The 118,322-nt window shown below is 45.2% G+C and overlaps 2 protein-coding genes across 6 annotated transcripts; one reads left to right on the plus strand and one right to left on the minus strand.

Annotated features, from left to right (window-relative positions):
- Nucleotides 1-792: 792 nt before the first annotated feature.
- On the plus strand, nucleotides 793-74,547 carry LOC131185339 (cytoplasmic phosphatidylinositol transfer protein 1-like). 5 transcript variants are annotated; one of them, XM_058157784.1, is made up of 10 exons: nucleotides 794-900; nucleotides 9,942-10,090; nucleotides 27,989-28,137; nucleotides 42,921-43,009; nucleotides 45,932-45,939; nucleotides 51,198-51,269; nucleotides 53,116-53,211; nucleotides 53,953-54,108; nucleotides 56,316-56,379; nucleotides 70,187-74,546. In XM_058157784.1, the coding sequence occupies exons 2-10, from the start codon at nucleotides 10,043-10,045 to the stop codon at nucleotides 70,450-70,452; spliced, it is 948 nt and encodes a 315-aa protein (XP_058013767.1). In that variant the 5' UTR covers nucleotides 794-900; nucleotides 9,942-10,042; the 3' UTR covers nucleotides 70,453-74,546. The 5 variants fall into 5 exon arrangements, with proteins under 5 accessions (XP_058013763.1, XP_058013767.1, XP_058013765.1 ...); XM_058157780.1 differs by lacking the exon at nucleotides 42,921-43,009 and having other exon boundaries at nucleotides 793-900; nucleotides 45,864-45,939; nucleotides 70,187-74,547; XM_058157782.1 differs by lacking the exon at nucleotides 42,921-43,009 and having other exon boundaries at nucleotides 857-953; nucleotides 45,864-45,939; nucleotides 70,187-74,547.
- Nucleotides 74,548-74,876: 329 nt separating this feature from the next.
- MSS51 (MSS51 mitochondrial translational activator) lies at nucleotides 74,877-100,065 on the minus strand. The gene is made up of 6 exons (XM_058157827.1): nucleotides 99,768-100,065; nucleotides 98,563-98,718; nucleotides 95,272-95,396; nucleotides 92,988-93,551; nucleotides 79,062-79,155; nucleotides 74,877-76,434 (listed from the first exon to the last, which is right to left on the minus strand). Exons 1-6 carry the CDS (start codon nucleotides 99,950-99,952, stop codon nucleotides 76,197-76,199), a joined length of 1,362 nt encoding a protein of 453 aa, XP_058013810.1. The 5' UTR covers nucleotides 99,953-100,065; the 3' UTR covers nucleotides 74,877-76,196.
- Nucleotides 100,066-118,322: the final 18,257 nt, after the last annotated feature.

Below are 118,322 nucleotides of genomic sequence, written 5' to 3' on the forward strand. Positions count from 1 at the left end.
GTCTAGGCAGGGCCCTCAGACAGAAGGGCCTGATCCTAGATGCATATTGGCTCTGATGGGCCTCCTATTTAGAGAATAGAATAGAATAGAATAGAATAGAATAGAATAGAATAGAATAGAATAGAATGGAATGGAATGGAATGGAATGGAATGGAATGAGTGGAGTGGAGTGGAGTGGAGTGGAGTGGAGTGGAATGAGTAGAGTAGAACAGAACAGAACAGATGGAGTGGAGTGGAGTGGAGTGAATAGAATAGAATAGAATAGAATAGAATAGAATAGAATAGAATAGAATAGAATAACAGAGTTGGAAGGGACCTTGGAGGTCTTCTAGTCCAACCCCCAGCTTAGCCAGAAAACCCTACACCACTTCAGACAAATAGTTATCCAATCTCTTCTTAAAAACTTCCAGTGTTGTAACATTCACAACTTCTGGAGGGAAATTGTTCTGCTGATTAATTTTTCTCACTGTCAGGAAATTTCTCCTTAGTTCTGAGTTGCTTCTCTCCTTGATGAGTTTCCATCCAATTGCTTCTTGTCCTGCCCTCAGGTGCTTTGGAGAATAGCTTGACTCCCTTTTCTTTGGGGCAGCCCCTGAGATACTGGATCACTGCTATCATGTCTCCCCTAGTTCTTCTTTTCATTTCTTTTTGGGAAGGGGCGCTCCATGCTTCCCGGGCACGGGGAGCCAGGAAAGGTGCCAGGCGGGAGAGCTGCGCCGGCGGAGTCTCTCCCCTAGGGGTCGCCGGCAATGCCAGCCTCTGACAGCGGGAGGGGGGAGAATCCCTCCCCCACCCCCGTTTCAGCCTCGCCCGGCAAAGCTTCGCCTTCGGTTTCGCGGCGGCGGCGGCGGGCCGAAGGTACCGGCCGCCGGAGAGGCTCTTAGAGAAGCCAATTGGCAGGTGAGGAGAGCCGGGAAGGAGGGCGTCGGCCGTGCCGAGGAAATCCAGGAGAGGTGAGGGGTGGGGGCTGGTAGAAGCGGTTTTCCAGCTGGTGCCCTCCTGGTGTGCTGGACTACATTGCCCATCATCTCGTGCAGGAAAGAGGGGACCGGTGGGGGGCATGCACCAAGGAAAAAGGGGCATCTCTTCCCTCTAAAAGGAAGGGGAAAAGATTTAGACGGGCAGGGGAGGGAAGGGAGAGAGGATCTACCGGGCAGTCGTGGGAAGAGAGAGGTGTTGCATTCCCACGACTCGCTTCTCTTGGGTTAACCGTGCTCTCCTCGGGTATCCTAGCTGGCGGAGTTTCAGCGCCTTATTAAACTCCCGAGTCCCAGGTTCTCCGGACTCGGGAAGCTCCGGCCACTGGGGCGCCTCGACCGCAGCTCTTAGCCCGTTGTCAGTCCGGTGTTTCGCGTGCGTCGTGAGAATCCATCCCATTTCTTGCAACAAGAGGCGGGGAAGGGGAATGGTGGGGGAGGGGGGGAAAGCGTGCAGTTGCTTCTTACCAGCTCAGGAAGGATCGACTATGTGAGAGGGGCCCCGGAGAGCGGAAAGGGGTCCGGTTCTTTGGGGAAACTTGGAGCGTTTTTCCCCCCCGGGGTGGCTCAGCCCGGAGAGCGCGCAACGCTTCTGCCAGGGCAGGAAGGGCTGGGAATCGGAGAGGAAGAAAAGCTACGAGGAAGAGGAGGAGGAGGAGGAGGAGGAGGAGGAAGAAGAGGAGGAAGAAGAAAAGGAGGAGGAGGAGGAGGAGGAAGAAGAAGAAGAGGCGGAAGAGGAGGAAGAAGAAGAGGAGGAGGAGGAAGAAGAAGAGGAGGAAGAAGAAGAAGAGGAGGAGGAGGAGGAAGAAGAAGAAGAAGAAGAGGAGGAGGAGGAAGAGGAGCATAAGCAGGAGGAGGAACTGCCCCAGGTCCCCTCCCTACCGGCTCCTCCTTTCAAGCGCCTCCCTGCCCGCGGTTCTCCGGCAGCGTCTCCCCACCTCCACGCCGGGCTCGGAGCTCGCGCGCCCAGGTTCTTCGCTCAGCCCCGCCGCGCTCCCTTCTCCCCATCACGGGCCGCCCCGAAGACTCTGCTGCTCGGCGGCGGGCTCACCTTTTGAGGCCACCTGGCGCCTTTGTTCGCTGCCAGGTAAGCACCGGACGGGGAGGCGAGAAACGACGAAGCAACAACCTGAGATCGCGGTCCACGCAGGTATAAGAGCCGAGGTCCCCGTTCCCACGTGAAAGGGAGCGAAGTGGGCAAAATTCCCTCCTCTTTGAGTTTTCCGGAGATTTGGAAGCTGCTTTGTCCTGCGTGGGCGAGGCAGCCAAGGGCTCCGTAGGTGGCCCAAGGTGCTCTTACTCCCTCACCTCTCCAAATTCTTTTCAAGTTTCCGGTCCTCGGTGTGCTATGGGGGGAAAATCCACTGAATACAGGTCTTCTCCCCTAAGCCAACTGTAACAGTAACAGAGTTGGAAGGGACCTTGGAGGTCATCTAGTCCAACCCCCCTGCTCATGCAGGAGACCTCTACTGGGGATTCGAACCGCTGAACTGCCGACCTGTCTGATCCGACAAGCTCAGCATCTTAGCCACTGAGCCACCTAGTCAGGATTGATGCCTTGAGGTGTTCCAGAAGTCTTGTGATCTGGGGAGGGGGGGGTCCTACGGTCCCCCATTCTGGGCCACAATGGCACAGTGGTTAGAGTGCAGCACTGCAGGCTACTTCTGCTGACTGCTGGCTGCCTGCAATTTGGCAGTTCAAATCTCACCAGGCTCAAGGTTGACTCAGCCTCCCATCCTTCCGAGGTGGGTAAAATGAGGACCCAGATTGTTGGGGGCAAGAGGCTGACTCAGTAAACTGCTTAGAGAGGGCTGTAAAAGCACTGTAAAGCGGTATGTAAGTCTAAGTGCAATTGCTAGGGATTTAGAGGGATTGCATTGAGACTCATTTTGACAGGTGTGCACCATAGGCTTTTGAATCAGCTGAGCCTGCTGGACTCAAATCTTCCTCTGCCTGCCTTTGTTGGAAGTCTTGTCGCTCCAGTAAAAGTTACTCTGCCTTGATGGTTGCACTTTGAGATTTTAGCCTGTGGGAATGAGACAGGAGTTTAGGGACAGGGAATTGGAGTTTAGAATAGAATAGAATAGAATAGAATAGAATAGAATAGAATAGAATAGAATAGAATAGAATAGAATAGAATAGAATTTTTATTGGCCAAGTGTGATTGACAAGGAATTTGTCTTAGTGCATATGCTCTCAGTGTACATAAAAGAAAAGATACGTTCATCAAGGTACAACATTTACAACACAATTGATGGTCAATATATCAATATAAATCATAAGGATTGCCAGCAACAAGTTATAGTCATACAGTCATAAGTGGAAAGAGATTGGTGATGGGAACTATGAAACGATTAATAGTAGTAGAGTTTTTTTTAAAGGAGCAGGCACCCATCTTTGCGGGATCGAAACTGATTTGGTTTGAAATGGGGCTGACCTTTGTGATTTGCTGAAGGGCTACGGTAGGATTTCCCCCTTTTGGGTTGTGGGAAGGAGTGGTGCCTCTGAGCATGTACCGAGTGCTTGTGCTTCTTTTTCACAATCGCCCAGTTTAGCCAGATTTTTCTGAACAAGCAATCGCACGAAATGCTTGGTGCTTACTACTTGGTGAAGGAAAACTTGAGTTGCATTGTTGGGGGGGATACGCTGGTTTGACTTTTCTGACCCCCCCTGTGGGCATCATCACCGCCAGGGGAATGGATCCGGCACAGAATAGAGGAACTGAACTGGTTCTTTGCAACCTTGAGATCACTATTTCCAGCACTTTAGACCAACCGTCTTTTTAAACCTTGCAAAGCACTGCAGCCAAGAAATTAAAAGATGCTTGCTCCTGGGGAGGAAAGCTATGGCAAATCTAGACAGCATACTAAAAAGCAGAGATATCACCCTGCCAACAAAAGTGCGTATAGTCAAGGCGATGGTTTTCCCAGTTGCAATGTATGGCTGTGAAAGTTGGACCATAAGGAAGGCTAAGTGTCAAAGAATTGAGGTCTCTCCCCCCCCCACCTCCTTCTCCTAGCAGATCTTGCTCTTTGAGACGTATCTGGCATTCTGCAAAGCCCCCCCACTCACACACACCCCTCCTGGGGTTCCTTTTGTCTCTGAGGGTTATGCTCACACATTGCACAAAGCTTTCCCCATGTTGTGTAAAGGGAGACAATGGAAACGATTGAGAAAACCCTGGCTCCTGTTAACTACAGGTCAGTGTTATGCAAATACAGCTGGTAATTCATAAGTTTAGCCTCCCGGGAGACATAAAAATGTCCTTCCTGTCATTCATCTAGAAAAGCAAGAGAGTTTTGCACATGACGAGTCTTGATTGGGCGAAAAGCCTGCTCTGGTTGTCTGTGGCTCTGATAGTTTGGTGTGATGCAGATTGATTGATTGATTGATTGATTGATTTATGATATGTATGTATGTATTTATTTATTTTGTCATTCAGGATAGGTAGAATATTTTTTGGTGTGTGTGTTTTATAGATAGATAGATAGATAGATAGATAGATAGATAGATAGATAGATAGATAGATAGATAGATAGATGGGGTGAAATCCAGCAGGTTCTGACAGGTTCTGGAGAACCAGTAGCGGAAATTTTGAGTAGTTTGGAGAACCTGCAAATGCCACCTCTGGCTGGCCCCAGAGTGGGCTGGGAATGGGGATTTTGCAGTATCCTTCCCCTGGAGTGAGGTGGGAATGGGGATTTTAAAGTATCCTTCCCCTGGAGTGAGGTGGGAATGGGGATTTTACAGTATCCTTCCCCTGGAGTGGGGAGGGAATGGAGATTTTACAGTATCCTTCCCCTGCCATGCCCACCAAGCCATGCCCACGGAACCAGTAGTAAAAATATTTGAAACCCACCACTGATTCAAAGGATGTTCATCCCAAATTGTATATTTATTATTTATTTATTTATTTATTAAATTTTTATACCGCCCTTCTCCCGAAGGACTCAGGGCGGTGTACAGCCAAAGATAAAAAGTTGATATACATACAATTTAAAACCAAGATTTAAAACTAAGCAAATTACAAAAGGCCAATATTAAAATTTAAAAATTTAAAAAACCCTAAGACAATAAAAACCCAATTTAAAATTAATAACACTATTATGCCAGTCCCGCTTGAATAAATAGATGTGTTTTCAGCTCACGGCGAAAAATATAGACTTTAGTATAGCTAAAAGTCTGTAGAGATTCTCAGTCCATGACCAAGACCTGGATGACTGAGAATCTCTACAGACTTCCATCACTGGAAATTTTAAGAGGGGATTGGACAGCCACTTGTCTGGACTAGATAGGATCTGCTGCCCTGGGGACTAGAATACTTCTAAGGTCCCTTTCAGGCCTATTATTATTATTATTATTATTATTATTATTATTATTATTATTATTATTATTATTATTATTATTATTATTATTATTATTATTATTATTATTATTATTATTATTATTATTATTATTCCATGTTCTCCATCTGGCCCTTTCCACATGCCATTTTTGCTCCATCTACTGGTAATCCTCAATTTACAGCCATTCGTTTCATGAATGTTACAGTGGCCCGGAAAAAAATGACTTGGAAAAAAATGACTTATGACCAATTTTCACACTCCTGACCTTTGCAGCATCCCTACGGTCACATGATCAACATTCAAGCGCTTGGCAACTGGCATGTACTTACGAAGGTTTCCATGTCCCGGGGTCAGGTGATCCCGTTTTGCGAACTTTCTTGACAAGCAAAGTCAACGGGGAAGCCGACTGTCCTACTAACTTAACTGCAGTGATGCACTTAATAACGGTGGCAAATGGTGGTCATCCAATGGGACAAAGCTCACTCGAACACTGCCTCGCTTAGCAACAGAAATTGTGGGCTCAGCTGTGGTCGTAAATCGAGGATGACCTGCACTGTGGCTTCAACACACACACACACCATCTCCCACCCCGCGTCAATTGCAAAGAATAATTTTCCAGCTTGTTGTCTTTCCCTACAAGCTCTGATCGACAATTTATTCGGTAAACATGGATACGTGATTACGTCACACTCCATGCTTAGGGGGGCAACCCAAACAAATTATATTCCATTTTAGTTGAGTTGATAAAACAGGTTGATAACTCTCACTCTCTCTCTCTTTTTCTTTTAAACAACCCAGCGAGTTCCTGCTGGGCTCTGCCTTTTGCTGGTGGCAACTCATCTGTTTCAGATCCCCGAAAGTTTTTCCAAAAACAGGATTTTCTTCCGTCTGTGATACTCTGCCAAATTCCTCTTGGCTGTAGTTTTAACTCAGGCAGCTAATTATTAAACATTAAGGATCCGCTTTCTTATCGCTGGAAGGCTATTGACTTGTGTGGCTTAGCAGCCTGTATTATAAAGAAATGGTTGGAGCGGATTTGCACGTGGCTTGCTAGCTGTCTGCGCGCTTGGAAAATGGAGCGGGTGGGGAAACTCCTATTTGGCCCAGGGTGAACTGGGCTGTGTTATTTACACACTACATAAGTAGTGTACACTGCAGTGGCTTTTCAGAGAAGTTACACTGCAGTGGAGATTGTAAAAAGCATGCAAGCTAATCCGGTCGGGGCGGATTTATTCCTGCAGAAAAGGAAGGAGGTCTCAAAGCAGAAGTTGGTGTTCCTTCTGAGGGGTGAGTTCTCCACGAAGCATTGCTCAATAAGAGTTTCTTTGCGTCGCGGTGTTTCTCAAACACTGGGTGACACTTTTAAGGGGGTGTGGATTTCAGTTCCCAGAATTCTGAGTTGGAGTCAACAAGTCTTAAAGTTGGCCAGGTTGAGGAACGCTGAAGTAGAGCACTTAGAATGGGTGTGTAAAATAAAACAGGGTAGATGTGCATGGAAAGAGATAAATTAATTGATTTGGAAGGAAGCAGGGAAAGAAAGAAAAAGAAAGAAAGAAAGAAAGAAAGAAAGAAAGAAAGAAAGAAAGAAAGAATCTTCCCTGATTCTTTCTTTCCTTCCCTTTCTTTCTTCTTTCTTTCTTTCCTTCATCTTTCTTCCTCCCTCCCTTCAGCTTCCTTCTTTCCTTCAGCTTCCTTCCTTTATTCCTTTATTCCTTCCTTCCTTTATTCATTTATTTTTTCTTTCCTTCATCTTCCTTCCTTCTTTCCTTCATCTTCCTTCCTTTATTCCTTCCTTCCTTCCTTCCTTTATTCATTCATTCTTTCTTTCCTTCATCTTCCTTCCTCCTTCCTTCCTTCCTTCCTTCCTCCTTCCTTCCTTCCTTTATTCATTCAGTCTTTTTTCCTTCCTTCCTTCCTTCCTTCCTTCCTTCCTTCCTTCCTTCCTTCCTTCCTCCCTCCCTCCCCCCCTCCCTCCCTTCCTTCCTTCCTTCCTTCCTTTCCTGCCTTTATTATGTTTATAAACCACTCAAGGCCCTTGGGTATTTCTCCAGGCCTTCCCAAACAATGTTCTGAGTTTCTACCACCTTCCTCCGTTTTTATAGCCTAGGATGAAAAATTAGGTGGAAGATGAATGTTGTGCTTTGTTCCCAGCCAGCTTCCCCTCCCCCCGCCACTCTCCCTTTTTCAAAAAAAAGAAAAGAATCTTGGAAATATAATTCCATTAAATGAATCATCACCCATGGAGGTGTCTTAATTTAGTCTGAGAACAGGCAACAGAATTCAAGCTTACCTGAAAGGTGGAATCCTCTGTTCCAGAAGATTCTCCATCTCATGTTGGTAGGGATGGTCTGTAATCCAGACCGAGACACAAAACTGAGATCTGCTTTCCTATGTTGAGAAAATAGTCAGAATCCTGGCCTTGGGAAGCGATTTGGGAACACCAGCTTCTCTCCTGCAGCTTTCCAGAGACCTAGTAAGTTTCAGCCTATAACATGGAATTTGTCACTAAGCCTGCAGTCTTAGCCTAGCAGACCTCCACAACATATCATTTCTGCTTTCCCCATTAACTCCCTCACACTTTTATGTTGAGCTCTGGAGGAACATGGTGTCGTGTCCCACTCCTCCGCTGACAGCCGGGTCAGGGAAATCCGAATCAGGCTTGCCTCTGCAGCTCTGCCCAAAGTCCTAGCAAAGTCCTCAGAGCAGGCAGGAGACCAGAAAGTGACTTCAGCAAGATAAGTTCGACTTTGCCTGACTCAGAGACTGCCAGAAAGCAGATCCTTTATATAGGCCATGGGGTGTGGCTCCATGACTCAGCACTCATTAAGGCCTGCCTCTCCCTTCCTTCTGTTGCCTCCGCCTATCCAATCTTCTGATGCGAGGGTCACTCCAATCAGCAGCTGTTGGAAATAAACCTTCCTCAGGCTCACATGCTGTGGAGGAGGGGGAGGGGTCTAGCTGCTCCGTTTGCCTGGGCATGGAGTCAGGGCTGGGGCCGGGAGATGCTCCCTCCTCTGCAGCCTGCTTGGGCATGGAGCCAGGGCTGGGACCGGGAGGTGCCCCCTCCTCTGCAGCTTGTCTGGGCATGGAGCCAGAACTGGGGCCGGGAGGCATACATTCCTCCGTGTTCGGGAGCAGATAAGCAGACCCCGGCTGCGGTGAGAGCGGACAAGACACAACACATGGGGACTGAGCAAAGGAAGAGAAGCAGCTTTAGAAAACGGTGCAAAAAAGAAATATGTCTGGCAGAGAATCCGCAAAAAAATCTGCAAAATCTGCAAAAAAAGAAAAAGAGCAACCAGGAGTGCTATTCAGCAGGTTCTGACAGGTTCTGGAGAACCGGTGGCAGAAATTTTGAGTAGTTCAGAGAACCAGCAAATACCACCTCTGGCTGGCCCCAGAGTGGGGTGGGAATGGAGATTTTGCAGTATCCATCCTCCAGGAGTGGGGAGGGAATGGGGATTTTGCAGTACCCTTCCCCCAGGAGTGGGGAGGGAATGGGGATTTTGCAGTACCCTTCCCCCAGGAGTGGGGAGGGAATGGGGATTTTGCAGTACCCTTCCCCCAGGAGTGGGAAGGGAATGGGGATTTTGCAATACCCTTCCCCCAGGAGTGGGGTGGGAATGGGGATTTTGCAGTACCCTTCACCAAGGAGTGTGGTGGAAATGGAGATCTTGCAATATCCTTCCCCTGCAATGCCCACCAAGCCACGCTCACAGAACCGATAGTAAAAAAATTTGAATTCCACCACTAAGAGCAACCGGGATGATGAGGGGACTGGAGGCTAAGACAGACGATGAATGGTTGCAGGAACTGGGCACGGCTAGTCTAGTGAAGAGAAGGACCAGGGGAGACAGGATAGCAGTCTTCCAATATTTGAGGGGCTGCCACAGAGAGGAGAGAGTCAAGCTATTCTCCAAAGCACCTGAAGGCCAGACAAGGATTAATGGATGGAAACTGACCAAGGAGAGATACAACCTGGAAATAAGGAGAAATTTTCTGACAGTGAGAACAGTCAACCAATGGAACAGAAGTTGTCTTCAGAAGTTGTGGGAGCTTCATCCCTGGAAGCTTTCAAGAGGAGACTGGACTGCCATCTGTCAGAAATGGTGTAGGGTCTCCTGCTTGGGTGGAGGGTTGGACTAGATGACCTATACAAGATCCATCCTTCCAACTCATCTCTTAATCCAGGGGTCTCCAACCTTGGCAACTTTAAGATTTATGGACTTAAAGCTGGCTGAGGAATTCTGGAAGTTGAAGTCTACAAGTCTTAAAGTTGCCAAGGTTGGAGACCCCTGTCTTAATCTGTTAAAACTGAGCCAGGGGAAAAGGTTGGGATGGTCTTCTCTATGCCTCTTTGGTCCAACCACTGCTCCCCCCCTTGACTTGAGAGGTGAGGAGGCTGGTGATGACCTCACGAGGGCTTCCCTGGCAACCCACCATGAAGTCGTGAGCCCAGCCATTGTTGGAGCAATAGGGAGAAGAAAGCTGCTTGGAGACTTGGCCAGTTACAGCTTTGAGCTTGCCAGATGTGCAGCAAAGTTTTGTCCTTGAGTTGGTCTAAAAGTCTTGTTCTCTGCCCCCCAACCTCTGGTGGGGGATTCCTCTTTCCTTACAGCATGATGCTTTCCTTGAGGAGCCTCGGGGGGCCGCTGCGTTGGTGACGAGTGCCCGTTTTCCATCCGAAGAAAAGAAGGCATCCCGAACCTACGAGCAGCAATGCTGGTGAAAGAATACCGGATTTGTATGCCTCTCACCACTGATGAGGTAAAGTTGAATTCCTGAAATTGTGGGGAAGGACAGAAAGGTTTTTTTTTTAATTATTATTATTTAGCCAAACTATCTTGGAGTCTTTACCCAACTGGGACCTTCCTTGCTAGCTTGTTGCAGGATACTTATGGGCTAGAGGAGTTCGGGGGGGGGTGTCAAAAGTTTGGAGCAGAGGTGGGTTCCACATATTTTTACCACTGGTTCACTGCACGCAGGCTGTGCCCAACCTCGAAAACGTGGCTAAATAGGACGGCATAGCGCTGGGGTGCTACCGGTTCATCCAAACCGGTCTGAACCATCTGAATACCACCACTGGTTTGGAGGTAGAGTACAAGTGTTTCTAGAGATTGGAGACTACAGAACAGTGTTGCTCAGTCTTGGAAAACTGGAAGATCTGTGGATTCCCATCTCCCAGAATTCCTCAGCCAGCAAGGAGAGAATTGCCTGCTGGAGAATTCTGGGAATTGGCATTCACGCATCTTCAGGTTTCCAAGATTGAGAAACATGGCTATAGAAGAAGGAAGGAAACTGACTGGAATGGGCAATCTCCCCAGTTTCTAAATTAGGGACCAAAACTTTCTGAGCTTCATGAGGCCACCTACTCGCATTCTTTGAGAGCCACGTTTCTCAACCTCAGCAACTTTAAAAGGGGTGGACTTCAGCTCCAGAATTTCCCAGTCAACGTGCTAGCTGAAGAATTCCGAGAGTTTGAAGCCCATGCCTCTTAAAGTTGCCTTGGGAATTTTGGGAGTTGGAAGTCCACACTTCTTAAAGTTGGTTGAATAACTCCAGGAGCCGGTCCAGATCTCTTGAAATTGGCTGGAGAATTTTCTGGGAGTTGAAATCTATCTCGGTTAAGGTTGTTGTGGTTGAAAAAACACAGTTTAGAGGAAGGAAGGCCGACAATGTAAATCCTAAACTAAGAGTATGCAGAAATATATTTAAGACAACAGAGGGAGTTATCATGGGTCTATGTGGTCGTTAGAAGTAGAAGAGGACTTGATGGCACATACTGTAGTCATCAGCAACCACCAGATCTCCAAGAATGGCCAGCAGCTTTTTCCCTTAGTTCACGTTCTCTTTTGTCATTGGTCAACTCATTTCCTACCTTCAAGGGAGCCCTTTTGCAAAAAGAAAAAAGGGGGGAAAAAGCCAGCCTTCCCAGGTGGCCATTTTGTGAAAGAGCCCACGGCATGTTCTCAAAACTCTCCTCGTGCCCAATCATCTTCCTCACCCCATTCCGAATGCCTTCCTCTGGATCAGGTGGAGCTAGGTTGGTTAAAAACTCTTGGCCTGATCTCTTACAAAATGTCAACGCAGGTCAGTAGGTGGGTGACTGGAAAGTCCATGCGTTTCCTCTTGGCCAGCAGGGGATGTCCTTGGAGACCGTCTCCACCCAACACTTGAAGGCATCTTCTGCCTCACTTTCTATAGCAGTGCAAAAAACGTGGATGGTGTGGAGATAATATTTTTTTTTCTCCTGCCTTCAGCAGGGGGTTGGACTGGAACAGGGCTCAGCAACCTTAAACACCCAAAGAGCCACAAAAGTCCAAACTGGAAGCTCCTCATTAAATTATGGAGCTGGCCAGAAGTCCGGTTCCCCCACCACAGAGTCTCCTCCTAGTGGAGCATCCTTTTTCCTCTTCCAGTCCTAACCGAAAGCCCTATCAATTGTGGAGCCGATGTCGTGTCCCACTCCTCCGCTGACGGCCGGGTCAGGGAAATCCGAATCAGGCGTGCCTCTGCAGCTCTGCCCAAAGTCCTAGCAAAGTCCTCAGGGCAGGCAGGAGACCAGAAAGTGACTTCAGCAAGATATGTTTAGACTTTGCCTGACTCAGAGAATGCCAGAAAGCAGATCCTTTATATAGGCCATGGGGTGTGGCTCCATGACTCAGCACTTATCCAGGCCTGCCCCTCCCTTCCTTCTGTTGCCTCCGCCTATCAAGTCTTCTGACGCGAGGGTCACTCCAGTCAGCAGCTGTTGGCAATTGATCTCCCTCAGGCTCACATGCTGTGGAGGAGGGGGAGGGGTCTAGTTGCTCCGTTTGCCTGGGCATGGAGCCAGAACTGGGGGCTGGAGGTATTTCCTCCTCTTCAGCCTGTCTGGGCATGGAGCCAGGGCTGGGGCCGGGAGGCATACTAGGACATTCCTCCGTGTTCGGAAGCAGATAAGAAGGCCCTGGCTGTGGTGAGATCGGACGAGACACAACAGCCAATTGGAGACAGGGAGCCCAAGCAGCGGGATGAAAGAGCCACATGCGGCTCCAGAGCCACAGGTTGCTGACCCCTGTTCTGTTGGAAGGACCTTGGGAGACAGGACGTTGCTCTGCTTCTGCAATCCAGGACAAATTCAGTCCTAGCTGTAGCGTTGGTTCATGGCAGTCTGCAAACTGGTCATTTGTACACCTACTTGACTGGAAACCCCTCCCCCATTGCCATAGACTCTCCTCTTGGCACGCCCTGCTCCGTCCCCAACCAGGAACTCCTCTCAAAATTGGGGTGCCGACCGGCGACAGGGAGCCACAGCAGAGGGATGAAAGACCCCTGGACTAAAAGACTTCTAAGGATCTTTGTAGCCCTACAATTTTATGTTCTCCAAATGTTAGTGAGCTGCGCAGCTGTTATTAGGAAACAAGCCTTAGTAACAGGCAAGCCCTCCGTTCCCGTGTGGCTCCCCAAAAGACGAATGTGTCGCAGAAGTGTTGGACAGCTTGTACCGAACAACGTGGAGTCTTTTGTGGAAAACAGTGGCCCCTGGGCACGTTGTGTTCTGATATAATTAGCAGCAGGTTCGTATGATTTGCATGTGCGTGACAGACTTTGGCGCTTGCCTGCCTAGACACCTGTGATCATTCAGGCCCCACAGAGCATTGGAAATATGTTTAACCTGATGATGTATTTAACAGGGCCTTTGGTGGCTCAGCAGATTAAGTCTGTCTGTTATTAACACAGCTGCTTGCAATTACTGCAAGTTCAAGTCCCACCAGGCCCAAGGTTGACTCAGCCTTCCATCCTTTATAAGGTAGGTAAAATGAGGACCCAGATTGTTGGGGGCAATAAAAGTTGACTTTGTATATAATATACAAATGGATGAAGACTATTGCTTAACACTGTGTAAGCCGCCCTGAGTCTTCGGAAAAGGGCGGGATATAAATGCAAATAAAAAACACCAGAGTTTTTCTCAAGCAGGAGATTGGATGCCATTCCTGACCAGTGGCTGTCCAGTCTCTTCTTGAAAACCTCCAATGATGGAGCACCCACAACTTCTGGTGGCAAGCCCTTCCACTGATGAATTGTTCTGGCTGCCAGGAAATTTCTCCTTAGTTCTAGGTTGCTTCTCTCCTTGTTTAATTTCCATCCATTGTTTCTTCCCTGGCCTTCTGATGCTTTGGAAAATAGTTCGAAAGCACGTGAAAAAATGCAAATAGAAAAATAGGGACCACCTTTGGTGAGAAGGCAATAGCGTTCTGCGCGCGCCTTTGGCATTGAGTCATGCCAGCCACATGACCACGGAGACGTCTTTGGACAGCGCTGGCTCTTCGGCTTTGAAACGGAGATGAGCACCGCCCCCTAGAGGCGGGAACGACTAGCACATATGTGTGAGGGGAATCGTTACCTTTACCGTACTCTTCTTTGTGGCAGCCTCTCAAATATTGGAACGCTGCTATCATGTCACCTCTAATCCTTCTTTTCACTGGACTAAACATACAGAGGAATTATTGAGTCTGTCATTTGCACCTCTATAACTGTCTGGTTCGGTTCTGCAACCCAACAAGACAGACACAGACTTCAGAGGATAATTAGAACTGCAGAAAAAATAATTGCTACCAACCTGCCTTCCATTGAGGACCTGTATACTGCACGAATCAAGAAGAGGGCCATGAAAATATTTACAGATCCCTCACATCCAGGACATAAACTGTTTCAACTCCTACCCTCAAAACGACGCTATAGAGCACTGCACACCAGAACAACAAGACACAAGAACAGTTTTTTCCTGAAGGCCATCACTCTGCTAAACAAATAATTCCATCAACACTGTCAAACTATTTACTGAATCTGCACTACTATTAATCCTCTCATAGTTCCCATCACCAAGCTCTTTCCACTTATGACTGTATGACTGTAACTTGTTGCTGGCAATCCTTATGATTTATATTGATATATTGACCATCAATTGTGTTGTAAATGTTGTACCTTCATGAATGTATCTTTTCTTTTATGTACACTGAGAGCATATGCACCAAGACAAATTCCTTGTGTGTCTAATCACACTTGGCCAATAAAATTCTATTCTATTCTATTCTATTCTATTCTATTCTATTCTATTCTATTCTATTCTATTCTATTCTATTCTAACCAAGTGGCTATCCAGTCTCTTCTTAAAAATCTCCATTGATGGAGCACCCACAACTTCTGGAGGCAAGTCGTTCCACTGATTAATTGATCTCACTGTCTGGAAATTTCTCCTTAGTTCTAAGGTTGCTTCTCTCCTTGGTTAATTTCCATCCATTGCTTCTTGTCCTGCCTTCAGGTGCTTTGGAGAATTAGACTATCGCCCTCTTCTTTGTGACAGCTCCTCAAATCTTGTCTCATACCCCTCCCCAGTTGTTCTTTTCCTTAAACTGAACATACCAAATTTCTGCAAACCATTCTTCATATTAATCTCTTAAGGAAGGGGCTTCTTAGCTCAGGAGCTAAGTCCCTGTTTTGTGCACTAACATGTCTTATCTTCTGCTTGGGATTCTCCTGGTAGAAAGCTAGTCCTCAGGGAGAAGAAACTGAGCTTCTGTGATTGCATGGCTCGGGAGGCAAAATACGGCAAATGTACAAAGCTCCAGAATTTTGTTCCACTTCTGCAGGTAGTCCTCAACTTACAACCAGAAGGGAGCCTTGGAATTTCAGTGATAAGTCATTGCAGCCATAAGTTGAGGTACCATGTGACCAGACATAATTTAAATTGTAAATAAAGATAAAGCTTCCCCTCGCACATATGTGCTAGTCGTTCCCAACTCTAGGGGGCGGTGCTCATCTCCCTTTCAAAGCCGAAGAAGAGCCAGTGCTGTCCGAAGATGTCTCCGTGGTCATGTGGCCGGCATGACTCAATGCCAAAGGTGCATGGAACGCTGTTACCTTCCCACCAAAGGTGGTCCCTATTTTTCTACTTGCATTTTATTTACATGCTTTCGAACTGCTAGGTTGGCAGAAGCTGGGACAAGTAACGGGAGCTCACCCCATTATGCAGCACCAGGGATTCGAACTGCTGAACTGCTGACCTTTTGATCCACAAGCTCAGCATCTTAGCCAAATTTTGATCAGGTGATTGAGAGGACGCTGCAATGCTAAGTTGCTTGTTCCAGTGCTTTTGTAACTTTGGTCACTAAAAAACGGTTGTAAGTCGAAGACTATCTATAATACAGTGCTGCTGCAGTCTTACGGTACCGGCTTAGACTCAACAGCAGTGTTGGCTGGTGCGGCTTCGTAAAACGTGACTCTTTGATTCCTGACACATTCTTCTTTTGTCTTCAGCTTCCTGACTCAACGTTTTAAGTTAAATTGTGCTGGGAGGGACTCTCCAGGAGTAGCAGCCCTGGTGTTACTAGCCGGGAGAAAAAAAGGAGATGGTGACACATTTGCACTTTAGAGAAAGACTGCGAATGTTTCAGTACAGAAGGCGAGAAGTTCAGTTTCCTTCATCAGCTCTTGCACGAAGGGATTGCTTTACATTATCTTTGGAAAGTTCTGAGGGATTTAAGGATAAAATCAAGGTCAGGTATATTATCTTCGGAAAGTTCTGAGGGATTTAAGGATAAAATCAAGATCAGTGGTAAAGTGTCATTACCACTTTATAATGCCTTGGTAAGATCAGACTTAGAATACCATTGAATCCAGTTTTTTGTTGCCATGATATACAAACGATGCTAAGAGCGCAGAGAAGAGCAACAAAGATGATTAGGGGACTAGAGCAGAGCTGGGTTTCAGCAGGTTCTGACCAGTTCTGGAGAACCGGTAGCGGAAATTTTGAGTAGTTCGGAGAACCGGTAGTAAAAATTCTGACTGGCCCCACCCCCATCTATTCTCTGCCTCCCGAGTCCCAGATGAAAGGCTACTTTTGCTAGAATTATTTGAAAAATGTGGTTTGTAGGCTGGGGTAAGCGGAGGAGGCAAAACAGAAATTGGACCATTGAACAGGGCAGGGTGTTGGCAGACGTCGAGGGTTCTCACTATAGGATGTCAGCATTCCAAGTAATGCACCCATAGAAAGCAGAACTCCTTGGCAGGCAAATTCCTCAAAGAAGAATTTATTGGATACATCATATTGGTACAACTGGTGAAAGCCAACTCTGAAAGTTCCCGCACCTTTCACCTAATTAAAAAAGCAAAAGTTTCCCCTTTCCACCAAGGTCACGCTGTCCAATCAAGGTGCTGGCTTGGTTGCTTGGTTACTTTGCTCCTCCATTAGCCAGCCACCTGTGAGAATGTCCTTGGTTCCCACAGGAACAGGATACGGTTTTGGCTACAAAACCCTGTCTAACTATTCCCCCCACCCTCACCCCTTCTTCTGCTTTGTGGCAACCCGCAAACCTCCAAGATGGCCTCAGCCAGGTTCACCTCAGGGTTGACACAGGCATCCAGACCAAGCATCCGGCGGTCAGAATGGCCAGAGCCGCATGTTGACGTCAACCCAACTGGCAGAACATGTCTGGACACCTGACAGAACTGCTGTCACTTGCTGTGGGGTATGCATGCAGGGGTGGGCTGCTGGGGGTTCACGGGAATTCAGGAGAACCTCTAGCTAAGATTCTGTGCAGTTCGGAGAACCCCCAATTCCCACTCCTGGCTGGCCCTCCCACCCCTCCCCTCCCAGGAGTCCCCACGCGGTGTGTTTTGGATGCAGGTAACTTCAGGGTTACCAGAGGGACATGGTGGCTCAGGGGCTACAATGTTGAGCTTGTCGATCGAAAGGTCGGCAGCTCAGTGGTTCGAATCCCTAGTGCTGCCGTGTAACGGGGTGAGCTCCCATTACTTGTCCCAGCTTCTGCCAACCTAGCAGTTTCGAAAGCACGTAAAAATGCAAGTAGAAAAAATAGGGACTACCTTTGGTGGGAAGGTAACACCGTTCCATGCGTCTTTGGCGTTGAGTCATGCCGGCCACATGACCATGGAGACATCTTCGGACAGCGCTGGCTCTTCGGCTTTGAAACGGAGATGAGCACCGCCCCCTAGAGTCGGCAATGACTAGCATGTATGTGCGAGGGGAACCTTTACCTTTAACTGCAGGGTATGTGTGGGGGCTCAGGAAGGGTGAAAAATGAGTCTACCGGAAGTTCGGAAAGGCCGGAAACGGCCCCGTTTCTGGCCTCCAGAGAGCCTCCAGAGCCTGGGGAGGCCGTTTTCGCCCTCCCAGAGGCTCAAGGAAAGTCTCCAGAGCCCGGGGAAGGCAAAAACTCTCCCCCTCCATGATTCAGGAGGCCGATCAGGCCACGCCCACTATAACCACACCCATCCAGCACCCAGGCAGAGAACCCCTTGCTAAAATTTTTGAAGCCGGCCTTCTGTGCATGTCATCACGTGCACCTCTTCAGCTGCCCGTGATCATTGTCAGCACGTTGCACCCCCAGCCTGCTCCAGACGATGAAGGCTGCTGATTAACCTGGCGCCATTGGAGTGGTGGTTTTTTTTTCTTTTTTTCAAAGAAAGCTTGACAATTCCACTGAAGTGCAGATAATACATCTTCGGTAATTAGCAGGCTGACAAGAGCCATCAGGAGAACAATCAAATAACGACTCCACGGGAGTATTGTCCCTGCCTGCCCCCTTTCCTCGCTTCCACATTATTTACCGAGCACAAAAAGCCACATTTTGGGCTTTTAAGGGAGGCTCGCTTTTCAAGGGAGAAGAGTGAGGCCGGTAGAATGTCTATTTTTCTTGGTGAACTTCGGGTAAAGATTGCCTGGCTTTGGCAAAACATGAAGCAGGATTTTCACAGATACTGAATGTGCCAGGATCTCAGCAGCATCGAACGTCCTTCAGCCTTGTGTCGTTTTCTGGAGGGTGTTTCCTTGAAAAGAAATGGTGCTTGTTTCAGTGTTGGTTTTTGCTTCCTGACCTGATCTTTGGAGTGCTTCTTCCTTGCAATGATTTGCAGAAAGGATAAAGTAGTTCTTGTATTTCTCTCTGGGCACAATGAGTATACAGTATATCTGCTGAACAAAACTCCGCACTGGTGACAGGAAAGGCATTCGGCCATTAAACTTGGCTAGCTCCATTCAGTTGCCCCGACTCCACCCCGCAAGAGATTATGGGATCATTAAAAGAGGATGATGATAAAGTAGTCCTTGTTTCATGACCGGTTGTTTAGTGACCATTCAGAGTTACGACAGTCTCCCCAAAAGGTACTTTTACAACTCAGTTCCGAAGTTCTCATGACTCCCCATCCCACCATTGTCACACGACTGCATTTTAGGTGCTGGGCAACCAGCCTGCATTTACGGCTGTTTGCATCACGTTGTACGGTAGTCCCATGACCACAATTGATGATATTGTGGCTTAAAACCGGTATTTATTTCCCATTTTTGGCCAAAATGCACCATAGCAAACAATCAGTTTGGTTAACAATAGTTGTAAAAAGCTATAAAATCTGGGAAGTCACATAGGAGACTCGTTTTATGATTGTGACACATTAGGTGCATAATAGGCAAACTTTATTATAATGGTAAGTCGAGGACCAGCCGCTAACAAATTAGGGATCATGGAAGCTTGCTATTGTCACAGATTCCATTTTGCCTAGTGTTGTGGTCCGCCAGTAGCCTGCGGAACTGGCAGCGGAGTCGGACAGTGAGGAGGCTGGGGAGGGCAATGGGCCAGTCCTGGAGTCTGGGGAAAGCCCGGACGAGGGCTCTGTGTCAGAGGCAGAGATGGGGCCAGGGCCATCTGGGAGTGATGTGCAGACTCCGGAGCCTCCAGAGACAGACAGCAGAGAGGCAGAGGAACAGGAGGAGCCTATTCCTAGTGCACGCATGTGAAAAGCTTCCAGAAGGGCAGAGTAGCTAAAGCAAAAAGAACGACTCAGGAGTAAGGCCAGGAGATGATTGGCCCCTTCCATAAGGCTTAAAAGACAAGCAATGGCTCTTGGGCTCTTTGTAGGAAAGCAACGTTGCTACATTTGTTTCTAATCAGCATCTCTTGTTTCTGAACTTCCTGGGGCTTTGCCAAGAAAAGCCTTTGGCAGGGTGCCAAAGAAGACAAAGGTTTGTGATGAGGCCAAAGGACTTTTTTTGAAGGACTTTGTTCTGGACTTAATTTGGACTAAGCTGAGAATGAAGTAATTCGCAGGTGTTTTAATAAACTGCGTCTGGTAATAACTACTTGGGCCTAGGTCACAACAACCTGGGAGAAATTCAATATTTTTGCAAAGGAAGGCCAGCTATCAGCTTCTGTTGTGCAGGCGCATATTTTCTGCAACGGCACCCAAGATTGTTAAAGTGGGGAGACCTTTTTTTTGACAACTTGACGGATTGGTCTTAGTTCAGCCATTCCAAGCTTTCAGCTTAGCATTTTGATTTCCTGGCAGGGGGTTGTAATCCAGTTTCTTTGAGATGGACACACAAGATGCTAGAACCATGATGAATTTTGATTTTGACATAGCTCTCTGGCTCCTTCTTCCATCTGGAGTGCCTGGATGAACTTTGCAAATCGGGATCCCAAAAGTGACTTCTCAGGGGTATTTTTTTTTTAAAAAGCAAGATACATATAATATTTAGAAGACAAGAACAATTGGTCTTGAAAGAGAGATTTATTCTCATCCTGCATTTATTATTTTTAGAACTAACTTACGGTGCCTAACGTATCTTGAAGTCCTAGTGGACAACCATTTAAATATGAGCCAGCCGTGTGCTGCAGCTGCCAAAAAAGCCAACACAGTTCTAGGCTGCATAAACAGGGATAGAATCAAGATCACGTGAAGTGTTAAAGCTGCTTTATAACACCTTGGTAAGGCCACACTTGGAATCCTGCATCCAGTTTTGGTCACCATGATGTAAAAAAAGATGTTGAGACTCTAGAAAGAGAGCAGAGAAGAGAAACAAAGGTGATGAGGGGACTGGAGGCTAAAACATATGAAGAACGGTTGCAGGAACTGGGTATGTCTAGTTTAATGAAAAAAAGGACCAGGGGAGACATGATAGCAGTCTTCCAATATCTCAGGGGCTGCCACACAGAAGAGGGAGTCAAGCTCTTCTCCAAAGCACCAGAAGGCAGGACAAGAAGCAATGGGTGGAAACTAATCAAGGAGAGAAGCAACTTAGAGCTAAGGAGAAATTTCCCGACAGTTAGACTAGGTGGCTCAGTAGCTAAGACACTGAGCTTGTCGATCAGAAAGATCGGCAGTTCGGTGGTTCGAATCCCTAGTAGAGATCTCCTACGTGAGCAGAAGGTTGGACTAGATGACCTACAAGATCCCTTCCAACTCTGTTACTGTTATATTATATACTTGCCTCCAGAAGTTGTAAATGGTCCAACACTGGAGGTTTTGAAGAAGATGTTGGATAACCATTTGTCTGTGGTGGTGTAGGGTTTCCTGCCTGGGCAGGGGGTTGACTAGAAGACCAACCCCCAGGGGTGGGGGTGGGGTGGCAGGGATTTTTGCTACCAGTTCTCCAAACCACCCGCCACCATCGCTACCGAATCGGGCGATCCAGTCCGAACTGGGAGCATTTCACCCCTGCTCTGAAGGTTCTTGGGGCGCTAACCTCCAAGCCTTAATTCCTGAATGACTGGTGATGGGACCTTAACCAAGATGCCTGCCCTGGAAATGGTTCTTTAAACCGGAGCTTGAATTCATTGCGAGAGCTGAGTGGACTTCAGTACAGCCTCATGGATTTCCTGCTTCTCCTCTACATCTTTCAAACTTTGGACCACACCGCAAGCAAGCAGCTTCTGGAGCCAAAGCACATCTTGAGCCAACCTTCCTCCCCCCCCACCGTAGCTGGAGGGGCTCACGTGGGCTTGAGAGGCAGGCGGCGTGTTTAGTCATTCAGCTCCTCTTTGCTGTGTGCCAGGCTAAAAGTAGCTCATTTCAACACAGCTGCCGCTGTTGGTCGGAGCTTGGCAAAACAGGCACACGGGTTGCGGCAAGGCAGCTGATGGCTGTCTGGTGTGGATGGAGTTTAGTCTGTAGAAACAATTCTTTTTGCAGGAGAGCTTTGGAGGAAAAGTCTCTCCTTGGAAAAAAAAAAGGGGGGGCCTTGCCTTCAGGAAGAAGCATCTGCATATCTATACTAGGGCCAGGGGTGGGGCTGCTGGGGGTTTGCAGGGATTCGGGAGAACCTCTAGCTAAGATTCTGTGCAGTTTGGAGAACCCCCAAATCCCACTCTGGGCTGGCCCCTCCCCTCCCCTCCGCGGGACTTTGAAGAAGGGGAGATAATTTATGGGAGCAACAGTTGGACTTTGAAGAAGAGAAGATACTTTGTGGAAGCAACAGTGGGACCTTGAACAAGAGGAGATACACTATGGAGCAACAGTTGGACTTTGAAGAAGAGAAGATACTCTGTGGAAGCAACAGTGGGACCTTGAACAAGAGGAGATACACTATGGAGCAACAGTTGGACTTTGAAGAAGAGGAGATACACTATGGAAGCAACAGTGGGACCTTGAAGAAGCAGGTCTTCTCCAACGTGACAAGACATGGACCACCAAGAGAGAAAACCAATGGATCAGCCAATCAAATCAACCAAGATTTCTCACTAGAGGCCCAAAGGACCAGGCTCAAATTATCTCACTTTGGACATATTATGAGAGAACCCAACTCTCTGGACACTATGAAACAGGAAAGATGGAAGGAAACTTATACAAACCTATGTGAAGTAATGGATGGAAATTTCCGTCCCTAACCTGGTTTTTCAACTCTTCCAATGGTGCACTCATCACCACTGGAAGACGGAGATCTCTCCAGAGAGCTAAGGAGAAATTTCCTCACAGTGAGGACAATTAACCTGTTGTGTCTGCGCCCCCCGAGCCGCCCCCCCTGCCAGAAAGTGACTTGGAAACTGAGGGGGAAGGGCCATCAGGACTTACCTCGGGAGCACCGGCTTCCCTGGCTCAGCTCCAGGAGCCAGAGGCAGGCCAGGTGGAGGAGATAACGAGGCCTCCATCCCCTGACTCTTTCCCCCCCCAAGGCCACGCCTCCAGATCCAGCTGATGGCAATCAGGCCTGGCTGGACTCTAGGTTTTGTAGGCAGGAGAGGCGGGAACAACAGAAGCAGGGGTGGGGCAGGCCTAGGAAGTGCTGAGTCATGGAGCTACACCCCACAGGATATAAAGGCAGCACGAGCTGCTGTGCCTCTTCGTAGCAGGCAAATCAACTGCTTTACTAGAGCTGAAGTACTGTTTGTTGACTCATCTGCATCAAGAGAGATAACAGAGACACTTGGCATATGCTTGCTAGTTTACTGCCAGAGCTGATAGTGCCGGCTAATTAAGCCATCGCTTGGACTGAGGCGAGGGGGACAGAACATAACCAGTGGTACAGCTTGCCTCCAGAAGTTGTGGGTGCTTCATCACTGGGGCTTTTTGAGAAGAGACTGGACAGGCCCTTATCTGGAATGGTATGGGGGTCTCCTACTTGAGCAGAAGGTTGAAGTAGAAGACCTCCAAGGTACCTTCCAACTCCATTATTCTGATTGAAACGGAAGAAAACAACCAGTAGCAAGATGGACGCTGGTGACAATGGTGATAAATGCACCAATGGAAGAGTTTGAAAGAACCAGGTTAGGGACCGATGCTCCTGGAGAAAATCAAGCTCTGGTCTTGAAGAGTTGACATTGATTTGATGGCCCATGATCAAGTCTTCTTTCATGGTGAGAAGAGGAACACTTTGTTAGAACTCACCAATAGACATACACAGTTATACATATACATATACAATTATACATATACATATACAGTACATAAAGGTAAAGGTTCCCCTCGCACATATGTGCTAGTCGTTCCAGACTCAGCTCAGCGTCTTAGCCACTGAGCCACCACGTCCCTTTTAGACAGTATACATATATATATACATAGACATATATATACAGTATACAAGTATACATATATAATTATACATATACAATTATACTTACACACATACATATACAATTATACACATACCTATACAAGTATATATAATTAGACATATACAATTAGACATATACATATACAATCAGACATACACATATACAATTATGCAATTATATATATACAGTACATAAAGGTAAAGGTTCCCCTCACACATATGTGCTAGTCGTTCCCGACTCAGCTCAGCGTCTTAGCCACTGAGCCACCACGTCCCTTTTATACAGTATATATACAATTAGACATATACATATACAAGTATACATATATAATTATACATATATAATTATACATATACATATAATTAATTATAGAATTACACATATTCATATACAGTACATACACATCTACTCGCTGTCTTCTTTTCAATTCTGAAATTTTTCTTGTACTCCTTCTCTCTGAAGTGGAGGAGAGAGAGTAAGAATCGCTTTTATTTGCTTTAAAATTGTGATAATTATAATGCTGTTATGGAGAGCAGGGAAAACCAAATCCTTGCCCCAGAGTTTTATAGAAATGGCTACTTGTGTGTTTCATTACACACAGCTAGGATACTGTCTCCGTTTTCCCACCAAGGGGAATTGTTTTGAAATACAGGTGCTCCCCTTGTTTTCCAATCATAACATTGATTTTCCTTAAATAAACAACAGGTAGGTTAACTGAGATCGTGTTTTACCAGATATTGACTTTCAAAGGAGAGAGAGAGAGAGAGAGAGTAAGTATCGCTTTTATTTGCTTTAAAATTGTGATAATTATAATGCTGTTATGGAGAGCAGGGGAAACCAAATCCTTGCCCCAGAGTTTTATAGAAATGGCTACTTGTGTGTTTCATTACACACAGCTAGGATACTGTCTCCGTTTTCCCACCAAGGGGAATTGTTTTGAAATACAGGTGCTCCCCTTGTTTTCCAATCATAACATTGATTTTCCTTAAATAAACAACAGGTAGGTTAACTGAGATCGTGTTTTACCAGATATTGACTTTCAGAGGAGAGAGAGAGAGAGAGAGAGAGGTCAATCAGGAAGCAGAAAACTTAACTCTTCCCTTGGAAAATTGCAGCCAATGAATGAAGGTTTCCATAGTTTTCCCATTTTCTATAAAGACTGGATGACCATTGGTTCAGAATGTTATAAAATGGTCTCTTGCTTGATCGGGGGTTGGACTAAAAGACCTCCAAGGTACCTTCCAATCCTATTCTTCTTCTTCTAAACCAGATTACATTAGCCATGCTACTATCTTCAACAACCACAGCGGTTCACTTAATAACGGTGGCAAGAAAGGTCGTAATACGGGGCAAGACTCAATAAATGTCTCACTTAGCATCAGAAATGTGGGTGCAATTGCGGTTGTAAGTCAAGGACTACCTGTAGAATTAGCTCGTCTGATTATTATGTCTTCCTGTCTGGTGTGAGAAATGGACAAATAGCCTATTGGACTACCAGAGATCTCAGAAGGATAGCAGGCCCTAAGAAGCGACAGGATCCAAAGTTTTAGAATAGAATAGAATAGAATAGAATAGAATAGAATAGAATAGAATAGAATAGAATAGAATAGAATAGAATAGAATTTTTATTGGCCAAGTGTGATTGGACACACAAGGAATTTGTCTTGGTGCATATGCTCTCAGTGTACATAAAAGAAAAGATACGTTCATCAAGGTACGACATTTACAACACAATTGATGGTCAATATATCAATATAAATCATAAGGATTGCCAGCAACAAGTTATAGTCATACAGTCATAAGTGGAAAGAGATTGGTGATGGGAACGATGAGAAGATTAATAGTAGTGCAGATTCAGTAAATAGTCTGACAGTGTTGAGGGAATTATTTGTTTAGCAGAGTGATGGCCTTCGGGAAAAAACTGTTCTTGTGTCTAGTTGTTCTGGTGTGCAGTGCTCTATAGTGTCGTTTTGAGGGTAGGAGTTGAAACAGTTTATGTCCAGGATGCGAGGGATCTGCAAATATTTTCACGGCCCTCTTCTTGATTCGTGCAGTATACAGGTCCTCAATGGAAGGCAGGTTGGTAGCAATTAGATAGAAAGATTTCAAAGTGGATCAGAACTATTTGTAATCCTGCTGAGCTGTTGCTGTGAAATGTGATTTTTGCAAAGCACGTAGTTTTGAAGTCTGTTTGAAATCAGAAGGTTGAAACCACAAAAAATAAGGAACTGAAAGTAGCCGATGGATAGAGATTTGAGATGTACACGGGTATATGTGGAGGCTGTCCATCAGTAAGAAAGACAATGAAGTAAGTTGTGAAATGTGCGCAGAAAAGTATAAAAAGAATGTCTTGGGATGAGTTCAGGGCCACTGGCCATAGCTATTCCTTGCTGGACCTAGCTATTGTCTCTGGACCTCATTGCAATGGGTTATTGATATACCCTATTTTTGGGAGTATAAGACACACCTTTTTCCCCACAAAAAGAGGGTGAAAATCTGGGTGTGTCTTATAATCCGAATGTAGCCCTGCCCAGCTTCTTAAAAGAGGTTTCAGAGGCTGGAAAAAGCCTCCGAAATGAAGCTTCAGAAAAGAAGCCTCCAAACAGAGCTTCAGGAAAAAAGTCTCCAAATTGAGCTTCAGGAAAAAAGTCTCCAAATTGAACTTCAGAAAAGAAGCCTCCAAACAGAGCTTCAGGAAAAAAGTCTCCAAATTGAACTTCAGAAAAGAAGCCTCCAAACAGAGCTTCAGGAAAAAAGTCTCCAAATTGAACTTCAGAAAAGAAGCCTCCAAACAGAGCTTCAGGAAAAAAGTCTCCAAATTGAGCTTCAGGAAAAAAGTCTCCAAATTGAACTTCAGAAAAGAAGCCTCCAAACAGAGCTTCAGGAAAAAAGTCTCCAAATTGAGCTTCAGAAAAAAAGCCTTGAAACAGAGCTTCAGAAAAGAAGCTCCCAAACAGAGCTTCTTTTTCTTTTTCTGAAGTTGTGTTTCACAGGCTTTCAGAGGCAGAAAAAAAAAGCGAGGTACAGAGCTCACAACCAAGGAACCTGTTGTTAAAATTCACCTCTGGGAACAGCTGATTGGGGGGTATTCCAGGAGGCCGATTCACCTGCCAATCAGCTTTTTTCTTATTTTCCTCCCCAAAAACTAAGGTGCATTTTATACTCTGGGGCGTTTTATAATCCCAAAAAATACTGTAAGTTGTGTTATGATGGCTGTTCATAATAACAAATTGCTCATGAAATAAACCTCTGAATCTTCAAGTAAGATTTATTGCTTGTGGTTTGTCTGTGTTCCTCTTTATTGGGATATTTTTACGACCACTGGGCTGATAAAAGCTATGTAGACCAGGGGTCTCCAACCTTGGCAACTTGAAGACTTGTGGACTTCAACTCCCGGAATTCCTCAGCCAGCAAAGCTGGGAGTTGGAGTCCACAAGTCTTCAAGTTGCCAAGGTTGGAGACCCCTGATGTAGATGGTTCAGTCTTTTTCATTGCAATGAGAATCCAGGTAGACCTCAACTTATAAAATATATATAAAATATAAAATATATTATAAATATATTTATAAAACTTATAAAAGATATCAAAAATATATTGATATTGATATTGATTGCTTCCTGATTGCTTATTTGTACCCTATGATTATCTTTAAGTGTTGTATCATTAACTGTTAAATTTGTACCCTATGACTGTCATTAAGTGTTGTAAATGTTGAACCTTCATGAAGGTATCTTTTCTTTTGTGTACACTGAGAGCGTATGCACCAAGACAAATTCCTTGTGTGTCCAATCACACAAAGAATTCTATTCTATTCTATTCTATTCTATTCTATTCTATTCTATTCTATTCTATTCTATTCTATAACAGATTCAACTTACTGTCGGGCTGCCTCTGATTATATCTAGGAAAGAATACACTTTGACTTCATTTGCAAATAAAGAAAAGTACTTTTACTAGTTACATCTGGATAGCAGCAGTGCTAAGTTGAATCTGAGACAAAATATGGCTAACAATCTGTATCACCCCTATTCCTCCCTCCTCTTTCCCAAAAGGTCATCAGGTCTGGTCCAATACCAGCTCCTTCCCGGGGTCCCGTGGTAATCGTTTTCCGCAGGTCTCTGGTTGTCAATCATATCAGGAATGCAATGTCCGTTAGAGTTCGCGCTCAAACATTCCTGTTGAATTCAAAATATTAATCTCCCCTCCCACCTTAATTATTTCAGACCGACAGGCCCCTTAAAGGCCCCTCTCTACTTACTTGAATCCAATAGCTATTTACATTAGAAATACAATCCCATGCTATCTAACAACTGAATATAAGGAGTACAAAGAGATACGAAGTTTGGAGTGGAGGCTGACATTTCTATTCTATTCTATTCTAACAGTTCATTTAGTGGCCATCCAAAATTATAACAGCATTGGGGGTGGGAGAAAAGTGACTTGTGACCCGTTTTCACACTTATGACCGTTGCAGCATCCTGTGCAACAAAATTCAGATGCCTGGCAACTGTCTCATACCTATGGCGGCTACGGGATCCTGAAGTCACACGATCCCTTTTGGCGGACCTTCAGGCAAGCAAAGCCAATGAGGAAGCCCGATTCACTTAACAAGCGCAGTGATTCGCTTAGTAACGGTGGCAAGAAAGGTCGTAAAATGGGGCAAGACTCCCTTAACAACTGTCTCGCTTAGTGACAGAAATTTGGGGCTCCACTGTGGTCGTCAGTCGAGGATTACCTGTATCCCGGGAAGGGGGTCTATTCTCCTGCCCCGCCGCCCTTCCCGTTTGCACAACCACCCCCCTTTCAGATGGCTCTCCTCTTGGTCTTTTTTCCTCAACAGTATCGAGTCGGGCAGCTTTACACCATCAGTAAGCACAGCCATCAGGAGAGCGACCGAGGAGAAGGGGTGGAAGTGGTGAAAAACGAGCCTCACGAAGACCCCGTCCATGGCCCGGGCCAGTTCACCGAGAAGCGAGTCCACCTGTCCAGGTGAGGAAGCGCCAGCGACATTTCGAGGACTGGTTTCCCGCTTCTCTTCTTCTCTCTCTCTCTCTCTTGTGGGCAACTTCGTTAAGAGGGGCATCATGTGCCGTCCCTTGCAATAGCCCTGCGAGGCACGTAAGAGGCTTCTTAATTCATCCCTGGAAGCTTTTCAAGAAGAGACTGGACTGCCTTTGGTCAGAAATGGTGTAGGGTCTCCTGCTTGGGCAGGGGGGGGAGTGGTGGGGTTGGACTAGATGACCTCCAAGGTCCCTTCCAACTCTGTTAATCTAATCTAATGTATTCCTGGGAGGGGAAGAAGAAGGCGTACCAAGTGTATCTTGTTTTACGGAGCAACACAACACGTTGGGTTGATGTAGGGAAAGCAATGAGTTAAGGAGGAGTTACTGTATGATGTTGATGGGCAAGATTTTTCTTTGCCCTGTCATTTTCTTTTATTTCCTTTCCGTTATATTAGATCCCTTCTTTCCTTATTCCCCTTCCTCTTCCTCTTCCTCTTCCCCTTCCTCTTCCCTTCCTCTTCCCCTTCCCCTTTTCTTTCCTCCTTTTCTTTCTTTTTTCTTTCTCTTCTCCCTTTCATTTCCTTTTTCTCTTCCCTTTCTCTCTTTCCCCTTCCCTTCCTCCTTCCCTCCCCTCCCTCCTTCCCTTTCCTTCCCTTCCCTTCCTCCTTCCCTCCCCTCCCTCCTTCCCTTTTCTTTCCTTTCCCTTTCTTTTCTATTTCCTTCTTCATCTCCTCCTTATCCCTTTTCCTTCACTCCTCCTTTCCCTCTTCCTCCTTCCCTTCCTTTCTCTTCCCTTTCCTTTCCTTTCTTTCTCTTCTCCCTTTCATTTCCTTTTTCTCTTCCCTTTCTCTCTTTCCCCTTCCCTTCCTCCTTCCCTCCCCTCCCTCCTTCCCTTTCCTTCCCTTCCCTTCCTCCTTCCCTCCCCTCCCTCCTTCCCTTTTCTTTCCTTTCCTTTCTTTTCTATTTCCTTCTTCCTCTCCTTCCTTTTCCCTTTTCCTTCACTCCCTCCTTTCCCTCTCCCTCCTTCCCTTCCTTTCTCTTCCCTTTCCCTTTCTTTTCTCTTTCCTTCTTCCTCTCTTCCTTCCCTTTTCCCTTTCACTTCCTTCTTCCTCTCCCTCCTTCCTCCTTCCCTTTTCCCTTTCACTCCCTTCTTCCTCTCCCTCCTTCCTCCTTCCCTTTTCCCTTTCACTCCCTTCTTCCTCTCCCTCCTTCCTCCTTCTCTTTTCCTATTTCCTTTCCTGTAGCCAATTGCTGCCCACCTTTGTTTTAACTTCACCAAACCGCTTTCAAGTTAATGCTCTTGTATTTCACCCTTAACAATGGTGGGATGGTGACCTTTGGAAAGGCTACTATCATTTGCAAAAATAATAATAGTAGTTGTGAGAAGGTGCCAGTAAGCAGCCCTGGGATTGGAGGTTGCTTAGTGCACTGACCTGAATTCATGCTATATAGAATTTTCTCCCAAGACTGAATCCTTGCTACTCAGCATCATTCTTCTTCTCCACCTCCATGGTGCTGTTTTGCTTTCCTCCAATATCCATTTGTTCTCTGCTTTCCAATTAACTTGTCATGAAATCTGACAATTGCTCCAGGCTGGGTTTTGCAGGAACCCAGCCTGATAAAATATTCCACCAACCCTCCATTTCTCCTTCCTTTTCTACCACTGCTCTGCCTTGCAGCTCTCACGCATCAGCCGCTCTCGGTCCAAATCTGCCCATTTTGCAGAATGGGCAAATTATTTGGGGAGATGCTCGGAGGGCAGGTAGGGACTCATTGGCTCAGTGGGGCTAAGATGCTGAGCTTGTCGATCGAAAGGTCGGCAGTTGAGCGGTTCGAATCCCTAGTGCTGCATAACGGGGTGAGTTCCTGTTACTTGTCCCAGCTTCTGCCAACCTAGCAGTTTGAAAGCACGTAAAAAATGCAAGTAGAAAAATAGTGACCACCTTTGGCGGGAAGGTAACAGCGTTCCGTGCACCTTTGGCATTTAGTCATGCCAGCCACATGACCACGGAGACGTCTTCAGACAGTGCTGGCTCTTTGGCTTTACCATTTAAGCTCACTCCGACTGCTTCAGTGACTCCATCCAGCCACCTCATTCTCTGCCGTCCCCTTCTTCTTTTGCCCTCAATCTTTCCCAGCATTAGGCTCTTCTCCAGTGAGTCTGTCCTTCTCATTAGGTGGCCAAAGTATTTGAGTTTTGTCTTCAGGATCTGGCCTTCTAAAGAGCAGTTAGGGTTGATCTCCTCTAGGACTGACCGGTTGGATCGCCTTGTAGTCCAAGGGAATTGCAGGAGTCTTCTCCAGCACCCTAAAGGCCTCAATTAAGGTGAGAGTACTATGGGTTTAGTCTGGCAAGATTCTGTCTCTTGTGTCTAAGCAAACAGAGACCTGAACTTTGGCTGGATTGTTCTATGTCATTTTTGGGATGAGCCTAACCACAACAGAACTTCTAGCCCCTTTTATCAGTGAGTTCATTAAGGCAAAATATTTCACAATGTTTAGAATCTCTTCCTGCTGGGAATTTTCACACATGGACTGAGCTGTTTTCTATGAAATAAGCTACTGACAACCTCCTATCCTACAATATCTATTTGGTTGGCTATGTCTAAAATGCCTCCTGTTATTTTCCTATCCCAGTGGTCAGCAACCCGTGGCTCTGGAGCCGCATGTGGCTCTTTCATCCCTCTGCTGCGGCTCCTCGTTGCCAGTCAGCTCCCCAATTGATAGGGCTTTCGGTTAGGACAGGTAGAGGAAAAAGGATTCTGCACTAGGAGGAGACTCTATGGTGGGGGAACCGGACTTCCAGTCAGCCAAGGAAAAAGGACACTGTGCTAGGCGGAGACTCTATGGTGGGGGAACTGGACATCCAGTCAGCTCCAGAATTGAACGAGGAGCTTCTGGTTAGGACCTTTGTGGCTCTTTTGAGTGTTTAAGGTTGCCTACCCCTATCCTAGCTGCACCATTTGATGGGTACTCGGGGGCTGTTTTTCTCTGCCCCTTGGCAGAGATGAAAGGGTCTGGATCCTGTTGGCAGAGCCCCAGATTTGAAGCTGCCTTTTAATAACAGAGGGGAAGCTTCATTTTATAATCCAGCTCTTTACTTACCTTTGATGTCAATTCATTCTGTTCTTTGCATTTCGGAGAACAGAGCACAGTGGTTTGGCCAAATGCCATTGTTTCAAATCTATTACCTCCCACTGATATTTCCTTTTGATTTTGCCCAGTGGGCATGGATGCACTATCATCATCATGTACCCACAGGAGGAGAAGAACAGCAAGTTGCTTTTCTAAGAAGCGTAAACAAGGATTTATTTTGGCTTGAGCAATACCAAAAACATCCATGCTTAATCCAGAAGAAACCTGAAATGATATCCAGGGTAAACCAAGGACTGAATGTTTTACGTTGACTAACTAGAAGGCTGAACATTTTCCTCTTACCATTCCCACCACCATGAAGGAACCATTCATTTTGGAGATGGGAAGATATTGTGGCCCACCGTGACCACCGGTGACCAGTGGAACTGGCAGCAGAGTCGGACAGTGAGGAGGTTGGGGAGGAAGATGGGCCAGTCCTGTGGGCTGGGGAAAGTTCAGACAAGGGCTCTGCGTCGGAGGTAGAGAGGGAGATAGACGGCAGTGAGGCAGAGGAACAGCTGGGGCCCGTTCCTAGTGTGCGCATGCACAAAGCTGCCAGAAGACAAGAGCAACTCAGAAAGCAGGGTCAACTTGGGAGTCAAGCCACACCTTGGGGGTGATTGCCCCCCCCCATAGGAAACAAAAAGAGGAGTGAATGGGGAGGGGGCTTTTGCAGGAAACAGTTTGTTCGTTCGGTAGCTTCAAAAGTGAAAAGTTCTGTTCGTGACTCTGAGAGACTCTGTGCCAAGTTTTGCCTTACTCTGCGTTTGGAAACAAGTTACGTGGCAGCTTGCCAAGTGAGATAAGGTCTATGTTGAGAAATATTCCTTTGAAAAACTGTTTGGACAAACCTTGCTGACTGTGAATGGAAGTAATTCACAGTCGTGTAAATAAAAGAGGTTTTGCCGGGCACCAATTCCCGCTTCCTGCTTTTTAAGGGAGCCTAGGTCAGAACCACATTTACATATGATGCCTTATTACCATCCTTTCAATGACTCATGTTAGTCATTGTCGTGTCCCACTCCTCCGCTGATGGCCGGGTCAGCGAAATCCGAATCAGGCGTGCCTCTGCAGCTCTGCCAAAGTCCTAGCAAAGTTCTCAAGGCAGGCAGGAGACCAGAAAGTGACTTCAGCAAGATAAGGTAGACTTTGCCTGACTCAGAGAATGCCAGAAAGCAGATCCTTTATATAGGCCATGGGGTGTGGCTCCATGACTCAACATTTATCCAGGCCTGCCCCTCCCTTCCTTCTGTTGCCGCCGCCTATCAATTCTCCTTAAGCGAGGGTCACTCCAGTCTGCAGCTGTTGGTAATTGACCTTCCTCAGGCTCACATGCTGTGGGGGAGGGGGAGTTGCTCCGTTTGCCTGGGCATGGAGCCAGAGCTGGGGGCTGGAGGTATTTCTTCCTCCTCAGCCTGCCTGGGCATGGAGCCAGGCCTGGGGCCGGGAGGCATTCTAGAACATTCCTCAGCGTTCGGAACAGATAAGATGGGCCCGGCTGCGGGGAAAGTGGACGAGGCACAACAGTCATTGGGGGCAGGGGGGGAAGTCCGTGGTTTTGTCCTCAGCATCTCCTAGGAAAGTTCTCTTGCTAGGAACCTAGAGAAGTTCCATCACTGTATATAGAATGTGGACAAATAACCAGGCAAAATATAAAATTAAATTAAATTAAATAAATAAATAAATAAAGCAACTTCTGTATTCCATCTGGCCCAGGGGTGAAATCCAGCAGGTTCTGACAGGTTCTGGAGAACTAGTAGCGGAAATTTTGAGCAGTTCGGAGAACCGGTAGCGGAAACTTTGAATAGTTTGGAGAACTGGCAAATACCACCTCTGGCTGGCCCCAGAGTGGGGTGGGGATGGAGATTTTGCAATATCCTTCCCACAAGATTAGGGAGGGAATGGGGATTTTGCAGTATCCTTCCCCTGAAGTGGAGAGAGAATGGGGATTTTGCAATATCCTTCCTCCAGGAGTGGGGAGGGAATGGGGATTTTGCAATAGCCTTCCTCCAGGAGTGGGGAGGGAATGGGGATTTTGCAATAGCCTTCCTCCAGGAGTGGGGAGGGAATGGAGATTTTACAGTATCCTTCCCCTGCCACGCCCATCAAGCCACACCACGCCCACCAAGCCACGCCCACAGAACCGGTAGTAAAAAAAAAGGGATTTCACCACTGATCTGGCCCAATCATCTCTTTGATGCAGGAAATTAGAATCATCCCCAAATGATATTGGCCTACTTTCTTGTTGCAGAACCCATCTTTCCATCTAAATAATTGGACACGTTTCCCTTACTTTCAAGAACATATGTTTCTTCTACTGTTGAGTTGCAAGATGTTCTCCTAGATTTGAATATGTGAGGTTGGTTCCTTCCTATCTTCAGTTAGATCTTCCTTCTCCTAGGTGATAATATTTCTGGGATTAGAAAAACTCATTTTTAATCTCTTCCTTCTCTGGGGAAAACGTATTCAGTTTCTTCAACTTTTCCTAAGAGACCTTGTTTTATGGACCCCTCTAAATATCTTCCCTTCCTCTAGATCCTTCTTTGAAAGGAAATCTTCTTAGAAAGGATCCTTCTTCAAAGAAGAGGGAGCGGGCGGGGTCAACCTATTCTCCAAAGCACCTGGATGCAGGACAATAAGCAATGGATGGAAACTGATCAAAGGGAGAGAAAACCTAGAACTGAGGAGAAATTTCCTGACGGTGAGGATAATAAACTAGTGGCCTTCAGAAGTTGTGGGTGCTCCATCACTAGAGGCTTTGAAGAAGAGACTGGACAGCCACTTGTCTGGAATGGTGTAGGGGTTCCTGCTTGAGCAGTGGGTTGGACTAGAAGGCCTCCAAGGTCCCTTCCAATTCTGTTATTCTTAATGCACCCTGAACTGAATGCACATTTACTACACAGCAAAACGTTCATTAGTGGCATCCTTAGCTGTTCCTTCTACCCTTTTCTCCTCAGATCAGACCTTATTCCAGGCCCTTGCAACTTCATGATAATAGTTTTTATATGTCGGCCTTCCATTTTCGCCAAATCTTCTCGGACTGGCAAATCTATCTTGAGCATAACTATTTTTTTTGAAATTTCAAAAGAATTGGTGCTCTCTTAAAACCTCTTTCCCTCCCCCCACCCCGCAAAAAAAAAATGTAAATTTGTTTCGTTTTAATTTAATTCAAAGGAATCAGGCCTGTCTTTTGAAAGATGCCAAATACCTTCTATTCTTCATTTGTAACAGCTGGACAGGAATATCCTCAAAATAAATACAGGTCTCCTTCTGCCCCTTAGGAGCTGTTATCTTCTACCTCTCATAGGCGCTTTTGCCCATTCTGGATAACTGAGTTGAAAGAGACCTTGAAGGACTTCTAGTTCAACGCCCCCTGCTCAAGCAGAAGATCCTATACCGGGGTGAAATGCTCCCGATTAGGACCGGATCATCTGATCCGGTAACGATGGTGGCGGGTGGTTCAGAGAACCGGTAGCAAAAATCCCTGCACCCCTCCATGCCCAGCAATCATGAGAGGTTTTTTTCTTAACTTTTAAAAGCATTTTTTCTTTGGCTGAAAAAATGCTTTTAAAAGTAAAAAAAAAAAGCCTCTGATGATCGCGTGGCTCAGCTGGGATCGTCAGAACCTTTTAAAAGCCTTTTTTCTACAACCTCTTTGCCAAAGTGGTTGTAAAAAAATGCTTTTAAAAGGCTCCTCTGGCGATCCCAGCTGAGTTGCCTGATCATTAGAGGCTTTTAAAAGCATTTTTTCTACAACCTCTTCGGCCAAAGAGGTTGTAGAAAAAATGCTTTTAAAAGTAAAAAAAAAGCCCCTGATGATCTCAGCTGGGATCGTCAGAACCTTTTAAAAGCATTTTTTTCTACAACCTCTTTGCCAAAGAGGTTGTAAAAAAATGCTTTTAAAAGGCTCGTCTGGCGATCCCAGCTGAGTTGCCTGATCATTAGAGGCTTTTAAAAGCATTTTTTCTACAACCTCTTCAGCCAAAGAGGTTGTAGAAAAAATGCTTTTAAAAGTAAAAAAAAAAAAAGTTGGCCATGCCCATCCAGTCACATTACCCCACCACCACCAAGCCACACCCACAGAATTGGTAGTAACAAATTTTACATTTCACCCCACCCTATACCTGTGATGGCGAACCTATGGCACACGTACCAGAGGTAGCACGCAGAGCCCTCTCTGCTGGTATGGGCGTCGTCACCCCAGGTCAGATCTCCGTGGCGTTTGTTTCATGAGCTTCTGTTTCCCTTCCAACGACGAAACAGATGCTCACAAAGGAAAAAGATCTGACCTCTTGCTGCGCTGCTGGTGTCTTTGGGTCTCTGCTGTGCGCGCATGACCGTGCAGGTTCATCTGCCTGTTGGTGCATGTCGGTGCAGGTTTGTGCACATGTTGGTGCATGTTGGCGCATGCGCATGCATGTTGGTACATGCATGCCTTTGCACGTGCGCACACATTCCTTTGAGTTCGGGCAAGCACGAGTGCACAGTTTGGACACTCTGCGTCTAAAAGGTTTACCATCACTGCCCTATATCATTATGGACAAATGGTTACCCAATCTCTTTTTAAAAACTTCCAGTGTTGGAGCACCTACAACTTCTAAAGGCGAGCTGTTCCATTGATTCATTGTTCTAACTGTCAGGACATTTCTCCTTAGTTCTAGGTTGCTTCTCTCCTTTATGAGTTTCCATCCATTGTTTCTTGTCCTGCCTTCAGGAGCTTTGGAGAATAGCTTGACTCTCTCTTCCTTGTGGGAGCCCCTCAAATATTGGAAGACGGTTATCATGTCACCTTAGTCCTTCTTTTTATTAGGCATATCCAATTCCTGCAAACATATGTTTTAGGCTCCAATCCAGTGGTGAAATCCAATTTTTTTTTACTACCAGTTCTGTGGGTGTGGCTTGGTGGGCATGGCTTGGTGGGCATGGCAGGGGAAGGATATTGCAAAATTTCTATTCCCACCCCACTCCAGGGGCAAAATCTCCATACCCACCCCACTCCAGGGGAAGGATGCTGCAAAATCTCCATTCTCTCCCCACTCTGGGGTTAGCCAGAGGTGGTATTTGCCGGTTCTCCAACTACTCGGAATTTCTGCTACCAGTTCTCCAGAACCTGTCAGAACCTGCTGGATTTCACCCCTACTCCAATCCCCTAATCATCTTTGTTGCTCTTCTCTGCATTCTTTCTAGGGTCTCAATTGTTCAATTTCCTCCTTTGACCCTTTGCTGTTTCTTATAGAGAGCACTATAGATGCAGCCAAATCTCTTTGACTTACTGATAGGATATGGCCGTAGCTATCTGCTCTTCCTCCCCCATTAGCTAGCCTTGGTTGAATCTTCTTAAGGAGATGGGCTGTCATCCTTGAAAGCCCGAAACATTCTCCGCAGAAAAGGGAAGAAAAATTATTCCTTCTGGGCCTTCATTTATACTTTCAACTGCTCAGTTTCCAGCCTCTCTCTCTCTCTGTTTCTGGCTGCAGGCCCTGCCTTGATCAATAATGTTTTACTTTCCAGGATGGTTGTTTTGAGTTAATTGACTCAATGATGTTGACAACAGTGGCTGGGTGAAGGTCAGCCTGCTTTCTTTGATCTGGGGAGGGGGCTCCATTTAGATCAGACCCAAAAGCCTCCCTAACTCAACAGTGGGGACCTCTTGTCATTATGAGTGAGCCTGTATCTGACAAGCACCGTAGGAGGAAGGGGACTTTTCAAGCCTCGGGAGCTTCAGAGAAAAGTTATTCGTGATGGGAACTCTCTGGGTAGCTTCTTTATCAGCTCCCGATTCTGATGTGCTGCTATTACCTTTTCAAGCTCAGTGCCATACTGAAGTGTTGAGTTATAGCTCCCATCATCCTGCAGTTAATTTGATAGTATCCAGGGATGGGCTGCTACGGGTTCGGAGGGGTTTGGGAGAACCTCTAGCTAAGATTCTGTTCAGTTTGGAGAACTTCCAAATCCCACCCCTGGCTGGCTCCGCCCCTCCCGCCCCTCCTAGGAGTCCCCACATGCCCCATTTTGGATGCAGGTGGAGACTTGGGGAGGGCCAAAAATGGGCCTACTGGAAGTTCGGGAAGGCTGGAAACAGGCTCATTTCCAGCCTCCAGATAGCCTCCTGAGCCTGGGGAGGCTGTTTTCGCCCTCCCGGAGGCTCAAGAAAACCCTCCGGAGCCTGGGGGGGCAAAAACGCGCCCCCCCCCCTCCGCCCTAGTCAGGAGGCTGACTAGACCATGCCCACCATGGCCACACCCACTCAGCAACCGGGTAGAGAACCCCTTGCTAAAATTTTTGCAGCCCACCTCTGATAGTATCCTTGTTCACACAACTGCAGGTTATCAAGTTGGAGAAGTTTGTGTTCACCACTGCTGATTGACAGTTCCTTCTGCAGCTCGCTGTTTCAGTAATGAACAGGGCAATGAGTGAAGGGTCTTCTCTTTAACCTCATTCTTTATTACTATAGGCCTTCTAGAAGTCTTGATGCATTGTTGTTCTTAGGAAATGAATGGAGGGTCTTCTCCTTAACCTTCTATCATATTGTGTCTTCTGAATGTCCCAATGCTTTGTTGTTCTTCGGAAATGAGCCGAGAGTCTTCCCTTTCACTTCTTTCCATGTTCTGTCTTTTAGACATCTTGAATCTTTGATGTTCTTAGAAAATGAGTGGAGGGTCTTCTCCTTAACCACCTTCCATGTTGTGTCTTCTAGAGGTCCTGAGGCTTTGTTGTTCTTAGGAAATGAGCGGAGGGTCTTCTCCGTAACCTCCTTCCATGTTGCATCTTCTAGAAGTCCTGAGGCTTTGTTGTTCTTAGGAAATGAGTGGACGGTCTTCTCCTTAACCTCCTTCCATGTTGCATCTTCTAGAAGTCCTGAGGCTTTGTTGTTCCTTCCTTGTTCCTGCTCCTAAACCAAGCCAAGCCCTGCCCATGAATGAAGAAGAGTGCATTGCCTGAATGGGGAGGAGAAACCCTAACCTGTTGACCCTAGCTGTTGCCTGAAGGGATAGTCACTGCTGTTACCTCACACCTTTTGAGGCATCTTGTAACACAGGGCTCTGATTGTTATCCTTAGGTGACCCTGCATCCATGCCACTCATAGGAAGCAAGCTGGGCATCCCTTTTAGAAAGTTTTGATTTATCCTCATCGTCTTTTTCAATAGCCGCCCCTGTCATCTCGTATTACCTCCCTCCTGGTTCCAAATGTGCGACGCCTGCTAGGTTCGCTTGGGCTAAATCCATTTAAATGCAGGCTCTCCAACCTGCAATTGAATTTAGGATTAGCCTGTCAGTCTCTCTCTGTTTACCTTTCTCCTTTCCTCCCAGCTTACACCGATACAAGCAGATTTTACCTTGCAATTGCATTTGAGCTTGGAGCCCCTAAGCGTTTTTTTCCCAGCTGGCTTAAACTCAGCTTCCTAATTTTGGGGGCTGGATTGCTTGATGATCCTGGAATATAACACTGACAGCTTACTTCCCTCACACCCCACCAGCATGGATCTGTCTCTTTGCAATACCGATCAAAACCAGCTGGCCATTGCTAGAGTTGTCCATGTGGGAAACAAGTTATATTTTTAGACTGTGTTCTCACGACTCTTCTCCTAAGGGAAATTCTATTTATAGAGGACAAAACCGAACAGGAGTCATTGAGTGATAGGAAAGGGAGATCGTTTCTCCCTGCAAATTCCAGCTGGCAGGTGACACCGTGGCAAAACAAGAACCTTTTTGAAACGGAGGGCTTCGATGTGACAGCTGCCAGCGGAGAACTTCAGCCATGTTCATGTGGGGTTGTCTTGAAAGCCCCTAGTCCAGGGGTCCCCAACCTTTCAGACCTCAGGGATCACTAATTTCAGAATTTTAAATCCCGCGGACCACTAATATGATCTGCCTGATGACCGGCTGGGGGGGCCTCCTATTTTCCCCCACAGCGACAACAATCCTGTGAGGTGCATTGGGCTGAGAGAGGACGATTGGCTCAAAGTCGCCTAGCCAGCTTTCATGCCTAAGGTGGAACCAGAACTCACCATCTCTTGGTGATTGATTGACCCAAAGTCACCCAGCCAGCTTTCACAGCTAAAGTAGGACTAGAACTCACTATCTCCTGGCGATTGGCCCAAAGTCACCCAGTCAGCTTTCACAGCTAAGGTAGGACTAGAAGTCCCTCTCTCCTGGCGATTGGCCCAAAGTCACCCAGCTTTCATACCTAAGATTGGATTAGAAGTCACAGTCTCCCAGTTTCTAGCCTGGTGCCTTAACCACTAGGCCAAGCTGGCTCTGAGGAAGTGAAAGTTGGACTTTAAGAAGCAGGATAAGCAGAGTATTGACGCTTTGAACTTTGGAGAAGTTGGAGAGACTCCTGAGCCGACCATGGTCAACCAAGGAAACAAACAAATAGCCCGTTGCACAACTCAACCCAGAGTTCTTACTCAAGGCACAAATCACCAAATTGTCATACTCTGGACATTATGCTGGCATTAATGTGGAGATGTGAAGGAAAGAGGAGAAGAGGGTGACCAGCAGGAAGGTGGAGAGACTTGGTTACCGTGGCAATGAATTGGAAGACCTTCACTGCAGGAAGACTAGGTTGAGGAAAGGTTTTCCTAGAGAAATTTTATCTACAGGGGTGGCTAAGAGTCTACACTGACTTGATGGCACATACTCGATCAATGAAGCTTTTATGTTTCCTTCTTTTTTGAAAGAGGGAAGAGACATTCCCTAAAATCAGTGTCTGGAGCTGATCCAACAGGCAAAAGGTGGGATTCAGCTGGTTCGGTCCGGTTCGGGCGAACCGGTAGTAGCGAGTGCGGGAGGCTCTGCCCACCTGCCTGGATATAATGCGCGAGCACTGCGTATGCACAGAAGGCCGTGCACATGCTCAGAGGAGCTCACATTTGCAACCCGGTAGGGAAGGTAAGTGAAGGAGCCTGTTATTAAAACACAGTAGCCTGCAATTACTGCAGGTTCAAGCCCCACCAGGCCCAAGGTTGACTCAGCCTTCCATCCTTTATAAGGTAGGTAAAATGAGGACCCAGATTGTTGGGGGGGCAATAAGTTGACTTTGTAAATATACAAATAGAATGAGACTATTGCCTTACACACTGTAAGCCGCCCTGAGTCTTCGGAGAAGGGCGGGATATAAATGTAAAAAAAAAAAAAAATCCCACCTCTGCCAACAGCCCGTATGCGGGAACAAACTGTTTAGATCACGGGTCTCCAACCTTGGCAACTTGAAGACTTGTGGACTTCAACTCCCAGAATTCCTCAGCCAGCAAAGCTGGATGAGGAATTCTGGGAGTTGAAGTCCACAAGTTTTAAAGTTGCCAAGGCTGGAGAACCCTGCTTTAGATGAGGGTACACAAACTATATATAGTATTTATTGAAGGGTGTTCGAAATGAGTAATCCAAGAATGGCATCAATTGCTGTGGTTCAAAACCAGTCCTGTATAGGAAAACGACGATCCTCAAACCGCCTTGCATAACATTGTCTTCTTAATCCATGTGGCGGCCCCCACTCCTCTGAGGAGAACAGCCTGTTTCGGTTCATCTGTTCTAACAGTGAGATTTTTGCTGATATGTTTCTTCTAACCAACGGTGAGAATAAACTGTAATATCAGAGGCTTCACTCATCTATTTTATTCTTCTGGGGTTCGAGAGGGGAGAAATAGGAAGATCTGGGCTGTTTGCATTCAGTACACTTGCTCAGTGGTGGGATTCAAGTAATTTAACAACCGGTTCTCTGCCCTAATAATTTCTCCCAATAACCAGTCGGCCAAAGTGCTAAGAAAGTTAACAACCGGTTCTCCCAAACTGGCTGAATCCCACCACCGCATTTTCTCCTCCAGGAACTGGAAAAAATAAAAGTGGAATAAAACCGAGTTGGTGGTCTAATTCAGGGGTCACCAACCTTTCGGACCTCAGGGACCACTAAATTCGTAATTTTAAATCCCGCAAACCACTAATAGGACCTGCCTAATGACCGGCTGGGTAGGCATGGGTAGGTGGTCATGTGACTGGGTGGGTGTGGCCAGCTCAATGTCACTCACATCGAGGGGCACCTTGCCGGCTTCTACTCACCCCTCCCCTCCCAACCACTCCTCGCAGGGGTGTGTCAAATTTGATTTCATTGAGGGCCGCAGCAGGGTTGTGTTTGACCTTGGGGGTGGGGAGGTGTGGCCAGGGTGGGTGTGGCCAGCTCGACATCACTCATATCAAGGGCTACCCTTTAGTGGCCCAGGTGGTCTGCCACCAAAAACAGGCTCCCGAGCTCCGTTTTCAGCTGTGACAGCCTCCTGTAACCCTCTGCCACCAAAAACGGAGCTCGGGAGGGCCGCCCACAGCTCTCCTGAACTCCGTTTTTGCTGGCAGAGGCATCGCAGGCTGGTCCTTCATGTTTCCACAGTGACCCCACGGGCTAGATCTAAACACCCCATGGGCCAGATATCTGGCCTGTAGGCCTTGAGTTTGACAGCCATGCTATAGAGCTAATTTGGGTTAATTTGGGATATACAGTAGTGGCCAAAATTGTGGAAACCTTTTGGGAAAAGTGTATTTTCTAAAACTAGCTAATAACCCCTCTTTTTTTTGGAGTAGTACCATAAAATTATATATCAATGGAAAGACAATTTAATCAAAAATGTAATGCAATAACTTTTAGGAAGGATTTGCTATTAGAATATCAGTTACAGTATAAAGAAGAAAAGTGAAACAGGTAGAAAAAATGAGATACAGAAAAATGATCCCCATGTCAGTTAATCCTTAGTTGGGTAACCTTTAGCATGAATTACAGCCTTACAACGTCTTCCCATGAAGTGAACCAAGTCTTTTAGTTCCGCAGCTGTTCTGACGTGAAACCAAGATTGAATGATGGCTTCTATTAACTGGGTTTTATTGCTGCGTCGCTTCTGACTAACAAGTTTCTTTAGTCGGCTCCATAGATTTTCAATTGGGTGAAGGTCTGGGCTATTCCCAGGCCATTCCAGCAGTGGAATAGGATTATCTTGAAACTCCCCCCAAAAAGTGGTGTTATTAGCCATCAAACCTCAAAAATACACTTTTCCCAAAAGGTTTCCACAATTTTGACCACTACTGTATCTTAATAATTTGGAGACTTGGACATAGACTTGAATGTGGGATTTGATTTCCATTTACCGTATTTTTCAGAGTATAAAATGCACCTTTTTCCCCTCTAAAAGGGGTGAAAATTTGGGTGTGTCTTATACAGCGAATTTAGCCCCGCCTACCCACTGCCCCACACCCTTTGGCCTCTGCCTTCCAGCAATTTACCTCCTTGCAGCATTCAGCAAGAAGAAACAGCTCATTTCAGCTTCAGCACAGCCTGATTAGCACCAATTGATTGTCCCTGACTCTCAGCTGTTTCAGGCTGCAGGGATTGCCATGGCCTATTGCTGCGCAGGCCTCTGCTGCTTGCTGCAAGGAGGTAAATTGCTAGGAGCAGATTTTTTTTTCTTCTGCTAATCAAGCTATGCTGAAAACGAAAACGAAAGTAAAGCAGACTGTTCGCTGTTTGCTGCAAGGAGGCAAAATTGCTGAGAGGCAGCGGCAGATTTCTTTTTCTTATTTTCTCACCAAAACCGGTGAGCGTCTTATACTCTGAAAAATATGGTAGCCTTCTGCTCTGTTCTTCTGCAGCAAATTGCCTAGCTGGGCTCGGGCAGTGACACCACGAATCTTCTATATCACCGAGAAAGCCTGGAACTATTACCCGTATACCATCACAGGTAAGGAAGAAATGCTAGTGGTGTGTGAGAATGACCTTGGCGGACAAGAGAGAAAGCCACAAACTGGATAACGGGTGTGTTTAAAAAGTAGCTCAGCCCACAAAAAAGAAAAAAGGGTTAATCAGATCTACTTCAGAAAGGATCCTTCCTGGTTTTCTGGGGAGTGAAAGGAAACGGGGGAAAATACAATATTTTTTTAACAAGTTTTTATTGATTTTTCAATTTCCCCCCCTACACACATACATAGTTTATGAACAGAGTATTGGCCATATCGTATCTTATACAATTTAACATATCCAAATACATTTCACTTTATTTCAATTTCTGTCAAAGTATTCTTTTTCCATATTTTAATCGTGTCTTAATATTTCCATGCTCAATTATATAAATCACATCTTCCTTCGCCCTCCAGTTCTAATTTCTCCATTTTTATTAATATTTATTCTCTTTTATTATTTTTTAGGTATTTCAATTTTTATCCTGATATATTCAAACATATTCGGGGTTGTCTTTCTTCCATTTCATCTTTTCCATTTTACAGCAATCTTTCTTCTCATTCCTCTCCCTCCCTTCTTTTATCCTTCTTACTTTCTTCTCTCCTCTCCTGCTTCTTCTCTACTTCCACTTCCTTTCTCCCCTTCCTCCCTTCTTCCTCCCTATCTAACTTTCTCTCCTACTCTTATTTCCCCTCCCTTTCTTCCTCTCCTCTTCCCTTTTTTCTTTCTCTCTCCCTCCTTCCCTCTTTCCACCTCTCTCCTTATCTCTCTCTTTTGCTGTATTCATTTTCATTTCAATATTTGTAACAATGGTGTCCAGACAATCCCGATGGGAAAATACAGTCTTACAACCTTACAATAGAAACAGAGCTACTATCAATCCATTGATAGTTAATGTACAAAGATGATTGAAGATGTATAATTAATGTAAGATCGGAGCTGCCTGGCTACCACTTCAGAATGATGGGAAAGAAGGAAGTAGAAGTAGAATAGAGAAGGAGGTAGGAAAGAGAAGAGGAGGAAGAGGAAAGGAAGGAAGAGGGATAGAAGAGGGAGAAGAAAGGAGTAGGAAGGAAGGAGGAGAGGATGTAGATAAGAAAGGGGGAGGATGGTTGTGGAAAGTAGAAGAAGGTAGAGAAGGAGAGTAAAAGGAAGGGGGTGGTGACCGGGCAGATCCGATTAATTGTATATGATGGTACATTAAATATGTTATTGGATATGTTATTGGATAAGAATGTTAAAATAAAACTTTTTTAAACAAAAAAAGAAAGAAACAGAGCTACTACAGGCAGTCCTCAACAATGGAGCCCAAAATTTCCGTTGCTAAGTAAGACGGATTGTTGAGGTTGGCTCCATGTGGTGACTTTTCTTGCCACAGTTGTTAAGTGAATCGCAAGCAGCTGTTAAATTAGTCACACGGTTGTTAAGTGAATTTGCCCTTGCCCATGGACTTGGCTTGTCAAAAGGTCGCAAAAGGGGATCACATGACACCCACCCATCCCCGGACACTGAAACGGTCGTAAATATGAGTCAGTTGCCAAGTGTCTGAATTTCGATCACATGACCATGGAGATGCTGCAACGGTCATGACTGTGAAGAATAGTCCTAAGACATTTTTTTCCAGTGCCGTTGTAACTTTGAATGGTCACAAAATGAACTGTGGTGAATTGCAGGCTACTTATACTCTTGGTTTTGCTTCTTGTTTGAACTACCACCTTGTTGTGGCCCACCAGTGGTCAGTGGGCTGGCAGCAGATTCGGACAGTGAGGAGGTTGGGGAGGAACATGGGCCAGTCCTGGAGTCTGGGGAAGACTCTGGTGAAGGCTCTGCATCAGAGGCAGAGAGGGGGCCAGGGCCGTCTGACAGTTATCAGCTGCCTTCGGAGTCAGAAATCAGTGAGGTAGATGAACAGCTGGAGCCTGTTCCCAGGGTGAGCATACACAGGGTTGCCAGACAAAGGGAACAGACAGTGAGGAGCTTGGGGAGGAACATGGGCCAGTCCTGGAGTCTGGGGAAGACTCTGGTGACGGCTCTGCATTGGAGGCAGAGAGGGGGCCAGGGCCATCTGACAGTTATCAGCTGCCTTTGGAGTCAGAAATCAGTGAGGCAGATGAACAGCTGGAGCCTGTTCCCAGGGTGAGCATACACAGGGTTGCCAGACGAAGGGAACAGCTAAAGAACAAGGGTCAACTTGGGAGTAAGACCACAGGTAGATGATGAAGGGCCCCTCCCAGAGGGGATAAAAGAGGAGCAAAAGGGGAGTGGAGTTTGCAGGAGACAATAAGTTCACCTAATTGGTTCGTGACTCTCCGAGACTCCTGGCCAAGTTTTGAAGATATCGGCCTGGCAGCTCTCCAAGCCAGATAAGGTCTGTGACTGTAAATTTTCCCTTGAAAGACTTTGCTGAGTGTGAATGAGAGGAATTCACTGTTTGTTTAATAAAAGGGGTTTTGTCGCGACCAGCTTCATGCTTTTTGGGGAAGCCAAGGTCAGAACACTCCCAGGGTTAACAGAAACCCTTGGACATTTTTAAAAAAAAACTGCAAAAAGGTTATCTATCTTGAGTGAAAGTGTTGAGTGAACTCAATCTTTCGGTCCTTTGCAAATTGCTCCATTCGTAAAAGATCACTTACCAAGTCTTTTGAGATCTTAGATGTATGGCAAGCTACTCCCTTGGTCTTTTATTTATTGGCAATTGGATTTTCCTGCTAGATTTGGAAACAAGAACCATCTGATTGCCACTACAGCTTTGAAGTTGACTAAAACACCATCATGGCTACCTCCGGGTTACAAAGTGAGGTGGCTTTAGTTGCCCAGAAAATGTGTAATGGATCATTCTTCCTTCTCTCCAACCTTAGCTTTGTCTCTTTCTCTGTCTCCCCTTTGCTACCTTGGGATATCTGGAATTATCTCACAACGGATGCAGAATACACAGTAAGTACTAAGATGCTTTCCTACTTTTGGTAATTCTCTAGCAGAATAGAAGAGAGAACTCAAGAACACTATGAGTAACTTCAAGGCATTCAGTGGAGTCCTTAGTGCTCTCTGAGATTATTTTCTTGCTGTTGTGACCTGCCAGCAGCCAGCAAAACTGGCAGCAGATTTGGACAGTGAGGAGGTTGGGGAGGAACATGGGCCAGTCCTGGAGTCTGGGGAAGGCTCTGATGAGGGCTCTGCATCAGAGGCAGAGAGGGGGCCAGGGCCTTCTGACAGTTGTCAGCTTCCTTCGGAATCAGACATCAGTGAGGCAGACGAACAGCTGGAGCCTGTTCCCAATGTGCGCATGTGCAGAGTTGCCGGACGAAGGGAACAGCTAAAGAACAAGGGTCGACTTGGGAGTAAGGCTACAGGTGGACTATGAAGGGCCCCTCCCAGAGGGAATAAAAGAGGAGCGAAAGGGGAGGGGAGTTTGCAGGAGACAAATAGTCCACCTAATTGGTTTGTGACTCTCCGAGACTCCTTGCCAAGTTTTGAAGATATCGGCCTGGCAGCTCTCCAAGCCAGATAAGGTCTGTGTCTGTAAATTCTCCCTTGAAAGACTTTGCTGAAGGTGAATGAGAGGAATTCACAGTCACTTAATCAAAAAGGGATTTTTGTCAGAATAAAGAGTCTGCTTCGTGGTTTGGGAACGCCTAGGACAGAACACCTGAAGACGCTTCATAACCCAACTAGGTAACATCATCAGTGCTAGAAAGGAAAGGGATTTGCTCTCTATTGAGATACCGGTGGTTGCCGTGTCTGGGTTGGTGGGTTTGTTCTTGTTGGATTCCTTGATTTAGGCTGTTGGCTCTTCATTTGCCTGAGTTGAAGATTAGTCTCTGCAAAAAGGGAACCTCTGGGAGACTTCTGCATCTTTCAGCAGGAGCACAAAACAAACTCAGAGGTCCATTTCCTGAGAATGAAGGAAGATCTGGGTTTCTAGCCCTCATGAAGATTCACCATTTTATCTCTTTGGGATTTTACCATCTTAGCATCCCTCGTCGATTTGCACTTTTTCTATGCGCTACACTGTACATGAACTCTTGCGCCTGCGAGGTGCCCCCGCCTCGCAGGAATGGCCCATATCGCTACCAAGGGCCGGCCTCAATGACGGGTCTTGGGACCCACAGAGGTGGCATGCGAGAAGAAAGAGCCTTTGGGGGTTTTTAGACAGGGCAATTTTAAGGGGTGGGAGGGGTAGGGCGGGTGATGGGGTAGCCCGTCGAGGGAAACCAGTTCCAGCGCATGCTCGTGGCGACTGTCAAATGGGTTCGGAGGTTATGGGGGAGAGTGTTCCTTTGTGTGAGGGTGAGTCTATTTGCACGGTAAGTGGGAGGGGCAGATATGGCGGAAGGGGGATCGACGATGCAAGGGGTCACGCGTTCGATGTATGCAGGCGATCGCGCCCGATCCCCTGACTTCACCCGCTTCCGGATGGTCAAGACTCTCAGAGCCTGGGCCTTCGCCTGATGTTATGCAACGCACGGTCCGTGGCCAATAAGGCCCCTAATATATGATCTGATTCAGGGGTGCCACGGATATTATAGGCGCACGGAGACCTGGTTGGGTACTGAAGGGGCATGCCCTGGTCGAGATGTGCCCACGGGTTTCCGTGCATTCCATCAGCCGAGGGCCCAGGGTAGGGGTGGAGGGTGGCGGTTGTTATTAAAGAGAGTCTAGAGCCGAGGGAGACCACTGTACCTCAGATTGCCGGGTGTGAATCCTCTTGTGAGGTGGGGTCAGATGTCAGTTGGGCTTGCTGGTGGCGTACCTGGCTCCTTGCTGCGTGACAGCTGCCCTGCCCGAGCTTCTAGAGGTGCTTGCCGGGTGGCAGTGGAGACCCCAGACTTTTAGTCATGGGGACTTTAATCTGCCATCTGCTGGCTCGCCATCGACGGTAGCTCGGGAGTTCTTGGCTTCCATGACGGCCTTGGACCTGACTCAAGTAGTGGATGGCCCCACTCACATCGGGGAGGCACACTGGACCTGATTTTGTCTCTGGTCAGTGGTTGAGAGATCTGGACTTAAAGGAAATAGTCATTGAACCTTTGTCATGGTCAGATCACTCTCCTTCGCCTGGACTTTCTGACCGCCACCCAACACCGCAGGGAGACGGAACCATTACGCTGGTACCGCCCCAGGCGCCTAATGGACCCAGAGAGGTTTCAGACGGAGCTTGGGCCATTTCCTGAGGGTCTGGCTCACGGCACGGCAGAGGAACTAGCTGCAGCCTGGGAACGGGCTGCGGCTGGGGCCTTAGACCGTGTCAGGCCTTTGCGGCCTCTGACCCGCGCAGATCCCAACCGCCCTTGGTTCTCCGAGGAGCTGAGGGGATGAAACGCCGGAGAAGACGCCTAGAGAGTTCCTGGAGGTCCAGCCGCTCAGAGGTTGATCGGACACTAGTTAGATCCTATACTAGACCTACCTAGTGGCACTGAGGGAAGCGAGGCGCTACGCCTCCTCCTCATTGCGCCGGCAGATACCCGCCCACCGGCCCTGTTCCGGGTGCCCCGCCCCCTCCTTCACGGGGGGGAGGGGGATGACCCGTTGCAGGGACGTGCTGAGGAGTTTAACGGTTATCTATACGATAAAATCGTTCAGCTTAAGGACGGTCTGGACCAAAATTGTGGCGATTCGGATGGGGCGTCCGAGGGCGGTCTTGGTGATGTTGTCTGGGATGAGTTTGACCCTGTGACTCCGAGGACATGGACAGGTTGCTGGGTAGACTGAATGCCACCACGTGTTTACTGGACCTGCCCTCCTGGCTGGTGCTGGCCACCGGAGGTGACACGAGGCTGGCTCCAGGGGATTACGAGTGCTTCCTTGTTGGAGGGAGTCTTCCGCCGCCTTGAAAGAGGCGGTGGTGAGGCCCTCCTCAAGAAGCCTTCCTGACCCGCTGTTTTAGGTAATTATCGTCGGTCTCCAACCCGCTCGCAAGGTTGTAGAGAGTATGGTGGCATATCAGTTTCCCCTGCACCTGGAGGAAACTGTCTATCTAGACCTGCTCCAGTCCGGTTTCCGGCCCGGTTACAGCACTGAGACGGCTTTGGTCGCGTTGGTGGATGATCTCTGAGGGCCAGGGATAGGGGTTGTTCCTCTGCCCTGGTCCTATTAGACCTCTCAGCGGCTTTTGATACCATCGACCATGGTATCCTGCTGCGCCGGTTGGGGGATTGGGAGTGGGAGGCACCGCTTATCGGTGGTTCTCCTCCTATCTCTCCGACCGGTCGCAGACGGTGTTGACGGGGGCAGAGGTCACCCCGCGCCTCACTTGTGGGTGCCGCAGGGGTCGATCCTCTCGCCTTCTGTTCAACATCTATATGAAGCCGCTGGGTGAGATCATCAGTGGTTTCGTGTGAGGTACCAGCTGTACGCTGATGACACTCAGCTGTACTTTTCCACACCGGCCACCCCAATGAAGCTATCAAGTGCTGTCCCGTGTTTGGAAGCCGACGGGTCTGGATGGGGAGAAACAGGCTCAAGCTCAATCCTCCAAGACAGAGTGGCTGTGGATGCCGGCATCCCGCACAGTCAGCTGAGTCCACGGCTGACTGTCGGGAGCGAGTCATTGGCCCCGATGGAGAGGGTGCGCAATTTGGGCGTTCTCCTGGATGAACGGCTGTCTTTGATGAACACCTGACGGCCGCCTCCAGGAGAGCTTTCCACCAGGTTCGCTTGGTGCGCCAGTTGCGCCTTTCTAGACCGGGATGCCTATGCACGGTCACTCACGCCTTGTGACGCCTCGCCTGGATTACTGCAATGCTCTCTACATGGGGCTCCCTTGAGGGGCATCCGGAGGCTACAGTTAGTCCAGAATGCAGCTGCGCTGGTGATAGAGGAGCCCTCGGGCCCCGAATGACACCTATCCTGCGCAGGCTGCACTGGCTGCCTGTGGCTTTCCGGTGCGCTCAAGGTTTTGGTGAACGCTTTAAAGCGCCCATGGCATAGGGCCGGGCTACTTACGGGACCGCCTGCTGCTACCGAATACCTCTCACCGACCCGCGCCTCACAGAGAGGACTCTCAGGGTGCCGTCGGCGCGACAGTGTCGCCTGGCGACGCCCAGGGAAGGGCCTTCTGTGGGGCTCCTGCCCTCTGGAACGACCTCCCCAGGACTTCGCCAACTTCCGGACCTCCGAACCTTTCGCCGCGAGCTTAAAACTTACCTATTTATCTGCGCTGGCCTGGGTTAGTTTTTAAATTTATGGGTTTTTAAATGGGTTTTAGTTTTAAATTTTAATTGTGGCCAATTTTAATAAGTTTTTTAAATGTATTTTAAATTGTATTTATATATTGTCTATTTTACTTGGCTGTGAACCGCCCTGAGTCCTTCGGGAGAAGGGCGGTATACAAATTTAATAAATAAATAAATAAATGGTTTCAAATTTAATACTTGAAGGATTTGCAGACAGTTTGTCAAGGGGCAGAATGGTTTTTTTTGTTTTGTTTTGTTTTTTTATTTTTGCAGGTGCTATTTTTCATCAACTATGTGAAAGAAATAAATGTTTAAACCAGGGGTGAAATGCTCCCGATTCGGACCGGATCGCCCGATCCGGTAGCGATGGCGGCGGGTGGTTCAGAGAACCAGTAGCAAAAAATCCTGCCCCTCCCATGCCCAGCTGAGCCATGCGATCATCAGAGGTTTTTTTGTTTTTTGTTTACTTTTAAAAGCATTTTTTGGTCGAAGAAAAAAAAAAAACAGCCGAAGTGATTGTAGAAAAAATTCTTTTAAAAGTTAAAAAAAAAAGTTGACCATGCCCACCCAGTCACATTAACCCCCCCACCAACAAGCCACGCCCACAGAACCAGTAGTAACAAATTTTACATTTCACCCCTGGTTTAAATCCCATCACTTCCTTTTCGTTTCTTGATGGAAAATGGCTTGGTTCATTCATATCGGTAGCTTTATGGGCAGGAAAGTGTAAATAGCACCTTATGTGGATGTAGTAGATGATAGTTTGGTTTAGTGCTTAAGGCAGCAATGGATATGAATGGATAGGTTTTCTGTTTTGAGTTATTTGTAAAAATAACAAAGGCAGGTAAGATAGATAGATAGATAGATAGATAGATAGATAGAGAGAGAGAGAGAGAGAGAGAGAGAGAGAGAGAGAGAGAGAGAGAGAGATAAAAATGATTGTCTGCCTCTTTTCCAGCACCATCCTTTCATTCATCCCCTGGGTCTATTCACCTTCTCCATTTCTCTTTCCTTTTGCAGTGCTCGTTCCTGCCCAAATTTTCTATCTACATAGAGACCAAGTATGAAGATAACTGCGGAAATAGCACCAACGTAAGTGCGACCCATACAGAAGTAGAAACAGCGCCCCATTTCATCCCGTTTAGCTATTTTCAGGTGGGAACGCAGACACGGTGGGGTCCCAAAGGCACTTTTTTTCAAGAGGCAACTGGACTTTCTTGGAAGATGTTTCGCTTCTCACCCAAGAAGCTTCTTCATCCAAGAAGTTCAGTTGCCTCTTGAAAAAAGCACCTTTGGGACAACCATGACCTGGATGACTGAGAATCTCCCTAGACAGACATGGGGGTGGGAGGTATCCATGCATTGAATCGATGACTAACTGTCAGCTTGGACAACCCCCATCAGGGGAATCTCACCCCTGGCTGGGGAATCCTGGGGCTGATGTCCACACATCTTCCAAATTGCCAAGATTGAGAAACACTGCATTAAATTATTATTATTCCACCCTGGGAAGTTGCATCTGGGCTTGTTTATGGGAAGAGACCCTGAGGAGCAGTTGAGGGTCACTTGGCAAGGTGCCATTGAGCCTTGCGAATGAGATGAGAAGAGTCCAGGTGAGCTAGGATTCATCACAGTTGCCTTCAGGGACTCAGGCAAGGGAGCAGAGCATCTGAAGAGACCTTGTGATTCAGAGGAACTTGAGGGTGTCAATAGCAGTAGCAATAGCACTTAGACTTATATACCACTTCACAGTGCTTTTATAGCCTTCTCTAAGTGGTCGACAGAGGCAGCTTCTTGCCCCCAACAATCTGGCTCCTCATTTTACCCACCTCGGGAGGATGGAAGGCTGAGTCAACCTTGAGCCGGTCAGGATCAAACTCCTGGCAGTGGGCAGTTAGCCTGAAATACTGCATTCTAACCCTTGTGCACTGAGGAAAGAAGGAAGGAAGGAAGGAAGGAAGGAAGGAAAGAAAGAAGAGCAATAGCACTTAGACTTATATACCGCTTCACGGTGCTTTTACAGCCTTCTCTAAGCAGTTGACAGAGTCAGCCTCTTGCCCCCCCCCCCAACAATCTGGGTCCTCATTTTACCAACCTCGGGAGGATGGAAGGCTGAGTCAACCTTGAGCCGGTCAGGATCGAACTCCTGGCAGTGGGCAGTTAGCCTGAAATACTGCATTCTAACCCTTGTGCACTGTGGAAGGAAGGAAGGAAAGCAGGCAGGCAGGCAGGCAGGAAGGAAGGAAGGAAGGAGAAAAGGAAGAGCAATAGCACTTAGACTTATATACCGCTCCACAGTGCTTTCCAGCCCTCTCTAAGCAGTTTACAGAGTCAGCATATTGCCACCAATAATCTGGGTCCTCATTTTACCCACCTCAGAAGGATGGAACCTTGAGCCTGGTGAGATTCGAACTGCCAAATTGCAGTCAGCCGGCAGTCAGCAGAAATAGCCTGCAGTACTGCACTCTAACCAATGTGCCACTGTCCAGTGCACAACAGAATAACAGAGTTGGCAGGAACCTTGGAGGTCTTCTAGTCCAGCCCCATGCTTAAATAGGAAACCTTCTACCATTCCAGGCAAATGGTTATCTAATCCCCTCACTGGAAAACCTCCACTGATGGAGCACCCATAACTTCCGAAGGCAACTTCTGTTCCACTGATTAATTGTTCTCACTGTCAGGAAATTTCTCCTTAGTTCTAGCTTGGTTCTTAGTATCCATCCATTGCTTCTTGCCTCGCCTTCAGGTGCTTTTTGAGAATCACCTGAAGGCAAGATGGTGGATGGAAACTAATGACAAGCCAAGCAAGGAAAGTATGTATCATAGCTTAGCCAACCTTGCTTGAGTTTACTGTCCCTCATTAGCTGAGAATCTGTGTTTTCTCTCTCTCTGGCAAGTTGACAGGTCTAATGTTTTTTTTTTCTCTTTGCTCTCACAGGTATTTCTCAATGAAAAAATCTTGGGAGACCATGAAGTGATGTTCTTGGACATTGCTTTTGACGAAATCCCAGACCGCTACTACAGGAGCTTAGAGGTAATAATTGATATCAACCCTGTGCTGCAGTCCAGAAAAACAAACAAACAGCACAGCCAGTTTGTCGTGTCCCACTCCTCCTCTGACGGTCGGGTCGGGGAAGTCCGTATCAAGCAAGGCTGCAAAGCCTCTGCAGCTTTGCCAAAGTTCTGTCAGAGTTCTCAGGGCAGGCAGGAGACCAGAATGTGACTTCAGCAATCCAAGTTAGACTTTGCCTGACTCAAAGAATGCCAGAAAGCAGATCCTTTATATAGGCCATGGGGTGTGGCTCCATGACTCAGCACTTATCCAGGCCTGCCCCTCCCTTCCTTTTGCTGACGTCGCCTCTCCATTCTCCGGAAGCGGGGATCTATCCATTGCATCGTTTCGTCCCCAGCTGCCGGTAATCCCAGCTCGTGGCTGGCTTCAGGCGCACCTGCTATCGGAGGGAGGTTTGTTTGCTCGGTTTGTCCGGGCATGGTGCCAGGGCTGCAGGCTGGAGGCATGCCAGGACATTCTTCTGCACTATCAGTCTCTGGCTGAGATAGCAGGAGATGAGAGGGGCCCGGCTGCGGTGGGGGGGGGAGCGAGTCACAACACAGTTGCTTAATTCTACCTTGACTTACAACCATTCATTTAGTGACCGTTCAAAGTTATAATGGCATTGATAAAAAAGTGACTTATGACCATTTTTCACACTGTTACAGCATCCCCTTGGTCACGTGATCAAAGTTCAATATTTTCTTTTCCTATTGGCCATAGGATCTCCGGTCCTTCTGCTCAGCTAAGACTGGTCGCGGGCCACTACAGGAAGGCTGGCGGGAACATACACAGCCTATCATGTGCTCTTACAAACTGGTGACCGTCAAATTTGAAGTCTGGGGACTACAAACACGGGTAGAACAATTTGTCCATAAGGTGAAATTGTGTTTTTGTCTACAAGGGGACCTGCAGGGAAAGCTGATGGCTGGAGATGAACAAGTTGCAGTTCCCCCCAAAAAAGCCAATGCCCTCATGGGCTGCTACACCAACAGAGGGAGAACATGAAGATTAGGAGAAGTGATGGTACCGCTTTTATACCATGTTAGTGAGGGCACACTTGGAATACTGCGTCCAGTTCTGATCACCATGAAACCAAAAAGATATTGAGACCCTAGAAAGAATGCAGAGAAGAACAACAAAGATGGTTAGGGATCTGGAGTTTAAATGATAGGATGAATGATTAAAGGAGCTAGGTATGTTCAATCCAGGGGTGAAATCCAGTAGGTTCTGACAGGTTCTGGAGAACCGGTAGCGGAAATTTTGAGCAGTTTGGAGAACTGGCAAATATCACCTCTGGCTGGCCCCAGAGTGGGGAGGGAATGGGGATTTTGCAATATCCTTCCCCCAGGAGTGGGGAGGGAATGGGGATTTTGCAGTATCCTTCCTCTGCCATGCCCACCAAGCCACACCACACCCATCAAGCCCACAGAACCGGTAGTAAAAAAAATGGATTTCACCACTGGTTCAGTCTATCAAAGAAATGGATTGGGGAAACTTAATAACTGTCTTCCAATACTTGAGTGACTGTCGCAGAGAAAAGAGGAGTGACTTATTCTCCAAAGCAGGACAAGAATAATGGGTGAAAGCTTGTTAAACAGAGATCCAACCTAAAAGTAAGGAGAAATTTCTTGATAGTGGGAACAATTATTTGCCTCTTGGAGTTGTGGGTGCTCTGTTGCTAGAGGTTTTCAAAAATAGACTGGACAACTATTTGACTGGGATGGTAGAAGGCCTTCTATCTTGAGCCAGGGGGTTGGACTAGAACAGGGGTCTCCAACCTTGGCAACTTTAAGACTTGTGGACTTCAACTCCCAGAATTCCTCAGCCAGCAAAGCTTTGGTTTGTTTTCCGAACTACCTATCAGCCTTATAACAGAATTCCTCAGCCAGCAAATTCTGGGAGTTGAAGTCCACAAGTCTTAAAGTTGCCAAGATTGGAGACCCTTGGACTAGAAGATCTTCGAGATCTCTTCCAGCCCTATGGTTGGACAGTATCTTCTGTGTTTGAGAACCACTTCTGCAGTGAAGTGGGAGGAACTATCCTTGGAATTCAAGAATCCTTATTGGCTGATCTGGGAGAGGCTAGGTGGGTGGTGTTGCTGGTGTTGGTAACAATGGCTTTCCTGATTATGAATTGAGGTAGGAAAGAGATGCCTAGTGACTTGGTGGCCAGGTGTGAGGTGGGATAGGGCTGCCCTTTCAGTACCTTGGATAGCTCCTTAGATCCTCCCGGTTAATAGAAAAACAGAATAACCAAGTTGGAAGGGACTTTCAAGGTCTTCTAGTCCCAACTCCTGCTCAAGCAATATTTTATAGATAATCCTCAACTTGCAGCCATGTGTTTAATAACCATTCAAAATTACAACAGCACTGAAAAAAGGGAGCTTATGACTAGTCCTCACACATCATCGCAGCATCCCCACAATCACCCTCCCATAGGAAACAGAAGAGGAGTGAGCTTTTGCAGGAAACAATTCGTTCATTTGGTCGTTTCAAGAGTGGAAAGTTCTGTTTGTGACTCTAAGAGACTCTTTGCCTTACTCTGCGGTTGGAAACCAGTTACATGGCAGCTTGCTGAGTGAGATAAGGTGTGTTGAAAAATATTCCTTTGAAAAACTGTTTGGACAGGCCTTGCTGACTGTGAATGAAAGTAATTTATGTAAATAAAATTTACATAATTTATGTAATTTATGTAAATAAAAGAGGTTTTGCCAGGACTAATTCCTGCTTCCTGCTTTTTAAGGGAGCCTAGGTCAGAACAAATATAATGCAACCTAGTAGTTAGGAAGGCTGATTAGGGACTATTACTTTGACCTCTGCCTTTTTTTTTTATTTGGTAATGTGTTGACCAAAACTGGATGCAGTATTCCAAGGATAGTCTTACCCAAGCAATGTAAAGTGGTACGAACACTTCCCGTGACCTTGATACTATCCTTCTGTTGATGCAGCCTGAGGATTGCACTGGCTTTTTTTGGCAGCTGCAGCAAAGCTGCTTGCTCATATTTATTTACAATTGGGAGAATTGCTGTGTGGAATTTGCTTGGACAATCCCTGCAATGCCACTAACAGGATTTTGGGTTTCAGGTCATTCGAGATATTTTACTCATCGGACATCGCCAAGCCTTCGCCTGGGTGGACGAGTGGTCTGGTATGTAAGACCTTGAAGGGGTCCCTGTTGGAGGAGGGTGGGAAGGGGAAGGGGGGAAAGCCCATGTGGGCAGTTGCTTTGATCTTCCTTTTCCATGGGAACGGGCCTTTCTTCAGTTTCCCCATGACCAACTGTTTGGCCTTAGAGCCTGATCATTCGACCATCAACCTTTGTTGAGTTTATGTAGTGTTGCATTCATCAAGACTCCACACACCCACTTTATGGTCTGTTTCTGTCGCTCCCCTCTGGGAGGAGGTGTCGAAGTATTTCTAGCAGAACTACCAGATTCTGTAACAGCTTTGTTCCCTATATGCCATCTGCCTGGTAAACTCGCAAGATTCATTTTTTTCACCATGTACAGGTACACATCCGATCTAGACTCTGTATTTATTTATTCTGTTATATTATGTAGACTATATTGGAGGTGGTGACCCTTTGAGAGCTATATGCAATGAAATTTCACTTTAATGTATGCCAATTAATATACATTCAAAGTGACAATAAAGTTTCTATTCTATCCTATCCTATCCTATCCTATCCTATCCTATCCTACTCTACTCTACTCTACTCTACTCTACTCTGCATATTATCCCATCCCATCCTCCTATTCTATTCTATTCTGTTCTGTTCTATTAATTGTTCTATTCTATTCTATTCTATTCTATTCTATTCTATTCTATTCTATTCTATTCTATTCTATTCTATTCTATTCTATTCTATTCTTCAATACAACCCCTCTGTTTCTTGGTGCATAATCCAGAATGTGACTTTGTTTCTTTCTTTTTTTTCATTGTCCACCCATTAATCGATGGAAGAAATTGCGGGTCACTAGTTATGTATTAAATTCCCCATTTCTGCGTATGCTATGAGATGCTTGAAAGCCATTGATCAACCCCTTGAAATGTAACAGTAACAGAGTTGGAAGGGACCTTGGAGGTCATCTAGTCCAACCCCCTGCTCACGCAGGAAACCTGTACTAGGGATTCAAACTGCCAAACTGCCAACTTTTCTGATCGACAAGCTCAGCATCTTAGCCACTGAGCCACCTAGTCAGGTTCTGAGTATGACTTCGGCATAGCTGGTGTTTCTTGCCCCTCCCCCATAGCAAAGCATAGAGTTGCTTTGAATAGTGAGATGGGCAGGCTATAAATTTAATAAATACATAAATAAATAAATGATGCTAAGGAAATCTCTTTCAAGCATTCAGAAGAATCTCCGGCCCAACTCATTTGCTCCTGAAATATTTAGAGCTCTCATTTTTTATTTTTTTTTATTTTAAAGAGTTCTAAGCGGGCTTGCAGTCATGCTTAAAAAGCAAGCAAAGCATGAACACTTTTCCATTCAAAACCCAATGGGATTCAACCAAAGATCACAGTTTAAAGGTTGGGGGGGGAAAAATAAGCGTGGGATTCGTCTGCTGGAACAAATTGGAACTACCGAGTCTAGCAGAAAAGCTGCTTGTGGTTTTGGGTTCAAGGCATCAACTTGTGATTCATTCAAAGCACTGTTCATCCATCTGAGCTTCTTGAGATCGTAGCTGTGCCTCAACCTGTTCCTCGGAGCTGAATAATGAGTCTCCTTCCTCAATTCCTTTGAAAGTTGTTGGACTCCTGAGGGCAAGCAGATTGCAGAAAATGATTAGGCCTCCTCGCCACCTTTTTTTTTTTTTTGGGTGGGGGAACAAAGTTTCCTCTTTTTCTTTCCTAACAGGCTAGCTGTCAGAGTTCCGACGGATGCCCTATTTAAATCATGAGCATCGAGCCAAGCTTCAAAAGAAATCCAGTTATTTATTAGGAGCTTCATGTCGGCACGTTCCCAAGTAAAGCCAGCTCTGACCCTACGTACTTTACACCTTAATTATGACCCCCCCTCCCCCAAGGGTGTGTCATCAATCACATTCCCAACTTTGAGCAATTTCGTGGGTTGTAGAGGTCACTCCCCTCCGGCTGCTGTAGGTAACCCTGGGATACAGCCTTGAGAGAGATAAGCGTGGAATGTGCATCTGTCTTTGGCTGCTGTGCCGTTTCGCCGGTTTCCCATCCCCCCCCCCCGGCCTATGGCAACTCGAGAGCAAGGCAGGGATGCTTTGTGAGTTGGCATTAACCTTCCCTCTCAAGTCTGTTATGCCCACCCAGTCACATGACCACGTAGCCACGCCCAACCAGTCAGTCATTAGGCAGATCATATTAGTGGTCCGGAGGATTTAAAATTATGAATGTAATGGTCCCGGAGGGCTGAAAGGTTGGTGACCCGTGATCTAGTCCAGCTCCCTGCTCAAGCAGGAGACCCTCTACCATTCCAGACAAATGGATGTCTAGTGTCTTCTTAACAGCCTCCAGCGATGGAGCACCCACAACTTCTGAAGACAAACAAAGAGCTTCTGTGGCTCAGACTGGTAAGACAGTCTGTTATTAACACAGCTGCCTGCAATTACTGCAGGTTCTAGTCCCACCAGGCCCAAGGTTGACTCAGCCTTCCATCCTTCATAAGGTAGGTAAAATGAGGACCCAGATTGTTGGGGGCAATAAGTTGACTTTGTATATAAATATACAAATAGGATGAAGACTATTGCTAACATAGTGTAAGCCGCCCTGAGTCTTCGGAGAAGGGCGGGATATAAATGCAAATAAAAAAAACAAAAACCATTCCACTGGTTAATTCTCAACCTCCTGGTTTATTTTTATTTTTTTAATATATTTTTATTATTATTTTTAAATATACATCCATATTGTGTGTGAACAGAATTGGTTCTGGGTATCATTCATATTAATCCAATTCACAGTAACAATATTAATAATCTCTATCATATTTATCAGATTTGAGTAATCTTCATTCTGTTGTTTAAACAAACATGAAAAGAAACGCCTAACATCTATAAACGTCTAATCTTTCTATCTATTAGTTTTATTAGTTTTATTCGTTTTAATCCAAATTGCAATAACAATATTGGTAATCTTTATCACATTTATCAAACTCAGGTAATCCTCCTAATATTATTTAAACAACAACCAAAAAATGCCTAGCGTCTGTAAACCTCTAATCTTTCTATCTATTATTTTTGTTTATTCTATAAAAATGTACATTCTAATATTTCCCTTCTCTAATTTTATTTCTGCCTCTATCAGCTTACAACAAGCTACCTTAATGTTTAAGAGGTCATTCATCCATCATCTCTTGTCCTCTTTAAGTGCTTCAATTCATATCCATTTTACCTCCTGGTTAAGATGATGTGCTCAGTGGCTAAGACGTTGAGCTTGTTGATCGAAAGGTCAGTTCAGCGGTTCAAATCCTGAGTGCCGTGTGACGGAGTGAGCTCCCGTGACTTGTCCCAGCTTCTGCCAACCTAGCAGTTCAAAAGCACATAAAAAATGCAAGTAGAAAAATAGGGACCACCTTTGGTGGGAAAGTGTCGTGTCCCACTCCTCCGCTGACGGCCGGGTCAGGGAAATCTGAATCAGGCGTGCCTCTGCAGCTCTGCCAAAGTCCTAGCAAAGTTCTCAAGGCAGGTAGGAGACCAGAAAGTGACTTCAGCAAGATATGTTAGACTTTGCCTGACTCAGAGAATGCCAGAAAGCAGATCCTTTATATAGGCCATGGGGTGTGGCTCCATGACTCAGCACTTATCCAGGCCTGCCCCTCCCTTCCTTCTGTCGCCGCCGCCTATCAATTCTTCTGAAGCGAGGGTCACTCCAGTCTGCAGCTGTTGGTAATTGACCTTCCTCAGGCTCACATGCTGTGGGGGAGGGGGGGGGTCTAGTTGCTCCGTTTGCCTGGGCATGGAGCCAGAGCTGGGGGCTGGAGGTACTTCTTCCTCCTCAGCCTGTCTGGGCATGGAGCCAGGGCTGGGGCCGGGAGGCATACTAGGACATTCCTCAGCGTTCGGAAGCAGATAAGAAGGCCCCGGCTGCGGTGAAAGCGGGTGAGACACAACAGGAAAGTAACAGTGTTCCGTGCGCCTTTGGCGTTTAGTCATGCCGGCCACATGACCATGGAAACGACTTCGGACGGGGCTGGCTCTTTGGCTTTGAAACGGAGATGAGCACCTGCCCCCTAGAGTCGGGAATAACTAGCACATGTGTGCGAGGGGAACCTTTATCATTTACCTTAGATCAGGGGTCAGCAACCTATGGCTCTGGAGCTGCGTGTGGCTCTTTCACCCTTCTGCTGCAGCTCCCTGTCACTCAAAATATGTGTCACAACTGCCAATATGCTATACCCACCGGCACGTGATTTATTGAGCTTTTCAACCCCTGGTAGGCCAACCACGGATAAATCCAAGAAAAGAAAAGTTTCAGAAGGAAACAGAATGTTTCCTTCAACTACATGAAGTTGTGGCCGCTCAGGAAATAATCAGGCACTGGGAAGGGTTTTGTGGCTCCCGGTGTTTTCTTTTCTGTGGGAAACGGGTCCAAATGGCTCTTTTGAGTGTTTAAGGTTGCCTTAGATCAGGGGTCTCCAACCTTGGCAACTTTAAGCCTGGTGGACTTCAACTCCCAGCAAAGCTGGCTGGGGAATTCTGGGAGTTGAAGTCTACCAGGCTTAAAGTTGCCAAGGTTGGAGACCCCTGCCTTAGATGATCTGAGAAAACCCAAGATAGGGGGGAAAAAATGGGGCAAAGATGAAATCACTCAAAGTAGAAAATATATGTATATATATATATTGAAAAACGAGCATTTCCGGGAAAGTCGGTCCAATGCTAAAATAAGGTGAGGGGGAGTTTGGTACATGACCAGTGATTCACATTTAAAACGGCCCTTGAATGGAGACACGGAGCCAGTCTTTTAGTGAGCTCATTCTGGTGTTCCATTCTCCAAAAGCACTTGAGTTAATGCATTATTTGATGAATGCTTAGATCATCCCCTTTTCAATTAAAGTACTGTACACCATATTAATTTGGCAGTTTGCAAAGGCTATTTGAAAAAAAAACGACGTTTCCCCTGAGAGTTTCTATTTAGTTAATGGGGATGGGATGGAGAAGAGAGAGTCTCGGTTTGAGCTAGAGATCTATTGCCTAGCATCAAAATATATTTGTATATAAATAAACTTACACAGCTGCGCTTAAGAGATAATTGAACAGAGTTGGATGGGACCTTGGAGGTCTTCTAGTCCAGCCCCCTGCTCAAGCAGGAGAGCCTAGACCATTTCAGACATATGGCTGTCCAGTCTCTTCTTAAAAACCTGCAATGTTGGAGCACCCACAACTTCTGAAGGGCAAGCTGTTCTGTTGGTTAATTGTCCTCACTTAGGAGGTTTCTCCTTATTTTTAGCTTGGTTCTCTTCTTGGTATATTTCCATCCATTGCTTCTTGTCTTGCCTTCTGGTGCTTTGGAAAATAGGTTGATTCCCCCCCCCCCCATCCCAACCCTAACTGTCGTGTCCCACTCCTCCGCTGACGGCCGGGTCAGGGAAATCCGAATCAGGCTTGCCTCTGCAGCTCTGCCCAAAGTCCTAGCAAAGTCCTCAGAGCAGGCAGGAGACCAGAAAGTGACTTCAGCAAGATAAGTTCGACTTTGCCTGACTCAGAGACTGCCAGAAAGCAGATCCTTTATATAGGCCATGGGGTGTGGCTCCATGACTCAGCACTCATTAAGGCCTGCCCTCCCTTCCTTCTGTTGCCTCCACCTATCCAATCTTCTGATGCCAGGGTCACTCCAATCAGCTGTTGGAAGTAAACTTTCCTCAGGCTCACATGCTGTGGAGGAGGGGGAGGGGTCTAGTTGCTCCGTTTGCCTGGCCATGGAGCCAGGGCTGGGGCCGGGGGGGTGCTCCCTCCTCTGCAGCCTGCTTGGGCATGGAGCCAGGGCTGGGACCGGGAGGTGCCCCCTCCTCTGCAGCTTGTCTGGGCATGGAGCCAGGACTGGGGCCGGGAGGCATACATTCCTCTGTGTTCGGGAGCAGATAAGCAGACCCCGGCTGCGGTGAGAGCGGACAAGACACAACACTAACCCTAACTCTTCCAACTCTGCCATTCTGTTAATTATTGGAACACTGCTATGTTGTCACCCCTAGTTCTTCTTTTCACTAGACGAGACAACCCCAATTCCTGCAACCATTCCTGTAGCTTAGCTATCTTTGGTCCAAGATAAGTCTTCAGCTCACATCCTTGGGGGACAATACACACAGGAATACCATCATTAGAAGGAAAGGCAGACTGGGCATGGTGCTTATTACATCCAAATAAATCCAAATTTTATACCCAAGTTACGTTTGTCGGCTTACATATAAAGATCCCAGTGAAACAGCATCTCTTTTTCATCAAGAATGCTGGTAGTAGTGATGGGAGGAAGATCTGGTGTCCTTCTCAGCCGGTTTGGCCAAGTTGGGGAGATCCACAGTTGTGCAGCATGAATTTACAACAGGTTGTAGAGTCCCTGGGGTCAAGTAATCACCATTTGCAACTTTCCCAGTCATCTTCCAACAACCAAGGAAGCCAGATTCGCCTAAAGACCTCATGATTCACTTAACAACCATAGCTAAAAGGTTGTAAAACTGGACAGAGCTGGCTTCACAACCCCGCCTTTCTTAGCGACAGATATCCTAGTTCCAACTGAACTGCATGTAGATAGCCATAAATGCTTATCCGATTTTCTTTTTCATACACCCAGACATTTCCAAACGCCAGATTGCACAACCAGCGATAGAAGACACACATAACTTTAAACCAACAGTGGATTTTTCTCTCCATAAATGTCCACGGAGGCACCTCCAAGCACTTCATTTCTTTGACTTTTGGGGAGTTGTGATCCTCCCGCAGCCCCAGCCCCCCTTTAATAAGAAGCAATAAGGTGGGTGGGAGGGTTGCCAAGCAGCAGGTGTTCCAACTTTTCGGAAGAATGAAACGGCGTCTTCTCAGAGGTCTAACAAGACACTGAAACTCCAGATGGTTCTCCCTTCTCAGCAGATTTCTTTTTTCCTCGGTTTGCTTCAAGTTGACAACTTACTAAATCTGCACTACTATTAATCTTCTCATCGTTCCCATCACCAGTCTCTTTCCACTTATGACTGTATGACTGTAACTTTGTTGCTGGCAATCCTTATGAGTTATATTGATATATTGACCATCAATTGTGTTGTAAATGTTGTACCTTGATGAACGTATCTTTTCCTTTATGTACACTGAGAGCATATGCACCAAGACAAATTCCTTGTGTGTCCAATCACACTTGGCCAATAAAGAATTCTGTTCTATTCTATTCTATTCTATTCTATTCTATTCTATTCTATTCTATTCTATTCTATTCTTATGGTGGTTGGTAGAGTTCTGTCATGCTGGAGAAAGCTTTGATTAAGTTTTGAAACCTTGGGGTGGAATAGATCTGGAATAACTCCCAGGCCCCGATTCATAAGTTGGTTCTCCAAGATAAAACAGCATGATCAGGGCGAGGAAAAATCATTAATTCAGCCCTCATATTGGCTGGCTTCACAAGTCATGCTTCATCGAAGTGGGAAAAGGCCAAGCAGATACAGAATATGGGATAACAAGAATTGGAAGGGACCTTGGAGGTCTTCTAGTCCAGCCCCCTGCTCAAGCAGGAAATCCTATATACTATTTCAAACAAATGGTTGTCCAATCTCTTCTTAAAAGCCTCCAGTGTTGGAACACCCACAACTTCTGGAGGCAAGTTGTTCCACCGATTAATTGTTCCGTCAGGGAATTTCTCCTTAGTTCTAAGTTGCTTCTCTCTTTGTTCAGTTTCCATCCATTGCTTCTTGTCCTGCCATCGGCTGCTACGGGGAATAAATTGACCCCCCTCTCTTCTCTGTGATAGCCCCTCAAGTATTGGGAGGCTGCTATCATGTCACCCCAGTTCTTCTTTTCATTAGAATAGAATAGAATAGAATTTTTATTGGCCAAGTGTGATTGGACACACAAGGAATTTGTCTTGGTGCATATGCTCTCAGTGTACATAAAAGAAAAGATACGTTCATCAAGGTACAACATTTACAACACAATTGATGGTCAATATATCAATATAAATCATAAGGATTGCCAGCAACAAGTTATAGTCATACAGTCATAAATGGAAAGAGATTGGTGATGGGAACGATGAGAAGATTAATAGTAGTGCAGATTCAGTAAATAGTTTGACAGTGTTGATGGAATTATTTGTTTAGCAGAGTGATGGCCTTCAGGGAAAAACTGTTCTTGTGTCTAGTTGTTCTGGTGTGCAGTGCTCTTAGACCAGACATACCCAATTCATTCAAAAGTTCTTCATATGTTTTAGCCTTCAGTCCCCTAATCATCTCTGCTGTTCTTCTCTGCATTCCACATTCAGGTGACTTGCTAACCTTCTCAAATTCTTTTGTTGAAAGGAGGAAACAGTTGTTTGGGTTAAGAAGTACTACTCAAGGCATGGTAATAAATGTTCTTTTTGATACCCCAAACAAAGAGGGCTCTGGTATACCCAAAACAAAACCTAGAACATTGTTACTCTTGATTTCCACCGAAACAAAACTCATGGGAATCAAGAGAGCCATTTTAAGGGGTGAGTACAGCATGGTTAGTGGGTGCCATCCTCTTCCTCCCCAGTTCATTTGGCCACTGCCAACGTTTATTCATTTTATTTGTATCCTGCCTTTATTATGTTACAAAAACTCAAGGTGACAAACACACCTTCCTCCTCCTATTTTCCCCACAACAACCCTGTGAGGTGAGTTGGGCTGAGAGAGAGGGGTGGGACTGACCCAAAGCCATCCAACTGGTTTTCACGGCTAAGGCGGGACTAGAACTGGCCATCTCCTGGTGATTGGTACAAAGTCACCCAGATGATTTTCATGCCTAAAGCGGGACTAGAACTCACTGTCTCTGATGATTGGTCCAAAGTCACCCAGCTGATTTTTATGCCTAAAGCTGAACTCGAACTCACCGTCTCCTGGTGATTGGTCCAAAGTCACCCAGCTGGCTTTTATGGCTAAGGCGGGCTTAGAACTCCTTGTCTCCTGCTTCCTAGCTTTATAATTAAATTTATATGCCACCCACCCCACTATCCAAAGCAACAAAGCAAATGTCCTTGGCTTGCTTCCATTTCTCCCCCCCCCTCACCTACCCTCCCCCTAAAACAGAGGTCACCAACCTTTCGCACCTCAGGGACCACTAAATTCATAATTTGAAATCCCGAGGACCACTAATATGAATTTTTTTAAAAAGATAAATAGTATTTAGTGCAATATAAAAACCACAAATAATTTTTCTGTGGACCACCAAAATTTTCTTACGGACCACAGGTTGGTGGCCACCGCCCTAAAAACTTATTTCTGGAACAACCTTCTTTGAGTCCTTATCCTTAAACACCCAGTGTTTTATTCCTTGGTCCAAATATGCATCTTTTGATTCAAAGCAATAAACCTGAATGAAACGGGTAATTTTGTACATCCCTAGCTGCATGATTTTGACCGGAAGGTTTCACTTTTATATCTTTAGACATCATCTCCTTTTTGTAGATGCATTATTTCACTGTTAAAAATTCACTTTTCACTGTTAAAAATTACAAAGGATGGTGGCACAAGATGGGTGAAACAGATGAGTTTGGAAGGGACCTTGTAGGTCATCTAGTCAAACCCTCCACCCAAGCAGGAGACCCTACATCATTTCTGACAGATGGCTGTTCAGTCTCTTCTTGAAAGCTTCCAGGGATGAAGCTCCCACAACTTCCGAAGGCAACTTCTGTTCCATGGGTTGATTGCTCTCACTGTTGGAAAATTCCTCCTTATTTCTAGGTGGAATTTCTCCTTGATCAGTTTCCTTCCATTATTCCTTGTCTGATTTTCAGGTGCTTTAGAAAATAGTTTGACCCCCTTCCTCCTCTCTCTGGCAGCCCCTCAAATATTGTAAGACTGCTAGCATGTCTCCTTTGGTCCTTCTCTTCACTAGAATAGCCATGCCCAGTTCCTGCAACCGTTCATTGTATGTTTTAGCCTTCCAGTCCCCAAACAGCTTCTCCCTCCTCAAAGCATTATGTAATTGTACAATATGTGCCGAATAAATATATTTAATCTAGCCGGTTACACACGAGATTTCATGTGTTACATTAAGCAGCCTTAGCAAAGTTATTCTGCAGATTGCTTACGGCATAAAGTGCAAAGCTGTCTTTGAAAAGGCAGCAGCATAAAATGAGGATTTTTAGCATAAACCCCTTCAGGGAAAGTAGATGAGTTTCAACGGAAGATTATCGTCTCTCATTGTAATTCTACATCCTCTTACTTTGGTGGGCAATTTGTTTTTAAGTCACTTATAATTCCAAAATTTTGATCCACCGAGCAACGGGGCCCATAAATTAATTTCCCCCCCCCCATGCCACAGGCTCTCAATGATATGATGGACGTGGAAAACTTATTGTATTTTTTGGAGTGTAAGATGCACCTTAGTTTTTGGGGAGGAAAATAAGAAAAAAGTTGATTGGCAGGTAGAGCGGCCTCCCAGAATACCCCCAATCAGCTGTTCCCAGGGGTGAATTTCAGCAACAGGTTCCTTGGTTGTGAGCTCTGTGCCTTGCTCTTTTTTTCTGCCTCTGAAATTTCTGAAACTCTTTCAGAAAAAACTTTTTTTTCTGCCTCTGAAAGCCTCCGAAAGCCTCCGAAACAGCTTCATAAAAAAAGCCTCTGAAGCTCTGTTTTGGGGCTTCTTTTCTGAAGCTCTGTTTGGGGGCTTTTTTTCTGAAGCTTCCGTTTCTGATGCTTTTTTCAGCCCCTGAAACCTTGTTTGAGAAGCTGGACGGGGCTACATTCAGAGTATAAGATGCACCCAGATTTTCACCCTCATTTTTTGGGGGGAAAGGTGCATCTTACACTCTGAAAAATACAGTATTTCTGTCCTCCAGTTTCCACATAATAGGTATGTAATTTGGGAGAACACAGATCTCAAACAATGTTAAGCTTTGTCTCAGACAATCAATTAGATGTCAGCACTTCCTGGCAACATTAATAACATCAGAGGACAGATTGAAAAAAGAATTTTAATAAGGTGTTATTCAAACACAAACTCCATTGATAGTCAAATCCCAGATTTATATTCTTGTATCTCCACTTCTGACTTCCAGGATCTAGTAGAAATCCTGGTTTTTGAAGAGCTGAATAGTTTCCTTGACTCTTGTTTTTTTGTTTGTTTTCTTTTTCAAAATTTTGTTAGTTTATCCAAATTTAAAATACAAAGAAAAATGTGTCACAGCATGAATATTCATAGACTGGAATAGATCAGCCAATGGGGACTGAATGGAGACATGGTGACAAGGTCAGCCAATAATTCGGCAAAGCAACTAAGTCAGCCAATGGGAGCTGATTGGTGAATTGAAACTGAAACTGGGAGGAGCCTGGGTATGGCTCTGAGCTCTGATGCTTCAAACCTGTCTGTCTGCTGTATTCTGCTTGTGTTTTGCTTGTAACTGCCATGTCTGCTGTTGGTATTGTAAATTTGCTTCATGCATTATTATGTATATAAAGAAGTTAACGAATCCTGCTGCATCAGTCTGCCCATGTGTGCTCTCTGGATTTGATTTTTGCAACAACTCTGACAAAATGTAAGTAATGAGAAAGTAGGGGAAGAATAAGGGAAGAGGGTAAAGTGTAGAGTAAAAGGGATAAGAAAAAAAACCAGGGCTTTCCAACTTTTTTTAGCACAGTAGAATAATGTAATAGCGTACAGCCTCAACTTTTTTACAGGTGGTTCTCAAACTTACGACCACAATTGAGCCCAAAATTTCTGTTGTTAAGTGAGACATTTGTTAAGTGAGTTTTGCCCTGATCTTTCTTGCCTCGGTTGTTAAGTGAATCACTGCAATTAGTAATACGGTCATTAAGTGAATCCGGATTTCCCCATTGACTTTGCTTGTCAGAAAGTCGTAAAAGGGGATCACCTGATCCTGGGACACAGCAACGGTCATAAACATGAACCAATTGGCAAGAATTTTGATCACATGGTTATGGGGATGCTGCAACGGTCATTACTGTGAAAAATGGTCATAAGTCACTTTTTTCCAGTGCTGTTGTAACTTTGAACAGTCGCTAAAAAAACTGTTGTAAGTCAAGGACCACCTGTGCTATATACTACTCATTTCTACAACCTATCTAATCAACAAAACCCAAAGTCAATGTTTCTTTTTTTTTTTCCCCACCTCAAGCACAAAGTCCAGAAGCGGTTTCCAAGTGGAAACAAAAATGAACTGTATTCTTTTATTTAATCAAAATGGTCAATTTAGCCAACTCTGCTAACTCCAGAAGCTTTTGCAGCCAATCAGCCATGGTGGGAATTAAGATATCTTTCCCATTTGTACATGGAGCATTTGTGTTGCTGTCGGCATATATAACATCAAAGTTCCAAATTTCTTTGCAAGTTCTTTGCCCATTTAGCCTAAAAGAAAAGACTCTGGTTCTATTCTGGCTATTGTTTTGATGACAGGCTGCTCTGGATTTGGTTTCTTTTCTTTTGGCCTCCTGAGAACCGGCTCTTGTGCTTCAACTGTGAGTTTGACACAATCAGATGGGATGGGTTAGGTTAAATTAGGTTAAGTTAGGATAGGATAGGATAGGATAGGATAGGATAGGATAGGATAGGATAGCGAATAGAATATGAGAGGGGAGAGGAGAGTATAGAGAATAAAATACAAAGTAGAATAGAATAGAATAGAATAGAATAGAATAGAATAGAATAGAATAGAATAGAATAGAATAGAATAGAATATGGAAATAGAGAATATGGAAATAGAGAATAGGAAGGGAAGGGAAGGGAAGGGAAGGGAAGGGAAGGGAAGAGAGAATAGAATACAGAGTAGAGTAGAGTAGAGTACAGAATAGAATAAGAATGGAACGGAATGGAATGGAATACAGAATAGAATGGAATGGAATATGGAATGGAATAAAAAATGGAATGGAATGGAATATAGAATATATTATGGAATGGAATATGGAAGAATGGAATGAAATATAGAAGAAGAAGAGAAGAGAAGAATAACTTTATTTGTCACTTTGAATGTACACCAATCGGCGTACATTAAAATGAAATTTCGTTGCATACAGTTCTCAAAGGGTCACCACCTCCAATATACACTACATCAGGGGTAGTCAACCTTTTTATACCTACTGCCCACTTTTGTATCTCTGTTAGTAGTAAAATTTTCTAACCGCCCACCGGTTCCACAGTAATGTGCCGTGTATCATCGTCTGCGCATGCCTCTCGCGCATCGTGAATTGGGTTGGGGGAGGGGACGCCGGCTACCAGCTCTGCTTGTCTGTTACAGCTGGGTGGTGTGGGGGGAGATGCATGAGCTATTCTGGGACGAGGCTCTTTTGTTTGCAGTCGCACTATAGCGCCATTTAGTTTCACTTACGTAACGTGAACTAAACTTATGTGCGGGTGATACAAATAGTATATTTTCAGAAATTTAAATTGTCACGGGGAATTTTATGAAAACCTAATGAAAATGTTTTTAAATAATGCTATGAAATTTTTTTAAAAAGTCAACTAAATTAAAAAAAAAGGAAAGTGCTTCAGTATCGGACAAAACCCCTACCACCCACCATTAAAGCTGGAACACCCACTAGTGGGCGGTAGGGACCAGGTTGACTACCACAGCACTACATGAACATGAGAAAATAAATAAATACAAAATTATGTATACACCCACATATGTTAAATGACACAGAGAAACAACACAGTCTATTTTGGATGTATATGTGTACATGGAAGAGGGTAGAGCGGGTGCCATTTTGTTTCTCCTCCAATTTTGGAGCCAACCCTAGCTGGGTCATCTTCTCTAGGCCTACAGTGGTGCATCTGTCCTGACCTGGTTTCCTCTTCTGTGCTTCCTCCCCGCAGGCATGACCATGGACGAAGTCCGCTTATATGAGAAGGAGACCCAGCAGGCCACCAATGACATTGTGGGCGTCATGACGCCCACCATCTCCATCAGCGAAGTCCACCTGCCCCCCAGCACTCAGAGCGCTCCCTCCAGTGCCCCCTCCACGCCGCTCAGCGGGGAAGCCCCCGAGTTCCTCCATGTGCCCAAGGACCGCCAGCGGAAAAAATCCGCCCCAGAAATGCTCTCGCTGCCAGTGCTGCGGGAACGTTCCAACCTGGAGTAGCAACTATCTCGAGTCCCTATTCCTATCCTTGCAGAGGAGCTCGTGAATTAATTTCCACAGAAGAAGATCTGGTGTCCTTGATATCCTTGATTTTCCCCCCCCCAAAATTGTTCTTTAATTCCAGGCTTTGCCTGGTATCGGGCAAGAGAGGGAACTCCAGTTGATGGAAGCCATTGTTAAATTGGGTGGGTGCCTTGGGAGAACTTGGGGGATTCCGTCAGATCTTGGAAGCATCTCTAAGCCTTCTGCTCTGTTCCCAGGTCCTTCAAAAAACACATTCCTGGCCATGTCTACTGCCTTGGGTCAAAAGGTTTTTTTTTGGGGGGGGGATACCATTGGACCATTGCTTGGTCTTCTAGACTACATGGCTCAATCAACATAAATTGGGGTCTCCACCCTTGTGTGTGTGTGTGTGTGTGTGTGTGTGTGTGTGTGTGTGTGTGTAAGCATTGGGCATGGCTCTGTTGCAGATGGAAAACTGGTCGATATAAATTCAGTGCCAAAAAAATCCATCCTGGAAATAGATCTGTAGTGAAGGGAGTCTAATTCCACATTAAATTACATTTTCTAGCCTCCTTTGACAAGGACACAGTGGCTCAGTGGCTAAGACGTTGAGCTTGTCGATCGAAAGGTCGGCAGTTTGGCGGTTCGAATCCCTAGTGCCGCATAGCGGGGTGAGCTCCCGTGACTTGTCCCAGTTTCTGCCAACCTAGCAGTTCGAAAGCACGTAAAAAATGCAAGTAGAAAAATAGGGACCACCTTTGGTGGGAAGGGAACAGCGTTCCATGTGCCTTTGACATTGAGTCATGCCGGCCACATGACCCTGGAGACATCTTCGGACAGCGCTGGCTCTTCGGCTTTGAAACGGAGATGAGCACCGCCCCCTTCAGTCGGGAACGACTAGCACACATGTGCGAGGGGAACCTTTACCGTTACCTTTACTGTTTGCCGGATGAGGAAATTGTCTAAGAAAAAGAGGACATCAAAGGAAGATGGGCAGCTCCAACCATCACTTCGTCAGGGTGCCCATTTTTGTGAGCCCCAACAATTTACCTTTGATTTGCCTCCTCCCCCACCCTAATTTAAAGCAAAGCCCAGGGGAAAGGCATTTTCGCCTTTCTTTGCTAATTGTACACAGGTAAGCCACTTGGCAGAATGCTTTCCTGCTGTTCCAAGCAGTCAAAAACCTAGTTAGGTTCCTTTTGCATGCTGGTCAGCTGCATGTTACCATTAAGAGCTGTGGTGGCACAGTGGTAAGGATGTAGAATTGCAGGCTGACTCTGCCCACTGTCAGGAGTTCGAACCTGACCGACTTGAGGTTGACTCAGTCTTCCATCCTTCTGAGGTTGGTAAAATGACCCAGAATGTTGGGGGCAATAATTTGACTCTGTAAAACTGCTTAGAGAGGGCTTTTAAAGCATCGGGAAGCGGTCTATAAGTCTAAGTGCTATTGCTATTTGACAATAACTGCCACAAGTAAAGAATATGCCAATCAAACATCTGAAAGCCGAGTAAGTATTGAAGGCTCAGCTGGCAAAGAATAACTCAAGACCATGTTGGCTGGAAATGTGCAGTGGATAGACAATAGCTAGAACGATGATGATGATCTGGAACCCATTCTCCAATCTGGGTTGCATTATGACACATTTCTGATTCTTAGGGGAGGAGAGATTGCAAAGCGATATTAGCCATATCGCTGTGTTATTTCAGAGCAGGAATAGGTAAGCAACGTTCTCTCGATATTTTGGACTACAATGAACAATTTGTTGACATTGGCTGAAGTTGATGGGAGTTGAAAGCCCAAACTTCTGCAGGTGCCATCCTGTCCCTTGCTTTGGAAGGTTTAGGTCTTGATAGGTATTTGAGAAGACCTGGGAAGTGCCTCTTTTCATTCGTGGCCTAGCACCTCCAGAGAGAATTCAGAAAAACCAATCTGAAGAACTTCCGTAGATGGCAGAAGAATGCAGCTGGACATGAAACTTTTGTGTCTAGTCCCAAAACCATGCAGTCCCTGAACTCAAGTTGTTCCTTGCTAACTAGCAGTTCTCAGGTGGATGAGAATCCCAACAGCCAGATCTTCAACTAAGGTGTCTTAAATTTGTGGGATTCTCTTGGGTCTCTTGGAGACTTCTCCAACACCATACAGGCCTATAAATGCATCCTCTTGAGTCTTTGGCAATTTGAACCATCAGGTTTATGTTCCCAAGCAACTGATGGCCTCTTTTCTCTATAGCTCGGGATCTTTTCACAGTAAAGGTACCTTCTGGAGGTCCATCCATGGGACCAAAGCGTAATGCCTTGTGGCCAACTTTCCCATCACTGCTAACTGCCCTTGCTGGAAAAGGGGCCTCTGCTGTCCCCAATTCCATGGACATTGGCCTTTCTAGTCTTTGTACAAGCACAATTTGTATTTGCACTGTTGTGCAGGGATATAGTCCTGCCTTCCCCCTTCTTCTGCTTAAGCATTGGTTCTATGTTTATCTTGGTGGGTTTGTGTTCTCTTCCTCTTCTCTCCCCTCCCCTGTAAGCAAGCTGAGAAGTTGTACCTTCAGTCCGCAAAAATAGGGAAGGATTCTAGAGGCAAGCAGAACAATAAAACAGTCAGACAAAAGTTGGCACCGTTGATTAATCCACAACTGAGAAGCAAGAACGTGGTGTCTGAAGTTCTCATGGACCTTTCTGGATTCCATTCTCCATCCAGGAAGAAAGCAAAGTCGGAATAGATACGGTGCCTGCATCTGCTGTAACATCTGTTGGAGGCTTTGTAGGTTGTCCGTATCTATTCTGTTGACCTTCTGGTAGATGCTACACCCTCAATCCTCTCTTACCTGCAGATTTGGGGGAGTAAGTGTTCAATCCTTTCAAAACTCCACACTCCCAAGTTTTGAAGAACCCAAACACCAACCCAGAAGAATCAGAGACTGTTCTTAAAACCACGGGTAGCCTCTACTCTGTAAGACTTGGCTAAGAATGAACTTGTATCTTCTCCTTGCAAGGAGGGAAGTAGGAAGAAAAACCCTGTAAATATTTTGTGATCTGTGTGGAAATCGTACTGTATGGTTTTGCTTTTGGGTTTTCCCCCCCACTGGGGTGATAAAAGGCCGCTTCTGACAGAAAGCTGTCATGTGATTGCTGAATTGTTTTGACACCTGTGGAAGGCACGTGGCATTAGCAAACCACCACTTGACTCGTCTCTCTCTCCTCCCTTCAAATAGGATAGGATAGGACAGGACAGGACAGGACAGGACAGGACAGGTGCAGTGGAGTGGAGTGGAGTGGAGTGGAGTGGAGTAAGTAGAATAGATTAGAATAGAATAGAATGAAATTAGGAAAGGAATAGAATAGAATAGAATAGAATAGAATAGAATATAATAGAATAGAATAGAATAGAATAGAATAGAATGAAATTAGGAATGGAGTGGAGTGGAATAGATGGAGTGCAGTAAGTAAAGTGGAGTGGAGTGGAATAGAATAGAATAGAATGGAATAGAACAGAATAGAACAGATTGAGTGGAGTGGAGTAAGTAGAGTAGAGTAGAATAGAATAGAATGAAATTAGGAAAGGAAAGGGAAAGGAATGGAATGGAATAGAATAGAATAGAATAGAATTATCTTCTATTCGAATAATAGATTCTAATTCTAGTTAAAAAATCTAGTTAATTAATTCTGGAGTTTGTAGAACTGTTTGCCTAACTCTGCTAGCTATTGAGAAGAACATATCTTCTCTAGCGATGTAGTTATTTTTTTAATTGGGGGGGGGTAAGGAATATAGCGATCGTGAGCTCCAGTGTACGCACAAATATGTTCTCCGGGCATTCTTCTAAGGATAATTTTAATGAGGATTTAATAAAACGGGAATTTAATTCGTTAAGTATGAAGTGGGTCGAGGGGTAGCATTGACCTTTAGCCTCAACTTTACAAAATCGCTTCCCGCCTCCTCAGGGTCCTGTAGGCCACTCACAGAAAATGAAAAGTGGGAGTACGTGGTCAGATGCTTAGTTTGGCATTTTGCCCATTATTTCTTAAGACATGCAGCCTTTTTGGAGGTAGAGCAATTGCGTTCCCAAAGAAAGATGGACAGGATTCCAGCAGGGGTGAAATCCAGCAGGTTCTGACGGGTTCTGGAGAACCGGTAGCGGAAAATTTGAGCAGTTCGGAGAACCAGCAAATACCACCTCTGGCTGGCCCCAGAGTGGGGTGAGAATGGAGATTTTGCAATATCCTTCTTCAGGAGTGGGGAGGGAATGGAGATTTTGCAGTATCCTTCCTGCCATGCCCACCAAGCCACACCACGCCCACCAAGCCACACCTACAGAACCGGTAGTAAAAAAAACTGGATTTCACCACTGGATTCCAGTAAATGAGAATATCTTGCATGTCAATTCATACAGTCACCCATTAAGCAGATGATTTTGAGCAGGAATAACAAAATTAACAATTTTCAGATGTGCTTTTTTTTATTGTATTAATTTTTTTTTACATTGCCCAGGTTTGCCATTCAATCCTTTCTAGGGGTTGATAGAACACTTGACCCAAAATGTTGACTGAGAGGTTACCACAAAGAAGGGTGGGGTGAGGGCAGGACAAGAAGCAATAATGGAAACTGATCAAGTAGAGAGCCAACCTAGAACTAAGGTGAAATTTCCTGACAGTGAGGACAACAAACCAGAGGAACGACTTGCCTCCAGAAGTTGTGGGTGTCCATTACTGGAGATTTCAAGAAGAGACCGAACAACCATTGTCTAATGCAGTGGTTCTCAACCTTTATAGTGCTGCGACCCCTTTAATACAATTCCCCACGATGTGGCGATCCCAACAATAAAATTATTTTCGTTTTGAATTTATCGCGCCTGAAGCCGTATTGGCTAGCGATCTGAACTGCTTGCGATTGCCTTGAGGACGGAGGCATTAAAGCGGAGACTCCTCCCCTATTAAGTTTATCACGCCTGAAGCCAGATTAGGCTAGCGATTGGGAGTGATTGCTGCTGGCTTGAGAGGGAAACATCAGAGCAAAGAGTTCTCTCTTTTTTAATTCATCGCGCCTGAAGCCGAATTCGGCTAGTGATTTGAAGAGCCTGCAGCTGGCTTGTGGAGTCAACCATTGGAGCACGATTCTTCGATTCGCAAGTATACTTCCCATATTTCCGATGGTCTTAGGCGACCCCTGGCAAATTGTCATTCGACCCCCAATGGGGTCCCGACCCACAGGTTGAGAACCGCTGGTCTAATGGTATAGGATTTCCTGCTTAAGCAGAGAGTTGGACTAAAAGACAACTAAGGTCCCCTCCAACTCTCTTATTCTGACTCTCATGTCTAGAATTCAGTCCCTTGGGCTTCCAATCCACGCCTTTAACCATTACACCAAAGTGCCCCTCATCTCCAATCTGGAGTCCTCCAACTATGTTGGATATAACAGCTCCCAGAACTCCAAGCTGGCATTGCCTGTGGCTGGGAATTTTGGAAATCTTAGCATCCACACATCTGAAAGGTCCCAAGTTAGCTGATTTAACATATTCTAAATTGGGAGACGTTTGCCCAGAAGATAATGGGAGTCAAACGTGCTTTGTCTACAGACTGGTAGGACTAGACTAAACGACTGCTAATAATAGCCTTGGATCTTTGGCTGCAAGCAGAAAAGGCAGCTTTCACTATTGGCCTGATGCTTGCATTCCTGAGATCTTAGTTTGTTGCATGACAAACTTCACGAGATATGAAGGGACCCCTGCTAGCTAGGTCGTCTCGTTCTAAGCTTGCTGAGAACTCTCGTCCTCTTCCCCCTCCAGTTCTCCTATGTCATGTTCTTCTGAAGGACCACCTAGACCATGGAACAGGAGGTAGTGGGAGTTGGCGTAGACAGGTGGCTTGTTAGGGTTTGAATGGGCCTGCTCCGGTTTGAGGGAGGCAAAGGGATTGGCCCCACAGCTTATGATCTGGGTCTCCAGCTCCATCAAGATTCTGAGGGACTGCTTTAGCTCCTGTTCACTAAAAGAAGGAAACAAGTAAGAGGGTTAGTTACTGGTCTGGCAAACAAAAATTGCTCCAGTTCCACTTGAAATTAGGGTGTGGCCTTATAGCACAATCCAAGGTCACTATTGGTTGTTTCTTCATTAGTTATTACTCTACAGCAGGGGTGTCTGAACTCAAGGCACACGGGCCGCATCCAGCCCGTGAGGTGTTTACATCTGGCCCAGGAGTGGGCTTCAGATCTTTTAGCAACTGGTTCGCTGCCCTGCTGCTGGGTGGGCATGGCCACGGTGGGCATGGCCTAGTCGACCACCTGCACCATGGCAGGGGGGCCGTTTTCGCCATTCCCAGGCTCGAAGGCTTTCCTCGAGCCTCCAGGAGGGCGAAAACTGCTTCCCCTGGGCTCCAGAGGGCCTCCGGAGGTCAGAAACACGCCTGTTTCTGACCTTCTAGAACCTCCGGTAGGCCTGTTTTTTGCCCTCCCAGACCTCCGCACGGGAGACTCCTGGGAGAGGAAGGGAGGGGTGGGAGGGGAGGGAGGGGAGGGGAGGGGTTGGGTGGGCGTGGTCAGCCAGGGGTGGCATTTGGGGGTTCACCAACCCTGGCAATCCTTGGCTAGAGGATCGCCTGAACCCTGCCAAACCCCCAGGAACCCACCCATGATCTGACTTACAGGGACGCTCTGGAAACAGCGCAGGACCATCCCACAGTGCCTCTGCCAGTGAAAATGGGGCTCGGGAGGGCTGCCCGCGGCCCTCCCGAGCTCTGTTTTCACTGGCAGAGGGTTGCAGGAAGCCATCACAGCCGAAAACGGAACTCGGGAGCCTGTTTTCGCTGACAGAGCGCTTGGGCCACCTTAGACAACCTCGAAACGAGTAACGTCGAGCTGGCCATGCCTACCCTGACCCCCCCAAGGTCAAACACAAAGCTGATGCAGCCCTCAATGAAATTGAGTTTGATACCCCTGCTCTACAGTCATTGTTGTTCCTCTGCCTGCAATTGTGCAACCCAGAATATCGTTATCATGCAGGAAGGTCTAGGATGAACCTCTGGTGCAGGGGTCTCCAACCTTGGACTTTAAGACTTGTGGACTTCAACTCCCAGAATTCTGGGAGTTTTTTGTTTTTTTGGGTTTTTTTTCTTTACATTTATATCCCGCCCTTCTCCGAAGACTCAGGGCGGCTTACAGTGTATAAGGCAATAGTCTCATTCTATTTGTATATTTTTTACAAAGTCAACTTATTGCCCCCCCCAACAATCTGGGTCCTCATTTTACCTACCTTATAAAGGATGGAAGGCTGAGTCAACCTTGGGCCGGGCTTGAACCTGCAGTAATTGCAGGCTGCTGTGTTCTAGTAGTTGAAGTCCACAAGTCTTAAAGTTGCTAAGGTTTGAGACCCCTGCTCTGGAGGGATCAAACTGTAGGAATTTAGCACCCACCCCACTCCTACAAGAATGAAATATTTTAGAAAATACTTAAAAGGCAGAATATATTTCCCTGGATGAGAAATGGAGAAACATGTTTTAAAGACAAAGCAGCTCCCTGCAACTTCCTGCCACCCCCCACTTTTGCTAATGGGCCATCATCTGCATCATAATAGAACCCATCTAGAACTGAAACTCACCACATGGCACCTGGGAAGATTACATCAGCCAGCAAGGCTAGCTAAGACTCCCACCCCCTGGGAGTCTGACAACCAATCAGGATACTCTTCCTGTGGCCCAGAAAGTTCAAAGCTCAGAAAAAGCATAAAACCAGGGAGCACACAGGATCTCAGCCCTTTTCTGTTCAGGATCTCAAGCCATGTGATCCTGGCCACCATTAAACCATCTTTCCAAGCAGCCTCCATGTTTCCAGTGTCTTTGTCCCCACTTGGAACTGAACCCAGATGGGTATTTCTTCCAACAAAACAACCACAACAAGGGAGCAGATGAAGACAAAGACCCAGTGGTGGGATTCAAATAATTTAACCACTGGTTCTCTGCCCTAATCACCAGCAGGGTAGGCGTGGCTTGGTAGACATGTGACCGTGTGGGTGTGGCCAACAAAACATCACTCAAGTCGATGGACGCTTCGCCTTAGCTCTTACAACGTAATAAGGGTTAACTAGAGAGGCAGTTTCTGTAAGCAGGGAAATAAAGATTAGGCTAGAAACACCACCAGAATATTTCCTTCCTGCCTTCCTTACAGGATTAGCCTTGTAAAGTGGAAAAAAACAAAATAAGATTTCTTCCAACAACCGGTTCTCCAAACTGTTTAGAAAGTTAACAACCGGTTCTCCCAAATAGTCACGAACTGGCTGAATCCCGCCACTGCCTATACCCCACAGATTCCATGACAGTCTGGGAAGACATCTCTTGGATCAGGAATGTCCAGCCTGTAGACTTTCGATGCCCAGAATTCCAGCTGGGATGGGGATTTCTGGGAGTTGAAGTCCACAAGTCTTAAAGTGGCCGAGATTGGACACGCTTTTCTTAGATGAACCCTATACTCTGACTGCTGGCTTCAGAAGTTCATGGATTCTGCAGCTGCTGCTTAAGAAAGCTGTCCCAGATTTCTCTCATGGTGGATCAAGGTCTGAGTTTCTTTTGGTTAAATCATGGTTCAGCTCACAACAGATCATGACCTGGAAGGAGAGCTTTACCTGTACATGGTGAATAAAGAAGGGATCTTGTAATCTCGTAGAAGCAGCAACGTGGGAAGCCAACTTGCCATCAGATCAGGACAGGCATGGAACCCTGAAAAATAAGAGGAAACAAAGCTTCTTCTGTAAAGCCCTCTAGATGGATCTTTAGATTAACAGAATTGGAAGGGACCTTGTAGGTCATCTAGTCCAACCCCCCGCCCAAGCAGAGACCCTACACCATTTCTGACAAATGTCAGTCTAATCTCTTCTTGAAAGCCTCCAGTGATGAAGCTCCCACAACGTCTGAAGGCAACTTCTGTTCCATTGGTTGATTGCTCTCACTGTCAGAAAATTTCTCCTTATTTCCAAGTTTAATCTCTCCTTGATCAGTTTCCATCCATTGTCTGGCCTTCAGGTGCTTTGGAGAATAGCTTGACCTTCTTCTTCCTCTCTGTGGCAGCCCCTCAAATATTGGAAGACTGCTATCCTGTCTCCCCTGGTCCTTCTCTTCACTAGACTAGCCATGCCCACTTCCTGCAACCGTTCATCCTATGTTTTAGCCTCCAGTCCCCTAATCATCTTGGTTGCTCTTCTCTGCACTCTTTCTAGAGTCTCAAAATCTTTTTTATAGTGCGGTGACCAAAACTGGATGCAGGATTCTAGGTGTGGCCTTACTAAGGCCTTTATAGAGTGGTATTAGTACCTCCCTTGATCTTGATTGGATCCTTCTGTTAATGATGATGATGAGCTAGGCTGGCTCAGAATTATGGGCATTGAGGTCCTACACCCCTAAAGGATGCCAGATCAGGAAAGGTTTCGGTTTATGGTTTATGGATTTGTGTACTTATTCTTTGTTCGCTATGATAATTGCTATCACCTATCTCCACCAAAGTTGTCCTCACTCTTTTACTTATTTACGTTGGAAGAAATATCCAGTTCCAGTTCCTAGCTGGGAGAAAGGGGCTGGAGACAAAACGGAGGCTGGAGGCTGATTGGAAAGAGGGGCAATTTACTGATGAACAGAAGCACGTGTTTGTAGTTCGGGTACAGCTCACCACATGGAGTTGAGAGTGAGTGGTATTTATACCTTCCCTTGGGCTTTGCACTTGAGCTTCCTGTTCCAGTGCAAGAACGTGTGTTCTATTGGCTGTTATCAGTCTCCCATGGTGCCATGTACAAATCCTAGGAGTTTGTCTGAGCTACGTTTGGTTGAAGTTTGGGCTGATGCAAAGGCTTGTTTGACAATTCCTATTGTGGCTGAGGGCAAACCTTACCTTTGTTCAGACCTCGCTGCAGGGAATTTGCTTATGAATAGAGCTATCTATCTCTTTATCTCTTAAGTGCTGACATCTGCTATGAGCTATTTAAAGTGAGTCTGCTTCCTGCCTCTTAAAAAAAAAATGTTTCTCCATTTTTCATCCAGGGAAATATAAATATATTATATAAATATATTATAATACTTTCCTAAAGTATTTCATTCTTCTAGGAGAGGGGTGGGTGCTAGCGTTCTACACTTGCTCTTATTCTTTTACTTTCATTCTTATCCTTACTCTTTTACTTACTACTTCCTTATTTTTACATTTTCTCTTACCTTTTTACGAACCCTACTCCTTCCTTACTCTTTTCCTTACTTTTTTACCCTTATTGCTATTTTATTTTTATCCTTACACTTTTACGTTACCTACTCCTTCCTTACTCTTCTACAAACATTCAGGATTTCTGTTAGATTTTTATTTATTTATTATTTATTTATTTATTTGTCACAACAGTATATATAAGCATAAGCATGAAATAACTATACGATATATAAGCATATAGATAAGCATAAGCATGAAATAACTATACGAATTGGATACAATCAAAGGGAACATTAGGACAGGAACGGTAGGCACGCTGGTGATTATTAGATCCTTCCAAAGATCCTCCTAGTGCAGCTTATACAATGTTTATAAAAGTCTCTTCCCTTTTCCTCATCCAATTAAGGCATGACAAGCGGTCCATCTCTACTTTCACACCTCAAGGGGGACCCGGTTATTCTTTCTATCAGCTCAGCTTTGCCTTCTCATCCCCTGCAACTACATTTTATGGCATGGCGAGAACAAGGTCTTGGCACACTTATAAAGGCAACATATTTTCTCTGAGTGCCAACCAGCCAAACCATCCAAGGCTGGCTTGATCAGAAGAGAAATATATACTCAGTTGACTAATCCTTTAAATCGATGCAGAAAATGTCTGCCTTTCGCCTAAAATACTCAAATGTCAAGGAAAATGGTTCTTCCTAAGATACCCATTGTCGGTGTGGAATTGATCTCTCAGAAAATGTTCAAATAGACCAGTGGTTTTTCAAACTTGGCAACTTTTTTTTAAATTTGCATTTATATCCCGCCCTTCTCCGAAGACTCAGGGCGGCTTACACTATGTCAAGCAATAGTCTTCATCCATTTGTATATTATATACAAAGTCAACTTATTGCCCCCAACAATCTGGGTCCTCATTTTACCTACCTTATAAAGGATGGAAGGCTGAGTCAACCTTGGGCCTGGTGGGACTTGAACCTGCAGTAATTGCAAGCAGCTGTGTTAATAACAGACTGTCTTACCAATCTGAACCACAGAGGCCCCTTTGAGATGGGTGGAGTTCAACTCTCAGAATTATTCTCCAGCCAATTTGGACTTCAGCTCCCAGAATTCCCCAGCCAGCCTGGACGCATGCTGGTAGGAGAATTCTGGGAGCTGGAGTCTATCCCATTTAAGGTTGTCATGATTGAGGAATATTGTCTGACATGAAAGGTTTTAACACCTTATTGAAAGAGTGAGTGAGTGAGTGAGTGAGTGAGTGAGCTGGAAGGGACCTTGGAGGTCTTCTAGTCCAGCCCCCTGCTCAAGCAGGAGAACCTATAATATTTCAGATAAGTGACTGTCTAGACTCTTCTTAAAAACTTCCAGTGATGGAGCACCCATAACTTCTGGAGGCAAGCTGTTCCACTGGTTAATTGTCCTCTGCTAAGAAGCTTCTCCTTAATTCCAGATTGCTTCTCTCCTTGATTAGTTTCCATCCGTTGTTCCTTGTCTTGCCTTCTGGTGCTTCGGAGAATAATTTGACCTCTTCTTCTTTGCGGCAGACCCTCAAATATTAGAATACTGCTCTCCTGTCACCCCCGATTCTTCTTTTCTTTAGACTAGCCAAACCCAAATCCTGCAGCCCAGAAGTGGCTTTCACTTATCTTCGCTACCGGTTCGGAACTGTGAGTGCACATGGCCCTTCTGCGCATGCGCAGAGAGTCCAAGATGACATCTGGCTGGGTAGCACCACCGCTGCTACCAGTTCTCGCGAACTGGGTGAACCGGTAGAAACTCTCCACTGCTGCAGCCGTTCTTCATATGTTTTAGTCACCAGGCCTTTGATCATCTTAGTTGCTCTTCTATGAACTTTTGGTTCTTTGAAAGTCTGAACCTGAGACAAGGGCACGGGTGAACATTGCCCTCCTTTGAAATTCAGCCTGGTGACATGATAGGAAAAGCTTTTTCTCCCTTTAGAGGAAAAGGCCAGCCTCGTAAGATATGATGGAACACGAGGCTGGGATTTCTTCCTTGCTGACTTTGAAAGGGTGGCGGAAGGTTTCTGTCCTTTGCGCATTTAAATCGGAGCTTGGCTCTGAAGGTGACAATCTCAGGGACACACCCAGGAGAAGAGCAAGAATCTAACTGCTTGTACAGCTGTCGGAACACCCTTGCACAGTGTAACTGTGGAATGTGGCCAGTGGTTGAGTTCTGATCAGTGGTGAAATCTGAACCGGCTTGCTACTGGTTCGTTGGCTGCGCATGCGCGCTTGTGCACCAAAAGGAGGCTCGGGTAAGGTGTACAGTGAGGGGGCTATCAGCTGTGCCGCGCGATTTAGCTTTGCTAGAAAGCAGCATTTCTCACTTTCTAGCAAAGCTAAATCGTGCGGCACAGCTGATCAACGGAAATACCGGTTCGGAGAAACCGGTAGCTTTGTTTAACTGGTTTTTCTGAATCGGTAATTTTTATCGCTACCAGTTCGGCCAAACCAGAGCGAACCGGTAGCATTTCACCCCTGGTTCTGATCTCTGGGTTTAGACACCACTAGGCTAGGCAGATGGCTTAGGACCGGGCTATTTACGAGACCGCCTTCTGCCACCGATAGCCTCCCAACGACCTGTGCGCTCCCACAGGGAGGGCCTCCTCAGGGTGCCATCGACCAAACAATGTCGGTTGGCGACCCCCAGGGGGAGAGCCTTCTCTGTGGCGGCCCCGGCCCTTTGGAATGAGTTGCCTCCGGGGTTACGCCAACTCCCCGACCTCTGGACCTTCAAACAGGAACTAAAGACTTTATTATTTCATCGTGCGGGACTGGCCTAAATTTAATTTTAATGGTAATTTTAATTTTAATGGTAACTTTAAATGGGTTTTATGTCGGTCTATGACCGTTTTAGTTTGATCTGGCCTTTAAATATTTGTTTTTAACTCTGTTTTTGTTGTTGGTATTTTGTTTTTTAAATATGGCTGTAAACCACCCTGAGTCCTTCGGGAGAAGGGCGGTATAGAAATTAAATTATAAATAAATAAATAAAATAAAATAATAAGAAACCTGGGCCTAGTTTGCTAAAGCTTCTCTGGCATTCTGGATGTTTGAGGGACGCGACGGAGGCAGTTGTATATTTAGAAAGGCCTCCTGTTGCCTAGAGGACTTCACAACAATGGAATGTTACAGAAACATTACAGACGATCAAAAGTACACCTTGTTCCTGGAAAGAAACCACTTTGCTGTGCCAGAGAATTCAAGAGACACACGAAACGCTCTGCAGAATGACTAAAGAACTGAAATTGCACAGGTTGTCTTTCAGGGCTCGGGAAAGGGTCTGGTAGTGATGATTTATGGTGTTCTCAATGGGCGGATGGAGCAAGGAGATACTCAAAGAATGAATCACCATCATCCTTGAGAAACTAACGCTCCGAAAGAGAATTTCTTGAAAGGGGAGAGTCATTCCTGATCAGTTTTCCTGACTTTATATATATATATTTCGCCTGACTTGGATCTCTGGGTTCAAATTTGTGTTTTTGAACCATTGAGGTATGGAAATGGAACTTTCCTTCACACTCCTTGGGAACCCTACCAGAGCCTCCTATGCTACACAGGCACAACACAACTCTACAAGGCAGGGGTCTCCAAACTTGACAACTTTAAGACTTGTGGACTTCAACTCCCAGAATTCCTCAGCCAGCAAAGCTACAAGGCATGAAGGTCCCCAAGTTTCAGCATCGGTTAAATACATATCATCATCTCACCCTGCTTCTGGTCTGTAGAGATATGGTGTTCCCATAAAGCCATCTTTGTCACACCATCTAGTCTTCCAATATTTGAGGGGTTGCCACAAAGAAGAGGGGGGTCAAGTCAACTTATTTTCCAAAGCACCAAAAAGGCAAGACAAGAAGCAATGGATGGAAACTAATCAAGGAGAGAAGCAACTTGGAATTAAGGAGAAACTTCCTAACAGTGAGGACAATTAACCAGTGGAACAGCTTGTCTTCAGAAGCTGTAGGTTTTTAAGAAGAGACTGGACTTTGTCTGACATGGTATAGGGTCTCCTGGTTGAGTAGGGGGTTGGACTAGAAGACCTCCAAGGTCCCTTCCAACTCTGTTATACTATTCTATCATCCTTTTCCAAGAGGTTTAAATGAGAGGCCAATCTTATAACCAGCCAGCTGTCCCGTTTCTTTGCTCCAAATGGGTGGGCAGGGATTAGAATAAGAATCCTATCTCTAGATGTGCCTACCTACTCTCCACCAGATTATTCATTCATATAGTTGCCTATCATGATTCTGGGCAATTGTGATTATCCTCAGTTAGCATAGCCATTGTACCTCAACACATTGGTAATGCAAGCTGGGTCAGGCTGCCGGGACCAGCTTCCCCTCATCTAATCCATTGCAGATGTCTTGGACTTTGACCATGGACATCTGTAAGGAGATGTCATGCGTATTGTGATATCATCCCCTAAGCCAGCGGTTCTCAACCTGTGGGTCGGGACCCCGTTGGGGGTCAAATGACGATTTGCCAGGGGTCGCCTAAGACCATCGGAAATATGGGAAGTATACTTGCGAGTCGAAGAATCGCGCTCCAATGGTTGACTCCATAAGGCAGCTGCAGGCTCTTCAAATTGCTAGCTGAATTCGGCTTCAGGTGCGATGAATTAAAAAAGAGAGAAATCTTTGCTCTGATGTCTCCCTCTCAAGCCAGCTGCAATCGCTCCCAATCGCTAGCCTAATCTGGCTTCAGGCGCGATAAACTTAATAGGGGAGGCATCTCTCCGCTTTAACGCCTCTGTCCTCAAGGCAATCGCAAGCAGTTCAGATCGCTAGCCAATACGGCTTCAGGCGCGATAAATTCAGAAAAACAGTTTGCCGCTTTTTCCCCCCTTCTGCAGCTGCTGAGGCACGCTGAGATCAGTTGGGGTCACCAAATCGTGGGGAATTGTATTAAAGGGGTCACAGCACTATAAAGGTTGAGAACCACTGCCCTAAGCAGTGGTTGCACGTGGCATCATAATGGTTTCTATCAGACATCCTTGAGCAATTAAACCGGATGCCTACAATCGCTGAAATATCCCTACTTTACAGAGCACTAAGGCTGAAAAAGCAACTCGACAACTAACTGTTGCAACAGCATCCCTGCCCACCCAACCAAGCTCCCTTCATGGACTGGAGTCTTTGCTGAAGAGCTAGGAAGCAACCAGGAACAAGGTTAGGTCAAGAAACAATGGATGGAAACTAAACGAGGAGACAAGCAACCTAGAACTAAGGGGAACAGAGAGGACAATGGAACAGTTTGTTACCACAAGTTGTGGATGCTCCATCACTGGAGGTTTTTAAGAAGAGACTGGACAGCCACTTGTCTGAAATGGGATAGGGTCTCCTGCTTGAGGAGAGGACTGGACTCAGGGGTGAAATCCAGCAAGTTCTGACAGGTTCTGGAGAACCGGCAGCAGAAATTTTGAGTAGTTCGGCGAAGCGGTAGCGGAAATTTTGAGTAGTTCAGAAAACCGGCAAATACCACATCTGGCTGGCCCCAGAGTGGGGTGGGAATGGGGATTTTGCAATATCCTTCCCCCTGGAATGGGGTGGGAATGGGGATTTTGCATTATCCTTCCACCAGGAGTGGAAAGGGAATGGAGATTTTGCAGTATCCTTCCTCCAGGAGTGGGGAGGGAATGGAGATTTTGCAGTATCCTTCCCCCAGGAGTGGGGAGGGAATGGAGATTTTGCAGTATCCTTCCCCCAGGAGTGGGGAGGGAATGGAGATTTTGCAGTATCCTTCCCCTGGAGTGGGGACGGAATGGAGATTTTGCAGTATCCTTCCCCCAAGAATGGGGAGGGAATGGAGATTTTGCAGTATCCTTCCCCTGGAGTGGGGACGGAATGGAGATTTTGCAGTATCCTTCCCCTGGAGTGGGGACGGAATGGAGATTTTGCAGTATCTTTCCCCCAAGAATGGGGAGGGAATGGAGATTTTGCAGTATCCTTCCCCCAATAATGGGGAGGGAATGGAGATTTTGCAGTATCCTTCCTCCAGGAGTGGGGAGGGAATGGAGATTTTGCAGTATCCTTCCCCAAGGAGTGGGGTGGGAATGAGGATTTTGCAGTATCCTTCCTCCAGGAGTGGGGAGGGAATGGAGATTTTGCAGTATCCTTACCCCAGGAGTGGGGTGGGAATGAGGATTTTGCAATATCCTTCCCCCAGGAGTGGGGAGGGAATGGGGATTTTGCATTACCCTTCCCCCAGGAGTGGGAAGGGAATGGGGATTTTGCAGTATCCTTCCCCTGCCACGCCCACCAAGCCATATCATGCCCACCAAGCCACGCCCACCGAACCAGTAGTAAAAAAATGTGGATTCCACCACTGACTGGATTGGAAGGTCTCCAAGGTCCCTTCCAGCTTTATCCTGATTGAAAAAAAATTGAACATTTGTATGAGAAGGGCTATCCCCGTTATAAGACTGCAGTTACTTGAGACAACGGAGTTCCCCCTAAGCTTCAAGTGCTTAGTACTACCTCGCAGCTGCCTCTGGCTTCAGTAGTTAGTGACTACTTTATTAGCAAGCTGATTAGGCTCATCCGTGTGTAATAAGATTTATAGCATCCCTCTTAATCCTGACCCTTTGGGCCTTAATCCTACCACGCTGACGGACAGCAAACAGCTGACTGGCAACAGCTCAGCTTCCAATAAGACGGAGGGGCGGGGAGGACAAATTTCTCCTTTCAGGTTGAGTTGAGGTCCACCAGATATTCTGCTGAAATATTCAGTACAAGAGCCGTGGGGGAACAGAGCTTAGAATCAGTGGTGGAATTCAATTGTTTTGCTACTGGTTCTGTGGGTGTGGCTTGGTGGGCTCGGTGTGGCTTGGTGGGTATGGCAGGGGAAGGATACTGCAAAATTTCCATTCCCACCCCATTCCAGGGGAAGAACATTGCAAAATTTCCATTCCCACCCCACTCTGGGGCCATAGAGAGGTGATATTTACCGGTCCTCCGAACTACTTACAATTTCCGCTACCGGTTCTCCAAAACCTGTCAAAACCTACTGAATAGCACCCCTGGTTAGAATGCAGCATTGCAGCCTAACTCTGTCCAAAAGGTTGTCTTCTCAGGAGGCAACTGGACTGTCTGGTTTTTCTTTGAAGAGGTTTTGCTTCTCATCCAAGAAGCTTCTTCAGCTCTGAGTGGATGGTGGGGAACTCCTTAGTCTGGAGTTCGATCCTGACCGGCTCAAGGTTGACTCAGCCTTCCATCCTTCCGAGCTCGGTAAAATGAGGACCCAGATTGCTGGGGTGTGGGGGCAGTATGCTGACTCTCAGAGAGTTTTGTAAAGCACGACAGGGCAGTATATACATCTAAGTCAGGGGTCAGCAACCCGTAGCTCTGGAGCCGCATGTGGCTCTTTCATTCCTCTGCTGTGGCTCCCTGACGCCGGTCAGCACCACAATTGATAGGGCTTTTGGTTAGGACAGGTAGAGGAAAAAGGAAGCTGCGCTAGGAGGAGACTCTATGGTGGGGGGGGGAACCGGACTTCCAGTCAGCTCCAGAATTGAACAGGGGGCTTCCAGTTAGGACCTTTGTGGCTCTTTGAGTGTTTAAGGTTGCCGACCCCTGGTCTAAGTGCTATTGCTATTCTGGAATCAGGAGTTCCTCTTGGTGAGAGCAGCGGCGGCATATTTCACATTATTGGCTGGGACTTAAGGATCTCTCGCGTGTTTTTTTGCAAAGGGCTGAGAGGCCACCTTGTGGGAAATGTTGCTGACAAGCTGATAGGTGTCTGTCAGTGCCCAAAATCGGAGGCATCACAACAACCTTTTGAGAAATTCCAGACTGCTGGCTGGCTAAATATATCTGCGAGCTTAGAGTTACTTTGGAAAGGGAATAATCGGACCAATTAACCGATGGTATCCCTGCAAAGGGCTGCAAATCCCAGTTAAGCATGTTGTCTGGGTTTGCACCTTCTGTTTAAACCATGGCTTGCTTCATACCGAATAGCTAAGCTGTGACTGGCTTGGCTCATTGGCATTAAGCCCAGTGGTGGGATTCAGCCAGTTCGCACCACTTTGGGAGAACCGGTTGTTAACTTTCTGAGCAGTTTGGTGAACTGGTTGTTGGAAGAAATCATTAAGGCAGAGAACCGGTTGTTAAATTATTTGAAGCCCACCACTGATTAAGCCCAAATCAAACACAGCTTAATATTAAGGCTTTGGGAGATGCGTGAATGTAGCCAATATATCTTTCAGTAGCTGGGTTCCCAGGCTATTCCAGGGTCATTCTATCCCTCAGGGCTGGGTGATTGATGCTCGGCAGATGAAGCCTTGCACACTGAACTGCATCCTGCCCTTTAAGAGCTGGTGTTCCCTCAAAGGGGCACTGTGGCTCAATGGCTAAGACGCTGAGCTTGTCGATCGAAAGGTTGGCAGTTCAGCGGTTCGAATCCCTAGTGCTGCCGTGTTACGGGGTGAGCTCCCTTGATTTGTCCCAGCTTCTGCCAACCTAGCTGTTCGAAAGCACGTAAAAAAATGCAAGTAGAAAAATAGGGACCACCTTTGGTGGGAAGGGAACAATGCACCTTTGGCATTGAGTCATGCCGGCCACATGACCACGGAGATGTCTTCGGACAGCGCTGGCTCCTCAGCTTAGAAACAGGGATGAGCACCGCCCCCTAGAGGCGGGAATGACTAACACATATGTGCGAGAGGAACCTTTACCTTTATTTCCTCAAAAGATGCTATTCACTTCTTGGTAGCTTTCCGTTTTCCATTGAGGTTTAGGAAGGAGAGAAACCTTTGGGGTAGGCTTTGGTAACCAATAATAATTGGTTACACCATTATTATTATTACTCATACATTCAGCCAGGTATTAGATTGGATCTGACATTTTTGTTTTACCCATTGAATCCTTCCCAAGGACCTGGGGTAGGCCAATTTCCTGACAATGAGAACAATCAGTGGAACAACTTGCTTTCTGACATTGTGAATGCGCCAACACACCTCCTGTTTATCCCACACCAACAACGCTGGTATGGGTTGGACTGAGAGAAAATGATTGGCTCACCCAGCCAGCATTTGTGCCTAAGGTAGAACTAGAATTCCCAGTCGATTGGTCCAAAGTCACCCTGCTGGCTTCTTTGCGTAAAAAGGGACTAGAACTCCCAGTCTCCTGGTGATTGGCCCAAAATCACCCAGCTGCCTTTCATGTCTAAAGTGGGACTAGAACTCACAGTCTCCTGGTGATTGGCCTCAAGTCACTGAGCTGGCTTTCATGGCTAAGGTGGGACTAGAACTCTCAGTCACCTGGTGATTGGTCCAAAATCACCCAGCTGCCTTTCATGGCTAAGGTGGGACTAGAACTCCCAGTCTCCTGGTGATTGGCCCAAAATCATCTGGCTGCCTTTCATGCCTAAAGTGGGACTAGAACTCTCAGTCTCCTGGTGATTGGATCAAAATCATCCAGCTGCCTTTCATGGCTAAGGTGGCACTAGAACTCCCAGTCTCCTGGTGATTGGCCCAAAATCATCCGGCTGCCTTTCATGCCTAAAGTGGGACTAGAACTCCCAGTCTCCTGGTGATTGGCCCAAAATCACCCAGCTGGCTTTCATGGTTAAGGTGGGTCTTGAACTCTCGTTCTCTTGCTTGCTGGCCCGCTGCCTTAAGTACTAGTCCAAACTGGCTCTCATTAGAAAGTTAGGTGGGGCTGGTTCCAACTTCAAGTAACTTCCCTGTTGCCGGTCAAAATAACAACTGCTGACATGTTGACCCATATATGCCCCAGCTCAGGAATGTTGAAGAACTGGTGTCTGGTGTATTAAGTTTCCTTCCTTTCCTCTCAATCTCTCTCATGCGTAATCTTTGCCTTTTGTTCTGCGTTCTTTAAGGATGCTTTTAAAGGAGGTGGGATCTGGTGACAGCTTTCCCAACTAACAAAGTTTATTAAGGGTGGGGATGCGACAGCAAATTTATTACATTTGTTAGTCGGAAAAGAAACCTGCCACTACAGGTAGTCCCTGACTTACAACTGGTTGCTTAGCAACCACTTTGAAGTTACAACAGACCTACCTTGCGGCTACTTATGACCTCAATTTGGTTGGGACGCCCTCTGCTTCCCACCCCCTGAACTTAAGGCGCTTGGAAATACAGCTGCCTTTATGGCCATTTAGAGCAGGGGTCTCCAACTTTGGCAATTTTAAGATTTGTGGACGACTATACACAAGAAAAATATATTTTAGAATGGAAAATGTGGATTGATTATATTCAAAATAAGTATCAGATAAAAAAATATCAAATAGCATATGAGTAAATTTAGGAAATAATTTGTATTAGATATATTTTTGAAGGAGAGGGGAATTGAGAGTGTGAATAAGCGTGGAGAGACTAGAGATTATAATTTAGGAATTATTTTAGATTATGATTGTTAGTTTTGATACCCTGCATTTTGTTCTGGGAAGTCGGGGTGGGGGGTGGGGGGTAAAGGGGAAGGGAATTGGGGGGTTGAGGTTAGTGATGGAGTGATGGTTAATGTACAGGGATTATTGAAGATGTATAAATATAATTAATGTAGGGTCGGGTCTGACCAGTTGCCATTTTAGAACGGTGGGGAGGGAAAAAAGAGAGAGTAGGAGGTAGGAAAGAGGAGAAGAGGAAGGAAGAGGGGTAGAAGAGGGAGAAGAGTGTAGGGTGGAGGGAGGAGAGGAGGTAGATAAGAGAAGGAGAGGAAGGTTTGGAAAGTAAAAGAAGGTAGAAGAGGGAAGAAGGTTAAAAAGGGGGGTGGTGACTGGGCAGGCCCGACTAATTGTATATAACTGTACATTGGATGAATTATTTGATAAGATTGTAAAAATAAAACTTTTTTATAAAAAAAAAAAAAAAAAAAAGATTTGTGGACTTCAACTCCCAGAGTCCCTCAGCCAGCAAAGCCCGGTTTGGGCGAACCCGCAATCGCCGCTATGGGTTCGCCCGAACCGGTCTGACCTCCACCGGTCTCCAACCTTGGCACTTTAAGACTTGTGGATTTCAACTCCTCATTCTCTCCCTTGTTCCCTCCCTCCCTTTCTTCCTGATCTTCCTTCCTTTATCAGCTTTCATTCACCTTCCTTCCTTCCTTATAATATAATATAATACAACAACAGAGTTGGAAGGGACCTTGGAGGCCTTCTAGTCCAACCCCCTGCCCAGGCAGGAAACCCTACACCATCTCAGTCAGATGGTTATTCTTCCTTCCTTCCTTCCTTCCTTCCTAGATGGGGTATTCTGGGAGTTGAAGTCCACAAGTCTTAAAATTGCCAAGGTTGGATACCCGTGTTTTACAGCATTCTACAGTCACATGACTTTTTTTTTTTTTTTGCCAAAAACGCACATTTATTTCTGGTTTTCAGCAAAACCACAGCTTCTTTTTTTAATGACCCCCATCATCCCTTGCATCAGGGTGCAGTCCGGGCAACTAAATGGAGCTGAGTATTTACTGGCCGGATGCCCTTCCTGTTGCCAATGTGAAGTTTTATTCAGCAGATATATTCTCAGTGTGCCCAGAGAGAGAAATATCTGCTTCTACCTACAATCAAACCAGGGGTGAAATGCTGCCGGCTCTATCCAACTTGTGGGAGCCAGTAGTGCCGGCGGTGGGTAGTTCGGACAGCCGGTAGTGCCGGCAGCGGGAGGCTCCGTCCCCCCAAACTGGGACGTTGTTATGTCCCGGTTTGACCATCTGCGCATGCGCAGATATGGGCGCATGCACAGACGATGCACATCAGCAGATAAGGGAGTGCGGCGGTGCACATCAGCAAGCCAGTAGGAAAGGTAAGTACATTTCACCCAGTGGTGGGTTTCAAATTTTTTTACTACCGGTTCTGTGGATGTGGCTTGGTGTGTGTGACATGGCTTGGTGGGCGTGGCTTGGTGGGCGTGGCAGGGGAAGGATACTGCAAAATCTCCATTCCCACCCCACTCCTGGGGGAAAGTTACTGCAAAATCCCCATTCCCTTCTGATCAGCTGGGACCCGGGAGGCAGAGAATAGATGGGAGCAGGGGCCAGTCAGAATTTTTACTACCGGTTCTCCGAACGACTCAAAATTTTTGCTACCAGTTCTCCAGAACTGGTCAGAACCTGCTGAAACCCACCTCTGATTTCACCCCTGGATCAAACTCACAGCCTCCTGATGGTGAGGTGAGAGCTCCAACTGTTTTCCAGCAAAATCACAATCACAGCAAACCATTGGCTTGCTTAATAACCGCAGCATTTGCTTAACGACCGCCGCAAGAAAGGTCCTAAAATCACATCAGTCACACGATGGACCCGTTTTACAATCATCATGACTTCGGACCATGATGGAAAGGCTCCATTATGGTCGTAACTTGAGGACTACTTAAGGAAGAATGCCATAAACCTTCATACCTGCATGGAAGGCGACCACAAGATCCGGTCGCGCCGCTTGCTGAGTTTCCACCTGCGATTCCCAGAAGTTGTGATAAAGGTCCTTGTAGCTGCTTAGGTAGACCCTTTGCCGAGGTCCAAAGGTCACCAGCGGAGGTCTCATGATGGGTCCATCTACCACATCCGTCCCCACCATGACCACCTCTATGCCTTGATGCTTTGGAAACATCTGGGAGAGCTCATCGTAATCCGTCACCCGAGCGTTGAGGGTCTCCACATGAGAAGCTCCAACCATATGCACCGTGAGCGGCTTGGCATAAGGATCCAGATGGAACATGCTCAGCCCGAAGCCAATGGTGACCGGCGTGGAGACAAAATCTGTGGTCACCCTCTTGATGGACTCCATCAGCTCGACTTCGTTGGGTTTTGGTTTGCCCGCATTGGCCCAGAGAATGTTCATATAATGTCCGGCTTTGATAGCGTTAAGCTTTTCATCCAGATGTTCCTGCATCAAGAACCAGTCTTCCCAGCCTTGCAGGTCCTGGATATTTTTTGTCCATGTGCTTGTGTGGAAAGGGATGTCACCTACAGGGAGACAATGAGGATTTAGAAGAATCTTAGACTCCTAGAACAGTCATCGCAACCATCATATCCAAATCTCAAGATCAGTGCATAAAGCATCTATAGCAGCGGTTCACCCCAGATCAGGCCCACCTGGAGGTCTCTGCACATGCGAGTACCTACGCGCCCAGGAGCAAACCAGTAGTGACGGGATTTGAATCCCACTACTGATCTATAAATGGAAAGGTTCCCCTCGCACATATGTGCTAGTCGTTCCCGACTCTAGGGGGCGGTACTCATCTCCATTTCAAAGCCGAAGAGCCAGCGCTGTCCGAAGACGTCTCTGTGGTCATGTGGCCGGCATGACTCAACCCCAAAGGCGCACGGAATGCTGTTCCCTTCCCACCAAAGGTGGTCCCTATTTTTCTACTTGCATTTTTTAGGTGCTTTCGAACTGCTAGGTTGGCAGAAGCTGGGACAAGTAACGGGAGCTCATCCCGTGACGCGGCACTAGGTATTCGAACCACTGAACTGCCGAATTTTCGATCGACAAACTCAGCGTCTTAGCCACTGAGCCACCGCGTCCCTGTTTACTGATCTATAGGGAGGCTAAAAAAGTGACTGCAACCACATGATGTGAAGGCCTGGCTAGAACTTCAACCACAAGGTCATGGCCACCACCTTTGTTAGATAGGGCGAATGAAGAGACGGGAAGCCAGGCTCAGAGAGCTGTTCTTTACTGTAGATCTGTAACATCCAGCAAAACCCTGCCTGACAGCTAGCCCTTATATAGGGAGCTGTCAGGTGTCTCAACCAATCAGGTTTAAGTATTTTTCCCACTCATTCAGCGGACCTGAGTGAAGCCTATTGCTTCACTGTTAGTAGCTAACAACCTTCACTTTCCCCCATCTCCAAGAATACTGCTGGTGACCCTTTCTAATGGAGAAGGCCTTCAAATAGAACATTTTTGAGGATAAACCATTCCACTGATTCATTGTTTCTAACTGTCAGGAAATTTCTCCTTAGTTCTAAGTTGCTTCTCTCCTTGATGAGTTTCCACCCATTGCTTCTTGTCCTGCCCTCAGGTGCTTTGGAGAATAGCTTGACTCCCTCTTCTTTGTGGCAGCCCCTGAGAAACTGGAAAACTGCTATCATGTCTCCTCTAGCCCTTCTCTTTGCTAGACCAGACATACCTAGTTCCCTCCATTCTTCATCTTATGGTTTAGCCTCCAGACCCCTAATCAGGGGTGAAATGCTCCCGATTCAGACCAGATCGCCCAATCCGGTAGCGATGGCAGCAGGTGGTTTGGAGAACCGGTAGCAAAAATCCCCGCCCCGCTGCCCATGCCCAGCTGAGCCGCGCAATCATCAGAGGGTTTTTTTTAACTTTTAAAAGCATTTTTTCTTTGGCCGAAAAAATGCTTTTAAAAGTTAAAAAAAAAAAGCCTCTGATGATCGCGCGGCTCAGCTGGGATCGTCAGAGCCTTTTAAAAGCATTTTTCTACAACCTCTTCGGCCGAAGAGGTTGTAAAATAAATGCTTTTAAAAGGCTCTGGCAATCCCAGCTGAGTTGCCTGATCGTCAGAGGATTTTTTTTTTCTTTTAAAGGAAAAAAAATGCTTTTAAAAGTAAAAATAAAAGCCTCTGATGATCGTGCCGCTCAGCTGGGATCGTCAGAGCCTTTTAAAAGCATTTTTTCTACAACCTCCTCCGATGGACGACAGCCAACTGAATCTCAGGCTACCTGTGAATACCAGCCATTCTGCAAGTCGGTCGACGACTGCCAGCTTCAGTTTCTTGCAGAATTTTTTGTGGCTGGGCCAGTTCAACCGTTGACAATCGGAGCCACAATAATAGACATTCTGACATCTAGAAACGAAAGGGGGGGAAAAAACCAAAATTTATCAATCCCAGATTTGTGAGTTAGGTGCATTATTTCACTTTCACACAGTAGTCGTGAACATGGACTATTATGGTTTTCGAGACATCTTGCCAATCTCTTTGATTGCACCCACCTCCTTTATCCATTGCCTTTCTACTACTCAATCTTGCTGGAAACCTCAAAGGCAGGGGTAAAATCCAGCAGGTTCTGACAGGTTCTGTCGAACCGGTAGCGGAAATTTTGAGTAGTTCGGAGAACCGGCAAATGCCACCTCTGGCTGGCCGCAGAGTGTGGAGGGAATGGAGATTTTGCAGTATCTTTCCCCCAGGAGTGAGGCGGGAATGGGGATTTTGCAGTATCCTTCCCCTGGAGTGGGGTGGGAATGGGGATTTTTTTTTAAAATTTGAATTTATATCCCGCCCTTCTCCGAAGACTCAGGGCGGCTTACATTGTGTAAGGCAATAGTCTCATTCATTTGTATATTATATACAAAGTAAACTTGTATTGCCCCCCTAACAATCTGGGTCCTCATTTTACCTACCTTATAAAGGATGGAAGGCTGAGTCAACCTTGGGCCTGGTGGGACTCGAGCCTGCAGTAATTGTAATTGCAGGCAGCTGTGTGTTAATAACAGACTGCATTAGCCTGTTGAGCCACTTCCCAGCCCTTTTGCAGTATCCTTCCCCTGGAGTGGGGAGGGAATGGGGATTTTGCAGTATCCTTCCCCTGGAGTGGGGTGGGAATGGGGATTTTGCAGTATCCTTCCCCTGGAGTGGGGTGGGAATGGGGATTATTTTTTTTAAATTTGAATTTATATCCCGCCCTTCTCCGAAGACTCAGGGCGGCTTACATTGTGTAAGGCAATAGTCTTTATATACAAAGTCAACTTGTATTGCCCTCCCCCCCAACAATCTGGGTCCTCATTTTACCTACCTTATAAAGGATAGAAGGCTGAGTCAACCTTGGGCCTGGTGGGACTCGAGCCTGCAGTAATTGTAATTGCAGGCAGCTGTGTGTTAACAACAGACTGCATTAGCCTGTTGAGCCACTTCCCAGCCCTTTTGCAGTATCCTTCCCTTGGAGTGGGGAGGGAATGGGGATTTTGCAGTATCCTTCCCCTGCCACGCCCACCAAGCCAGTGAACCAAGCCACAGAACCAGTACTAAAAACTTTTGAATTTCACCACTGCTTTATGGGGTCTCCACATGATTCACACCTAGTATCTGTGGAGTTTTTGCTTGCTGGGCAAGAGGTGACTTCAAATTATGGTTCTAAGTCTTTCTTTAATCTCAGAAGAGTTTTACGGGGTCTCCACTGTCAACTTTCCTCCTTCTTTTCTAAGACATCTTTGTTTTCAGCAGCAAGACACGGTTGCTTAGCAATAGACACGGGAGGCTCGAAATATGCATCTCATGCTTATCTTCACTATGGTTTATTATTCCGACCACCTGTTCTGTGTTGACCCTCTCGATGTAGCCTTCTGGAAATTTAATCTTTGCAAAGAAAAGGCCGTGGTTACCTGTTGGCTCTTGTTAAGTTTAGGCGTCCAGTATAAACAAACCCGGCCTACTTCAAGGGGTTGTTGTGGGGAAAATTGGTGGAACCATGTGGATGCTATCGAAATCCTGGAAAAAAAGCCAGGATATTCCCGCCTAACAGATGGATTGAATGCCTTCCTTTCTGCACTAGTATCTTGATAGTAAAAGGAGTCCCTATGGATTTTACTCCGACGCTCGTTGCCGTTTCAAGGCCATTGAGCCAGCGCTGTCCGTAGATATTTCCGCGGTCATGTGACCTGCATGACGTCACGGAGCGCTGTTACCTTTCCACCAAAGTGGTACCTAGTTATCTATTCATATTTGCATGCTTTCGAACTGCTAGGTAGGCCAGGAGCTGAGTGTCAACCCTGAAGCTGCCACACTGAAGCTGAGGGATAGGGAGGGGGGGATTAGAGACAGCTGGGGTTGTGTAGTCAAAACAAAATACTTTCTCTGGGGAAACAAAGACATTCTCACACCTGGCCAGAAAAGTGGACCCTGCTTTGATTGGGCCATGTGATTGATTGTTTGGAATTGAGGGGGAAACTTTTACTTTTAATTAGGTGAAAACCGAGGGGCCCCTCAGAGTCGGTTTTCACCAGATGTGCGCCAATATGATATTTCCAATAAAGCTATTCTTTGAGGAATTGCCTGCCTCAAAGTTTTGCTTGCTATGGATCTATTACTTGGAACCCTGACACTGAGGCAAGGAAGGGAACTCACCCCATCACAAGGCACTTGGGTCTTGAACCTCGGCTGCCAGCTTTCCAGCCCACAAGCCCAGCATCTTAACCGCTGAGCCACCGTACCACCTGTTGTGGTCCGTCAGCAGCCTACGGTGCTGGTGGCAGAATCGGACAGTGATGAGGCGGAGGCGAGGCCAGGGCCATCGAGAAATGGGGTGTGAACTCCAGAGCCTCCAGGGCCTGAGAGTAGTGAGAGTGAGGTGCGGACTCCAGAGCCTCCAGAGGCCGAGAGTAGCAAGGAGGAGGAGGAGCTGGGAGAGCCTTTCCCTAATGCCCAAATGAGAAGAGCTGCCAAGAGGCAGGAGCAGCTCAAGCAGAGAGGTCACCTCGGGGGTAGGGCCAAGAGATAATTGGCCCCTCCCATAAGGTTTAAAAGGAGACCAGCATCGGTGTCTCAGTTTGCCGGAAAACAACAGTGGAGCTGCGCTCATCCCATTCTCTGCTCTGGATGTTTTTCTGAGAAGACCTTGGCAGCTCTCCATTCTCTGCTCGAGACACTTATCTGCAAAGGACTTTGGCAATGATCTAAATTGGACCAGGTTGGAAATAATGACAGACTGTTTTGTGTGAGAAGCCTTTGCTTTCTTTTGAGTTTCACGACGCTGGGAATGGGTCAATTCCCAGCTGCTTGAATAAAGTTTATTTTCATTAAGGACTGCGTTTGTTGCTACCTGCTCAAGTCTGGGTCACAACACCACCCTTATCGCATCTCGATAGCAATGTCTAAAATCCAAGCTGGCGTTCTTTGTTTCTTTCAAAGCTCTTGCTGCAACTTTGCATAAATTAATTTAATTGATGATTCTGCGGGAGGGAAGAAAAAAAATTAACCCTTTCCGAGGTATTGAAGGAGGAGGAGGTTTAATTTTTACCTTTTGCAACGCCGTAGGCTTTTTGGATCAGGTAGAGAATCGGGAAGTTTCTTGCACTCGACGCAAAATTTGAACGTGTCTTCCATTTTCTGAAACATCTCAAAGTAGGATCGGATACCAAAATCCGTGCAGGGGGCTTTGCCCTCCAGTGCAGATCTAGAAGGAAGCAGGCCATGCCAAAGAAAGGCTGAGGAAGAAACCACCCTACGCTAAGCCAAAAGACCATTCCCGAGGTTCACATTTGGAAGTGAATCAGGTAAACATCGCCCTGATTCACTGAAGTATAAGAAGAAGGAGAAAGACCAGCACAATCAGGTTTGGAAGATTATTTTACAACCAGATTAACAGAATTGGAAGGGACCTGGTAGGTCATCTAATCCAACCCCCCACCCAAGCAGGAAACACCACAAATTGTGTTGTAAATGTTGTACCTTGATGAACGTATCTTTTCTTTTATGTACACTGAGAGCATATGCACCAAGACAAATTCCTTGTGTGTCCAATCACACTTGGCCAATAAAATTCTATTCTATTCTATTCTATACCATTTCTGACCGATGGCAATCCAGTCTCTTCTTGAAAGCTTCCAGGGATGAAGCTCTCACAACTTCCGAAGGCAAATTCTGTTCCATTGGTTGATTGCTCTCACTGTCAGAAAATCCCTCCTTATTTCTAGTAGAATCTCTCTTTGATCAATTTCCATACATTATTCCTTCTCTGGCCTTCAGGTGCCTTGGAAAATAGCTTGACCTCCTCCTCTCTGTGGCAGCCCCTCAATTATTGGAAGATTGCTATCCTGTCTCCCCTGGTCCTTCTCTTCACTAGACTAGCCATGGCCAGTTCCTGCAACCGTTCATCCTATGTTTTAGCCTCCAGTCCCCTAATCATCCTGGTTGCTCCTCTCTGCATTTTTTCTAGAGTCTCAACATTTTTTTCATAGTGTGGTGACCAAAACTGGATGCAGTTTTGTAGAATCGCCTGGCCCGGTCTACATAATGGAGCTGATCAGGAGTGGGATTCTTCCGGTTCGGACTGGTTCGGGAGAACTGTGCGCGATCACTGAACCAGTTGTTAAACCGGAAGGATCCACCACTGGAGCTCATGGTTTACTAGAAAGTCAAACATTGGCCGTTTTAGACCTTTTGTGTCCAACCCAACCTCCCCACACCAATATTTCCCTCGTTCTGTTTGCTAATCCAGCTCACCTATATTCATCGTAATTCTTCATGTTGAGTTTCTGAAGGATAACTTGGGACAGCCCGGGAACGTTACTCTCCATCGCTTGGAAACCCAACGAATCCATTTTCGCCCCGGTGAGAACTGGGCGCTGCGTTGAGTTGTTCTTAGAATGTCCACTTTTGGAAGTCTTTTTTTTGCTCCGCTGAGACATCTTTAACAGATTGGGAAGATCTAGACTGGAATCCACCTATCGAAAGAGGAAGCAGCCAATATTGTTTCCCACCTCCTTCACCTTGAGATGTGGTAGATGGCGAGCCTTTGAGGTTCCTGTGTGCCAGGATAATAACACGGTCGTTAAGTGAACCTGGACCTTGTTTGACCAAAGGTCGCAAAAGGGGATCACATGATCCCGGGACATACAACCATTATAAATATGAGTCTATTGAATTTTGATCACATGATCACAGGGATTCTGCAATGGTCATAAGTGTGAAAAATTGTCATGCTGCTTCAGCGCTGCGACAACTTTGAATAGTCACTAGCGAAGGGCTGTAAGTTGAGAGCTACCTGTGCTAATTTAATATCATTTTATTTATTTATTTTATTTTATTTATTTGTCACAACAGTATATATAGAATAGAATAGAATATTTTTATTTATAGACCGCCCGTCTCCCAAAGGACTCAGGGCGGTGTACAGCAACGAATAAAATACAGAAAGAAAACAAAACAACAATACAAAACTAAAAACAACCCTTAAAAAACCTATTTGATATGGCTATTTATAGATAAAATATTACCCTCTAAAATTCACAAAAAATTTAAAACCCATAAATCAATTTGATAATATAAAATTTAGCGAGTCCAGCAAGATGAAATAAGTAGGTTTTAGTTATATATATAAGCATAAGCATGAAATAACTATACGATATATAGCATATATATATATATATATATATATATATATATATATATATATATATATATATATATATATATATATATATATATATATATATATATATATATATATATATACATAAGTATGTAATAACTATATGAAATTGTATACAATCAAAGGGAACATTAGGACAGGAACAGTAGGCACGTTGGTGCTTTTATGCATGCCCCTTACAGACCTCTTAGGAATGGGATGAGGTCAATAGTAGATAGTCTTTGGTTAAAGCTTTGGGAAGAGACCACAAAGCTGGTAGTGCATTCCAGGCATTAACAACTCTGTTTCTGAAGTCATATTTTCTGCAATCCAGATTGGAACGGTTCACATTAAGCTTAAAACTATTGTGGGCTCGTGTATTGTTGTGATTGAAGCTGAAGTAGTCTTCAACAGGAAGGACGTTGTAACAGATGATTCTATGAGTTAAACTCAGGTCTTGTCGAAGGCGGCGGAGTTCTAAATTTTCTAAACCCAGGATTTCAAATCTGGTGGCATAAGGTATAAGGTATTGTACATTAAACTTGCAAGAGGAGCACCTTGAGAAGAGATGGGATGGGATGGGCAGTCAGGAAAGGAATAAGGTGCTCAACAGGGGAAGGTAAAATGTTCTTGACAAGATTTCATTTTAACCTAAGATTGAACAACTTCATTTAGAATCACAGAGTTGGAAGGGATCTTGGAGGTCCTCTAGTCCAACCCCCTACCCAGGCAGGAAACCCTACACCACTTCAGATAAATGGTTATCCAACCTCTTCTTAAAAACCTCCAGTGTTGGAACATTCACAACTTCATGATTCACTTAACAACTGCAAGCAATCCGCTAAAGAACCCCAACAAGAGGTATTCATAAAAATTGAGCCTGAGTTATGTAACTAACGCCTTGCTTAGGAACAGAGATTCTGATTCCAATCGTGGTCATAAGTCGAGGACTACCTGTAGCACCCTTCATGAAAACTCTTCCCTTCTCCCTGCCTGTTGTAACATAACATAATATAACATAATAACAAGAGTTGGAAGGGACCTTGGAGGCCTTCTAGTCTAACCCCCTGCCCAGGCAGGAAACTACACCATTTCAGACAAATGGCTATCCAACATTTTCTTAAAAATTTCCAGTGTTGGTGTATTCACAACTTCTGGAGGCAAGTTGTTCCACTGATTAATTGTTCTAAACTCTAAATTTTCTCCTTAGTTCTAAGTTGCTTCTCTCCTTGATTAGTTTCCACCCATTGCTTCTTGTCCTGCCTTCAGGTGCTTTTGAAAATAGCTTGACTCCCTCTTCTTTGGGGCAACCCCTGAGATATTGGAAGACTGCTATCATGTCTCCCCTAGTCTTTCTTTTCATTAAACTAGACATACATAGATCCCTCGCATCCTGGACATAAACTGTTTCAACTCCTACCCTCAAAACGACGCTATAGAGCACTGCACACCAGAACAACTAGACACAAGAACAGTTTTTTCCCGAAGGCCATCACTCTGCTAAACAAATAATTCCCTCAACACTGTCAGACTATTTACTGAATCTGCACTACTATTAATCGTTTCATAGTTCCCATCACCAATCTCTTTCCACTTATGACTGTATGACTATAACTTGTTGCTGGCAATCCTTATGATTTATATTGATATATTGATCATCAATTGTGTTGTAAATGTTGTACCTTGATGAACGTATCTTTTCTTATGTACACTGAGAGCATATGCACCAAGACAAATTCCTTGTGTGTCCAATTACACTTGGCCAATAAATTCTATTCTATTCATCCCGAGTTCCTGCAACCGTTCTTCATATGTTTTAGCCTCCAGTCCCCTAATCATCTTTGTTGCTCTTCTCTGCACTCTTTCTAGAGTCTAGAGTTGGATTGCTCTCATCACAGCAAATCTATTTGCAGTTCCAGGATCCTCACCCAATTTTTCTCCCAGTTAACAGCCTTCATCATCTCCCTTACCTTGCACCTGCTCCCTTAAATCAATCCTTCCTAGGAGAGACGGTGGGCCTACGATAAGGTCTGTGGCCGGCTGCCAGCCGAAGACAGCGCAGCCAATCTTCATTTGACAACGTGCCTGTCCAAGCAACTATGGTGCCAAAGATCTGTCAGCTCGTTTTGCAAGACGCTTTTGGCTGACAGCTCCAGCCCGAGTCGGAATGAAGCCCGGCCGTAGAATTCTTTTTTTTTTTTTTTATTCAAAAAGTTTTACAAAATTTTTTTTCCCCCTTTCCCCCCCTCCTCCCCCCTCCCTTGCAACCCCCTCCCCGACTTCCCGGAACGAGCACAAGGTATAGTTAAAGTAAAACAAACATATGCTAAAAGTTTTGGTCCCAACTTAATTATACCCTACAATCATCAATTCCTAACTTCCCCAAAAGCTATCAAAATAATACATCATAATCATTCAAAACAGTCTGATAACTCTTAGTCTGATATCTACGTTGAATATAGTCAATCCATTTCGCCCGGTGAGAACTGGGCCCTCGTTGAGTTGTTCTTAGAATGTCCACTTTTGGAAGTCTTTTTTTTGCTCCGCTGAGACATCTTTAACAGATTGGGAAGATCTAGACTGGAATCCACCTATCGAAAGAGGAAGCAGCCAATATTGTTTCCCACCTCCTTCACCTTGAGATGTGGTAGATGGCGAGCCTTTGAGGTTCCTGTGTGCCAGGATAATAACACGGTCGTTAAGTGAACCTGGACCTTGTTTGACCAAAGGTCGCAAAAGGGGATCACATGATCCCGGGACATACAACCATTATAAATATGAGTCTATTGAATTTTGATCACATGATCACAGGGATTCTGCAATGGTCATAAGTGTGAAAAATTGTCATGCTGCTTCAGCGCTGCAACAACTTTGAATAGTCACTAAACGAAGGGCTGTAAGTTGAGAGCTACCTGTGCTAATTTAATATCATTTTATTTATTTATTTTATTTTATTTATTTGTCACAACAGTATATATAGAATAGAATAGAATATTTTTATTTATAGACCGCCCGTCTCCCAAAGGACTCAGGGCGGTGTACAGCCACGAATAAAATACAGAAAGAAAACAAAACAACAATACAAAACTAAAAACAACCCTTAAAAAACCTATTTGATATGGCTATTTATAGATAAAATATTACCCTCTAAAATTCACAAAAAATTTAAAACCCATAAATCAATTTGATAATATAAAATTTAAGCGAGTCCAGCAAGATGAAATAAGTAGGTTTTTAGTTATATATATAAGCATAAGCATGAAATAACTATACGATATATAGGCATATATATATATATATATATATATATATATATATATATATATTTATATAAATTTATAAATATATATATATATATATATATATATATATATATATATATATAAGCATAAGTATGTAATAACTATACAGAATTGGATACAGTCAAAGGGAACATTAGGACAGGAACGGTAGGCACGTTGGTGCTCTTATGCATGCCCCTTACAGACCTCTTAGGAATGGGATGAGGTCAATAGTAGATAGTCTTTGGTTAAAGCTTTGGGGATTTTGGGAAGAGACCACAGATTCTGGTAGTGCATTCCAGCCATTAACAACTCTGTTACTGAAGTCATATTTTCTACAATCAAGATTGGAGCGGTTCACATTAAGCTTAAAACTATTGTGTGCTCGTGTATTGTTGTGATTGAAGCTGAAGTAGTCTTCAACAGGAAGGACGTTGTAACAGATGATTCTATGAGTTAAACTCAGGTCATGTCGAAGGCGGCGGAGTTCTAAATTTTCTAAACCCAGGATTTCAAGTCTGGTGGCATAAGGTATAAGGTATTGTACATTAGAGTTGCAAGAGGAGCACCTTGAGAAGAGATGGGATGGGATGGGCAGTCAGGAAAGGAATAAGGTGCTCAACAGGGGAAGGTAAAATGTTCTTCACAAGGTTTTATTTTAACCTAAGATTGAACAACTTCATTTAGAATCACAGAGTTGGAAGGGATCTTGGAGGTCCTCTAGTCCAACCCCCTACCCAGGCAGGAAACCCTACACCACTTCAGATAAATGGTTATCCAACCTCTTCTTAAAAACCTCCAGTGTTGGAACATTCACAACTTCATGATTCACTTAACAACTGCAAGCAATCCGCTAAAGAACCCCAACAAGAAAGGTCGCAAAATTGAGCCTGAGTTATGTAACTAACGCCTTGCTTAGGAACAGAGATTCTGATTCCAATCGTGGTCATAAGTCGAGGACTACCTGTAGCACCCTTCATGAAAACTCTTCCCTTCTCCCTGCCTGTTGTAACATAACATAATATAACATAATAACAAGAGTTGGAAGGGCACTTGAAGGTCTTCTAGTCCAACCCCTGCCCAGGCAGGAAACTACACCATTTCAGACAAATGGCTATCCAACATTTTCTTAAAAATTTCCAGTGTTGGTGTATTCACAACTTCTGGAGGCAAGTTGTTCCACTGATTAATTGTTCTAAACTCTAAATTTTCTCCTTAGTTCTAAGTTGCTTCTCTCCTTGATTAGTTTCCATCCACTGCTTCTTGTCCTGCCTTCAGGTGCTTTGGAAAATAGCTTGACCCCTTCCTCTCTGGGGCAGCCCCTCAAATATTGGAAGACTGCTATCCTGTCTCCCCTAGTCTTTCTTTTCATTAAACTAGACATACATAGATCCCTCGCATCCTGGACATAAACTGTTTCAACTCCTACCCTCAAAACGACGCTATAGAGCACTGCACACCAGAACAACTAGACACAAGAACAGTTTTTTCCCGAAGGCCATCACTCTGCTAAACAAATAATTCCCTCAACACTGTCAGACTATTTACTGAATCTGCACTACTATTAATCGTTTCATAGTTCCCATCACCAATCTCTTTCCACTTATGACTGTATGACTATAACTTGTTGCTGGCAATCCTTATGATTTATATTGATATATTGATCATCAATTGTGTTGTAAATGTTGTACCTTGATGAGCGTATCTTTCTTATGTACACTGAGAGCATATGCACCAAGACAAATTCCTTGTGTGTCCAATTACACTTGGCCAATAAAATTCTATTCTATTCATCGAGTTCCTGCAACCGTTCTTCATATGTTTTAGCCTCAGTCCCTAATCATCTTTGTTGCTCTTCTCTGCACTCTTTCTAGAGTCTAGAGTTGGATTGCTCTCATCACAGCAAATCTATTTGCAGTTCCAGGATCCTCACCCAATTTTTCTCCCAGTTAACAGCCTTCATCATCTCCCTTACCTTGCACCTGCTCCCTTAAATCAATCCTTCCTAGGAGAGACGGTGGGCCTACGATAAGGTCTGTGGCCGGCTGCCAGCCGAAGACAGCGCAGCCAATCTTCATTTGACAACGTGCCTGTCAAGCAACTATGGTGCCAAAGATCTGTCAGCTCGTTTTGCAAGGCGCTTTTGGCTGACAGCTCCAGCCAGTCGGAATGAAGCCCGGCCGTAGAATTCTTTTTTTTTTATTCAAAAGTTTTACAAAATTTTCCCCTTTCCCCCTCCTCCCCTCCTTCGCAACCCCCTCCCCCGACTTCCCGGAACGAGCACAAGGTATAGTTAAAATAAAACAAACATATGCTAAAAATTTTCGTCCCAACTTAATTATACCCTACAATCATCAATTCCTAACTTCCCCAAAAGCTATCAAAATAATACATCATAATCATTCAAAACAGTCTGATAACTCTTAGTCTGATATCTACGTTGAATATAGTCAATCCATTTTTCCATTCCTTTAAGTATCTTTCTTGCGTATTGTCTTTCAAAAGGCTGATATCTTCGCCATCTCAGCCAAATTGGCAACTTTCAATATCCATTCTTGTATTGTTGGTACTTCTTTTTCTTCCAATATTGTCCTATTAGTAATCTTGCTGCAGTTATTAGATTTAAAATCAATTTAGTCTCAATTACTGTACAATCCGTAATAATTCCCAACAAGAAAAATTACGGCAGGAACTTTATCTTCTTTTCAGAACATTTTGTAAAATCCACCAAATTTTTATCCAAAAGGCCTTTATGTCCTTACAAGTCCACCAAATGTGAAAATATGTAGCGTCATCACAATTACATCTCCAACATTTTGCTTGCATTTCTGGATACATACACGATAATTTTTAGGATCTAGATGCCATCTATAAAACATTTTATAAAATTTTCCCTCAGATTCTGTGCCTGTGAATTTAACATTTCTAACCCAAATTTTTCCCACGTTTCCAATAATATTGGCTCCTGAAAATTTTGTGCCCACTTTATCATACAGTCCTTTACCAAGTCCCTTTCAGAATCTATTTCAAGTAACACATTATACAATCTCTTTATATGCTCCTGAGACTGATTTCTAATTTGCTTTACCAAATTTTCCCTCGTTCTGCTCTATACCAATTTTTGATCTCCTTCCATCTAGCATGTAATTGCTCATATTGAAACCAAGTATAATTTTCCTTCCTCTCTTAATACTTGCAGAGATTTTAACTGCAAATTACCTCTTTCAGTATACAAAAGATCTTTATATGTAATCATTTCCTGATTCTGTTCTATGTTTATATTTTCTACTGTATGTCTAGGACTTGCCCATATAGGAACCTTATAATTTAGTTTATAAGAGTATTTTTCCAAACACATGAAGGGCATTTCTTAGCACATGATTTTTAAAGGCCTTATCCACTTTTTGTCATAAATTAAATATGCATGCCATCCATATAACAAATCATAACCTTCTATATTCAAAATTCTGTCCTCTGTTAAATTAAACCAATCACTTATTGCAGAGAGAGCAGCTGCTTCATAATATAATTTAAAATTAGGCATTTTAAACCTCCCTTTCCGAGAATCTTGAATTATTTTCATTTTAACCCTAGCTTTTTTCCCTTCCCATATAAATTTGTTAATTCTCTTCTGCCATTCCTCAAGATTCTTATCTTTCTTAATTATTGGTATCATCTGAAAGAGGAATAAAAATCTAGGTAAAACATTCATTTTAATAGCAGCAATTCTCCCAGCAAAGATAATTGCAATTTTTCCAAACAATCAACTCCTTCTGAACTTTTGCCATAAAACCTCATAGTTATTCTTATACAATTTCACATTTGATGACGTAATATAAACCCTAAATACTTAACCTTCTTTACAATTTCAAATCCTGTTACTTCCTCTAGTTTTTCTTTCTGTTGTCTGGCCATATTTTTATTATCACTTTTGTCTTTTCTGATTTACCTTAAACCCTGAGACATTCCCATATTGATCAATTATTTCCAACAAAGATTTACTAGAATTTATAGGGTTTGTTAAAGTAATCACCAAATCATCTGCAAAAGCTCTTAACTTATATTCATACTGTCTAACTCTAATTCCTCTATCTCCTTTACTTCTCGTATTTTATCCAATAATGGTTCTAGAGTTAAAATAAACAATAATGGTGATAAAGGACATCCCTGTCTTGTTCCTTTCGCAATCTTAAAAGGTTCTGTTAAGCTACCATTGATTATAATCTGTGCTGTTTGCTCTCCATAAATTGCCCTAATTATTCTTAAAAAACCATCTCCAAATTGCATCTTTTCTATTAATTTAAATAAAAAATCCCAATGCAATCGATCAAAAGCTTTCTCTGCATCGAGAAAAATAAATGCTGCTGGAATAAAATTTTTCTTTTCTAAGTACTCCAGTAAATTAACAATCTGCCTAACATTATTCCTCATCTGTCTCCCTTTTATAAATCCAGATTGATCATTATGAATTCTTCGCTGCAGAATCAACATTAATCTATTAGCTATTATTTTAACAAAATCTTATAATCATTATTTAAAAGTGAGATTGGCCTATAATTCCCAGGTTTAGAACAATCCTGTTCCTCTTTTGGTATCAATGAAATAAAGAGGTTCTCCATGAGAATTCCCCTCCTAGTTGTATCTGATTAAATAATTCCTTAAGTGGACCTAACATCTCATCCTGTAAATTCCTATAATAACTAACTGTAAGCCCATCCGTACCAGGAGTTTTCCCCATTTTAATTGTTTAATTACCAAAATAATTTCTTCCGAGGTTATAGGCGATTCAATTCATCCGTTTGTTCTAAAGTTAAATTTTTAACCTTATATTCCTTCAAATAATTATCAATATCCTATTCAATATATTATCTTTAAGATATAAATTTGTATAATATTCTAAAAAGCTTTTTAATTTTATCCTGTTGATATCTCTCTTTACCTTTGTATTCTATTTTTCTATAATGCGTTGTTTTGTCTTTTCCTTAAAGTGTATGCTAACCACCTACCAGGTCTATTTGCGTTACAAAAGTATTATGTTTGGCATATTGTATATTTGTTGCCACCTGATCAGCCATTATCATATTAAATTGATTCTGTAGTAACTTTATTGCATCTTTAAGTTTTTGATCATGTGGGTTATGTATTAATAATTGTTGTTTCTTATAAATTTCCTCTTCTAAATACCTCGCTGTCTTTGTTGCTTATTTCTCTGTCTATTATTAAGATATATTAATACACCTCTCATAAAAGCTTTACTGCAGTCCCAAACCATTTCTATCGATGTTTCATTATTCAAATTATAATCAAAAAATTCTTTCATCTGCTTTTACATTGATTTACATTATCCTGATATCTAAACAAATTTTCATTTAATCTCCAAGTTCTTCTACCCTCTTTTCCATATTGCAATTCCATCCAAACAGGACTATGATCAGACAAACATCTTGGAAATATCTTAGTTTTCTTCACCCTAAAAGCAAATCATTAGAAATTAAAATAAAATCAATACGTGAGAAGGATTGATGCCTATCAGAGAAAAAGTATAGTCTCTTTCCTCCAGATTCCAGTCTCCATACATCTCTTAACTCAAAATCTTCTATCATATCAAAAAGGATTTAGGCAGCTTTGCATGTGCAGGTATCTTCTTGGAAGAAGTTCTCTTGTCCTTTCGTATCTATTACTCCATTCCAATCTCCCAATATAATACACGATTTATAATCCCATAGGATCAACTTATCATATAACATTCTATAAAATTTTTCTTGTTGCTGGTTGGGTGCATATATACCAAGCAAGAGACTCCTCTTTGTTTCTATTGTAAGTTCCATAGCAATATATCTTCCATAAATATCTGCCTCTATTAACTTTGCTGGTATATCTTTTCTCAAATAAAACACTATGCCATGTGTTTCCTCCAAAGCTGAAGCAACAAAATGTTTACCTAACTTTGAGTTTATTAGATACTTTTGATCTGATAATTTAATGCGTTTCTTGTAAGCAAATAACATCATTTTAATTGTTTCAAATAATGAAATATTTTCTTCTCTTCTGAGCTGAGTTGCAAGAGGAGCACCTTGAGAAGAGATGGGATGGGATGGGCAGTCAGGAAAGGAATAAGGTGCTCAACAGGGGAAGGTAAAATGTTCTTGACAAGATTTCATTTTAACCTAAGATTGAACAACTTCATTTAGAATCACAGAGTTGGAAGGGATCTTGGAGGTCCTCTAGTCCAACCCCCTACCCAGGCAGGAAACCCTACACCACTTCAGATAAATGGTTATCCAACCTCTTCTTAAAAACCTCCAGTGTTGGAGCATTCACAACTTCATGATTCACTTAACAACTGCAAGCAATCCGCTAAAGAACCCCAACAAGAAAGGTCGCAAAATTGAGCCTGAGTTATGTAACTAACGCCTTGCTTAGGAACAGAGATTCTGATTCCAATCGTGGTCATAAGTCGAGGACTACCTGTAGCACCCTTCATGAAAACTCTTCCCTTCTCCCTGCCTGTTGTAACATAACATAATATAACATAATAACAAGAGTTGGAAGGGACCTTGGAGGTCTTCTAGTCCAACCCCCTGCCCAGGCAGGAAACTACACCATTTCAGACAAATGGCTATCCAACATTTTCTTAAAAATTTTCAGTGTTGGAGCATTCACAACTTCTGGAGGCAAGTTGTTCCACTGATTAATTGTTCTAAACTCTAAATTTTCTCCTTAGTTCTAAGTTGCTTCTCTCCTTGATTAGTTTCCACCCATTGCTTCTTGCCCTGCCCTCAAGTGCTTTGGAGAATAGTTTGACTCCCTCTTCCTTGGGGCAACCTCTGAGATATTGGAAGACTGCTATCATGTCTCCCCTAGTCCTTCTTTTCATTAAACTAGACATACCAAGTTCCTGCAACCGTTCTTCATGTGTTTTAGCCTCCAGTCCCCTAATCATCTTTGTTGCTCTTCTCTGCACTCTTTCTAGAGTCTAGAGTTGGATTGCTCTCATCACAGCAAATCTATTTGCAGTTCCAGGATCCTCACCCAATTTTTCTCCCTTACCTTGCACCTGCTCCCTTAAATCAATCCTTCCTAGGAGAGACGATGGGCCTACGATAAGGTCTGTGGCCGGCTGCCAGCCGAAGACAGCGCAGCCAATCTTCATTTGACAACGTGCCTGTCCAAGCAACTATGGTGCCAAAGATCTGTCAGCTCGTTTTGCAAGACGCTTTTGGCTGACAGCTCCAGCCTGAGTCGGAATGAAGCCCGGCCGTAGAATTCATGTTGGGCCCTGTGTTCATTTTTGGAACATGCAACCCATGTAAATACAGGGAGTCCTTGACTTACAGCCAGAATTGGGACCTGAGCCAAGCCACACCCACAGAACCAGTAGTAAAAAAATTTGAAACCCACCACTGCTACAGACCCCTTACATCCTGGACATAAATTGTTTCAACTTCTACCCTCTAAACCAGACTATACGGCACTGCACACCAGAACATCTAGGTACAAGAACAGTTTTTCCCCTGAAAACTGTTCACTCTGTTAAACAACTAATTCCCACAACACTGGCAAACTATTTAGTAAGGCTGTATTACTATTATTCTTCTCATCCTTCCTATTACCTACCTCCTTCTACTTATGACTATAACCTTGTCTCTTGTATCTTTACGATCTATATTGTTTTATTTAGTTTCCTAGTATGGTTTTGATTGCTTATTTAGTATCTTATGACTATCACTAATGATTCTTGATGAATGTATTTCTGAGAGCTTATGCACCGAAGACAAATTCCTTGTGTGTCCAATCACACTTGGCCAATAAAAATTCTATTCTATTCTATTCTATTCTATTCTATTCTATTCTATTCTATTCTATTCTAATTTGCATCGCATAGAAAGTACTTAAAGCCAACGGACAAAGTTTCAGCAACAACGGCCAGCCTATCAAACAGTCTGAAATCAGACCATGATTCAGAAGAACAAACAACATTCACCAATTTGCATCACATAAAAATGTAATTAAAAACCAGGACTCAGACAGACGAGCACAATTCAGAGTGCACCGACGATGTCGCCTCCAATGGCGATGAAACGTTTGCAACCAAATGGCCAAGCTCGGAGCTCAAACCATGTTCTCAGGGCAGGAACGGCTGATTTGTGGGGGCACCAAGATGCATTGAAGATGTGGCATTTGGACAGCATGGGGCAGGAATACCTGGTTTCTGCCCCACAAGGTTTGCATGGGAGACTATATACAGAAAATAGAGTGACTAAACCTTCTAGAGGTTTAAGGTACCATTTCAGATCTTTGTTGAATTTTTTTTTTTTTTAAAGGATGAGGTAGCATTTTGCAATTGAACGTTTTTTTTAAATTTATTTAATTTTGTCGTAACAGTATACATAAACATTGTCATAAGTAAAAACATATCATGAAAATATATATATATATATATATATATATATATATATATATATATATATATATATATATATATTTATTTATATATATATATATATATATATATATATATATATATATTTGTTTTCTGAGGTTTTCACGGGTGTTTGTATATAGGTCTTTGGTTGTTCGGGTTTTCTCCCGTGTAAAATTGGAAGTGTCTTGGCGACGTTTCAACGAAGTCTCATTCGTCATCTTCAGGCTTCAGCTTCGTGCTTCTGGGAGCAATGTGTGATCGCAGCTGTTTCTTCCTTTTAATTAATTGGAATCTTCCTTTCCAATTTTACACGGGAGAAAACCCGAACAACCAAAGACCTACATATATATATATATATATATATATATATATGTCTTTATATATATATATATATATATAAAGAATATGCATTAGCTATATTAATTTGATATAATAAAGGGAACAATAGGACAGGAACGGTAGGCACTTTTGTGCTCTTATGCACGCCCCTTATAGTCCTTTTAGGAATGGGGTGAGGTCAATAGTAGACAGTTTTTGGTTGAAGATTTTGGGATTTTGAGTAGAGACTATGGAGTCAGGTAATGAGTTTGTTTGTTTGTTATGCTGTGTAGAAACCTTGCAGAAATGGGTTGGAAAACTCAACGAGATGCTGCCTCTCCTTCTTCAACATCCCTGCAAAGAGTGGAAAATTGCATTTGGTGGCAAATCCCTATAAAGGCTGTCCTCGACTTACAAAGCAACAATTTACAATGGATTTGCCAAAAATCAGCAGTGACTACTGCAGCGATCACCTTACAACTACCATGTTCACCTAAGGACCATTGCAAACACACATACACACACACGTGTGTGTGTGTGCATGTGTGTAAAATTAGATCGGTCATATGAACGACCTGATTTATGATCGTGGCAACTAATGACTGCAATGGGCAGCCTCCATTACAGTCGTATGTCAAGAACTATTTGTAAAACTTCAAGGCTCATGCTAAGCATGCATCTTCATTTACAGATACGAAATCCTTTAAGCCATTTGTTTATGGCCAAACCACAAAACAAAACAAAACAAAAAACAGCTCCACCAAAATTTGTATATTCTGCTTTCGCAGAAAGCAGGTGTACAATAAAGCAGGTGGAAATTATGAGAGATTTGTTTTAAGTGAATTTGGGGGAGGGGAAAACTCTTTGCGTCATGAATGAACCGGCGGGATTCCAGGAGACATATTAACCGGGCGATTCCCAGGCTTAACGCTGACTTTCAGGGCTGCCACTCTGCAGAAGTCATCAGAATGCAAAACGCTTGCTTTGCGTCAACAGAGACGGGGGGAGAGAGAGAGAAACATGTACTGTCAATTAAGTATGCCAGTGCTTGTTAGCGGTGCAAAATGGCACAGGGTGCCGGGAATGTCTCTTGTTTATCCCGTGCATAGAGCGAAATTCTTTCAATTAATATCCAATTAGCCAGGCGGAGTCATTTGCAGGGATGTTCCTTGTTGGAGCTCAGCTGCGAGAATTTTTCTAAGCCCTCTTCCCAGCTGCGGACTTCCGCAAGTGACATCCCATCTGACTTGTGACACTTCCAGACTTGGCTCTATATTTAGACGTCTTTAGATTAGAGCTAAAGTCAATCAGGAAAAGATATTCCCCGTCTCCAGTTTCAGAAGTTCAACTGTGCCAGGGGTTGTTGGTGGCTTTCAAATCTGTGGCTTGAGAGCAGCGGTAAAATCCACTTACTTTCGCTACCGGTTCAAAAACGGGAGCGTGCTATGCGCGCACACGCGCAGAGCCTTCTGCGCGTGCACAGAGGGTCAAAAACAGGACGTAATGATGTCCTGGCGGGTGGGCAAACCCTCCTGCCACTGGTGCTACCGGTTCACGCAAACCGAATAGATTTGGCCAGATTTTACCGCTGCTTGAGAGTTTTCTTGCTTATGATGGGGAAGATTGGCCACGTAATATTTCTGGAGAGCAGAAGGGCTGTTACTCACCCCACCCCACCCCGAATTTAAATGTAGGTAGTCCTCGACCAACGACCACTACTGAGCCCAAAAATTCTGTGCTTAAGTGAGGTTTTTTTGCCCTGTTTTATGACTTTTCTTGCCACAGTTAAAGTTCGGATCGATTTTGGTGGTCGGAAGGTCGCAATAGGGGATCACGTGACCTTGGCACACAGCAACGGTCGCAAACGCGATCCCAGGACACTACAAATATGAGTCGGTTGCCTCTGAATTTTGATCACGTGACCATGGGGAGGCCGTAAAGGTCGTAACTGTGAAAAACGGTCATAAGCAGAGGTGGGTTTCAGCAGGTTCTGACCTGTTCTGGAGAACCGGTAGCAAAAATTTTGAGTAGTTCAGAGAACCGATAGTTAAAATTCTGCCTGGCCCCACCTCCATCTATTCTCTGCCTCCCAAGTCCCAGCTGATCGGGAGGAAATTTTATTTATTTATTTATTTAATCAAATTTTTATACCGCCCTCTCTCCCGAAGGACTCAGGGTGGTTTACAGCCCGATAAAAATACAAATATAATACAAGATAAAACATTAAATTCAAAAACGTATTTAAACAGGCCAAAATTTAAAATTACAATTAAAATGATAAAAAAAACCCGTTAAAATTAAATTTAAAACGAAAATTCTAGTCCAGTCCTGCACAGATAAATAGATGTGTTTTAATGGGGATTTTGCAGTATCCTTCCCCTGCCATGTCCGCCAAGCCACGCCCACCAAGCCATGCCACGCCCACCAAGCCACACCCACAGAACCCGTAGTAAAAAAAAATGTGAAACCCACCACTGGTCATCAGTCACATTTTTCAGTGCCGTTGTAACTTTGAATGGTCACCAAACGATTTGTGATAAGTCGAGGACAACCTGTAAAGCTACCCGTGAAATTCAAATCCCCATCACAGCTGTCATCAAGTTCATCCACCTTATCGCTTGCCATCCGCTTGTTCTCTTTCGTTCAGCCTTTCCCAGGATTATGGATTTCTCCAGACAGTTGGGTTTTCTCATAATATGGCTGAAGCAGGTAGTCGTGGCTCAGTGGCTAAGACACTGAGCTTGTCGATCGAAAGGTCGGCAGTTCAGCGGTTCGAATCCCTAGTGCCGCATAACGGGGTGAGCTCCCGTGACTTGTCCTACTTTCTGCCAACCTAGCAGTTCCAAAGCACCGCTAAAAAAAAATGCAAGCAGAAAAAAATAGGGACCACCTTTGGTGGGAAGGTAACAGCGTTCCGTGCGCCTTCGGCATTGAGTCCTGCTGGCCACATGATCACGGAGACGTCTTCGGACAGCGCTGGCTCTTCAGCTTTGAAACAGAGATGAGCACCGCCCCCTAAAGTTGGGACCGACTAGCATATATGCGCAAGGGGAACCTTTACCTTTACCTAGATAGTCAGAGGCTGGTCAAATGAGAACTCTGGGTTTTAATAGATGTTTTGACAGATTAACAGAGTTTGAAAGAACCTTGTCCAAACCCCCACCCAAGCAGAAGACCCTACACCATTTCTGACAGATGTCTGTCCAGTCTCTTCTTGAAAACCTCCAGCGATGAAGTTCCCACAACTTCCAAAGGCAACATCTGTTCCGTTGGTTTGATTGTTCTCACTGTCAGAAAGTTCCTTCTTATTTCCAGGTTGAATCTCTCCTTGTTCAGTTTCCATTCATGATTCCTTGTCTGGCCTTCGGGTGCTTTGGAAAATAGCTTGACCCTCTCCTCTCTGTGGCAGCCCCTCAAATATTGGAAGGCTGCTATCCTGTCTCCCCTGGTCCTTCACTAGGTTGATTTGTTTGATACAGTAACAGTATTACAGAGTTGGAAGGGCACTTGAAGGTCTTCTAGTCCGACCCTCTGCTCACAGGGGACCCTATACCAGTGATGGCTAACCTTTTTGCCATCGCATGCCAAAAGCGGGAGGGAGCGCATGGGGGTCGGAGTTATGCCTGCGCACACCCATAATGCAATGCCCCCCGTGCTCCTGTTGTGTCCCACTCCTCCTCTGACGGCCGGGTCGGGGAAGTCCGTATCAAGCGTGCCTCTGCAGCTCTGCCAAAGTCCTATCAGAGTCCTCAGGGCAGACAGGAATCCAAGGTGTGACTTCAGCAATCCAGATTAGACTTTGCCTGACTCAGAGAATGCCAGAAAGCAGATCCTTTATATAGGCCACGGGGTGTGGCTCCATGACTCAGCAGTTATCCAGGCCTGCCCCTCCCTTCCTTTTGCTGACATCGCCTCTCCATTCTCCGGAAGCGTGGATCTATCCATTGCATCATTTCGTCTCCAGCTGTTGGTAATCCCAGCTCGTGGCTGGCTTCAGGTGCACATGCTATCGGAGGGAGGTTTGTTTGTTCAGTTTGTCCGGCCATGGTGCCAGGGGGCTGGAGGCATGCCAGGACATTCTTCTGTACTATCAGCCACTGGCTGAGATAGCAGGAGATGAGAGGGGCCCGGCTGTGGGGGGGGCGAGCGAGGCACAACAGCTCCCCTGCCCCCACTCATGCATGCACACCGCCCCCGCGCCAGAGACCCGAAAATCAGCTGGCCAGCAGGAGGCACGTGCACATGTGCGCTGGAGCTGAGCTGGCTGATAGCTCGAATGCCCACAGAGAGGGCTGCACATGCCACCTGTGGTACGCTTGCCATAGGTTCGCCATCACGGCTCTATTCCATTCCATACAAAGAAGAGTTGTTCAGTCTCTTCTTGACAACCTCCAGTGATTGAAGCACCCACAACTTCTGCAGGCAAGCCGTTCCACTGATTTCACTGACAGGAAAACGTCTCCCTAGTTCTAGGTTTATTCCTTCCTTGGTACGTTTCCATCCATTGCTTCTTGTCCTGCCCTCAGTTGCTTTGGGGAAAGGAGGATCCATTCAATTGTTTTCTTTTTTTTGTTTTTGTTTACATTTATACCCCGCCCTTCTCCGAAGACTCAGGGCGGCTTACAGTGTATAAGGCAATAGTCTCATTCTATTTGTATATTTTTACAAAGTCAACTTATTGCCCCCCCAACAATCTGGGTCCTCATTTTACCTACCTTATAAAGGATGGAAGGCTGAGTCAACCTTGGGCCGGGCTTGAACCTGCAGTAATTGCAGGCTTTGTGTTCTTAATAACAGGCTGTACCAGCTTGAGCTATCCGGCCCCTTAGCTGTTCATGCTCCTCTCACGAGTTTGTCCAACACCAAAGTTCAGTTGTATCGGTCTGTTTCTATCCTGCTTCTTCCAAACTTCTTCTGTTTAATTTGAGCAAAAACGAGAGGAATGTAGAAGAGGGGTGGGAACAGGGGTGGTCTGCTGGGAGTTTGCAAGGGTTCGGGAGAACCTCTAGCTAAGATTCTGTGCAGTTTGGAGAACCCCCAAATCCCACTCTTGGTTGGCCCCGCTCACCCTGCCCCTCTCCTCCCAGGAGTCTCCACGCGATCCGTTTTGGATGCAGGGAAGTGCAAGGCACGTGCGCAGGGTCGGGGAGGGTGAAAAATGGGCCTACTGGAAGATTGGAAGATCCAGAGGGCCTCCAGAGCCTGGGGAGGCCATTTTCACCTTCCCAGGGGAAGCCGGGGAGGGCAAAAACGCCCCCCCCATATCCCGCTGTGGTGCAAGAGGTCAACTAGGCCATGCTCACCATGGCCACTCCTACACATCAGGAGCTGCTGATTCAGTTCTACAGAGGAATTATTGAGTCTGTCATTTGCACCTCTATAACTGTCTGGTTCGGTTCTGCAACCCAACAAGAAAATCACAGACTTCAGAGGATAATTAGAACTGCAGAAAAAATAATTGCTACCAACCTGCCTTCCATTGAGGACCTGTCTACTGCACGAGTCAAAAAGAGGGCCGTAAAAATATTTACAGACCCCTTGCATCCTGGACATAAACTGTTTCAACTCCTATCCTCAAAACAACGCTATAGAGCACTGCACACCAGAACAACTAGACACAAGAA

This window comes from Ahaetulla prasina, chromosome 14, assembly GCF_028640845.1.
Source record: "Ahaetulla prasina isolate Xishuangbanna chromosome 14, ASM2864084v1, whole genome shotgun sequence".
NCBI lineage: Eukaryota > Metazoa > Chordata > Lepidosauria > Squamata > Colubridae > Ahaetulla > Ahaetulla prasina.

What these genes read in the sequence shown, in the direction of transcription:
- LOC131185339 (XM_058157784.1), top strand. Translation starts at nt 10,043, where the DNA reads ATGCTGGTGAAAGAATACCGGATTTGTATGCCTCTCACCACTGATGAG. An exon ending in AAGCGAGTCCACCTGTCCAG is followed by an intron (nt 28,138 to 42,920) that starts GTGAGGAAGCGC and finishes GTTCTTCTGCAG; the next exon opens with CAAATTGCCTAGCTGGGCTC. An exon ending in GCTACTACAGGAGCTTAGAG is followed by an intron (nt 53,212 to 53,952) that starts GTAATAATTGAT and finishes TATTGGCCATAG; the next exon opens with GATCTCCGGTCCTTCTGCTC.
- MSS51 (XM_058157827.1), bottom strand. Translation starts at nt 99,952, where the DNA reads ATGTCTCAGCGGAGCAAAAAAAAGACTTCCAAAAGTGGACATTCTAAG. An exon ending in AGAATGGCTGGTATTCACAG is followed by an intron (nt 93,552 to 95,271) that starts GTAGCCTGAGAT and finishes GTCTCCCTGTAG; the next exon opens with GTGACATCCCTTTCCACACA. An exon ending in TCTTTATTCACCATGTACAG is followed by an intron (nt 76,435 to 79,061) that starts GTAAAGCTCTCC and finishes TCCTTCTTTTAG; the next exon opens with TGAACAGGAGCTAAAGCAGT.